At 39.2% G+C, this 140,353-nt stretch overlaps 4 protein-coding genes and 1 long non-coding RNA gene across 8 annotated transcripts; 3 read left to right on the top strand and 2 right to left on the bottom strand.

Moving 5' to 3' along the window:
- The first annotated feature begins 10,789 nt into the window (after nt 1-10,789).
- On the top strand, nt 10,790-18,912 carry irf10 (interferon regulatory factor 10). Of its 2 annotated transcripts, XM_066702526.1 has the most exons (9): nt 10,791-11,541; nt 11,734-11,907; nt 12,734-12,923; nt 13,036-13,115; nt 13,567-13,690; nt 14,314-14,424; nt 14,807-15,193; nt 16,187-16,302; nt 17,442-18,912. In XM_066702526.1, the coding sequence occupies exons 2-9, from the start codon at nt 11,734-11,736 to the stop codon at nt 17,571-17,573; spliced, it is 1,314 nt and encodes a 437-aa protein (XP_066558623.1). In that variant the 5' UTR covers nt 10,791-11,541; the 3' UTR covers nt 17,574-18,912. The 2 variants fall into 2 exon arrangements, with proteins under 2 accessions (XP_066558622.1, XP_066558623.1); XM_066702525.1 differs by having other exon boundaries at nt 10,790-11,907.
- A 103-nt stretch (nt 18,913-19,015) lies between these two features.
- LOC136748616 (ataxin-1) lies at nt 19,016-45,090 on the bottom strand. 2 transcript variants are annotated; one of them, XM_066702523.1, is made up of 3 exons: nt 44,790-45,090; nt 22,341-23,942; nt 19,016-20,808 (listed from the first exon to the last, which is right to left on the bottom strand). In XM_066702523.1, the coding sequence occupies exons 2-3, from the start codon at nt 23,787-23,789 to the stop codon at nt 20,335-20,337; spliced, it is 1,923 nt and encodes a 640-aa protein (XP_066558620.1). In that variant the 5' UTR covers nt 23,790-23,942; nt 44,790-45,090; the 3' UTR covers nt 19,016-20,334. The 2 variants fall into 2 exon arrangements, with proteins under 2 accessions (XP_066558620.1, XP_066558621.1); XM_066702524.1 differs by lacking the exon at nt 44,790-45,090 and adding an exon at nt 27,985-28,152.
- A 20,507-nt stretch (nt 45,091-65,597) lies between these two features.
- On the top strand, nt 65,598-89,056 carry LOC136748615 (dysbindin). 2 transcript variants are annotated; one of them, XM_066702522.1, is made up of 5 exons: nt 65,598-65,935; nt 73,734-73,798; nt 85,396-85,545; nt 85,871-86,014; nt 87,994-89,056. In XM_066702522.1, exons 3-5 carry the CDS (start codon nt 85,428-85,430, stop codon nt 88,254-88,256), a joined length of 525 nt encoding a protein of 174 aa, XP_066558619.1. In that variant the 5' UTR covers nt 65,598-65,935; nt 73,734-73,798; nt 85,396-85,427; the 3' UTR covers nt 88,257-89,056. The 2 variants fall into 2 exon arrangements, with proteins under 2 accessions (XP_066558619.1, XP_066558618.1); XM_066702521.1 differs by lacking the exon at nt 73,734-73,798 and having other exon boundaries at nt 65,600-65,935.
- A 7,337-nt stretch (nt 89,057-96,393) lies between these two features.
- cdh26.1 (cadherin 26, tandem duplicate 1) lies at nt 96,394-116,668 on the top strand. The gene is made up of 18 exons (XM_066702520.1): nt 96,394-96,618; nt 101,325-101,387; nt 102,711-102,803; nt 103,124-103,294; nt 103,613-103,757; nt 104,920-105,092; nt 105,278-105,406; nt 106,557-106,742; nt 108,774-109,036; nt 109,436-109,578; nt 109,786-110,019; nt 110,368-110,589; nt 111,451-111,575; nt 112,087-112,143; nt 112,728-112,781; nt 113,022-113,096; nt 114,159-114,221; nt 115,031-116,668. The coding sequence occupies exons 1-18, from the start codon at nt 96,583-96,585 to the stop codon at nt 115,247-115,249; spliced, it is 2,451 nt and encodes an 816-aa protein (XP_066558617.1). The 5' UTR covers nt 96,394-96,582; the 3' UTR covers nt 115,250-116,668.
- Nucleotides 116,669-129,035: 12,367 nt separating this feature from the next.
- Nucleotides 129,036-139,765, bottom strand: LOC136748613 (uncharacterized). The gene is made up of 2 exons (XR_010816600.1): nt 139,476-139,765; nt 129,036-131,442 (listed from the first exon to the last, which is right to left on the bottom strand). It is a non-coding gene; the product is annotated as an uncharacterized LOC136748613 (long non-coding RNA).
- Between the last annotated feature and the right edge of the window lie 588 nt (nt 139,766-140,353).

Here is a 140,353-nt window from a genome sequence, read left to right as displayed (position 1 = left end):
CTCCTAACTGAACATAAGGGGGATCAGTGCATCATTACTTCTTTGATTGTAACTTTTTGACTCCAAAACTCATTAGTGCGGCTCTGATAACACTAGAGCTGTACAAAGTGCCTTCAATTCACTTTCAGTGAGAGGAGGGGAGGTGGATTGACTCATAAAAAACATGGGGGTCAGACTTCCAGGGGACCTTCTGAGAAATGGCTTGGTGTGGTTTAATCCAAACAGGCCTTGTCTGTGTGTTCAACACTCCTGCTGTTTATTACATAAACACAACCGTGTCAACGTGGAACAAACAAGCGTGAGAAGAATAGCAACAACGCTCGGCACCAAGGGCTTGTCAATGAGTTTGAAGCTGTGGAGGGAGGACAGATATTAAATGCAGGGAGGAGATGCAGTTCTGGTGACCAGTGGTGCAGCCCTTTTCTCTTGGCCTCTCAAGTCCAGCAGAGTGATCCATCCGGGGGGATTTCACTGTGCCGGCATGTTCCATGTTCCTAGCTTACATCCTGTTTATTGCAGCCTGTTTCGGATTATCTGAGTGTGCCACCCGCAGACTAGCAAACACGGAACATGTGTTTCTCTGGAGGTCATCGTGCGCTCAGCCCTGCTGGGGGACAGGGCAGTCTTCCAGTTAGCTGGCGGCAGATCCTCACTCTTCATAAGAAGGAAAAAAAAGGAAAATGGCAGAAAAATACTCTTTCCAGGATCTTCGCTGCCGCTGGCTCCAGGGTGGACCTCTTTAGTTTAATGTAGGCTCAACTCAAAGGTGATGCAGACACATGTCAACACTTCAACCTCCCACCTCTCAAGCCATCCTTTTCCCCAGCCTAACCATGCTTCTCTCACCCCACTCTCATCTGCAAACTGCCTCCAGTGTATGAATCTCCAAAAAAGTGATAGTGCTGATTTTGAGTCCAGATGGTTTGTCCAGTCCGGCTCTAAAATGCTTCCACCATGAAACCAATTAAAACCTAAAGTGTTTTTCTTTGTCACTTCGAGTGCTTGCGTCCTGCAGCCCCCAACAGCCCCCAACAGCCCCCTCCACCCACCCTCCCACCCTTTCCCCTGTGTCAGGACTGCTGGAGAAGTTGCGGCTTCCTAACATCAAGCAGAAAGGATTTGTGTACTTCTGCTCCACAGATGAGTAACTGGGACTGTGATATGAAACCAATTCCATCAAGCGCTGATCCAGCACAGCTGAAAGTGCTTAGCTGTTAGTCTCTGAGTATTGATATTGCATTAATTGCACTGAATCCTAAAATTTCACACACTTCCATCATACAGTAGTCACACAAAAAACAAAACCTTTTTCTTCTGCGGTGCAACACAGGGCCTAATGTTTGCTATTAAATTTGACCGATTGTGGGGCTGATAGGTTTGAAGATAAACTAAGTGACCTGGCATTTTTACACATTAATGAGCATTCATAAGCACGATTGATCCAGAGTTATGTTTGACACATGGGGAGTGTGGAAACTTATCGCAATACCTAGCATAGTTTAAAAGTCGTGTAAGGCCTGGGCCTTTTCTGGAGGGCTGGCAGGGTGCAATCATTCAGCTATGCTTCTTTTTAAAGTGTTTCCAGGTTAGCAGGTTGGGGATCAGGGAAAGAATTTGGCAAAGACAGATCCGTCGGAGAAAACCAAAATGTGTATAAATATCAAGATGAAAAGTGCCAGGAATGGCTTTTTGCTCTTGGGTTTATGTTTTCAGCTTTTCCACCCTCACGTGGAAACTGGGAAACGTGGTAGAAAGACATTTTTATTTTTATTTTTTCTAGCCAGGCAGTCAAAGTTGCCCTCTTGTTTCTTAAACACTTGTTGTCTTCTACTCATCTCTCCAGGCGGATCTGATCTGTGGACTGAGGAGCTAATTGAAAAACATTGGCAGGAGACGCCTTTGTGAGCCGCCAATTAATTTCTCCCCGAGCAGGTCTCTGGGGCAGTTAGAAAGTTGATTTGTCAGTTCCACTTTTTCTTATAGAGCCAAGCTTCATATGTTTATTTCTTTGCCTGATAGTGTATTTTTTAATTCGCGGGAGGCACACTAAATTATTTGCAGTCTGTCTAAAACGCAACAGGAGGGATGTGTTGGTTTTCAGACTGCCCTCTGGTACTGTTGACACCTCCACAGCTAATGTTGTTCACTGCAAGTACAATCCTGTTGTCCAGAAGTCACATGTCAATTTCAGATTTCTTGTGGGCATCGAAAAGAGAGTGGATTTCTTAATGGATTGCTTTTATTCCTCATTTGTGTTGTCCACAACCGCACAGCTGAAGAAGCAATATGTGATTTACAAGTTTCACCACTGCCTGCACAACATCCAAAACAAATAGTCACCACCGCTATGGACGGAGAAACAGAACATTGCTTTGGCAAGAGAGGAAAATTCCTAGCATTTACAAATCATGTAATGTAATTGATTTAGGCCCCCTGCAAGACAGGATCACATTGTACTGCATGTATTGTTCCCATTCAAGCTGCAATTCCCTGATTACCAATCTGCCATGTAAAATATTCCTAGACTCGACAGCTTTACGCAATGTTATTAATGATGACGAAGCCTCAAGGATGCTCATCTAAGAGCTCCGTGACACAAGGCTGTGATTGGTGCACACGCAGGGATGCCTGAAGGTTAGCCACAGTGACAGGACGGAATAAGTAAATTAAAAAAAAGGTACTGAGAAGAAGCCTTGCAATATTTAAAGGAACACAAGAGTCATATAAGATGATCCATTCATCTGTGTGTTTGTGTGAGTGTGAAAGATTTTTATACTACTATACATAGATTGTTCTAACCCAGGGAAACATATTCTCCAACATTTTCTGTAACCAAACTGCCTGCCCTGTGATTACCCAGTTTCAAATTTGTGGTGCACTTTTTAGAGGTCTCTTCTCTTGCTTTAATTTCGCTTTGATTACTGCATTTAGCCTTCCAGCCGCCAATCCCGTGCCTGGTGCACAAACAGGCCTAAAAAAGCTTCACGGCTGTACGTTTCTGTTTTTTTGCACACTCCACTGCTCCCACGGATACACATAAACCAGCAGGCGGCAGGAACAGCAGAGTGCAACCCTGATATCAAGAGAGAAATGTGGATATGATAATTATAGTAATAATTTGTTTTCGCTCTGGACCTGGTGTTTTAAAGCAATTATTCTTCCTCCAGATGGGGCTGGCAGGGTTCCTAACTGGAGAGGGACTGGAGAGAACTTCAAAGCTGTGTCACTGGAGAGACGGAGCGCTCTCTGCAGCTGGAAAAGGGTTGGGCAGGCCTTGCAGGACAATCTAGGGCTCTCGAAAACAAAAGGCTGCTGCTCTCCCCCTTTCGCCTTTTGCTCATTTCTTCACTCCTTGTTTTCAGCACAATCCATCTCTAATCGTCCAATGGTGTGCACCAAGTCCATCACCAGAGAAACACATTTTTGTATCTGTTTAGTTTGTCCCTGTTACTGATCCGTACTTTCAGGAGTATCACCAACCCCCGCCCCCCAGCCTTAGATATGATATTTTTCAGTATTAATACTTTGTACAAAAAATGGTGCTGATACACTGAAAATGTAATGCTGCAATAAAACACTTAAAGGTTAAACCTTGTTTATTTCCCTCAAGTTACCACATATTTCTGGTGACGAGGATAAAGTTTATTTTTTCTAACTTCAAATAAAAAAAAAAACTGAAAGAAAACAGAGAAGGAAAATCAGCTAAAGGCAGGATCCAGACTGAAGACATGGCTACTTCCGGTACGATCGGTGAGTTTGTGGAGGAACATGAGGACTGGACTGAGTGGACTGAAAGGCTAGAACATTTCTTTCTGGCTGACGAAATTATGAATGAAAATAAAAGGCATGCGATCCTTCTCAGTGTATGGGGGGCAAAAACCTATAAACTAATTAGGAATCTGACCACACCAGTTAAGCCAGGAGAAATGCCGTTTACAGAATTGGTGGAGCTTGTTAAAAATCACCACAATCCTAAACCTTCAGAAATTGTACAAAGGTTCAATTTTCACTGCCGTTTTCATAAGCCAGAAGAGACTGTCTCAATGTTTGTTGCTGAATTGCGTCAGTATTGCGAACACTGCGAGTTTGGGAATGTTGTTGAATGAGGAGTCAAAACCGTATGTTACCACAATGTGTGTTGATCAAGTACAATTGTTAACCATTTGGAGTGACATCCGCACCAGCGATTTTTCAGAGGACGATTGACAACCTCTTACAAGGCATACCCCATGTTGCTGTCTAGCTGGACGATATCTTAATTACTGGAACCAGTGAAACACGAACATCTAAACAATCTAGAGCAAGTTTTAAAGAGACTGTCTCACGCTAGACTAAGATTAAAACTCAACAAATGCACCTTTCAAGCACAAAGTGTGACTTATTTGGGGCATCAAATTACTGCCCAAGGTCTCCGCCCCATGGAAGAGAAAGTGAGAGCTGTCAAAGAGGCTCCACCGCCAAGAAACATATCAGAACTAAAGTCATTTCTTGGTATGATCAATTACTATGGAAAGTTTTTGCCAGACTTGTCAACAGTGCTAGCACCACTGTACCAGCTGCTGCATAAGGATACTCCATGGCATTGGAGCACAGCTCAGGACAAAGCTTTCAATTAAGTCAAAGAACTGCTACAATCATCACCCTTACTTGTTCATTTTGACAAAAAGAAGGAGCTCATTCTATCCTGTGATGCCTCTCCGTATGGCATTGGAGCTATACTGTCTCATCTGATGGACGATGGATCAGAAAAACCTGTGGGTTTTGCATCCTGTACCTTGACTGTGGCAGAGAAAGGCTACTCACAGCTCAATAAGGAAGGTCTAGCAATTGTTTTTGGTGTAAAGAAATTTCACCAATATTTGTATGGTAGGCCATTTACTATTTGCTCAGATCATAAGCCCCTGATGAGCTTGTTTAGTGAGACAAAAACCATATCACCCATGTCTTCAGCACTGATACAATTCTGGGCTCTTACTTTATCAGCCTACCAGTATACAATTGTGTATAAGGCTGGCAAGGACAATGCTAATGTCGATGCCCTGAGCCGATTGCCCCTTCCAGACGAACCTGCCTGTACACCATTACCTGGGGATACCATATTCTTGATGGAACGGCTGGCAGGGTCACCAGTGAATGCAATTCAGATAAGCTGTGGACAGAGTGGGATCCAGTGATGTCCAGAGTAAAGAAATTCCTTCTACATGGTTGGCCAGACAACATAGAAGATGGTAATTTAAAGCCTTACATCATACATAAAGACGAGTTGAGCGTACAAGATGGGTGCGTATTGTGGGGGTTACGTGTGGTGGTGCCACCCCCAAGAGGTGCACACAAGTCATAGAAGAACTGCATGAAGCCCACCCTGGCATTTCATGCATTAAGAGCTTAGCTCGAAGTTTAATGTGGTGGTCAAACATGGATAAAATCTTAGAGGAAAAGGTCAAGTTATGTGCAGAGTGCCAAAGGTGCCACAAGGCAGCAGCACAGGCCCCATTACACCCTTGGGAATGGCCAGGTCGCGCTTGGTCAAGGCTGCACATAGACTTTGCTGGACATTTAATGGGTCACATGTTCCTAGTCATTGTGGATTCTTACTCAAAATGGATAGATGTACATTCTATGAATAGCATTAATGCTCAAACCACCATTGAGAAGTTGTCAGGTTTTTTCTACCCAGGGTCTACCGGATGTAGTGGTCACTGACCTGACAATGGCACAACTTTTACAGGGGAGATGTTTCATTAGTTTATGCACAAAAATGAAATTCGACATGTACAGACTGCACGTTACCATCCATCATCAAATGGTTTGGCTGAAAGAGCCATGCAGACACCGAAGGATGGATTAAAAAAGATGTCTAGCGGGACTGTCGAAACCAAATTGACACATTTTCTGTTTAAATACAGGATAACCCCACAAACTACTACTGGACTCTCACCTGCTGAATTACTGATGGGGAGGAAGTTGAGATCACATTTAGATTTGCTACAGCCAGACATCAGAGCTAGAGTGGAATGTAAGCAAGCTAAGCAGAACAATTTGCATGACCAGCATGCCAAGCCCAGAGACTTCAATGTGAGTGACTGTGTATTATGTCCGCAATTTTGGCAAGGGTCTTTGCTGGGTCCCTGGGATAATTCTGAATAAGAGTGGGCCAGTTTCTTTCATCGTGAAGCTGACAGATGGACATCTCATAAGAAGACATCAGGATCACATCTGTATTCGCTATGTTTCTGTCTCAACGAACATTGACACATCTGCATTGGCAAGAGCCGAGGACACTACTACCTCGTCAAACCAAGATGAGATATTTGAGGTACCAGATACAGATGTTCCAGGAGCACCACCAGGAATGGCGTTGGCCATGAGTACACCACCCACACCTCTGCCTCCTTCTGTGAGCCCAAGCCCAGTTCCTATGGATGTCACCATCCCAGTTTCCAAGGACAGTAGTGTTGGGGTGAGGCATTTAGAGCACCATTGCAAACCTCCAGTAAGGCTAGACTTGTAATTATGTCCTTGGGTTGGGACCAACAAAAGAGCACAGTTCATCTTTTAGTATTTATCAGGGATTAAGTTTAAAGGGGGAGGAGTGTTGTAACTGTTTAGTTTGTCCCTGTTACTGATCCGTACTTTCAGGAGTAACACCCACCTCCAGCCTTAGTTTTTTTTAAGTATAATACTTTTGTATAAAACATGGCGCTGATACATGCTGTGCATAAGTAAATAAGAGTTGTGTGCTCCAAAAAAACACTTAAAGGTTAAACCTTGTTTATTTCCCTCAAGTTACCACACACATTTAAAAAGTAAAAAGGCACACTTGTTTCTTAAGCATGCAAAGCTGGGAATTTACAGAATTTAGAAAATACAGCAGCAGCAAGAACAATATAGATAGCACTTGCCTACTACTACTACTACTACTACTACTACTACTACTACTACTACTACTACTACACAACAGCTACAACAGATCAATTTGCCATAACATCTAAAAATGTAAAAAAAAAAAACTGGTCAGGCTTCTTGTTTGCAACATCTTTTCTAACTTCTCATTTTTAAGATGCATGCAGCAGAGAAGTTACAACAAAAAAACAGACCAAAAAAAAAAAAAAGTACCCACAACAGGCCGATTCTTCACAAGTTCACTACAGAAAGCCTGGCCTATTCCACCACATCTGCTGATGAGACTCTCACAGCAACAATGCTTCTCATAGATTCTTCTAGACTTTTTATGAAACTTTCACTTTCACTGGCTTCTCAGTTTCACAGTGTGAAGGCTCAAACTGATTTGGTAATGAACAAAGACAGACAGCTATGTGTTTTTGTGTGTGTATGTGTCTGCGTACGTGATTGTGGAGTTTTAGTGGTCCGAGTCCTGTAGCCTCATTGGATAAAAGGTATCTGCCAAAAAACTGCAGCCCGTGGGCAAAAAATGAAGAAACGAAAAACATAAGTTTAATTTTTCTGTTGTTCAGGAGACAGTAGAGTCTGAATTGTAGGGAAATGCATGTGCTCTTTTACCCAGCCCCACTCCCGTTTAGCGACAAGACCAATAAGAGAGCTCGGGTGACGGGGAACCAGCCCTGTCATTACAATATCTTTCTGCTGGTAAAACCTGGGTATTCTTTGCCACATCATTTATAGAAACTGTGATGTGTTTTTTATGAATCAATTGTAGGCTTTACCATCTGAGGGGAAATACCTGTCAAATATCACTGCCTTCACAAACATCTGTATGTGCTTGTGTGTGTGTGTGTGTGTGTGTGTGTGTGTGTGTTGTGTATGTAGTCTGACAGGGTTTGGCCATATTTTAGTGCAGGAAGCTCTTCTTGGCCAAACCACTGTGGTTCTAGACTGGATAGAAGGGACTCACAGCATACATCCCCAGAGCATATTTCATCTTCCTTAACCAGGAGATGACAGGGAGAGGATAACTTCAAATCTGTGGCCTGGACCAGGAAAACCATTGCAGATGGCAGATCCCCAAAGCAAACACTTTCCTGCCTAGATTCAACAGGCATTTGACACATATATACGACAGTGTCTCACTGACTCATCTACTCTGTATGACCTAAAGATCTGAGACAACAGACAGACGCCCAAATCACACTGCTTCCAATATATGCGATAGAATACGACCAAACCCTGGGTATTTAATGGGTATTGCATGCCCTTTATTGGTAGATGGAAGTATACTGTGCCATTCTTCCTACAGCAAAAACAATTCAACAGTAGGGGAAGTTGATCCCTTTTGCGCTCTTCATGATTTCCTGTTCCACATCATCCTAGAGATCAATGCTCGATGCCAGCTTGGTGGCATGGTCTGTTATCAAGTCTTGTTGTCCTAAGTATCACATTGAGGTGTGTCCCATTACTTTTGGAAATTCAGTGTACAGGGGAAATACAGCATGATTCTTCCTTCAAAGTTATTACATTAACTGTTTTAACAACCACGATCACTGCTTTATCGACTAAAGACTGGTCAACACACGTGCTAAATTGGCATTCTCTTCATTTAGATGAATCATTTTCTGGTGAAAGGGGAACTTAAGAGAACCGACTCACATAATCCTCCGCCATTTTCTGTTATCATTAACATGATGTCAGTAAGGGGGAGGTGGGTTGGGGAAGAACTTGTTTCACTCTCAGTTCTCAGAAGGTCTGCTCTGCACCACATTTTCCTGTCTATTCTCAGGAAATCCCCCAGCATGTACCGCTGAAGCCACCTTGGCTTTACAACATCTCTACTCCAGAGAAGGATCACACCCCATGAAGAACTGATAGAAGAGACAGTTTGCAAGGTAACAAACAACTGATAGGGTCTGTCATATGAAGAATAAAACCAGACTGTCGAGATGTAACTCAGATTTGAAAACCTTTCTTTTCTTTCAGACAAATCATGTCAGGGGGCTATATATATGTGTGTGTATATATTCATTATTTAATTAGCTGATGAAAATGTTTGTCATGTACAGTATTGTGTTGTTGAGTAAAGGCAGTAAATCAGTGACCATACCTGTTTCATTGAATGTGAATCAATTATAACAAGCATTTACTGTCTACTGCTTGAGGGGAGTGAGTTCTAGTGATACCACTTTGGCAAGGAAGGACTATAGTTTGTATTATCTAATTATGCTGAGAATATTCTGCATGCTTTCTAAAGTTGCTTTTATCAGTCTGCACAGTTTCATCACATCTATTTTTAATGCATTTTGTGTTGAAGCTATGGCTGTTTAATCTTTTAGTTTTACTTTCACAGGAAATCTCCCACTGTGCACCTGACACCTTCAGCTTACATTTTCTGCTCATGCTGTGGCTACCACACCTACAATAAAGCTAGAATTCTTTCAGCATATGGAAGAAAATCAGAATATAAAGTCAAAATGTTCACACAGGAGTGCTAGGAAGAAGGAAATGTCAAACTTCTGCTTCAACTGCTTCTGTTTAGCCACTGTGGACATGCAGACGTGTGATTATGTTTATATCTGTGTCTGTAAATAGCTGGACAAGTGTGACAAAAGCTGCAACCCCTAGCACAAGACCTTTCAGCTTTCTCAATATTGCTCTTTCATCCACAGAATCTTGACAGAGAATTTTAATTGAATAGGATTTTTAACAACAGTGGGTGGGATTTGAGATTTAATACCTATTGTGGTGAGCTTAGGATAAATTGATTGATATTAAGTATTTAATGGAAGCTTTCTTGTATATTGGCTTGTTACATTCCCTTTAAAGGGAAACAAACATTGGTCACGCTTTTCAATAATGGGCACAGATTCTTAATAAATTGATGTATGAATACCACAGGAATAACACATGAATACTTGATGCCCTTCATCTGAGTTCTGCTGTTGATCACATGTATTAACAAGGTTAGGGATAGGGTTACCAAATCAAAACTTTTACCCACCCGCAAATTCGCAGTTTACAAAATTGTACCCTATTGCGTTTGGATTTATAAATACTATAAAGTGGCTTCTCACAATTTTTGTTAACAGGGTACAGATTTGTACTATGTGATGCGTGTGGAGGTCAAAGTTTTGATTTGGTTTAGCCCTAGGTTTGGGGTTAGGGCTTATATATTGTGATTACCTTCAGAAAAATGCATGAGACATTCATGTGTTACTCCTGGGGAGTTCATACTTGTATTAATTGAAAATTATTGCCCATTATTGTAAATTGTTACCAACACATTAGTATTTGAGGTATACTAAACACAGGAGTGGCTTATGGGATGTGGGATGTGAATATTTACAAAGCATGGGAGAAATACTAAAGGAAAGAGAAGCAATAATGAATTGGTTTGGTGCAGAGCTAGGTAAGCCACACCCACTTTCTACACTTCTTGAGAGACACCACAGTAAGTGCAATGGGTTACATAAGGGGAAAAACCTTTATTCAGCAAGGGGAGAAATAGCACTTCATCATTTCCTATGTGTGTCAGAATTGGCAAATCCACAGCCCCAGTCTCAGTTAACTGGCCTCATTAAGCATACAAGCACAGATCAATGCAGATTTCTGTCACAGACTCCAGGAAAGTTGCTATCACAGCACAACAGGGCTTGAAACGTGTGCTGAATCTATTAACAATACACTGTCTTCCCCAAAGGATTGCCACAGTAGATAGTTAACAAGCACAGGCTAAGCCAGAGAAGGTACCAAGTCCAGACAATAACAGAAAAGCTTCTGGACACATAGTGAGCAAAGGTGTCTTTCTGGGACAGTAAAGGATTTTTAGGAACTACAATAGTGATACATTTAATCATGTACTATCTCTCTCTGGGTGATGTGCTTGTAACACTGTTACTGAACTAACACAAAATTTCCCAGTATGCCTTTTCCAATTAAAACAGCTTGACCAAAATTCAGACGTCAGGGAGTGGGAGTTTTCCAGACACGTAGGAGGAAGGTTTTGTGTTTTGTTTTTCGTGGGGGGATGTTGCTATACTAATCAAGAATATTCCTGGTCAAAATAGATATAGCAGAGCTACAAGGCATCTAATAAAATCGCCTGTCTAGTTTACTTTTGACTAGACAAACCCATGACCTGCATGACTTGTCTGGAACCCAGAAAAAGGTTAATTTTATTTCAGACATTTTCAAAATGATTTATACTTTCTTCTTTCTAATATATGTGTGTGTGTGTGTGTGTGTGTGTGTGTAGGTGTGTGTGCGTGTGTATGTATACACACACACACAGTCATACTACTAATATACATTAGACCCACTGAATCCAGGAAATGCAACCGAAGCGCAAGAGCTAAATCATATTTTTTCTCTGTAATGATTATTAGAAGTTAGGTTTATGTTTGATGTTGTAGTACAGGCATGCTTGCAAATAGCTGTAACAGCACGTAACTAAATTACATGTCAAAGTTTCCGTGTTTTGTAAAAAAAACGTACGAAACCGAAAGTGTTTTATTTTACACTTTTACTTTCAGTTCTAACGCGCATTTTACAGGAAAACCTGCAGCTTTTTGCGGGGCGCTTTTTAACGCACCATTCAAACCGTGTTGAGCGTGATTTCAGTCCGGGTTTGATGTAAGTATCTGTGTTGCAACTGTGATTCAATGCTTTTGAGGATGAACGAGCATTATTAGAGTGCATATTTGATGGGGGTGTCCTTGTCCTTGTTGGAGGTTTGAAAGGACTGTGGCACACATACACAGAGCAGGGTATTATATTAATTACACGCGTGCACTTTTGACTTTTGCACCATTTCTCGTTTGGAAGATGGAAGAAAACTGCAGGAATATGAGGCTGAGAGAGTGGCTTATTGCCCAGATAGACAGCGGCATATACCAAGGACTGAGCTGGGAAAATCAGAGCAAAACCATGTTCAGGATCCCCTGGAAACACGCCGCCAAGCAGGACTACAATCAGAATGAAGACGCCGCACTTTTCAAGGTAAAGTGCATCACTTTGCGGGACACTTGCTTTCAGATGCACTGCCTGCGCATTGGGGGTTTGACCCGGCAAATCGGTACAACGAGGGGCAATTGAACGGGGTTATGGGTTTGCATACGATTACAAATAATGGATATGCGGTATTTGGATTAAAAAATGAATCAGCTGCACGGGGAATCACAGTTGTTAGGCTATATGTGTCTTAATTGAAACCATTTTGAACTAAGACCTGTTATTTTTGACTAGGTAGTTCATATTCATATTACAAACTATTTAATGTATCATTAGATAGTTGATTACTTAAGTAAAAGTACTTCAATTTATATACTGTATAGCCTATAGCCTACATTACGTTTATTCATATTCACATGTATATATGAAGAACTTGACTCTAATGGATTTGTTAATGTCAATCATTATTTCAGGAAACCATGGATTAGTATACATAAATTCAATATTGAAGAGCAGTAGAAATCAATCATTTGGAAAAAGTGAAAGTGAAACTGTAAGGTTGTGCCATAAATCTAACTCTACCCGGAGCAGTTGTAAAACAGAGACAGCATTTGGCGCTTCTGTGTGTTTTGTAAGGAAACTGAGTGTGTCCAATTTACTGGTCTTTATTGTAATAAAGAGGACACGTTTGTCTTACACACAGTTTCAAAATGACAACAGGTTTAAAGAAAAAAAAAAACAGCACCTACGAGGACAGCCAAAAACTATTTCCCTAACAACAGGGAAAAACAAGAACATAACAACCACTTGTTTTTAAAAGCGTTAACATCAGTGTTGCTTACAAAATATGTGCATCCCGCTGTGTGTGTCTCAGGCCTGGGCTGTGTACAAGGGGAAGTTTCGGGAAGGGAAGGACAGGGCTGACCCGTCCACCTGGAAGACACGGCTACGCTGCGCCCTGAACAAGAGCACAGACTTCCAGGAGGTGCCCGAGCGCAGCCAGCTGGACATCTCCGAGCCCTACAAGGTGTACGAGATCCTGCCAGAGGGAGGGAAGAGAACAGGTAGTGGAAAAGGAGAAACATGTTGGACTGTGTTTTAGCATGTACTGCATTATCGTAGAGGTGGATGTACTGTACCCTGAGTGTGGCCTCACACTGTTCGTCCGTTTCGCAGATTCTCCCAGCAGCCCCGTGGTTTTCATCAGCAGTCAGCCAGGGACCCCCCACGGAGCCCCCCCACCGCTGCACTCCCAGGTAAAGGCCACCGTCATTTATTCAGCCCGGGGTCCTAAGCTGATGCTTGTCCTGCTGCTGAAGTCAATATCGATGTCATTCATTGTAGGCCATTAGCTAGGGGAGCCCCCAGCGTCGGAGGTCACTGAGGTGAGGAGCCATGAGCTCTAGGGATCAAAGGACCAAAGGGAGCTGATAAAAAGAAATAGGATAATTGAAAGCTTGTGGAGGAACTACAGTGAGTTTTAAAGAGGCCTGATCTAGTGTCAGGGTCTACTGCCCCGCTGCTGGAGAGTTACAGGGGCTTCTGGTTTTCATTCCAACTGATCTCTCAGTAACTGGCTCCGATGTGTGAATCGACTGGGCTGGATGGTTCTGTACGCTCAGCAGCGTGTTTGAAAAGGAGGTTACAATCTGGGCCAATTCTCTGCACTAGCTAAGGCCGCTGAAGTGACTGCGATCCTTTTCACAGTTCAGCCCCGGTGTGGAGATAGAACAAGACTGGAAGGAGAAGATGGAAAATCCCAGCGTGCATTTCCAGACAGCTGCCCCCCCGGAATCCCATTCGCGGCTGCGGAGCGTCCCCACGGACTGCGGTAAGCGCCCGACACCATCTCCGTGGCTACCGTGTTCATCTCCCGCAGTCACGTGCCACGATAGGGAATCGTTTAAAGGAAGCACAGGATCAGGAGAAAGTGGATGACTTTGTGTAACAGGATGGAAAGTATAGCCGCAGTAACAGCAAGAGGTCATACAAGAAATGTTCCTAGCTTGCTCTGAAAGACTCCTCCTCTATTGTTATGTCTTTCAAACTTGCAACCCCCTACCAGGTTTGAAGGTAGCAGAGGTTACAAAACATGAATAGAGAACAGAAAATGACACGCCTCAGTTGGCTGCCCTTTTTCAAGTCCCTGTTGTGTTCCAGTTTAAGGGTCTTGCTTTATCATACACATTTCCTGGCACATAGATAAGAGTACTGCCCCTTCTGCTTCAACACTCTCCAGACATCTCTGCAAACGGCCTTTGATGTTTCTGTCTTTATGCATTTATCTCTGTCTCACCATTTCCTCCTCTCCTAGAATATGAGCAGACACCAGAGCAGCCAATACTCCGGGGAGGTTTTTAAGCGGGCGAATGGAGAATGTGCTTTGCTAGACTGAGGGGAGTATGTGCTATGCTAGACTGGCGGGGTAATCAGTGTGGTGGTGTTGTTGTGCAGGTGGACAGGTGAAGGGGAGGTTTTACTCATGGTCGATGTCAGGAGCACAGGAGTCTGAAACCCATGTGAACTTACAACCCTTGCCATTCCCAGCACAGCTCCAGATATCAGGTACAGGACCCTACGCAGGCCCGGCAGTCAGACCGACGGCATGTGGGCATTGATGTCTTACAGTCAGGAGGCGCAGAATCTGACCCCCTGGCACACACACACAAATAAAGACATTACCAACCAACAGGCCTTGAAATATTTCAGAAAGGTTCACCAAGAAGGACCAGCTTCTATGTTGTCTCTTTCTTCTCCTTGATTATCCTTGTAAATGTTCACATCTTCTGAAGATGATCTCTGCTGTAACTTATTGACACAATTCTAGTCAAATAAATATTGTGATCACGTAACCCTGATTTATTCATTTATGTTTTGAAATATTGGCGATGACAGAGGCGTGGGATCAATCTATCCATGGCTCATCCAAGTGTTATCCCTGTATTAGACTTCAGGCTGCGGGTGTGTCTGTTCTACCACGGCCGGATGGTGCGGGACTTCACCACAAGCACCCAGGAGGGCTGCTGGATCCTGCACGGCTCGGTGCCGATGGAGAATGAGCGCATCTACGGCCCCACAGCAGTGGAACAGGTCTGCTTCCCCCCGCCGGCCTGTGCCCAGGCCCCCTCCCGTGTCACTGAGGCCATGGCCCGCCTGCTGCCACACCTGGAGAGGGGCGTCCTGGTGTGGGTGGCCCCTGACGGGGTCTTCATCAAGCGCTTCTGCCAGGGCCGGGTGTACTGGGGGGGGCCTCTGGCCGAGCACCACGACCGGCCCAACAAACTGGAGCGGGAGAAGACCTGCAAGCTGCTGGACATGCAGCTCTTCGTGCAAGGTATGTACTGCACGTGTGTGCATGAGTGAACATGAAGAGCAGAGCAACAAGTACATCAAATGGCTAATTAATACATAATCAATAATCATTAATAATAATAATAATAAAGATTTTACTGCTGTTCTTTGTATACTTAGGGATACTTTGGTATTTTATATGTCTTGCTCACGCAGAGTAATGCGAATCCATGGAAACCTTTTTCAATTCTGTGCGTCCAGTTTGAATAAATTTGAGTTTCATTAGCTAAGCACAATTGCTGGAAGCAAATGGTCACAAATCGCTTACTCTCAAAAGCCATTTAATATATCTGTTAAATACTCAAAAGCTTGGCTGTTTGTCTTTTGTAGTCTTACAATAATATAAAAAGTTAATAAATAGTTCAATAAATGTGTTAATTTACTGGTAATCATAAGAAATGAGTTTCCATAAACTTCCTTATTTACGGACTACTTTTGGTTCTGTCTTCGCTCTGTGTTTCTATTCACACAGAGTTAGCGTATTCTTGTGCTGCCTCATCACGGTTTCTGAAATGCATAGTTTGGCTAGATAGTTAAAAAAAAATACGTTTAAACGTATTCATCCAAATACTTTTGATTTTGTATATACTTGTATAAAATACTTAATGTACAAATGTGCTCCACACAGCTTTTTGAGTATTTAAAAGACCTATTAGTTGGCTTTTGAGAGTCAGCATCTTGCAACCATTGACTTACAGCAATTGTGCTAAATTAACGAAACAATAAATTCACATTTCTTCAAACTGGACACACAGAATTAAAAAGGTTTCCATGCATTCATATGACTCTGGATGAGTAAGAAATCAGGCTAGAATGACAAAATAACGAAGTATCCCTTTATGTAGCCTTGGTATGAATTACCCCTAAACAAACTGTAAAGGAGGGCTTTGCAGTGAAAGCTTTAGATCCATGTAGGTGGGCTCACCCAGCAATCACTACCCCATTCTCCCCTCTCTCCATCCTGTTTGCTCTGCAGAGCTACAGCAGTACCTGCGGGGCGGCCCGGTTCCACAGTACCAGATGGACCTCTGCTTTGGAGAGGAGTTTCCTGACGCCACTCAGAACACGGCCAAGAAGCTCATCACAGCACACGTAAGTCACTCCTTTGGGAAGACTATGGAGGTGCCTGGTCCATTTACCATGATAGTACACTGCTAGCGAGACGTGGAGTTGCTGTCCGCCCTGAATCAACCACTCTGTGACAGTCAGGTCGGCATTATAGTTTCCCTGTGCAGTATGGTACGACATGAAAACCTATAAAATGGATTTCCCCTCTTGCATTGCCTGATGTTCCTCTGTCACTGATTCACTCTTTCCGCTTCCTTGTGTTTATTGGGGAAGCAGCAGCTCTTAACATTTAAGGACAAAATCTGGAATCCAGATATCTGTTTCCAAGGTGTTTCTCTTGCAGCGCTGCAATGTGTCTCCCCTGCTCTTTGCAGTGGTGCCACAGTGTAGCAGCCTGGCTACAAAGAGTGTGAGTTGTTCTCGGTGTCTCTGGCGCTCTTTCATCTCGCTGCCTGTGGCAGGTGGGAACATGACCTAAGGGACCGTCTTGGAATTAGGTTTTAATTGCAGATTTACAGTATCTTGGAAGATGAAAGTGAGATGTCAAAGAACATTCTTCCCAGGTATCAAAGCCATAATTATGTTGGAGGAAAGGGTGGTAATAAACTAGTGATTCCCTTTTGATTTTTTCTTTTCTTTTGTAGATAACCCTAAAACAATTAAAAACAAAGCACAGTCTCTTTAAAAGGATACAATACAGCATGCCTGGATCCAATTTTAAGCATAACGTTTGGTTTGACTGAAGTCTTTAAACCGTATATCACCCTTCAAACCTTTTTGGTCTCAGCAGATGAAAAGTTATTAACAAGGGAAACTCTTTTTGTTTGGCTCAGTCTTGTGTATTTTAGGTGTTCCTCTTTTCTTTGGTATTGCAGTTTTGAAAATACAGCATTTTGTCTACAGTGTTTTCCAAATTTCAGATTTTACACTGCAATAGTTAGAGAACTATGCATGAATATATGGCCTAATATATATTTGAATACAAATATTAATGAATAAAAACGCACCCTTTGCCTAATGCTATAGTGCTTATAATGGATCAGTATATTAGGCTTAATTACCCAGCTACACTTGCTGCTTTTTTCCAATAGGGGGCATAAACTCAAAAGCTTTTCAGTAATCAGTAACATCCCTCCATCGCTGTGCTCTCTGTTGTCTCGCAGATCGAGCCCTTGTTTGCCAGGAAGCTGGTTCTGAGCGTCCCCAGGCCGGGGGTGGAGGCAGGACCCCGACTGCAGACACTCAAAAACAAGAGCGATATCCCACAGAACAACCTCAACACTGTCCAGCAGTGAGCCGGTCCACTGAGGCCTCTCCCAGCCACCTCAACACTACAGTACCAAACTGAACACACCCTCCTTTCTACTCTCCACTCATTCACAACGCTGCGCCAGTCAGCAGCACAGTCATCGCTTATTGTAGACAGACTCAATTAACAAAACACACAAAAACTAAAACAGAAACATATGTTTTGTAGGCCAGATAAGGAATACATGAGCACAAATCAAGCAGTCAATCAGTTAATGCCTTATAATATGTGATTGTAAAATGTATTTAAAGATCTCCTTAAAATCTTTTAATGACATAAAGAGAACAGCTTTCGCGCTGCCTCTGTTGTTGTGTATATCTACAGACAACACACCTTGCAAAATACTATGCTGTTGATCGAGGAGTGTTCTTCTAATAGGACCGCTAGGAGGTAAAGCAAAACAAAGTTAGACATTGCATCTCTTCACAATGCGACATAGCTACACCAACTGCACTTAACCATGTAAATGCTGTGAATAAAGGAGATCAGATTTTCTGCCTATTTAAATAGTAATTTAATAGTAGTTCTGTTTGCTCAAAGATTGTATTTTTTTAAAGAGTGATGTAATATTGTATATATAGTAATTGTAATTCAAATAATTAATGTTTGAAACAATGTTATTTCATTTAAATCAAAATTTATATCATTTAAAAACAAAACATCACTGTTTATGTGAAATGCATCAGTCAGTGAAATGGGTGTTTTCGTTTATGCTGTTATCGTTGAAATAGGTATCGTTGAAATATGGACAGTTTTCATCCTTGAAACTGGGAAACCACTTGAAACAGAAAATGCCATATAATTCTCCTCTGTATTATTTTGACAGCAGGTTGTTTTGTTGCAGAGTTTTATTAGGAAAGTGTGCCCTCTTGTGGTGAGATGGTAACATCGCATGAACTTTGTATCCTTTCAAACTAAATTAATCACATAGTTTTAATAAGCTGCATATGTTCATAATTTGTATTTCTTATTCTCTCAGAAATGAACTGTCTGTGTTTTAAATTAAATGCATCCTTACTGTAACAGGCTTATAATCGAGGCTTAATAGGTTTATTTTTTTATATTTTTAAATTCTAATTTTGTATTTAGAGCCATTTTCATTAAACAACAAGAAGAAAACACTTAAATGATGTGTTTTGGCCTTTTCTACCTTATATTGGGAATGTACATTGATTACACACTTTTCTGACTTAAATTAAGATACCTATTTACAGTTAATATCAGATGTGAGGAGAACCTTTATCTGCAAAACTACGGTATTATTAAATTTGATCTTCAGTCCAGAGCAATTGAAATTATTTCCCATGGAGCTTTGCCCAACGATACAACCTCACAATCTTACACAAATTTGAACCCCAAACCCTCTAGTTACAAGTGCAGCCCTACGTAGTACCCTCCAGCGTCTAAGAAAGGTCAGGCTGTTCTGAATTCAGATGGTAATAATAAGCAATTTTATTAGTTTATTTCCGTCTTGTCGGAGGACTGAAGTCACAGTGCCCAGCGTTACAAAACTGAAACACTCCAGTCCGCCAAAGTGCCACTTCTTCAGTCAATCCGTTGATGCGATTTAAAAAAGAAGAAAAAAAGAACGGTGGAATACATTCATTTGGACTGTGAAGCAAAACAGCGCCAAAATAAAAACCAGGCCTCTATACTTATAAATCTATAAAGCTATTTTTTCTTTATTTCTAGCGGACATAGTTTTACAGATCGAAGATTTAAAAAATATACAATTTTTATAGCTATAACATTTGAGAGGAAAAACAAAAACAAAAGAATTTATCTCAGTCAAAGTACGAAATACCAAAGAGTGTTGGGCCAATAAGGGATACCCGTATCTGAATTCGAAATACTTTTCTTGTTTTCCCTGCATTCTAACATATACGTACAATTAAGCAAACAGGGGCCAGGATTCACAAAGCATTGCGTTCCAACATGTTATTAGCACCATTTATCTCACTGAATACATGCTGTATAAACACCAATGAATGTCAGAAGGCAAGAAAGGAATGACTTCTGCACGAAGCTGGCCGTAGAAAAATCTGTGTGGGCCGTGCCTGTCTGTTACATAACTTTCATTAGTGTTTTTTTTCCTTTTCAGAAAAAAATACTGTTAAAAACAAATTGGAGGATAATGCCAAGTGAGCTAGGATCATATCTGACCCACAGGAAGAGGCGGGACCAACACGCTGCTCGATCCAGCCTTTACATTTTCTCTAAGACAGCGAAATGGTTCGCGAAAGTGACGTTATTTAAGAAAATACTCTCCTCATCGCCTCAACTTATTCTTACTATTGAAAAAACAAACAAACAGACAAAAGAAACCACAAAGTTGAATTCAAAACGGAAAACTCTGCTGTAAACAATTTAAAGAGGCAAGGGACAATTATTTAGAGAAACCAAAAAAAAAATAGGAACACATACAGTACACATGTTGATTGTCGGGTTCAAAGTCTGGTGTTGGTGTGTACTGACGTCTTCAACCCTCCCCCGGCTGAGTCCACACATTCCCCGCGCGTCCGGTTCCCTTGCATTGCAGAAGACGAACAAATACAAAGAAGAGATTGTACAATTTTTGCTTTATAGTCGCCCGTTTTTTGTTGTTGTTGTTGTTTTTAAACTCCTGACAGAATAGTGCTGCTGTGACCTGAAATCCTGAGAACATCCGTTTTCTGTTTGTGTTTGTGTTTAAACGTCGAGCTTAGTGGCGCTCTTGGCTGGGCCGCTCCTGGGCAGCACTGGCGGGACTACTGCTTCCTGTGCTTCGAACTGTGAGGTAAATCTGGAGTCGCACTGGAGAGTCCACTGAGCTCGGGCGCTGACCACCGCCGCTTGCGTGTCTTGGGCGGCCGGTGGGTCCCCTGAGCCGGCTCCCTGCTCGGCCTGGCAGGTGGTGGAGGAGGAGGAGGCATATTGTCCGCCCTGTGCGTTCTCTCCGTGGACCCCATACTGCCCTGCGTGCGGGGGTCCCTGTAGCGGCTCGATGGCACTGCGAAGTCCCCCCCGCCGGCCTGGCTCGGATGGTGCATCGACGGAGTGGGTGAGGCCGTGGGGGGTGCTGGCGCGGGGGTGGGTGTGGGTGTGAGCGCCAGGCAGACGTCGCCAGCAGCCAGCTGATGGCAGGGGAGTCCGTAGAGCTGGGCAGTTCTCTGAGGGGAGCACGAAGACCAGCCTCGATTGCAGACGAAGAAGGGGTATTCAACTAAGACTTTGAGGAGCTCCTGGAAGACATACAGAAAGAGGTGTGTTAAGTAGGAGCTGCTGTCTCTGCTGAACACATGGATCAAACTCAATAAATAAAGGATGTCTGCATTGATCTGCGATAACAATAGCATGTGATAAGATGACCGAAAGGCTGTTATAAAATCAGGCCAAATGACTTGAGAAAAGACGTATTCAGAAAACTGAATCAGGATCTTCTAGAACAGTGGTTCTCAATCCTGGCCAGGAGGAGACCCTATCCTGCTGGTTTTTGTTCCAACCGAGCTCTCAATTACTTAATTGAACCCTTAATTGAACTAATAATTTCCTAATTTCTTAATTATTTTTAACAGTAGGAGTTTTAAGTTAAGTATAACATTGTATAAGGAAATTATTATCTTATTAAGGAACCAACTTTATATCAGTTTCACAAATTAAAGAGTCAAATGAAATGAAATTAATTAAGGGTTACACATACATCAAATGTATACTTTTTTTGTTTTATTATTATTCTACAATTTCTAGATCCCTATAGATTACATGGTGTAAATCAGGTGTAATTCACATGCAGGTTTTATTATTTTGTGTGGATGTTTTCTCATTTGCATACTTCATATATTTATGAAACACAATTCTATTCACGTATTAGTAAACTGCACCCGTAGTAATATGGGGCTCTAGGGCTCCTTATGTAAACCATAACCATTTTTAAACATTTAAACAAATAATTAATAACCTTAACAATAATATTGTTAATTTGTTTGTTAGGTATTTAGTGATGTGAGTATGTCTGCAACTTTGGGGGAAACTAATTTTTATAAATTATATAATTTACGACTGGATGTCTTATGGTTTAATACTGAATAAAGTGAACACTTACACCTCCCTGCATCCGGCACTCCTTCTGTAACTAAAGACACATTGTGAACCTATCAGGAAACTAAATTGTGTGACTCAGAATCTAAATATTTCCTCTCTGATTTAGTTTCAAAATGTACAACATCCTGCCCTTTAATTTATTTTGATATAAAAAAGCTTTTAGTTTAAAAAAGTCGAAAATATCAAAGCTGATATTAATATAGTCTGTCTCATATTATAACACAATAAACTAAATTAAATGTGATTTTTTTTCTTGATGCCTTCCATAAAATAAAATGAGATAAAGCTTCAGCCCCCTCCCAAAGTTCTTTTAACTTTTGCATCTATTTTGAAAATGTTAAATCTCTGAGGGGACGTCTGATTAAACACCTTGCTTACTTTTAAACGTAAAACAATTATATAAAAAATAGATATTCTATAGAATAAATAACACGTGCCAATTTTAATGATGACACAAAAAGAAAACCATACCATGACTGTATGCTTTTTTATAAAAAAGGGTACGGTTAAATAAATCTGTAACAATCTCTTTGGGAAGTTTAAACTTTATTTTTTAGTAATCTAAAAATAGGTGTTTATTCTTTAACGGCTTCAATTGAGTGACTTATCTGTCTAATTAATGCCTTTTCTCAGACAGAAGCAAGTGATCCCAGAGCACACTTGTGGAACCCACCTGAGTGTTCTGGTCCCCCAGCAGCACCTGCAGGTGGGCGAACCCCTGGCTCTGGCTGGGGGAAATGTGCTGAACGGTGCAGTAGCCCAGATGAAACTCAGGGCTGGTTACGGCGCAGCGCAGGAAGTCCTCTGTCTGCAGCTCCTCCACCTTCCTCAGCTCACCCGTGCTCAGCTCGATGAGAGACCCCTTTGTGAAGTGAGGTAGGACCACGGGGGGGGCCAGACCGGGAGAGTAGCTGGGAGACGGGCTGGAGGCGGCTGGGGTGGTGGCAGCGGCTCGTGCTCGAGACCCTACTGGCGAGGAACTCGAATAGTCAATAGGCGCTCCGGGAGAGGGGGCAGAACCGTGGCTGTTAGATTTCCCTCCTCTCGGCCCCTCCGAGTCCCTGTCTACTGCCAGCGGGGAATGTCCTGAGATTCCTAATTTGTGGGCTGCTTCCGTCTGAAGTCCTAAGTCCGGGAAAGCCGTTACCTGTCCTTGGTGACTATAAATGGGATAAGCGAGGGGCATCTGTGCCAGGGCAGAATATGCAGGTGGAATGTTGTAATAGATCTGTGCCATAGTACTCATAGGACACTGCTTGGCACTCTTGACTTCTGTGCTGATCCTTGGGTGTGTCTTGAGCGTCAGCTGAGGTTCCTTTTCCTGAAGGGAGGAATGTGTGCTGGGGGCCTCCTGAAAACAGCCATCCTTAGTGGATGACACTCCCAGGGATCTCTGCTCACCCAGGTATCTCCTCTTTCCATTGGTACAAGCCCCATGAAGACTCTCTGGCTCCATCTTGCTGTAGTAGTCAGGCTCTGGACCCCCTTGCAACCTCCTGTGTGAGGGCCTGCTGTCTGCCCCGTCATACCCATTCTCCTTCCTCCTGTCCGGCAAGTGCTCTCTGGGATATAGTGGTGGTTGGTATAAATGTAGATCATGAGACAGGTAGGGGGGGGAGCTGAAGCGTTGCTTGACATTGAAGAAAGGCCAAAAGTCCCTCGACTCTGCAGGAAGAGCACTCGGATATGAACTGTGACCCCTGTCCTGGTGCGGATTCCCTGCTCCTCCTTTGTGCTTCCATCGTGAATAATGACCGCTGGTGTCAGCAGAGTCCCCCATCCTGAAAGACTGGTCCCTCCAAGAGGACGAACCTGGACTGAGCTTGTCTCCCATCTGGTTGGAAATGAACAGGTTTGGCTGTGTGGTGGGAAAGGAGAAGGGCAAAGGAAAAGGCGGTGGATCAGGTGGCACAAACTTCGGCGGCGGTGGCAGAGGATCCTTGCCATAGCGTGGATGTGACAGAGTTCCCTTGCTCTCTGCTGGCTTGCCCAGAGCTCGGCTCATGTGGGGTGGAGGCGGCTTGAATTCATCCATGGGGCGCTGTTCGGCGGGCTTCAAGGCCTGGAACTCTCGCTTCTTTGGAGGAAGGCATTCTTTGCCACGATCTGGAGCCGAATTCATTTGGGCTTCCAGGCAGAAACCTGCTCTCCCCCTACTCACACCGATTAGGTCACATGGGCCTCTTCAGAGAAGGAAGGGTTCGAAGTAGGGAACGTTCTTTGGCACAGCATCACTGATGAGTCAAAGGTCACTCCACACTGACTGGCCACTCACCTGCAAGGGGGAAAAAAAAAAAAGGAAACTTTTCAAACATAAAGACCTAAAATAGCTTTCTATCTGATCAACAGGTTAGGATCACTTTGCAGGTTGTAAAAGAGCTCAAACAAAGTTAGAAACAGCTGGTCTTAGTTCTTAATTTGTTTTCCCTTCATAATAAACTAAAAATGAAATCCAGGAGCTATAGAAAGTAAAGACCTGTGTTTTGCTCAGTAGGGATGCAGTTAACCCATCAACCGTGGGTCGATTCAGGCAGCGAGATCCATTCCTGTTTGTCTTTTAGAAGATGGAGAACCGAACGAAGATCAACCTCTAGCATGCTCGCCCTTCTTCGCTAGAACTGCAGCTTTGCGAGCAAGAAACTAAAAAGTGCCTGGCAGTATCCTTCTCCACCCACGGCACTTTAAAGAGACCGCATTACATTCTCGCCTGGGTAAGCATACCTGGAATACAAGCTCCCCCATTCTCTTTTCACGAGAACTGCAAAGATTTGACAGAAAATAAAAGCAGCAGCCTTCTTCTAACACAGAACCAGTGCCCCCAATTTATCTCCTGTACTAAATTAAGGGGCTCTGATGTGAGTGTGATGCTGAGGAACATCTGGCGTCTTCCCTTTCCTTTATAATGTCTCGTACAGTCAGACCGAACTCTTGCAACTGTCTTGTGAAGTAATAGTTACTATGGAAACAAAAGTACATATATACAGCAGGGGAGGTTAGGTGGGGATATACTGGAAGGCAGACGATAGCAGATATTCTTAACAAAAGGGAAAACATTCGCTGACAGAAATCAATTTACCTGTAGGAGTATGATAAATATGCACGGAGGGCCAATACTTCTTGCAATTCATTGTCCGTAAATGTGCTTTAAAACTTGTCAGATTACTTCAACTGATTTTGTGTTGTTGTTGTTGCTGGAAATTATTCTCTTTCACTGATACTAGTGCATGTATTCCCCAGGTGCTTTTTACAGGCCCAGTAATAATGAATAATTACAATGAATTGGGTTCTATACAAGGAAAAGGTATATATAAGCTTCCCATCCTGATGTTACTGAAGAGCGCAGCATGGTAGCCCTTAGTTAGTTCGTAGTTGGACATCATAGATCATGAGGGTCACATGTTAGACTGGAGCATCTCAGATTCACTCCAAGCAGGTATTTGTTTAATTTTCTTTTCTCCCACTTATGCCACAAATTAAGTATACTTTCTGGACTTTAGACGCCTCATCTACTGCAGAAACCACTGCCTTTTATTTTTCTTCAATTCTGTCTAGACTGATTGGACGATGTATATAATAGCTGGTACCAAACACAAAATCCTATAAAGTAATCGTAATTCACGTGAATAGGAAAAATTACAATGTAGTATTTCCTTTAGTAACTATGTGCGCATTATATACTTACGCAAGAAAGAAAATTTAGAAAATCCCAGTGAAAAGTACCTGCTTATGGAACAGGTTTTTCACACTACAAGTGAAACATGATTTGCACAGAGATTTTCTAATTTTTCTAACGGTAAAAAATGTTTTAACTGTTTAATGGAAATCTGCTGAAGGGGGTTTTCCTTTCCAAAGATAATTCTGCTCATCAAGGTTCTTTACAACTAAATTGAGATCATTTAAATTTTTTGTTACTGTTTGTTACATTTCATGGCAACAATATTCATAACAGGAGGATATTTCTGAAACCAAGGACTAAGTGCTGCAGGTAGTATATAGTATATGTTAATACTGCCATCGTCATCAAAAACAACAACAATAATAATAATAATTAATTAATGAGCTACCTTGTTTAGTTATTCAGTAATCTGACTTAACAATCTCCTTCTCCACATACACATCCTGTAATTCAAGGCAGGGCTGGCCTTCAAAAATAGAAAGCATGCACTTTACCATGGGTTTGAAATAGTAAAATAGAAGAGGTTTATGTGTACAAAAAGAGGTACAATAACAAATTAAAACCAAGGAAATGGTTAGTCAATAAGATGTCTTGTTTCTATAAAGGCAGACGTTCCATTCTATTTGCAAATTAAGGAATGTGAAACCAAATCTTAACATCTCCTCAGAAGAATGTCTCCCAATGAAGAGCTGAGTCCATAGAGGTATACAACCAAGCAGTTACTGAGAAATGTGGATGCTTTGCAAAATTATCTCCACTCAACACAAAAACAGACATGTACTAATGCACATCCAGAAATGCACACAAGGAACCATTTGTGTTTACTACATCCAGAATTGGAATACATCGTAGAAACACAAAACTGTTAGCATAGCCATTCATCGAAAACACGGTCTCCTTGTTTATAATTTATATTGTTCTATCTATATATTCAGCATTTTCTGTAGCCTGTACAAGCAGGGCAGGGTGTCTCATTCACACGGCAGTCACTGCTGGGAAGAACTAACAGTGAAACATGTTCAAACATGAAAGCTTAATGTGTCCCTGGACGTAAGAGATGAATGCTGTTGCTTTTCATTAATCTTTCGAGTTAAAAAGCATATAACCTAATTCTTATGTCACAACCACATATATTGAATAAATAAATAGCTTTTAGTGTCTGTATGAATATTTGCCTTAGGCTGAGTATACTATTGGCTATGATAGCTGTACTGCATAGCATTAGCGAAGAGGCAAAACAAAATGCTTGTGTGTGGAGTATGAATAAATTAATTTGTACTGCTTTTCCTTCAGTTGTAGAAATACTGTAGATTAAAACAGTACAATAATAATTCTGATGCTGTGTAACCCTCTTAATTACCGCTTTACTGTAAATATATGCCAGTTCACTCAAAATGAGTTTTTGTCCCACTGATTAAAAGTTTCTTTAATGCAGATAAGTAACTAGTTTCACACCTGCTAAGACATTATCCATGACTGCCTCACTTCACACAATCCAGGAAACAGTGCTAATTGGCACCTCTGAAAACAGCCAATTAACCATGTGAAATATTCAGAGGAGCAAACAACAAAGCAGGTGAAAGTGCTAGCATGAACCTGCTGGGTTTTGCCAACAGTAATTAGGGTACAAATTCATCCAGGAATATTAAAAGAAAGAAAAAACGGTGGGAAAAAAATTACAATCTGTCTGACACTGTGTCATTGAACAAATGTACATAAAGTGCAGTAGTAGACTAGAGAACTATCCTAAAGATTCTTAACAGCAGACCCCTACATATTGCTGTAAACAATGACAGGTAAACTGGAAAACAAAAATGAAGAAAATAAGATCTTTCCTTTGCAGTATTGTGCATATGAATAAACCAAACAAAAACATCTTTTAATCAATCTTTGTGAGGCTGACAGCCAACGCTGAGTGAAAAAAATATCCCTGTATCTTTTTCAAACTCTACAGCTTGTGGACGTCCTGATTGTTCAATTTACTATTCACAGTTTTTGCGCCACATTATATATGCCCCTCCCGCCAGGTGTAGCTTACACATTCACATCAAAAACGTACCCTGTTAACCCTTGAGCAACAGAGAAATGGACGATCATTTTCTTTGCATTGCATTAGAAGTAAAGCACACATTAGAAGTCTAAGCCAGCACCCTCCCTAACCCAAGCAGCACCCGTCTGTAGAAGACAAACATAAAAGGATGCAGTGTTTCGACGTTTCAAATGAACATTACCAAGTTCAAAGTCTTGTAACATGCTCAGCTTTTATGTAAACTCTGCAGCAACTGACCTTTGCTCAAACGCATGGTAATTCCCTTCAATGTCTTCCAAGAATCTTACATCCATAAGAAGGTTTTGTTTTTCTTAGGATTTTTTTTTGTGCTTCCTCAATTCCAGGTAGAATCGCACCCTAAAAAAGTGAATCTCAATGACAAGCACCTAGTGGCAAACCCCTTGCCAGTGCAGGCAAACACATTGGCAAAAAGAAGAAAAAAAGTCTTCCAACAATAAGATAAACAGTAATAAAAAAGGAGCCGTAGCTTTTGGGAGTGAAAGTTTGCGTGTCGGTGCTCTACCTACAGATCTCACCCGGGAGAGAGCTCACACACGGGTCCTAGGAAGTGAGTAATAACAAGTCATTTACCATGCCATCAGGACCACGTCAGTTCTGCATTGCCACAATACCAATCCTGCTGCTGCTATCGCCCACTCCCCATTACTCACTTAGAAAGGGCAGAATGGCCATGGGGAGGCATAGATATTTAAAAAAAAACATTTAAAAAAAGAGAGCAGGCTTCAACATGTCACGGAGACAATGAAGAGATGAACCCTTCTGAACGCACAGTGCTGGTGAAACCAAACTCAGCCCACACCATCCCCCGGCCTTTGGCTGCTGACTCAAAACTATACCTCACAGCGCACTGGAGTCGCGGCATCTCGTTTTGGGGGAGCTTGTTTTGAGACAGCTTATCTCGATGGCCTTTTTTAATAAGTTATATTAATAAACGATGCACTTTAAAAAAAAAAAAGGTGAAGAAACAACATGAAATAGAAACAAACAGGGGGAAGGTGGTGGTGGTGATGGTGGTGGTGGGGGGGGAGTAGTAAAAAGCAAGCTCTAGCCTTTCAGCTGTAGCATATAGACAAGAGAACGGCTTATAAAGAGCGAGGAAAAAAATCATTCTATTAGACAGCTTGTATTCATGTCTTGGTACGTGAGCCCACCATCTTCCCGCCCACCACACACTTTTCAGTTGCTCTCTGCTTTGTATTCATTTAGAATACCACACAGATTGGTTTTCTCTTTCATGCACATACTTCTGTACATCAGCCAATTCACCCTTCTTTAGATTATTCAACGCCCCGTTCCAAGGGAATGCATGGGAACACGAGGGTGTGCTGAATCCACATAGGGTTTTGTTCAACCAAGAAAAAGCCCCATGTTTTTTCTGACTCCTGTTCAGACTGAAGAACAAGACACACGTATGTAGTAAACACATTGGCAAAATGTTGTGGTGCAGTCTTACACAACAATGTTATAATTATGATTTCATTCTCATGATTTACAGCACATAGTATACGTGTTTTACATTACATTACAATTAATTGCCAGACTTTTTACCGTAAACAGAATGTGCAATGGAAGTCCTCACTTTACATTGTGGAGAATTTGGCGTCTTGAAAACCTGCACATTTGTGACAATGCTGCTGTGATGGTGCAAGGCTTTGTGCCCCTTCACTCTGGGTGGTTTGTTTGCAGGTTAGTCACATGTGTCAGTGTGGCTTGAGATCAACGGCTCAGTGAACCAGGCTGAGACAGACGTATTTAATTTTCCCATCACTGACACCATCACCTGCAGAACACCCATAATACCACACCCATACGAAAGAGCTGTGTAAATGGCCTCCTGAAGCCCTTTCAATACAGTTCAGATCCTGCGATGTAGTGATAAGCTAAAGCACAAAGCGCTTCTATCATCGTTCTTCTGGAGACTGAGAATTAATTTCATGCGTTAATAAAATCAGAGGTTGCCCTGGAATCTGGGATTATATCTGGTCAGATACGGTTATTATAATTTTTTCTGTTAAGGTATAATAACAGATGCTTATTGTTTTATTTGGTTTATTTATTGGTTTATTTGCTGTTGTTGTTGTTGTTGTTGTGTTTTTTAGTTTTTGTTTAATTGTGTAAAGTCTTACAAGACGCAAGAATGCACCAGAATCAGAAGGCCAACTCTAAAGCATGTTGTTCCACTCACATCATAAAAGGTTTGTTAGATAATTTACTTGGACTCAAACACTTGCCTGCAATGGTGATTAAAAAGTATATAACACTACCCTGACTCTAAACCACCCTGGGTAAGTGTTTATAGCACAGCACACAGCCACAAATGCTTAAGTCAAGACACCTTGAAGACACACCGCAATTGAAAAATAACCGTTAAACCAAAATTTTAATAATTAGTGATTGTCCTTCAATCCTAATGTCTTCTGACTTCTGTATTCAATACGGGCAGTAGAATTTTGGAAGAAAAACTCAATTTGAACTTCACAATATTCAAATGAAGGCGGTATTTAGATAATCTTTAATCTGACAACATGCAATACTCAACCTCCAGATACATGTACGTATCCATTAAAATAATCATACAAAACAAACAAAAAAGTCTCATGGACACAAACTCCTGTGAGTCACCAGCACTGCACCCCGGAGACCTAAACCAACTGTAACAGGAGGCAAGATTAACTGCAACAGCAAAATAGTGAGAGCAGTCACTGCAAAATAGATGATATATATAGATGTCAGTATATTATATGTTAAAACACAAATTAAACACTATTTCTGAGTCTCTTATGTAACACCCTTCAGCATCTGGAATCACCAACTTCACATGAAAGCTGAAACAGTAGTCATTAATTTATTTTAATACCATGTATTGATACCAGAAACCAGAACAATGTGTATACATTTTTTAATAAAAAATAACTGGACTGTTTAAAAACATGCAGCTATTTGTTGTTCCATATCGGTTATCTGTGCTCTCCAAGCTAACAAGCGCAAACATGAAACTGCTTAAATGTACACTTGAAACTGCTTAAGTGTACAAGTATTGTTTTTTTCACAAGCACACAAATACGCAGCCTGGTGCACCAAATATGTTGACTGCAGCTCAATTCATTAATATGAAAGGAAATGAGTAGGTGTAAACCTCATAGGTTCGTCCTCAGTGGGCAAGTACCATCGTTCAGTGATCTGTAACGTACGAGACATAACCTTTACATTCTGTATGTTCACCGTTGCCATTTCGCTGAATAATACATCAAGTATGTAAGACAGAGTAGGCCTCACTGTTGCCTCAGTCATTACTGCAGTGTTTGTGTGAGATTGCATGTCTCCTTTAGCAGAGTTTCCAAAGCAGCGAGTGCAGAACGTCCCCGTGTTTTATTTTTCCTGATTCCTGGGTCCAGGTCATTCTACAGGGACTGAGGTCCGGACTCAAATATTTTCAACACAGGTCACCAAGAAATCTACAAACGACAAACAGACTAAGGCCGGGATTAAATTAAAACTTTGACCCACCCGCTAATTGAAAACTACAGAACTGTACTAATTTTAAGTAAGAAGCCACTTTCTTCTAATCATAAATGTAACCGCTATGATGTACAGGTTTGTAGTTCGCTATTAGCGGATGGGTCAAAGTTTTGATTTAATCCAGCCCTAAATAACAATTTAAATATAATATATATATATATATATATATATATATATATATATATATATATATATATATATATATATATATATATATATATACAATATTCTATCAAAAGCACAAAAATAATGCCAATTCACTGCTGGATGAAGGCCTCCCCAAGATCTTTCTATAGCATATCTTTACACATATGATTATGCTTATATTTAGGTCTAGACTAAACACATAAACATTGATCTGTCCACAAACTTGCAAATTACAAACCTATATCCCATTAAATCCACTTTCTAGCATAAATATATCAGGAAACAAGTTTCTAATCTGTGTATCATTGGTTGGTCAAATTTGGTCTAAACCATTAATTTCAAAGTGTCCTTTTCATTGCCTTTTAATCCTGAAATCGCTGCTGTATGTAAAGAGTAAACCGTGTCTCTCAGCAACACATCCACTGCTGAACAAAGTGTATGAGAAGACAAACCCCAAGGAAGATAAAATATATACATATATAACACAGGAAATTATTTCAAATGAAGAGTAAAGAAGAGATTGTTTCCTAGGTAAACTTAAACATTTCAGATACTGTCTACACTACTGAAAATGTCCTATTGTTTTATTACTATTGAAATATAACCAGAATGTACAGGGAATCAGTTCCATGTGTAGACTTTTAAACTATATTTATATATTTTTTATTCATTAAATGCTGTATTTAGAAGTGTGCATTATCAATTCATTGGCATACATTCAAAATGAATGGTTTGGTTATGTAATGGAGATTAAACATTAAAAAAAGAAACATCAGGAAAATACCCAATTCAAGTTATGCATAATTTGACATGTATTATTATAATAATTTTTTTGGCTTTTCACCTACAAAAGAAATACAGAAATAAAACTATACTCAATTAGTTTATTAACTATATACAATTATGTAAAGGGTCTACAGAGAAGATTAAGATTTATTCTTCCATGTATTTGTTTATTTGTAATGTTAATATAAATGGAAAATTACTAAAGACACATTTTAATAAATATATACAGACAATATGTTTGTTTGTCATATTATTCTGTCTTTGTATGTAGTATGACATTTAGAATCAGAGATTGCATTACATAATGTATTAGCATTTACATTTCAGTTGTGTTTAAATCTGCCTACTTGTGCCAACATGTGACTAACTTTCCCTACATGTAACTTAATTTGTTTGACCATTTTTGTATGATCTCCTCTGGTTTATTAAATTTTTAAATAAAATCAGGGTAAATTATTATTATTGACAAAAATATAAATTAGCTGATTTAGAAAACTGAAAAGAAAACAATAATCTGCTAGGATACTTCTATAATTTAGCAATACATATTTTGACCAAAGAAGTATAAATACTGCAAGAAGTTTATATTTTACTTTAATCAGTTTTATCTTTCTCTAACATTTTATTTTGATTTAATCATTGTTCACTGGAAGCTTGCATGACCATGATTTTTACTTTGTCAGTTTTTTCGTTGATATTTACTAATTTCCAGATATTTGGACAATTAATTATTTATGGCCAATAAATTGATGCAGATATAGTTAAAATACAAGGTGAAGATCCTTTACTTTTAAATATTCATTTAAATAATATATATCAAATCTTACCAGACAAATGTAAATATAAATAACATAATTGTCAGTTATGTAAACTGTGATTAATGACAGCCTTCAAACTGTTAATTATATGTTCCACACCTCAAATAAAGGTATGGCTAATTAGTTACTTTTTAATTTAATTTTGTTTTTCATTATTTTATCGTCAAAAAACATTTTTCACATAAGAGAACAAAAAATGGAGACTAGGATCTCCAAATAATAGTGTTTGTTAATAGTTATTGTTAATTTGTTTCCAGCTGATTCTAGTTAAACATTAACAGAAGGCAAAATACACTGATCAACTCTTAAAAGCAATGAATAACAAACTGAAATAAAACAAACTAAATAAAACACCAAACAAATTATTTTACATTTAAATCACTCAGTTTATATAACATGTATTATTTTCTGTGGGTATGTACAGGCAATTAGCTTCATTGAAAAACAAAGCCTTAAACAATATGTCTTGAAAAACATTTTGATTGAGTTGAAACATCATCTCTTCATATTGCAAACGAATGATCTGTGTAATACTGGAATTGGTAACCCTTCAGGCACATAAGTATTGCATTTACCAACTTTGAGAAGTCTGAAGCTGGAAAATAAGGATAATAAAATATAAAATGTGAGCACAATTTGAAATCTCTTTCACACCAGGTAAACCACATTACAGTTATAATTGTAAATCTGACAGAAATAAAGACAGAATTAATGAAATTCCTATTTTTGTATGCAAATGTATTAAGCACCTCAAAACAAAAGGCAGCACCAGATATTTACACAGAAGACATAAGAACTGTTACTTTCTACTGCATCTGTGTAATTGCATTTATATTTTAACACATTATTTTGTATAGTTAATATGGTTAAAGTAATGTCAGTTGATTTTTAGAAGGTAAATCAAATTCTCTGTATAAAGTCCTATAAAACATTTTAGTATACATATCTAAATAAACTATGAATAAATGTATAAAAGTTAAACTAGATGGAACAAGAAATCAGGATTTGTTTTGACTAAATCAAAACATAAAACATATTTCAACTCTTGCTTTTTACCTTTCAGTACTAAAGTATTATTAACTATATATTTTATATGTCATAGATCTCAACAAATAATGTATGTATATATTTTTATGAGTGACTATTGCAGACAACTTCAGATTAACTTCACACAAGCTGACAAAAGTAAATAAATTAATAAATATTGTCCATAAAAAGTAAAATCCCTTTTCTGCATGTACCAGCAGAATAAACAAATATGGTTCTTTACTTACAGCCTAGTTTTCTGCTTTAATTTACTAATTATCATGTAACTTAAATTTAAATGTAACTCCAAACCTAGATTTTATAAAAATCTGAAATGGCAACACAATTAGGTACAAAAGGAATTGAACACTAATCCTGCCCTTGTGGACTAAGATATATGACTGTGCAAAACCAATTTTAGACCAGACAGGATTTCCGCAATCTAGAGATGCGAGAGATCGGCACATCGTAAACGCAGAATCTGTCCTTTTGCATAAGATAGCAGTCGCTCACAGACAGTTTTTGACCAGGGACAGCACTGTAGGTCCAGGGGTTCAGAATGGGAACCTATCATCAGAAGATCAGCGAAAATAAATAAAGGAGGTGAACAATTTTAGGTGAAGGTTTCATCATTTTCACAATCCTACAATGATGCCTCACAATTTGCGAATTTGCAAATCACATCTGTGTTCCTGGAAAATAAAGAGTTTACTGAAGAGTTTTCTGCTCCAGGCAGAGAAGCTATACAGTGTGAGCCAAAAAAAATAAATTGTTTCTCGAGGATCAGAAAGGAAATGTATAGGCTCTCTGTATAGGATAATTCTGGATTACACATACAACCTATACCGCCATATGATTCATTCTGAGTGTTCAGACAACCCTGGGACAATCACACAACTGAGCCTTTTTGTCTCATATCTTTTGTTCCCAAAATGTACACCTCTCCTGTCAAGCTGCATCAATGCCTTAAACACCTTCGAGCGTCCTCTCATCCCCCTGTGGCCTACAGTCACAGAGGCCATCCTGTTGCTATAAGAAGCACTTGGCAATTGGCTCTGAAATGATCAATCCATTAGTCAAGAAGGCAGGAGGCCAAGTCAGCTTTGCACCAGTGCCCCCAAGTCGATGACCTGCTGGGGCCCAGCTTACACATGATCCTGTGTCAAGATTAGCCGATCATCTAAAAAAAAAAACCTCCTGTAAAAATTAAATTAGCCAGGCAAGCAGGGGGCCTCAGTCAGGTGCCAAGTGAAGGTGTTCAGAGTCTGTGGCGAGACACGTTTACAGAGAAATGAGCGATGGAAACCGCGGGCTCAGAGAGCTGGAACAAAGACAAGTGCCTCTCAGTGTCGCAAGGGCATGTTGCCAGGTGCCGTGAAGAAGGAGCTGCTGAAGCCTCTGGGCGGGATGAACCAGAGATTTTACACCTGGAGGGGTGATCACCTGAGACAGCAAGGAAAATACATCCTGAGGAACGCAGTGCGACCAGTTTCAGTCAACACAGCGGGAACGGTGCAGAGGATCCTCCAAGACTTCGAAGAATTTACAGTCTCAATTTATGACTGTATTAAAGTCGCTAAACAAGACACCTTATTGTTTTAATGACTGTGATTGCATTCAAAGGCAGGGTGACATCAAGACCTGGGGATACCGTAAACAAACACAGGTATCTGAGCTATTATGACTCACTACACCGACTCACGTCTTCATTTCAAGAACTGGATCGGAGCAACTTCCCCCAAAACTTTTTTTACATGAAGAAAAATACTTTCTTAATGTAATCTGATTAGCCCTTGCCTTTACAAGTCTGTATTAAAACTACATACTTAGTTACGGCTTAGACTCAATTAAATACACTTTTTTGATTTCTCTGTGCTCTGTGGTGAATTCCCTCCCCTTTCCTAAATTTCCCAATGGTTTAACGTCAGGCACGGGAAGGACAGCCCCAGTCCTCACGAAAATGAATATAGCAATGATTGAGGATTGATTCCTTTAAACCCACCAGCTGCATTGCCAAAGCACTATTTAAAAACAACACCAGTGTGTATTAAGGTATTGCATTCATAATCCCCTAAACTCCTTAAGGTTGGTAGAGGCTAAAGCAGGCTTAGTACAGTTACCAGAGATTGTCGCAAAATCTCACATGCTGTGTAATGCAAAAGAAAAGCCTAAAGTTAGCCCTAAAGGTATAAATAGGGAAGCAATTCCTACTTAAGATGGATTTAAAACAGTCAGTTAAAAATATTACCACACTAATTACACATAGGTCAAGCTCTCTGTACCACAACCACTTCCTTAAGCACACTCGTACAGCAGTCATCGTAAACTGAGTTTCTCTTGCCTTTAAATATTACAGCACTATTATTTTTCACTTTGACCATTACAGGAATACCTGTTTGCCTGGTTGGGATTAGTTAGAAGAAGACTTTAATTATGTTCTATCATTTGAATCAGAAGAATTTTGTTCTAGATTTTATTTCCTTGTCTCCCTTTAACTCCACCTTGTTTCTCACATTTTGTAATCTGCAGTCTTTTCACATGCAACCGGGTGTCTTTCACTGCACTGTATTAATTTTAAGGTTTACATCAGCATGTAAGAACAATATTAACACGTATATACTTTTGCCATAGAGTAATCAAAATATATGTGTTACTCTCTTGTAATGAATTAGGTGTCTATGAAGAACAGTCAGAGCTGAATGTATGAGAAAACAAACTAACAACTCTTAGTTCCTTGAATTATTTTACTGGCACAATCAGAGGATGTTAATACAATGTGGCCATTCCAGATTCATCTACTTCTGAAATATGATCTACTGAATACATATTCAGGGGGAAGTTGTAGATTGCAATTTAAACATGTTGATATAATGAGACCTCTGAGGGGTTTATTTTGAGTGCAATGTCCAATAACACATAATTAATTCAGTTTAATAAAAAGGCTCAAATGGAAAGTACACCTTACTTACATGCTACCCCCTTCCTCATTCTGCTATTACTACTACTACTAATTATTGTAGTAATAATAATAGTAATACAAATAACACAATCTGATGTATTGTTGTTTTGATGTATTCATGTAAATGCATTAATTCAGTCTCTTTTTCTCAATGTGACAGGAAGTGGAGCAGTTTCTCTGTTCTGTTTTTCAATGGTGTGTATTAATATCTACAGTCACAGCCACAGTTTTATTTACAGTCATGGGATCATTTTTGAGTAATTCTGAAATACATTGTTTTAATGTGTTTCTATATATAAAATAAATACATACAAGAAATATACCAACACATTTTCTTGTGTGTTGATTTGTTTTTACATACATTGTGGTGTATTGATCTAGAATACCTCCTACTACTTTACCCTTCAAAAATATCATGGTACCACAGATATCCTATCTATCATTTACTGCGCACACAGGAATTCATCTTGTGATAACAGCAAAAAAACATAAAATCAAAAAGTAAGATTAAAGTATCTTAAGCCATTAATAAATTGACTGGTTTATTTTTTTGTTTATTTATTCAGTTCCTCTTAGCATGAGGGTATTGGTCATAATGGGCTCAATGGTATGACTTTCTCATTGCAGACAAGTCATTGACAAGTCCAGTGAGCTTACAATGCCGGACAACTACAGTGGCACAAAACCCAAACAGCAGCTTTTCTTAGAAGCATGGCTTTCTAGAAGAGATCCAAAAAGGAAAAAAGAAAACATTCACTACTGAGGTGCTCAAAACACTACTCTACCACTGTATTCATACATATATTCCTTTGGCACAGGATTTACTGCTTTGCTTCCAATATCAAGTTTAATATAATACATGTGTCTGTCGCATTACTGAGAGCATTATAGATACACTGGGACTAATAACAACGCGAATGGGTAGACAGTGTAACTCATTGTTGTCTCAGAATGATCTTCTCGACTTATCACTGCACTTCGGGAGAATGCAAGAATGAAGTGGCTTAAAAACCCGGCTGCAGTACATGCAGTGACAGAGGCATTACTGTTTATCACCACGGTGCCCAGATTAACACTCGCTTTTGCTTTGGTTAGATCAACAATTTTGTATATCTGTGAATCTCTCCGGCATCACTGCTGGTTATAGATACTCATGCCTGTAAACCATACCCACGTTACTCTTTCAGATCTCTTACTGTGACAAGTGTTTATGGTAATAGGATGAGCAACCAATGCCTTCTTAGAGCTCTCAGTATTTTAAACATTTGTTCTGACCTGAAATCGCTAGCCCTGACCACTACTATTATATTCCGTACCCAGAAGATGGAAAGTGGTTTTAAGGTGGTGTTGACTTAATGATCTGTTCTTAAAGGGAGCTTAAAGTGGTCCTATTATTTTTAACCATGTTTATGTTTTTAAAAATTGTTGGCAATAAAATAGTGCCACTGTCAATGACTGTTTTCACATGTTTGAGAGCTGCAAAATTGCATTTTTAATTTAACCCCTTTGTGCCATGACCTCAAATGGAGAAAAATAGCTAAAACAAAAGGCCCTGACAATGCAGAATGTGAAATCAACCTTGTGTTTTGGCATAATACATTTATTATTGTTGTTTTATGGTGACCTTGTAAAAGCATGACATTTACCCCTGTAATAATAGAGCACAAAAACAAAAATTAAATATGACGTGTATGTGTTATGTGACCAAAAGTACTTGGGCTTTTTTTTCAGCTATTTTTATACAGATACAGGAGTACATATTCCCGGGCTGGGTTTATAACCTGCAAACTTGTACAGTTCTTATATTAAATAAAATATATGTACATATTCTAGATTCCTAGTAAAGGAAAAATGAAGTTAACTTCACATTCAACATGTATTTAATAGTGAACATAAAAAACAAACCTCTGCTAGACAGGAAAACCTTGGTTAATCACAGGATGTGTACACATCAGAAGGCCTTTGGCACCAGCTTTGCTAGAAGATTGAACAATATAGCAAATTAGCAAAGTGGGTTGGAGGGTCAGCAGTTTGTAAATAACACCAAAGCCCAGATTAGATAAAGCTGCAAATCACAAAACCAAGGGCTGGGTGGCACCTGTGCTGGTCAGAAGCTTCTTCCTTCTCTGCACAGAACTAAGGTGGCAAATTAAGATCACTGAGCAGCACTGTTTTTGTGTAATTTCACCCCATTGTTAGCCAGCTTATCAAGGCCTGATTCTTGGTTTATCTTTTTTTACTGATAGGTCTATTTTAAACTTGTATGACAGAATTACCTGCAAGCCAGTAGGCCTGTTTGGAAACTGTACCTGTATCAAGCCCTAGCTGTGGACAATTTAATTGTTATGTATGAGGTGAAAGGGCTGGAAAAACAATCAGCAAAACTGTTGCATAAGGGCTGAGATGGCAGAAAAACAAAGACCTCCCAAATGATGTGACACAAGTTTAAAACCAACCACAAGACACTGGTGGCAGCTAGACCACAGAGTTGCATAGCTTTTATGTTTGTTTGATCAGTCTGTGAAATGCACAGGTCCAACCATGAAAGCATTGTTTTTTATCAAGTAAATATGTGCAGCTTACTATCTTATAATCATGTAAGCCCTTTTCACTTTTGGGATTTGCCAATGAAAATGTAATAAGGCTTTATCTCATCGGATGGCTGATTATCACGATTGTGAAATGATCTGCATTGCTGTAACTCATTTTTATTACTCCAGTCCTCCGTGAGGCATGTTCACAGTATGATCTCAAAATCTCATTCATTTTCTTGAAAACCCAAATATTATTCAAATTAGTGTTTTTTTTCCCCCAAAAAATATTTCTTCAGAAAGTCAGACTGTGTAGATGTACATGTGTAGATCTACACCGCCTGTCCACATGATTTCTGGCCGCAGAGGGATTTGTAGCCACCATTTTTTAACTCGCTCCATTTCATATTCATGTTTTAAGGTATTATGGCTACATTTCTTTTGTTTGCTTTTCCACCATTTCCTGCTCTTACCTATTCATGGGCTCTTATTAGTAAACATCCCCGGGAAACCAAATCTTATCAATTAAAAGTGAAAGAGCAACGTGTTCTGTCCCCATTCGGCTACCGGACAGGATGCTGGTGTTATATTTCATTGCACGTTTACACTTGGGATATTTGGTTTCTATGACTACTTTCAGGCTCCATGGCATTGTTTGGTTGATTTACAGCACAGTATGTCAAACACCAGCACAAATAAAAGAATCCCCTATTCACCAAATTACGACCACTTCTATTACTAGACTGCGGAGAATGTACAGTATTACTATCCCAAGAGAAATTTCCAGTATACCAAAAATACTTCTGAATCACAACACGACTACACTATAGTTATGAGAAAGTTACATTATGGTTTGTTTCCATACTATCTATTTTTGTAGAACACAAGCTATTTCAGATTTCAGTTTCTCTTTGAGGAGGTGATTTAATTACTTCATAGTGTCAAATATTGGCCTCATGCAGTCAATTACATGAAATGTTAGTTACATAACAGGTATGAATTAACAAATCTGCTTTGTGGATATAAAACAAAATGAAATTGGCCACTGGAACCGCTTGATACAGGCACTGATTTCAGCCATAAAACTGCAGAGATCCTGAACAATAGCTGCCGACCGCACCTTCAGCTGGATAAAGGAGGAATTCTGTTCAGCTCAAAATTCCTGAGGAATGGAAAATGCAACTAGTTTTCAAATGCCAAGTTCAGACAACATTAATAAAACAGAAAAAACAGGAAAGGTAACAATAAGCGAACTTCAACCATCCGCCAGAGCAAGAGAGCATTAAGGAGGCCTTGTGTCCTCACCAGCACAGCACAGGGGACAAGGCAAGGGTTGCCAACTGTGACGAGTCATTTTCCTCTTTTCTGAGAACTAAGGCAGGGTGGGTTGCATTGGAGGCCACATGGAGCTTGTGAGATCACAGTGCCTCTGGATAGCTTCAGGATCCCTAAAGACACTTCACTGCAGGTAATTATTAAAATGCCAGCAATGCCAATCACTGAAACATGATGGTGGCAGCATGTTATGGGAGTGTTTCTCATCAGCAGGGACTGGGGCACATGTCAGGATAGAAGGGAAAATGAATGGAGTAAAGTACAGAAAAGTCCTTGAAGAAAATGTGCTGCCCTCTGCAAGAAAACTGAACCTGGGATGGAAGTACAGTATTCAGAATGACGACCCAAAGCACACAGCCAAAACTACCCTGGAGTGTCTAAGGAATAAAAAGGTAAATGTCCTTGAGTGGCCCACTCAGAGCCCCGACCTAAACCCAATGGAACATTTGTGGCATGACTTGAAGATTGCTGTCCATCAGTGCTTCCAAAGGAACTTGACAAGAGCTTGAACAATTCTGTTAAGAAGAATGGTAAAATCTTGCCAAATCTAGGTGTGTAAAGTTGGTAAGGATGGTAGAGACCTATCCCAACAGACTCATAGCTGTAATTGCTGCCAAGGAGCTGCCACCATGTTTTAACTTAAGGGGGTGGAGATGTATCCAATTATCATATTTCAGATTTGTATTTTTAATACATAATACATAATACATTTGTTTTACGATTCCTCTTAACAGTGTGGACTATGACGTGGACATATGTGGAAAAAAAGGCACTGACACAAAATGTGAAAAAAGTGGGTATAGAATTCCTATACTCACTGTACCGTTTATAATTTGATCAGATTTTCTGGTGGCCTAAGTATATTGACTATCATGAATTTGCACCGAATCTGGGAGAGACCCAGTGTTCCTGATTCCTAACCTCAATCTCATAGAGCAACTCTGGAATGAACTGGATTGGCAAATCACGAAAAGAAGGCAGAGAACAATCTCTCAATATTCCTCTTTCAAAAGAATTGCAACAGTCAAGAAGGCCATGGCTTAGCGTATACATTTTGATTTTGATATCTTCGGTACCAACAATTTTGGTAATACGCTGTGTTTACATGTGTAGTTCTTAAGCTGCTATAATTACTTTCAGAAAATAGGGAGTCAATATATTATTTTATTTTTTCAAATTCACCCGTGTCCTGTAAACATATCTGGGCTCCATTGATTGAAATGTAAATTATTCAAAATATATTCATAGTTCATTCAATATTAATAGAAAATAGTCAATTTTTTTTTTTTAACAAGACACAGTATACTGGTTAACCAGTAAATTGGATAAACTGTTCAATAACATTGAATGGTACCACTTCCATTTGCTTCTGCGGTGCTCACAGTGCAAGGTGCTGCAGATGTGATTTTCAAATGATTTGCCTGTTGTGTGTATTTTTTTGTTCCTAAAATCTAGGTGACAATTTATGCAGGTAAACTGAAATCGTCGAATGCACCGCGCAATAGTCCAGTGGAACCAGATCTCCAGCCCTTCCCGTGCCGCACTGCACATTACTATTCCGCAGCGGAGGCGGATTTGAAATGCAAGCTAAATAAACTCAGCCCTTTGCACGAACTTTGCGTCATGGGGATCGTTCTGTTCTGCTTCTAAAAGCAGTGCGCCGAGTTAAAAGCAAAGCAAAGTGCACTAAAGCACAATGGCAGCAGAGAGCTGGCGAAGGCGAGGATGACTGAGAACAGGGTTATCCGCTCAAAAGAACCACGCTGGTGATAGTGAAGGCATTATGCAATCTTGAGCATTGCATGAGGTGCCACGGATAAACGAATAACTGTGTGTTAAAATTAGGTCTTTTTCCATCTGTACGGTCTCAAAATGTCTAGGCCACACGACTGCTTAGTTGATTAAGCAATAATCAGAGAAACATGGGACCGGTGCGTTACATCGCTCTGGAACAATTAAGCTCTTCAAAAGGAAACCCATCTGTCTGCACTCTGAAGTGATTTAACAGTCCCTATTGAACTCATGCATCTAGCAGCAGGATTTACGTGAACAAGTAACACCCACTGACTCATTTACACACAGCACATTATGCATGATTGTGTGTCAGTAAAAATAGATCTCTTAAAGTCACAGCTTCCCCAGTCAAAGGAGGCAGCAGACTGAAGCCCAGTCTACCAAATAACTTAAAAGCAGACAGGAACCAGCATTTTAGCATGCCAGATTTGGGATTGAAGAAGGAGATATGGCTGGTGCCTCAGTGTCAAAAATCCAGTCTTCAAATCCTGTGGAGTTTTATGGTAGATGAAAGCAAACCACTTCTTTCATTTTGCATAAGGCCTTATCCTGGCCTATTTTCTGTACTTCAGCAGAGGCTCAACTTTGACAAGGGTTGCAGTTTGAGGGGCTCAATCTTCCTTGAAATAAAGGAAACAAAATATATATTTATCTGAGATCCCTCTCCTTATTTATCCTTCTTTTACATTTCAGGGCCAATAAATATATCTTGAAAAAAAAACGACTTCAAAGGTGGTTAAGGTTTGGGGTTATTTTGTATGTATATATATATATATATATATATATATATTATGGAAACACAATGCAAAGTTCTTGGACAAATGGAAACATGAGTAGCAAACATGTAGCAGCTAGCAGGTACAATGGATTGAGTGTACTCTAGAAGAAGAAATTAAAATATTTGCTAGTATTGGGACCAAAAAACATGACCTGTAATAAGGCATAGTACACTTTATAGCTCATAATAATAGTAAGTGCAACAACAAGGACATTATAATGACAGAGTACTTTTCCTATTTGTAATGGTTAAAGTGACTCATGTAGCCAAGATTCCCTGCTATCACAGGAATTAAGTAGCGTTTTGCTCACACCTAGTTATCGTGTGTAGATGACTTCACTGCAAGATTTAGGTTTGAATGAAAACACCAAAGCAAGGAAACTAACCCGTACAAGTAAAACGGAAACCACTGACTAAATGACTAGATCAGCCTTCTGTTTTCAAAGCCGGAAAAAAGATTGTTATTGATCAATGTAATTGAATTATGAAGTCATTTTTAAGGACTATACTGACTTCAGGACAATATTGGATATTTATTGAAATAATAATAATATAACAACAACAACAACAACAATAATAATAATATTAGAGTATTTCAAGTCACATGTTCTTAACATTAAATTAAAATAATAAAACAAGCTAAAACAACTGCCTTTAATATCTTATGTAAACTGATTTTAAATGTCCCTGTCATTTCAATAGGCAAGAAAAACAGACACATTCTGTGTGGTGAAAATCACTGCGATGATTACACTACAAATACCAACAACAAAACTTGTTCTTTAAAGTGAAAATTCAAACAATGGTACTGCTTCTTTCTTCACAGTTATGACAACGTCCTTTTATTATTAAAGATACATATTTACATGCATGCATAGACACATAAATTGTATTTTTCCACTACAATCTAAAGCTTTAAAGGCTGTTATAAATCAGTCGAAACCCATCATGTTATATTCTGGACCCTAAATCCCATTAACAATAAAGTCATTAAAATCGAATACTGGAAGAAGAAAAATCAAGGGAGAAAAGACAGCACACCTCCTGTCACAAGGGAGGAGAGAAGGGAGAAGGGAGGTGGGGGGATCAGAGGTACTAAGCTATACATTAAAAAAAAAACATGACAACACAATAAGATCATTTTGCAGAGATAAATAGATTTGCCTAGAGAGTGAGCTTTCGCTATTTTTAGAACATTTAGCTATTAGGGCTCAACAGAGCTAAATACAGTGTCAGAAAGCATTTAGTATGCTCAAGCTATCGAAATTAAAAGTAACCATTGGGCTGCCCTGGCCGTTCTAGCTGACCAATCACTTTCAGGAGCTTCTGTTACAACCTGTTGTACGCCAAGGAGCCACTACTGAGCCAAACTGGGAGGCAGCCGGTCTGCCCTGGTGTGTTTGGGGCACTGCTCTGCCACTGGCATGCACCAGTCCGCTCAGAGCCGGCACTTGCTTCAACCTGTACCTGCGAATCACTGTATACACCCTGCGCCGGCACAGGTCATGCAAATGTATCTTGGAGACAGGAATCGTTTCCACATCAGCAAACTAATCTGAAGTAGGACTTTCACTTTGGATGAAAAGAGCACGCAGACAAGACAGCCACCCACCTACACTGTCAGAGGGAAAGGAAAAAGAAAGAGAAAATAAAAAGGAGTTGGCTTAGGACTGGCCACTTACCTTTTCTGTTGCAGCCTGTCTTCTTGTGGTAAGAGGAGAGAAGCGTCTTCATTTGAATGGGAAACGGCAGAGCAAATAGGCACATCCAGCTTTGATACAGTTAGCCTCTCTCTCTCTCTCTCTCTCTCTCTCTCTCTCCCTCTCTCTTGCTTGCCCTCTGTGACTGAGCTCTCTCTCTCTCTCCTCTCTTCTCTCCTCTCTCTCTCTCGCTCTCTCTCTCTCTCTGGGTGTATAATTAGACCAGGCTCTGTCGTGATACTCCTCAAGCTCATTGTGGGAGGATGCCTGACTGCCTGCCTGCCTGCCCGTATTGGCAATCTGCCCAGAAACGGCTCTCAGTAACCTCGCCGGAGCCAGGAATGCGCCCGGGTGTGTGTGCTGGTGATTGGCCAGCCCGCCCTGCCTTCAGCCCTTCTCTGTCTCGCTGGAATGCCGTGAAGGTGTGCAGGAATCTGAGCGGCTTCAAAAAACCCACAGGGAACTCCTATTGTCAAAAGAAACACTCTGACGTTATCGCCATTGTTATTATTATTACTCGTACCATTGCTGTCTACTATGTTACTGTTGTCCTATTCTTTGTAGAAGTGTTGAGTTGGAATCATTACTATTTATTAGCTGTATGACCTCACGAGGAAGTCCCAAAAGTTACGCAGAGTGAAAGCAACATCACGTACAGGAGTAAATACAGTGTTAAGTTAGACAAAATAAAGTAGGAGGTCATGGCAACTACAACAGATGCAAAAGCACTGCACTTAGAAGCTGGAAAAGGGAAAATGTGGCAGAATAATAAAACAAAAGACTGATCATGCCTATGGTGGACAGAGTGCCATGACAGGGCAAATTGGTCTACATTTGTCTAACATTTGAAAGTGCCTTCCTGTCCAGGCAAGTAATACACAGATGCTTTTTTTAACTGCTCATTTTACTCCATCCGTGACTGCAGTCAGCAGATTTTTCTGAAGGTGGTGTGCTTTTTGACCAAACTTAAGATGAGTATGTTTCCTGTGCTAATGATGCAGCTCTAACACACTACCACAGAGTCTAGTGCACACTGGGGGTAGACAGTGTCTCAAGGGCAGTGAGAGCCGACGTTGCGGAGCTATGAAGTCACTGGGGTCAGCGATGACAGCAGCCCAGTTCCTCCCACATTAATCTGGAGCCTCTCACAGTCTCGTTTCTCTATTTACTGGAAATCTCACTTCTGTGTTTTTCGGTCTCGTTGTAAACAGCTGTCAAACAATGGCTGCACAATCCATCCTTGTTATCTAAATGAAAGAGATTGCAACAGCGGTTAAGGTTACAATGAGGGAATTCACCAACGTCCAATACTGTTTATGATGTCCGCCCATTTATAACACAGCTACATGGATTGAGTGACTTTTATGGGACTTTGAAATTGGTTGTCTTGTATACCAGGAATATATTCTAAGTACAAAGAATGGGAATGACTTCTATGCAATTACTACTCACTGCTTTTTGACATGACACATAAAAAATATTAGTAGATACCCATGCATTTCTTGTTTGGTTATTCATCAATTTAAGGTGCTTTTGAAATATACACCACACTTCCTGGTGTGATTTTAGGAAAGGGATCTTTGCAGTCAGATATATCCGTTCAGCTATTAAGCTTCAGCTATTTTTATTTAATCGGTGGCACTTCTTAAAAATCTGTGATGCATGAGGAGGGAGGGGGGTGACTTAAAGAAGCACAAGTCAAACAGCCTGTGTGTTTCATATGAGGCTCTGTTGATAACCTGAGAATGCGGTGACGAGACCCTGGTGAAGACACTGTGCACAGGGGGGAGACTGATGCAGAAAACGAAACCATGCTAAGGATGGTAATACTGAGAGGAAATTCAAATGAAGTGAGGTATATCTACACGAAAAGGCTGAAATGGGTTAATTTCCTGTATTACAGCTCAAAAACCAATCAGGTCATAGTAACACAAATATTTCTGGTTCTTGTACACTATAGGAATGTGCAATTCTGCATTTGCAAGGCCAATGCATGTCCTTTGCGTAAGAGTGTGTGAAAATATGTTTTAACCAGACTGTGGTGTCTGACCTTATGCACAATGTTTTGATAGGTTTTAGGGGCATTTGCTTGTTAAAAGATTGATACATCTGCAGTGCAAAGTGTCCATATGGATTTAATATCTGACATATGCATACAGAGCCTACGACAGTTATTTCAAAAAGCTGTATTTCTTGACAGATGCCCTTTTCTTTTTAATTGCATTTTTCATGTAGTGTTAATTAATTTACTAGTATTAATAAGGTATAGAGTAGTATAAGCTAAGGTATATGAGAGGAGTATGTGCAACATACAAAAATATTATTACAAGTAAATAGTAGGCCAAAACTTGAGCCACAAATGAAAGTGGAAAGTGTCATACTGCACTTGAGATTTGATAGATCTTATCATGTGATTACACAACACACTCTTTCTTTGTAAAACATGTCGTTATTTTCTTGCTGTCCAAGTTCAGCCTCTATCAATGTTATGAAGGAAATCAGTTAAATGTGCTGACTCAGTGATGTGCCGTGGACTCAGGGGCAGACTGGGACCGAAAAACAGCCCAGGACTTTTGGGGTGATGGCTTGTGAAGTCGGGCCCCAATAAAGTGCAGTTGGGGGTGTGGTTCTGGGTGCCTACAGAGTGTGGTCCGGGTGTGGGGGATGGGGGGTGTTGGCGATCTGTGGTCCGGGTGTCTACACAGGGCCCACATGGGAATCGACCAGCTGACCGAACTAAAAAATGGACTGGCCCTTCTGGCATTTGCCAGAATTGCTCGATGGCCAGTCAGCCTATGCGTGGACTTCTGCTGTGTTCAACTTGTGAAGTATTAAAGTATTCTCAATGCTATTTTTGTGTTGAGGTTTCTTGTCTATGTAACCTACTGACAATGAAAGCAGATCTTGTTTGAAAAAAAAAAATGAGTGCCCAGATTTCAAGTTCCTGTTCCAATCTACTGCACTTACCTCTTTCACTAAGAATACAGAGGGTGAACAACAAGTAAACTGCCAGTAAATGTCAGAGACTGTTTAAAGGATTGTCCCTAGAGAATATATATTAAAATCACATTTCCTGTTCTCAATAGGAGATCAAACGTGTAGTGCAGATCACTACCTGGAATTGAACCTCAGTTAAACAGTATTTATCTTGACATCTTACAAGGGATATAGGTCCACATGTAACCTGCAGGAGACACAAAACTAAAACAAAAGTTGAATAGAAGATAATAGTGTTTGCAAATATGTTAGTGAGTGCTGATTCACCACTGTCAGACAGCTTTCTAGGACAAGCAGCCAGAGCATGTTTGTGCTGTGTAAGTGGTAAAACTTTGGCCACAGACTACATTAAAAGCAACTGTTTTTGCAAATAAGAACTCTCTCTCTCTCACACACACACACACAACAAATGACTTGATAAGAGCATTGTCAGAACATAGTGTGTGTATATATATATATATATATATATATATATATATATATATATATATACACACACACACACACACATACATCTACATCATTTACACACCTACACTGTCTCTTGCTAGACTGTACTTTTGAACTTTAAAAATTACATTGAGAAAATGGGGAGACATTTTTGCACTGCAGCAAAACACTTTGAAACCAACCTGCATCTGAACTTCACTTTTGTTAAAGCCCAGTTCCTGGAAGTACCACGACTTACCTCTTATCTTCCCTCTCATCTACATCAAATAACTGACTGCTCACACAGTCGAGCACCCTTCTGTTTTCCCGGCATGAACTGTCACTTCACCTGAGGGAGATCAAACCAGCGCGAACAGCTGCAATGCTGTCAGTCCGCAAGTGCTGGCCTGTCTCATCTTGACACTGATGTAATGAGGAACTGCAAGGCCACTTGCATGGGCATTTAATAATCTTTGGCATATTTCATCCCCCAAATTCACTCAAAAAGACATCGTACTAGTTGATCAAAGTGTCATATCACCATATAACAGTGGAGTCTACAATGCTTGGGATCAAATAGAATAAAAAACAGGCAAAAGCTACACAGAACAGAAAGCAACACTGTAAGGTAACTGTGAGGTCCCTTCTGGGAAACGATCCACGCAGTGTACACGAAGTGTACATACAAATATAGGCATTGTTTATTTTTTTCAATATTTTGTAGTAAATACAACATACGAGTACACTACAAACTGAAAACAGGAATCATGCAGCCAACTTTACACCAGTAACAGTCATGCAATATACATTCTCTGCTTTACTCACTTCTCTATTTGATTCCGTCTGTAAATTGTGTTAAGCAGAAAAAAGGATCTATTATTTGCATAGCTTCCAAGCTGTTCTCACTCCCAGTGTTTCTATTAATACAAATCTGAATCCTCCATGAGCACAATCCCAAACATTTAGCACGGTACTTAAAAAAATAAGTAAATATACACAGAACCAGCAAGGGAGGAGGATTTCTAAGTAGTTTATCTCTGGTTTGGGCTGATTTAATCCTATTGACCTTCACCTTTCCTTATCGATGCCAAGGTGCTTTTCACATGACTACAAACTAGATGGTTTCCTGATCTTGCACATCCAGTCAAGGTTTGCATTCATTTTAATTTGCAAAGCAGGAGGTGTGATGAGGTGATGCTTTACTATAGCCCACACAGTTTGGAGTCTTCAGCACTTACTTGCTTTCAGATAATAAGGCCATGGCTATTGAATTTACAATTTCTTTGGAAGCCAACTATCCATCATAGAAGTAAGACTACACCCCGTGCCAGTCTCTACTATGTTATTCCTGAGAGCTCATGTTCACCAAAAATGCAGTTACAATTAATAGTGATTTCAATAACATACAATGCAAGGCTATTTGAAACATATCATGTAAAATATTGCACAATGCATTGGTTAAATCGTGAACGCAAACAGGACTCATAAGACAGCCTTCATTATTTTTTATCAAAAGTAATGTTATATCTCCTACAACTTGGCTTCTTGCTAAGATGTGTGAGTGTATATGAGTGTATGTTTTACAGAAAAATGTGTTACCAGGCTACTAGCAGGCATCCCAGTGCTTATGTAAAAAAAAAAAAAAAAACATATATAACACTGCGTCAGTCACACCTACTTTGTAAATCCTCCAAGTCTAGATTTAAGGAAAAAAAAGGTGTTTTCTGTTGCTGCAGCTGCTTTTTGATTGGCTTTTCAGCTGTTGTACGTGTGTTGCTTCATCTGAAGGGATTTTGAGCTTACTTTTTACCATAATTATGACAAGTATAGCATTAACCCCTAGGTTACAGCCCTGGGTCTTTGAGAATGTCATGATTTTTTAATTATTTTTTAAAATTATTATTATTATTATTATTATTATTATTATTATTATTATTATTATTATTATTATTATTATTATTATTACAACAGACACACGTTCATTTATCTCTCCTCTGTTTCTTCTGCAGTCTAATGACTAATGTTTCTGTATGATACTTTGTATTTTGTATTGCTTTTGAACAGGTGTTCTACCGATGAAGTGGAAGAGGCCGGCATTGACGGGTTAAAGAAGCTGAAGTGGAAAAGCAGACAGACGAAGGACAGCGTTTTATGTTCAAGTTTAACATCAGGGTTTGGAGGGGGACTTTCTTGGCAAAAATCCATAAAAGTGCTACAGAGTCCCCTGAAACATGCTCAGTTCAGGTTGCCAAATTTGAATAGCAAAAGATTGGCTAAAGTGGACAAACATATACTGGCTAGGTGTTTATTTTTTCATTTTATTTTCTACGCATTGCAAAACAAGAGACGAAGGCCGATCCCAGTTGCTGATAAATCCAGCAGACGTGCTTTAGCAGCCGAGTTGGGTGCTGTCTGTAGGTTATATAAAATGTTTCACTTTCACAGAAGAAAAAGGCAGAATTTGCATGTGCGCTACAAAAAGATCTGCATTCCCTTAAATAAATGCGCTATGTTTCATCCCCCTCACCCTCCCATGCATGCAAATGGCTTAACCCTGTGGCTCTCAGCCCTGGTCTTGGGGACCCACCGTCCCGTTTGTTTTTGTTCCAACTAAGCTCTAGACTTTAACTGTAGTAATAATTTGGATAATTAGATTTAGTTTTAATTATTTTAAACAATGAAAGAAATACAGCATGTATTTTTGAAGGCTAAACCACATAAAAAGTAAAATTAAGGAAATTAGCTGTTTAATTTAGCAGGTTTCAATTTAGCTATCAAGAGTGCAGTTAAAAAAACAGCAGGATAGTGGGGTCCCAAGACCAGGGTTGGGAACCACAGATTTAACCTGTTGGTTTGTCTCTCAGCCTGTACAGTATGAAAGTATAATATATAATGTATACACAGACTATGATATTAATACTACTGTATTACTACTACTCGTGATTAGCTATCTGTTTGAGATTTAGACAGACCAAAATCATGTGAGAAGCAAACCCTTCTAATCCTACACAAACTCTGTGTAAATATTATTCTAGTATAATTTGTGTGGGATGAAAGAAAAAAAACAACCTACAACAGAATGAAAACCTTCACTTTTTCCATTACCTTCCTGAGTACAATCCACCCATATCTGTTCAGTTCCCTGGTTAAGAAATCAGTTTGTTAATAACCAGTGAATCAGCAAGACGTCCATTAGACAGATCTCTATGCTGCTTAATCATTTTCCGACAACAAAGTGGGGTGAAAGTGAGCTGCCTGGGGCTAAACCTTTTATACTTTCACCTACATGTAGCGGGGAACAGGTTTAACAACTACAAAATTACGATGACATCTCATCTGCAACTTTGTTTCATGAAAACAGAACAAAACAAAAAAGATATGACTGTATTCTAACTAGCATTAAGATCACTGAAACCCCACAATCTAATATATAATCAGCAATCTAACATAAATGTGTAATTCATTTTGCATGGGAGTCTTGCTAAGATAAGAGCTCCTGTGACAAAACTTTGTACTTCATCACAACACTTCTGCAGCGATGCATAATCTTTGCAAAGAGTCATGTGTATCAGAGCCCTAGTTAAAAGATTGTCAGCTAAACAAATTGTTCTGTTTATTCCCCTGTGAAAGTAGTACCTGGTCTTCACAACACCACATATTTATTATCAGTGTGACATTTGTGAGGAGCAAATTAAGCCATCTGGAAGCAGCCTACACATATGTGATAAAGTAGACTTTGGGTTTGGTTTTGAGTCAGATCATTCTAGACTGCCTACACACATTCGCTAAAGCATCGCTGCAGTATTACAAATATTTAAGAGCTGCACAGACTGGCGAGGCTGCTTCCAGAAACTGCTAATATCTGACATTTAGGGAGATTGTGCAGTGAGATAAGATGAAAACTGATAATCACCACAATGCTTTCTAAACTCCCCCACCTGTGGTCTGAAATTGATAAGTACAATAACAAAAGTGTGACTCTGTACTGTTCAGTTCATTATTATTTTGCCCACTTGTATATAGTGGAAACATAAACTGCATAGAGGTTTGGTTTCACATGAAGACACTGCAAAAGCCTGATCAAAAAGGTCACTTGTAAACGCACACACCGAGCAGGCTGAATTGTGCAAACGTATCTAAACGACACCAAAAACTGCTTATTTTCTAAAAAATGATCTGATTATGTAATGCACCAGGTATATTTTCATAATAATATGGTTTACATTTATCTGCAAAAGCACCATCAAATATAGAAACAAACAGATTTCAAAATAATGCAATTCCAATCATATCCCAATAACATTTCAGATGTCACTTTCTGACCAGACAAATAGCAAGACTAAAAACAATTAACTCCTTGCATGCCATATGCTCTTTCAATGTGTCAGTCGCTTGATGATGTCGCTGAGTCTCCACAAGTATTCATGCGTGTGTATTTAATGTCACCAAGCATGTTTGTTCATGCAATGTATCTGTGCTTTCGGTTATGTCTATGTGCCTATTTTAAAACTACCAGTCCACACTGTTATAGGATAGACATCACTTATCATCTATAAAGGCACAAGGGGCATTCTGCAGAAAAAGGGACAGTCCCACAAAAGAAGGGACTATTCAATTTGTCTGGGTTGGGAAGGTGATAATCACAACACTGAACACAGGCTTTGTGTTCAGCAGGTGCACAGGGAGCAACAGGAGGCATGGTGGAGCTCAGCTGGTGACAATAACTAGCATATACCAATTAATTGACCAAATATCACACACCAAATACATTAAATGATCCAAATATACAGTTATACAGCAGGCCGTATGGCAGATTATACAAAGTGTGATATTTCACCTTGTATTGTTTTTTGAATTGCTTTCTAAATGACTAAGCCTTGTGAAATCCCCGTTCCATGTACCTTAAAGAGATTTCCTAGTCGCACATGTTATTCTTTTATGATTCATTCAGACTTGGGTTTCACTTTGAAGCAAGAGTTCAAAGCTGGTATAAAGGGTGTTTTTCTTTTCATCACACTTGAAAATATGAAATGGAGCTCCAAACTTATCTGCTTATAGGACTTCGTATGGCATTTAAGAATCTCCCAAACAGAAAGCAAGACAGAGTCATTTTTTACTGTGTACAATCAAAAACATAATAATATTCCACTACCACTACATTTACTCCACTTCTCAGGAAGAAAACAATTGTTTTAAATGGATATGATGTCTGTCATGGAAATGATGTGCTAAATAAATTACATTTATTTTGATTATTTACAGTTACATTTTAACCACAGGGTTGGATACTTTACATATGCAAAGATAGTAAACTTATTCAGCTTTATCGTTCTTCCGGCCACCATTATATAAGTGTTATTTTTAAATTGGCCCATCTTCCCAGTTTGGAGTGCCAAATTAAATACACGGGTCTGGGCAAAATGATGCCTGTCTTGTTAACTCTGGTGCCCACGGCCTATCACCTTCTACCCGGCTTCACAACTATGAACCTTGAGGTTACACTCCAGCAGACTTTGCAAGACAGAGATTGTGCTCTTGTCAAAATGTATCAAGCATTTATCTTTACTACATTATTTACTATATTATTTTTGTATTGTTTAAATATTATTAATATACCGCTCTGACATTGTCTCTGGCAAATTTTCAAAAAATATCTCAGACTAATGCAGTCTACTAACAGGTTACAATCTATTTGTTAAATGTTAATTAGGGATGTTTAGATTCACATAATCCACCACATCAAACATTAACAGCATTAAAGTATTGACTATCTTTCTTAACACCGAACACTGTACACAAATATCGATCACTCTAGTGCACTGGGATATTTACCTTCAGAACTGAAACAAAGTAAGTTAAAAAAAAAAAAAAAGCCCAGACATTTCAAAATGGCTATCAGAATGTATTTGGGCCTTCAGGGTGTATGGTCGCTGACTCTCTCCCGGGCCTTTTTGTATGTCTTCATCAGCAGCTTCTCTTTAAAAACCAATATTTGTCTCTATTTAAGCAGTTTCGGAATTACAAATCACAAATGCAAATTTTCATTATCAAGATCAAACATTAAAATACTCTCGCCATTGAAGATTACCACAAACTTTTCCTCTTGCCAGTTTGCATTTTTATGCAGGGCACTAAAAATGGTACAAAAGTAACCACTGGGCACTGTGTCTATCATTGTGTACAACCACTTCTGTCAGGCATAAATGTTAACAATGTGTTTCTAGAAGGGGATACAATCAATTTGCAGGGAATCTTTTCAATTCTATTATAACTACATTCATGACTCTGTTACAATAACTCACACATGGTTATCTGAGCATTACAACCCTATCTCTTGTCTTCAACTTGATTTTGTAGGCTTGCAATGTATTTCATTTTTCCAGTCCTTCAGACGTTTACGGATTAATAGGTGTGAAAAGCACAAGCTTGATTCAGATCCCCTGTTTATCTTGCACTGGGCAGGAATTGGCAAGGATGTGAAATCGCACCCAAAGTATTTTGTATAAAAAAAATGCAGACCAGAAATGGAAAGGCACTGGGGTACATGTTAGTGATCTTGCTGCCCACGTGGCAGCTGTGCACCCAGTCTGATACGAATATACGCTGTGTCGGCAAGGATTGTTCCAAGAAATTTCTACGCGCTGCTTTAATTCATACCTGCCCTGATCCAGTATAATCAAGTGCAAGGGGAACTGTGACTCTGGTCCTTTGCAATTACTAAAATCAGCACTTGCTCTTGTGCAGCCGGGCATCCTGATTTTATATATATATACCACACATTCGTTCTTCCTCATGTGTGTGGGGGGGCAGATCTTGTAAAGCTTCAAATTGTTCATCCATAATTGAATACTCTCAAGGACTTAATTTGCTTGTTTTTGAATTATGGATGAAGCACTCCATTTAAACATGAATCTTTTGCTGTTGATTTTATAGCTGACTATTCGTGTAACCATCTTCTTAAGACCTCGGCTGTTCTCGGGAGGTATCAGCCGCTTAATTCATTCAGCACAGGGTCTGCTGCATTGCTGTACAACTGGAAGGAATTAGCTAACAAGCATTTTCCAATGTTTTAAGTCTTCGACGAACAAGTCATGTGGAAGAACGGGGCTTGTGGCACCCCCTGCTCGAGATCCGTCCTCTATTTCAAAGGGGATTTATCACCCTTCGCTTGCAGTTCAGAGACCTTGCTTCTGCTGCTCTTACTACTTTCTTTCTTGTTGTTAAATGTCTGCTTTGCTTTGGTCTTCATATAGGAACACGGTTTCAATGGAAAAGCATTTGCCCTTGAAAACACAGACACTTTCTGAAGTGACACAGACAATTATCATATTAAATGGTCAACTGCCTACTGCGCTTCAACTTTGTAACACTCTATTTATATTAATGTAACAGCAGTTTCAATTCCATAAGTTAATACAATCTGCAAACCAAGCAGAATGACAGTGATTGTTCAATGACGTTTTTACAAAATAATGTTGCACAATTTAGGAAAGTTAAAAGAAGCCCTTTGATTGAAAAAGCAGATTTCTTGTTTGCATCTTGAATGAGGAGCCTTTTTTATTGGATGGGGTGAATGTTTTTCTCTTCTCTCCACTAGATTACATTGCTGAAAAAGCATATATGATCTAAGCTTGCCTTTAACAAATACCACTTGAATAGGAAAGAACATGAACTGGTTTGAGTAACGTCTTGTTATAAAAAACTGAGAAGTCTTTTTATAACTGTGCTTTTTTTTGTTTATATACTAAAATTACACCTTGGTTTTCTGGGATTGAGGGGGATATTGTATAACCCTGCAGCCTTGACTCTTTAACTGTCTTGGAGTTCGCCCTAAGGGCATCTGCTAAGAGATAAATTGTAAAAAGAATTAATGATAAGATTTGAGAAGCAGGTCTAACACCTAGAATACAACTGCCAGTTGAGCCACACTGCTGTGTATCATCCATTTGTTTCGTGGGTTGACTGTGAGGCTTTTAACTGTGCTTGAATAATTATCACTGCCTTTCTCCAAGGCAAGAGCCCACAAACACTGAAACATTTACCATCGATTTCAACTGAAATTCACAGTAGCCGTCTCGCAACCTCCGACTCACTTCAGACCTAAAAAACAGTCAACTGTCTATCGCCACACCACTCCCTACTGTCTCACTATCTCACTCTCCTAGAGTAATATTTTTCTGTTCTTCAAACAAATGTTTATATGATATCCATCAATCTCTCTTTCTCTTTCTCTCTCTCTGTTTATATATAAAGTATTTAATAGTATTTTGCAGACTCCCCATAATGGTATGGCTTAGACTGTGGCATGCAACCTTTATTTAATTAAACTCAAACAGCAGTAGCTCCTGGTTTATAAATAGGTCTGTAAATGTCAAACGAAAATATTAAATTCACAAGGGAAATCTATAATTGAATCATTGAGGTTTCATTTAGAGAGCAGGCTTATTGATGGGCAGGCTTTTCGAAACAATCAGCCATCCCTTGGCCACAGCCACATAACGAATAGTTTCACCTCCACACTCTCTGTTTCTCTACAATAACATGCCACCCACATGCATGGAGCTTTTCAATGCTCTGCACCTCTGTGTTGTTGGAATGAAAACACACACACACACACAACAGCAAATAACCAAAGATACTCATGGTCAGAGACGAAGCTGATAAAGGCAACATGTGGTTGTTTTCACATGTGCTTTGCAAATGAATCATTGAGTGCCCCTATGAATAATAACTGTAGGCCTGTCATAGCCTGGTCACTTTGTGAGGCAGATCCCCATATTGAAGAAAGCAAGTAAAGCTCACACATGTCACTCAAGAGGGAGTTCAAATGTGCCTCCCATGAACTGAAGAGTCAAGTCTCTTGTGTTTTGAATGCAGACAGACAGTGAGAAGGCACACAATTCACACCAAAAGACTATCACAAAATGTATCCGTAAAGTATCTTTACTCATCTGTCTGAAGTAAATGACTCTATCGAGATAATCGAAATCAAACCCAAATACTTTATATGAAATGTTGGGTTTATAGATGCAATTACAAGTATTATGAATGGTTTCTGCATGAGGTAGCAAATTTTGTGCTGTCTTATTTTGGCCCTCAGAGGAGCTATTCAGAGAAATAAACACTAAAGACAGCTCTGTCACAATCAAGTTATTTACTATCACCTTTTACCACTTTACTATTTAACCAGCAGAGCAGTTCTTTTTCGTGATTCAAAGGCAAATCAGAGTAATGAAATGAGTGACTGATTGAAGTCTTCCACAGTGAATATTAGGTCATCCCTGCAGTAAAACCGATACTTGCACGTACCCTGCAAAATTGCTGCTCCAGTTCACTTCTGAGTCATATACTCTTCTTAGAGCAGACAGAATACATCTTGTACTTAAATAATGTGAATCCCCTTCACAATTTAATTTCCACATTGAAGTACAAAAGCCTTTGAACACGATGGCCATTTGACCCGAATTGTTGTCAGGGGAATGTTAATACTATAAGATTTCTCCAGACCTTTGGCCTTCACTTTCACGAACTGCTGGAGCCTTAATGAACCAAGTAAAGTACTAACAATTATGTAATCTAGAGAGGGCCAGCTATGTATCTCTGCATGTTTATAGAAATAATATCATCATGTTTAGGTAGCAGTAGGAGTGCTTGTGTTTGCAAAAAAATTTCCTATTGGGTGAGGCAAAGAAATCTCCTGACTATTCATTCGGGCGATTGTCAAAATGCTCCATCACGATGCAGGTTAGCTAACACACGTTTGGCTTCTATACTATGGTGTGATAGGTGTGAATTTGGTTATTGAATGTCTCAGGACATTTTACCACAAACCACTTGTGGGTCTTCTTAACAGTAGGCAGATAACATTATTCATTTAGACTGACAGTGATATGGGGGCAGCTCATCTGGGTGAAAAGTAATCCCCCCACCAGCGCATCTGGATTTGTTTCTGGTCTCATGATTGAAATCAGTCGTCTCACTTTCACCTACTACAGAGATTGGATATCTTACAAATCAAACTGCTTGGAGCCTTGCTTGCTGGTTCCGTTCACAACTGCAGTCCTGCCAAAAACTACAATGAAAACCAGGCACCAAATGTAAGACAACAATACAAACAGCAGTGCCTCCTTGCCACCCTGTGTATCCCACTGTTCAATCCAACTGTACTTAAATGAAACCTTAATCAAACTAATCCCCTTGTTTAATCAGATCTCCTCAATTGTTTTCAGCTCTTAAAACGGTTGGGTGATTACAAGATAAGATGTTACTTCTAAATTGAAATCTGCAACTTGGAAGGAACTGAAAACAATTAAATCAGTCCAGTTATTTAGATTAGTAGTTTATCCAAGGGTACCATGAAGTACTGAAATGAACACGAGTCTCCAAATCTAGACTTACACACACAATACAGAAATTGGTGGTTTCTACATTACGTAGGTTAAGGTATCCTAAATGGTGTGTGAGATAGCAAAGTTATATTATTTTCTGAAGTACCAAGTCATTATAAAATATATAAATAAATAAACTCCTGGATTTGTTCTTTACTCTGTGGCCTCATCAGCACCTCCTATGGACCACTTTCATATTAGATTATTTATTGTTCAGTTCTTTCATTCAATGTTCTGTACTTCAGATAAGACCTTAAAAAAGAGAAAAAAAGTATTGACTTTCCATATGTTTTATCCAAGTGCATATAGAATTGTATCTTGTTTTTCTAATGACTAGCCAAAACAAAAAAGAGAATACAGAAAACTGTCAAAGTAATTAATTGATTAATTACATCGCTAATAATAATAACAATAATAATAATAATAATAATAATAATGATTATTATTATTATTATTATTTATTAGTAGATGCCCTTATCCAGGGTGACTTTCAACACATAAGAGCAATACAAAGTGCAATAATACATTTACAATTTACACAAGTGTATAGGAAAATATACAGTAAACAAAATATCCTACATCCTACATCCTAGATTAGAAAAGCTAATAAGTGCAGACAAGGTATGAAGTCATAGTTAATAGCTAATAGAAAACAGGGGTTAAGTAATTATTCATTACTAATTAAAGCCATAGTTCCACACCCTCATCTCAGTGCCACAATGTAACTGTTTTGACAAGCAGAGCAATGTTATAACAACTTCATGTAGCTAAACCAAGTTGACCACTAGTTGCCATTAATCAAAATACAGCAGTGGAGATACACACACAGTGTACTGAGATTGTATCATATAAGGCTATCAATCACTAATGATGAAATTAAGCATTATTATATAAAATAGCAATTTATCACTGTTAGTCGGTCAATCTAGCCATGATTATGCATGTATGTATATTTAGTACTGTGAGAGCGAAATACATGGGAGAATCTCTAAGGCTACGCAATGTGTTGATTGTAGCCTGGAAACTATGACTCTGGTGTGAGATTACCAATTGCTACATTTAAATACCAAAAAAAAGAAGAAAAAAAGCCAGATCAATTGCACAACCACAAGAGTTGGCGACAGAGCAGTACCGTCATAAACAAGCTGACTGAAAGATTTGTGTGTGTGTGTGTGTGTTTTTTTTTACACTTCACAAATGACTCACTAGCCACATCAGAGACCACTCTGCCGAAAATAAGAGAACTCTGCAGTTTCATACAGGAAGCTGGTACTGATAGGAACTTCTAAGTGACAAATGTGATACATGAATTGTATGCACAGGCACTCATGGTTAACATTTACACACACACTTACACACACACACACACACACACACACACACACACGCACACGCACACGCACACGTTCACACACGAGGTAGAGCAAGAAGGGAAAAACTGAGACCAAGTCAGACAAAATTCGTCTAAAAGAATGATAATGCAATGAAACCTAAACAAATACAAATACAATCATTCTGATAGAAATACCACAACAAAAGTTAAATTACCTGACCTCAACACTGCCCCTATTTGAGTGGACGTCAGACAGTACATACTAAACTCATTTTAGTTAGAGTTAGAGATGTTTTAGAAAAAATAAAATAATAAGCTTCATTCATATGCAGAAAAAAAAACCCATCAGATTGACTTTATTGTTTAGTTACTACATATGATGTGTCATCACAATGCATTACACTGTGACCCATACCCAACTCCCTCAGCAATTGATTAATTCTGCATTTACAAGCTGATCCAGATGAATAAACAAGTATGCCCTCCCTGGAAGGAAACTAGTCCACCACTAGATGTCAGAAATGTTCCACGTTCAGAAACAAACAAATAGTAATATGGTCTACAAATATCGATCCAGTGGGCCAAATCTAGTCCAAGTCATCCTGATTATTCCCTTTGCTGAATGAATCATCTCTTAAGAAAGGTATCTGTATTTGTTGTTAGAAACAAAATACAGTTATCTATTCAACAACGATAATTAAATAATCGAGTACCAAAGCGATTCAATTCAGTAACAGTGCTTTACCTAGCCATCCCTGCTATGCTGATTAGAGTGTCACACCAGCTCTGTTTCATAATATTATGAAGTAACCTGGCTTGCAGGAAAAGTGACCGATTAAATAATGCTGTGGTGTCTTAAAGGCTGTCGCAGTGAAGCCTCGTCTCCTGACAGCTGAGCGAAGAGCCCAACAGGGGCTGGTGGCCAATGAATGTCTTAAAGGGGATGCTCAGTTTCGACAGGCGGTTGATATGGCGACGGGCACTGCGTGATGCTGACAGCCTGTCTCTTCACTTGATCAGGCCCTCCAGATGAAACAGATCGGCCACAGACGCAGCACTGCTTCTGACATTGACTTGCGCTGACTTGTCTTCTGACTGTCTGTCAGAAATGTGCCAGGAGAGCAAATATGGGGGCATTGGGTTTCATTACTAGAAATGAGCAGTGCAGTGAGAAACAGACAGCAGGGTATTCACTGCATTTGACGAGAGGCGCAGCTTCTGTTGTGTTCCATCCCAAAATGGCAAGTTTTACTTTCGAAACAGGAGCCCACATTTTGCAAGTGGCAGTAGAGTAAGTAGTGTAATGACTCATTTTGTTATTGCTTATTTGATGGATCCACTTTGGTGCACCTTTAGGGGTTTAAAAATAAATACTAAAAAAACTCTATTCTGGGGCAGGAATTTGATGAATTAACAAAATAGGACTATGAATAGTATTTATTTACAAAATGAACTCTAGTCTACTCTAAACTACTAGTAAGAGTAGAGTTTATTGTTTGCTATTTTTCATTCAAAGCTGAGCATCAGAACTGGATAAGTCAAACAAATGTTACTTTATTCTAATAAGGTCATAGATTGTTTTCTTGTTGCTGTTGATACATTATTTTTCAAGACAAACTGTTCAGTTTGTTCAGACAGCGTGCAGATTAGATCAGATTCCCCATCACTGGGAAGTAGCATTTCAAACTGCAAGACTCTGGTGATCACGATATTAGTCTTCAACAGATGAAAACACGTCTGTCTGTGTAGGCGGAGTTGACTGTCTTACAGCAAGTAAGGGGAGTTTCTCTTAGATGACAAATGTCTGTAACAGTGACCTATGCAATCATTTAATTGCTGTAACTTTACAACACAGCCTATCCTTTACAATTAAATTTGGACAAACTCATACAGTCCATATTGATGCAATTGCAGCCTGTGAACAGTAGAGGTCACTTGTGGTCTTTCATGAGTAAGGATATCAGAACTGTCTCAATACGGGAGCAAATTTGAGCACTGTTAATTTCAAAATATTTACTTCTGCCAAACATGAATAGAGTACCTAAACAGTATAATGGAAAAGGCTATTAAAGCTATTTACACAGGTTTGTATTGAAATGAGGGGGCGCAGTGGCAGTAGATGCCATCTTCTAATATTATCCGGAAAATCATCAGTGTTTTGGCTGCACAGATTGAAGTGTATACTGTGGCAGTGCAGTATCTAGTCATGAGGGCATCTTAAATGTTCCCTGCGGAGAGGGGAATGGCTCCTTACGTTCCTAATGACTGCGGCTGTCAGAGACGGGGCCCATTGAGGAATTTCCGAGGGAGAGTTCTCCAAACGATAAATATTTAAACACACTAGGAGTAAACAAGAATGTGGAATGAGACTGCAGAGCATCTCCAGATGAGGATGATCACATTCAGACTGTCCCTAATCACTAGAGCAGTGCAGGTCAGAATCAATATGTCACAATGAACACACATCAACATCAACTGATTAAATAGATATACAAAACAATTATTAGGCAGGATGTATTATTCCAAGTCTCCAAATAAAAATATATAATAAAAAAAAAAATATTGAACAATAATCATGATAATCTATAATCAACAGAAGATTACAATTTAGTGAAGGTGGAGCTAATTGGGTTCTTGGAAGAGGCCCATGTGGAGAAAACGCGTGTTGTTGCCACGGTTGCTGTAGATCTATGTATTAAACATGCAGTCACTACCCTTGCTATAGTGCTGGCAATGTCTGTGTTATGAGCTCACTGTATATGCAGTAATCCTCTTGGTGCTACAACCACGGCGCACTGAGCTGACACACTAGCTGCTGAGTAGGATTTCCCAGTAGTCTTTGTGTCACTTGACTGTGATACACTATTGTTTACAGTCTGTTGTCTCTCCGGCTTGAAGATGCTCCACTTTCACTATCGACAGCACAATGCTCCTACACCCATAGGCTTACACTGGGAATGTCCTCACACCATCTGTTTATAGATTACACCATTAAAGATTTAACATTTATATACAGTATTTAAAATATTTATACAGCTTTTAGCCTTAGCTGAGATGGGACTTAGTTAAATCGCTGTGAGGCTAAATCCTGCTATAGTGAAGTTAGTGGAATGGTAATTCTAGTGATAGCGCTCTTTCTCACAAACCTGACGTGCTGCTCTTGTGTGGTTAGGTATATTTTACAGATCTGACCTGGGACTGCACCCCATTCTTTCCCGCCCACTGTGTCAAAACACAAACATAAGAATAGCTTTTGTGGCTATATTCATCAACACCAAACCTGCAATAAATTGTTTATGCACTTCATAAAAAACAATGTCAGTTCACACTTGATGAATTTGAAGTGTTTAGTGACTGCCAACCACCGAACAAAACCAACACAAAGAGAACAGTCTTTTAAAGCAGTCTTCAGTCATCTCTATTCCCACGCCCTGCAGTTTAATAAACCATAATGTGTTCCATCACTAATTAATTTCCATCTGCCTTGGGGTTACAAAAGGCCGTCATGACGAGACAACCACAACTGCCTCCCTGTAGCCGCAGCGACACCAAGAGCAGAGGTGACGAGCGTGTCTCGACATGTGCCGCCCGCCACCCAGCCTCTGCAGTGACCTGCTTGAAGCTGATACTTGTGTCACCTTAGAAGTCGCCCCCGCACTCACATCACAGCAGGCGCGGGCAGGTGGCAGCCAGTCAGACCTCTGTGAAATGACTAAATGGTTAGAATAGCATCTCCCCCGAGACCAGTGTTTGTTTCCAGTCTTCCTCTGGTCTCACTGCACACCTTGTGTTTCGGCTGCTTCTGATGGCTGCTCCCGTCTGCATTTCATCTTTCAGCAGACCGGAATGCCATTAAATATTGATGGCTACAGTTCAGGGGTTTTGCTACGCTGACGGTGGAGGTGATATGGGACTGGTACCTAGCCTGGCACTGCTGGCTACTGGGCCCTCTGCAGATAAACTTGCATCACAACAAACCTAGCCTAGTCTTGAGTAACCGTAACTCATGTACAATACCATGTACAAAATTTCTAAAAGTTTATACAGAATATTACTGTAAAATTATACAAAAGTCAAGATTTTTCTTTCTCTAGGGCTGATAAAAGATGCACACACACATACAGACGGGTGACAAATTAAAGGAAAAACCAACATAAAGTGTCTCAGTGAGGTGTTGGGCACCACGAGCCACAAGAACAGCTTCAATGCTCTTGGCACAGATTCTACGAGTCTCTGGACTCTACTGGAGGGATGAACACCGTTCTTCCAAAAGATATTCCATCATTTGGTGTTTTGATGATGGTGGTGGAGAGCGCTGTTTAACACGTCGGTCCAAAATCTCTCATATGTGATCAATTGGGTTGAGATTTGGTGACTGTGAAGGCCATAGCATATGATTCACATCATTGTCATACTCATCACACCATTCAGTGAGCCCTCGTGCCCTGTGGATGGGGGCATTGTCATCCTGGAAGAGACCACTCCCATCAGGATAGAAATGTGTCACCATAGGATAAAGGTGATCACTCAGAATAACTCTGTAATGACTTGCAGTGACCCTTCCCTCTAAGGGGACAAGTGGACCCAAACCATGCCAGGAAAATGCCCCCCACCGCATAACAGAGCCTCCAGACACCCTCACTGTAGGGGGCAACAGTCAGGCCTGTACCGTTCTCTTGGTGTCGCCACACATGCACTCGCCCACTTGTCCTTCTGACTGAAGCTCCTGCCATTCATGCCCCAATAATGACCCCTCTTTCAAAGTCACTTAGATCACTTTCCTTTTGCCATCTTGATCCAAAATTGAGGTCAAATTGCCCTGCTCAGCATTTTTATACATGCCACAGAGCATGATAGGATGTTAATTGCTTAATTGTATCATGCAGTACACCTCTGGCATCTGCAATCGTTATGTTCCACAACTAATTTATCACTCGTGTGTATATATAAATTATATATTATTATTAATGGAATTATTTGTATTACTACTATTAATGTGGCATAAAAATGAAAAATAAATGTTCTTCTCATGCCTAGCTGTTATAACAGGGCCCACTGTTACCCTGTGACAGTGATGTCACTGCTCTTTGGTCTCTAGAGGGTACAAGATCTGCTTTTGGGGAGACTGGCACAGTGGGATTGTCGCTTATGTGGCCTGGCACTGTGGATACTCAGAGTTTTACAGCTGATGAGAAGCAAGTTTAAATGCAGGGAATTTAAAAAAAGTTCCACACCGACACACAACATAGCACACAAACAGCAACTTCACCGACATCTTCAAAGTGAAATCAAAGTGACGACCCAGCAGCTGGATATGAGCTACCCTTTGGATGTTCTTTAACATTCAGAGTTACGTGAGAACCCAAACAGGCGGAAACAAATGTGTGTGAGAGAGAAGACAAGCATTTGGAAAAGGTGAAGCCTGAAAAATGCTTTTATTTCCACTCAATATCATTGATATTCCCTCCATTAAAGCAACCCACAGAGATGTTCCCTGTCGGTTCGCATTTAACTCATAGAACTTGACCCTTGAATGGAACAAGAAACAAAAAGGAAAAAAGGTCTCTGCCCACTTGGTATCTTCCACCCATTATATAAAAGCTGCTTCCACCTCCTCCCCTGCTTCCCCTTGCATCTCCCTGTGTGAGTGTCCACTTGGTACAGGCCACTCTGCTATAATACAGTCCCTGTAGTCTAAGCTACTCAGTACTAAAGGTCCAACAGCGCAAGGGGCATTGAGCTCAGCTGATTGTGGGAATAGTGTGGTCGCACTCTGACTTCACCTAGGGTTCCTAAACCCGCTCACAGGGAGGATGAAGCAAACCACAGCCCACTCTCCCCGCTGCTGACAGACGAACCAGCGAGGACACTTCTCAAACTGCAGTGTGTGACCATCAGCACCTGAGCCGAGCTAAAGAGGCTTCGTCCTGCCAGGATCATGTCCTCATCAGGGTCCACAAGCCACAATAAGAGACTGCCCTGTGAGTAGATGTGTGTGTGTGCATTTTGTGTCGTTTGTCTCAGTTTTCAGGCTTGACAATGACTCAGCTCTGGTGTCTTATTGTCATCCTGTGTGAAACAGTTGGTACTTCTGTTCAAGTTAAGGGCGCAGCATCGGTCTGGGCTGCAGTGTCTGCTTATTAAAATACCATCTGCAAAAGTATGCCAGTAGGACTTGCATGTTTAAGTAGTCTGCTCATCCAGATTAGTTTTCAAAAGGGGGATTAATGAACAGCAGTTATTTTTTTCCCATTTCTTGTTAAATATCCAAAAAGAAGAAAGTGTGTCACAAACGGTCTCTGTGACCAAAAACACAAGTGAAAACTAGATAGCCTACTCATATATTGTGTGTAAAAATCCTACATGTGTATACAATTTGGTAGAACTATTGTTTGTAAGACAGTGATGTAGACAATGGGCCAGATTAAAGCAAAATTTTGACCTACCCACTAACAACAAACTACAAACCCACACATTATAGGGCTTACATTTATTATTAGAGGAAAGATGCATCTTACTAAAATTGATTAGGGAACCTCTCTTTCTCACCTCATGTCCCATGGTGTGGATGGTGGAGGGTGGTCCATTCCTGCCACTAGCCTCATACAGGTTTGAGTTTCTCACACCACACTGCCCACTGTGATTGAGGTAGCAGCTCATGATGGCTAGGCATCGACGTCGCGGGGCACTGTCAATGGAAAATCATACAGAACTGGTTGAACTAAGAGTCTCGCAGAGACAAATGAGCAAGTCATCCAAAGGTAGAGATGGACTCTGGGCTGGTTAATGAGATCAGATCAGATTTATCTTGTGTACCGCTGGCTCACATGTTGGCTACAGCATTAAGACCCTTCAAACACGGGCGGGGAGTGGGTGGAGGGGTGGGGGGGATTTAAATAAATTTTACTGATGTTTGAAAGTCTGTTTTTGACATTCCTGGATCCCCCACAGCCTCTTAAGTACCTAGCCGAAGTAATTGTTTGAATATATTAATTAATTAAAACAATGGGCCCAGGCAACCAACAACCAACTCACTTTGTTTAAACAGATCTATATAAAAAATGACTGACTGTGACCTATGAGGATTTGAACTTTACAGCAGACAAAATGGAAACTGAGGAGGCTGCAGCTCGGAGGTTTCTTAGCTGTTGAAGAAGAGATACAGAGCTTTATTGAAGTTGGCAGTAGATCAGATGACCAAAGTGTTTTTATAGGTGTGGTTATAATGGGAATGTGCATTATTCGTTGGAAAAAAAAAGGTTTTGAAATAAGCATTAATTTTTCTAGATAAATTGGAATTCATTAACGCATAATTTAAAAAAGTGTGTATTTCTTACCTTAATAAATCATAAAACAAAAACACCTCTCGTTCTCATACCCTGGCAGTATAATCTGTATCAGATGATTTTTAATAACTACTCAACCGGAATGCTATTCAGTCAGTTCAAGTTTCTATGGAGGTTCACTAAACTTGCAGCTGGTCTTTAGGTCTGCAGTTCAACTACAGGACAGTCGATTTTTATATCAGTTACAATGACTGTTCGTTCAGTTATTTCACTAATATCCGCTGCAAGTCTTAGCTGTGGAAATCTTCCCTGCAGACCTACACATACACTGGTTGCAGGCATTCAGAAACATTGATATGATCTAATTCTCTAGTTCAGCTTTTATTTCTCATGTTACATGTGTTATTTTAAATAAGAAACAGCACCCACAGAAACCAATCAATCCATCTGTGATTTTACAGGCTATGGTTTGAAATGTAAGTTTTCTAATGTATGCTTAGCAAATAGCCTTGCAGACAATGTTTTGAATGTACAGTGTGTAAGTAACTGTTAAGTACCACATCTGGATAAGACTCTTAGGGCTGGATTAATCAAATTAAAACATTGACCCACCTGCTAATAACAGTCAAACAACAAACCTGTACATCATTACAGCTACATTTATCAATAGAAGAAAGTAGCAATTTATAAATAATGAAGCAGCCACTGAGTACAGCGTTGCAGTTTTGTATTAGAGTTGGGTCAACGTTTTGATTTAATCCCAGTCAGGGATAATGTTCATGCCAGGATCACACGGTGTGAAAAAGTCCTAAACAAGCACTACATATCTCCTAATTGCAGAATTTAATTTAAACGTATAATACAAATCATCATCATCATAATCAAACTCTCGTTAAAATCAAAAGTTCTGTCATGTAGAACAAAAATAGTTAATTCTGAAACCTACACTGAAATCAACTTCGGGAAACAAGTCATGCATTGCATTGGATATTCACCGTCATCTCTTTATAGCAGGACAATACATTTCGCCTCCATGGCTAATGTCAGTGCGTGGTCAATCAGTCCAGATGTGGGAGGTCAGATGGTCCAGATGTTCACAGTGGTGTACGTCTTATGTAAGGACTGTCACAGGGCATCTACAGAAGGAAGAGATGCCACTGACAGGACCTAAAAAAAAGGGCTGCCCACGGCTGGAGTGACACAAGTTGTAAGAGTATATATATATAGATTTATTTTATTGCACTTTTTTTTTTGTAACACAATGAGTGTTTCATTTGTTAAAAATAAAGATGTAATTCTGGCAATGTTTGGAACAATTATCTGAATTTGAAAGAAGCAATAATAATAATAATAATAATAATAATAATAATAATAATAATAATAATAATAATATAAGTAATATTGTAGAAGAAACTTTATACTATTGACTTGCTGTTTTTGTTTGGTATGTGTTGGTAGCTGGTTTGTTTAAGCCACATCAGTTCTCTCCTGTGTGCAATAGGTTATTGCATTGCAGCCTTGCAATTTCAAGTATTAAAAATTAAAATAAGATGGACAGTGCCAGTTTTGCCTGTGGTCCTTGAAGTCTGCAATAAATAAATGCCTGCCAGATTTTCATTTAACGATTCTGTGCTGAACCCTACATGAATGAGTTATAAAGGAGCAATTAAAGGAAGTCCTTGCTGAAGTATGATCAAGAGATGACTACAAACACACATGCTTTTCTAATACTCATACGAATGGGTATAAAAACATCGGTCAGATTTCAGCCTAAGGAGCAGCTCTTTCTTGGCTTTCCTTGAGAAACAGCTTCTAAGATAATTGCAAAACAAAACCTGTCGACTGTGCTTTTCATGCTTCGATTTCCATAAGGTTAATGAGATCAATATCTGCACTTTGCTACCAGTTGTATTCTGGAGAGTATACTGTTTATATTTGGGATTTAAGTGGACCAGCTGTTGCCATTGTTAAAAAAAGCACATTGCTGCAGAAATGATCGGGGTTAAATATACAAGGGTTAAATAAATCCTGATCAAATCTTAAATCTTGGCCTGTATCACACATTGCTGGTTTTCTACCATGCTTTAACAGTTTAAAATCACAAATAATCCTACTAAAACCATAGTAGCTAGTTAATGGTTCAAGGCAAAGGTGGGAGCTGTTTATATTCCAGGGTCCGGCCTTGTGGAAAAAGCAGCCTTTGCACAAAACCCCTGGCTAGTTTGGGTTTATCGCTCCATTTCTAATCCACTCAGGCTAATCCTGTAGTTGACACGGACATGTCAATATCCCAGAGTCCCCTGCCCCCCACACCTTCCCAGACAGATTCTCCCCATCGGGACCCTTCCTGGCAATGTGGAGATTATCCCAAGAGCTCACTGTAATCAGGTTAGGGCTGACATTAGGGGAGATATTAGGGTTAGCGCCTAGAATAGGTTTAGGGAGTGGAGATCCGTGGCTTGTAATTACAGTGCTGGTCAGTCTGATAGAAGTGAGCATTGCACAGGAGTGAAAGCATGCTGGCTGGTATGTCATGCTTCATAATGGACATCAATGGATTGCACTTTATACATAATGACCGCCAGTGGTATCCAGTTACCGGATGTATTTTGAAGTGTGTTGCATTCACCCGTCTTCTTCCCCCACACACGTCCAACACACCTGCTCATAGACACACAGACATGGGCTGAAATCTAGACATGCAGTAGCACAGTAAAGTTAAATCCATATATTCAAACAGTAATGTTAAATACTAGTAGATCTATTTTTTTATTGTATTATTTATTTATGTCCATTGGCAATTGTGTTTATTTAAACTATATATATATATATATATATATATATATATATATAGAGAGAGAGAGAGAGAGAGAGAATGTGTGTGTGTGTGTTGCCATAAAGCATGCTATCTTCCTCCTTTATAGTTTTCACACTTTCAAGCTTGTAACGCAACAATTAAAAGTATTGTGACAGGCTTAAGTAAATATTAACAAGATGCTGGGAATTTAATAACCACTAAATCACTGTAAATAACTTTACTACACAGTAGGATTCAGATTATACAAAGGGCTTCCTCTACAACCCCCAAGCTATAGCCTAAACATTGCTGAAAATAATGCTGTAATGTAGGTATGCTTCATGAATACGCCTTAATTCACACATGGCTCAGGAATTTAAAAACCAGACATTTACCCCTAATTTAAACACAGATTTAGCATGAACAATTATACTGCAAGTGCCTGATAAACAATACAACCATACCAACTGTTATTTTAGCAAATTAAATGTTAAAGATACATATATGCTTAAAAACAAAAACAAAATGTACATACTGGCTGTGTAGATATGGCGGGAAAGCCCTACATACATTACAAGATCTAAAATAAATGTACTTTAATAAACAGCTTCTTGCAGAAATTCAGTCTTAAAAAGAGCTGCAGGGAAGACTTGTCTCTTGGCATTTTGGGGTTGGAAAGTGCAGATCTTATTCTTTGCGATTGTCTCAAGAGCTCGTCTTGGGCAAAGTGGGAACAAAGAAATCCTTCATTATGTGATGGTAGCTGTGTGTAATATCACTATAAGTGATGCTTTAAGCTTATTTTTCCCCAATGTATTTTTAGTGCCTGTGCAGCACGGGGATGGAAAAGGTTTTAAAGGATCTCATGTAATACCTTTAAATACATTTTGATTTTGAGCCAGGCAGCAAAATATATGATGGCTGTGCCATGGAGCCAGATAGATAACTACACACTCTTTCTCTCACCCCCAAGCCTTCTCTCTCTTTTTTCACCAGGATCCCTGTAGCATAATTTATTCTTTATTACCCCCCCACACACACAAGTGTTATGGCACTGTAGTTCAGTCACAATACAGCTGAAGGACATCGGTACTCTGGGAACTGGCAAGGTTATAATTTTCATGGCAGTGGGAGTGAAATGCAAGGATTTCTGCATGGACTGTTTGTCTGTATAGGAAAGTGCACGTCCAAATGATTGTTACCATCTAGAGTAGTCACCTTAACAAAATGAAAATAGAACTGCCCACAATCCCTGAGTTAAGTGGCTTGTATTGCATTAAGCTAGACTTCTGAATTTGACACATTTGCATCCACAAAGAAAGAAAGGAATTAAGACTTTTGACATCCAGGGAAAACAGTGAGATAGTCCACAAAGGGAGCAACAACTGATATTTTAATCACAGAACAAAATATAGCAAAAGGTGAAAATACTGATGGAGACCCATGTGACCACCATGCAAATGTTTCTTCTTGCCTAAGACTTAAATGAAGATGAAGATGTAGCTGGGGGATGAAAGCCATAGCCATCCTTACTGCGAGCGGTTAACGAGGTAATTAAACTGTAGCATAGTCTCTCACTGAATGAGGGGAGGCTAATGGAGTGAGCCCTGTCCACAAATGGTCATTGTTGAGAAGCATACCACTGGTTCCTAATGATGTCATTATAAAAAGGAAAGCTGTTGCAGTGCCCAGCACAAATAGCTCAGTAATTACCCAGACCATTAATAATTCACCATTTTTGAATTTCTGGAGCAGTTCCCAAATGGACTGAAAGAAGAGGAACGCCATAAATAATATGTGGGGGGGTGGGGAACAGAGAGAAAATATTATATGGTAAATTGCTAAGCAAGACACTTATTATGCTCTAGAGGAAACAGAGGTCTGGACTTTGATTGAGCTGTCATACTGATGCAGAACAAAACAGAAACATAGTGTAATAAAATCAGCAGTTGACAAAAGACATCACTATTAATTGGTATCTTCAGTGTAGGAAGTATCTTCTTTGAATTATGTATGTATATGCATGTAAAATCTGCGCTACATCGTTAGCATGGCTAAAATATATTTCAAACGTTTGCTGATCTGCTGCAGCTTTACCAGGCTAGTGTAAGTAGACCGAGACTGCACAAGTGACTGAGTTGTGGACAGACAGGTGAAAAAGTGAGCGGAGATAAAAGTTTATTTTGGCTTTTGTAATAAATTAATGCTTCCTGAGAAGAATAATCCACTCAACACAATTTAGAAGCAGTGTGAACTCAAAGCAAAGGGTCTGGATTGAATTATAAGAAGCACATCAACAGAGAAAGAAATGTCCCATCATATCATTTTCCACACCCTCTATGTTTTGGCATCTGTCAGATATACAGTTAGGTCCATAAATATTTGGACAGTGACACAATTGTCATCATTTTGGCTCTGTACACCACCACAGTGGATTTTAAAGGAAAAAATCACAAGATGTGCTTTAAGTGTAGACTTTAATTTGAGGGTAGTTACATCCAAATTGGGTGAACGATGTAGGAATTACACCATTTTTATATGTGGTTCCCCCCAATTTTAGGGGCTCAAAAGTAATTGGACAAACTAACATAATCATTAATTAAAATGTGAGTTTCAATACTTGGTTGCAAATCCTTTGCAGTCAATGATTGCCTGAAGTCTGGAACCCATAGACATCATCAGATGCTGGGTTTCTTCCCTGGTGATGCCAGGCTTGTACTGCAGCTCTCTTTAGTTCCTGATTATTCTTGTGGTGGCATACAGAGCCAAAATGATGGCAATTGTGTCACTGTCCAAATAATTATGGACCTAACTATGTTTGTAGATATGTATATATATAAATGGTACCAATTATAGTATAAGACCAATTAAATATGTTTTTAATTGTAGAAATGCACACCAAAAATGACCAGTTTGTAATAGAAGTTTGGGTTTTCCTGTGTATTCATGGCAACAGACAAAAAAAGTTAAAAATCTATCTTATCAAACATCCACCGACTGAGAGTGGAGACACTACAGTATTTAATTCCACATAAACCAAAGAGCATGACATCATGTCTCAGCCAAGAACTGCACAGAAACAGCTGCAGAGTTGCACTTCGTCTGCATTCTCGGTGACTTCTCATTATGCTTTAAAAGGGGCAATGAGAACATGAAATTAAGTCACCAAGAATGTCAGCTAAATCACATTGTCATTGATCAGAGACAGATTGCGGGCATCTTCCATCAATTGGATAGTTGTGCTGCTAAAACCCAACGGAGATTGTGGGAATGCTTTGGATGGCTTACTTGAATGCAATAGACTTGTTGACTAGTCCTGTAAATAAAAGGCTGATACTAAAGCTGTTATTGATGATTAGAGAGCATATATGGATGAGGTAACCCATGTATTTCAAAAGTTAATCAAATATCAGAGATTAGTAACTTATTGTGGGGGGCTAAGGTTTATTACTAAGAAGAAGTAGAAGAGGAAATAGAAGAAGAACAACAACAGCAGCAATAATATTAATAATTTTCCCAAAAAAGGAGAAACATAAACTAGACCTTGTTATAGTTAATCTGACTCTAAGTATCAGAGGAATGTCTGCTATTTGCTAAATTTAGTTTTCTCTCTCTCTCTCTCTCTCTCTCTCTCTCTCTCTCTCTCTCTCTCTCTCTCTCTCTCTCTCTCTCTCTCTCTCTCTCTCTCTCTTTAAGGCAAACACCAGATAAGCCAAAAATGTTTGTTAAGTGATACATTCATCAGCTGATTAGTGAGGAAAGTAAGTGAAAAAACATTGTTTTTCAGTTTATTTTACCTAAGGAAAAACTATTTTGTTTTAGTTATAACAATCCTGTAATCTCCATTTGTACTGCATTTACTCAGAACATAACCATGTAAAAAAAAAGGATGTTCGTTTTTAAGTATTTAAAGTCAACAACTGTTTCCTTAGCTTTCCCATCCTCCCATCCTCTCTAAAGGTTTGACATTTCTGCAGCACAATTACACTGTTATTCACCAGAGAATGAAGGCTGGGCTAAAAATAAATGCTAGACTTTATTTTCCTAGTCATTCAGGAACTCATCCCATAGTTCCACCTCGATCAGACTGACTTCATAACCACTGAAGCGAGGTCTAACGAAGGTCAGGATAGAACGGTGGAGACAATCTAAGAGTTTCACAAACTTAACAACTCCTTTGCTTGGTAGACGAAGCCTCTTGTTATGTAAATGGTGAAGCGAGCACACAGTCAGAGATTTCACAGTTTCTGCCCATTTATGCAGTGTGCAAAGTTACACAGAATGCACTTTAAAAGCAGACTTGACCTTCAGCTTCGGTGGAGCCGAGCAGGAATGAATCACAAGCAGTCATGTGCTTTTACCATCATCGACTCCCCAGATACTGGCAGGAGCTCTCACAGCCCTCCCAGTCCCAGGGATAACACAAATTCACATTGCTGCTTTGTTTGAAAAACTTTGTAAGATAGTATCAGACCTTCATGTAACCTAGATCTGCTTCATCATGTAACTACTATTTTATTCCACTTATATAATACATGCCTCTTTCCCTCGGCTCATAACCTGTCACATGTATTTAAGCGTGTTTAACAATACAACGCTGTCAAAACTATTTTGCGAAATTCGGATTCCAACAGCCATCACTGATCATGATTATGTTTTTTGTTAAGCTAATTTTAGAGTTTTATTCCATCAACAATCATGAGATTTAAGTTCTTTGGTTACAGGTTGAAATCTCTAGGGTGTTTTTGTTTATCTTGCAGTTGACTAGATTTCTGCTCTTCAATCATTTTGGGGTTATTTTCCTGGAAAGTGAAGATACGTTCAGGCAGAACGTGTATAATAACATCCTCGCTTTTCATGGGTGGCTCCTAAAATGAGTCAGCCCCAGTCTGTAGATTGAAAAAGAGAAAAAAACCAAAGTGTGACTTCACCAGTCAAAGAGCCTCTGTGCTGAGGGGGGAAAAACACAGAGCTGTCTCCATTGTGCACCGTGTGGATGGCATAAAGAGCTTCTCAGCCAGCTTCCTGTCCACAGAGTGCAGCAAACCAAGCCTCGCACCCCATGACCCCTGGTTTTGTCCCCCTTTGAAAAGGGTTTCACTTTCTCAGTCATGTAGAGAATTCTGTTTGTCTTTGTAAGAAGAGGCCTCTCGTATGTGCCTGCCAACCCCATCCTCTTCCTTCTGGACCTGTGCCCTAATACCACCTCTCTCTCAGTTGTCACAAAAAAATTTAAATGTACAGCTTTGTCATGCCTGATTTAGTCAAGGTTAAACTTGTTAATTACTGCCGCTTTACTCTTTCTTTCTTACTTCCTTCCTCCCTTTCTTTCTTCACATAACTCCCATGCCAGTTATGCCACGAGTTTTGGCTCTGTACGCCACCACAATTTTTTTTTTTTAAGTGCAGGCTGGATGCCAACCGTTGATCTGATTGGTAATGGTAGCGTTTAATGGTACTTTGCTTCATTTGCCTTGCCTTCCTTCTTCCATCTCCAAATGTCGTTAGTTTGACGATTACTGTGCACATGCAGATCAATCAATCGCACAGAGAGATGGGAAGAGCTAAGGGCAGATATCTGACAGGGAGGGTTAAGGACCTCATTACGTTTCCCATTTGGCTGTCTGGATGCAGTGGTAGGAAGGCTGAGAAAGTGATTGTGTAGCACAGTGTAATGAAGCTCCCGGCACTGTGGTCTCCACATTCATTGCCATCCTCTGTCCAGGGGTCAGAGAGGTCAGATCCACAAGGTCCAGGTCTGAGAGAAGATAGACGACAATGTTCTGAAAATCAATTTCACCATATACTGTCCTGGATCGATCCATATAATGGGACAGACAACATTCGAGAATTCCCTTCCCCTATTTCATGTATTTCCTGATGGAGTCTAGAAAAAATGAATAAAAAGAATAACTGCACACTCAGGTATTTAGGCATTTTTTAAAGTGTGTCTTCATCATCCAGTGAAATAGGTAAATATTTCATTTTTCTTATGAATTATGAATTAAAAATTGGATCAGAAACTTTATTCTGTAGGTGAATCTAGGTTATAACCATTAACGATTGCTCTACCCATTTAAGAGCTTGTAACTGCGTTATTTGAATTACAAAATTAGGAAATATAATGTTGTTTTTAGTTGTAGTTTTCTTTTTCTTTTTCTTCTAATGCATTCAAAGCAATTGGAGCCAATCCTGAGTTTATCTGCCACTTTAAGGGTTGTGTAACTCCATCTCTCCGACTGACTGGTAACTGTGTTTAGTTACATAAGGCAGTGAAAGAGACGTTGCCTGCTCGGCACTGTTGACGCTGCCAGCGCTGACGATTCACTCCATCCCTCCTAATGAACTCTGAGAGCAGCAACTATACCTAAGGGATAAAATAAAAAAATAAAATAAAAGCAATCGTGTTCCATTTAATTTAGCTTTTTATTATTATTACCCTCAGGGGCTTCTGTGCAAAATTCCAACCATCCAAATTTTAGAAAAAAAAAAGTAATAAAATTAAACGTAAAGAAGTATGTCCCGAAATGGGTGGTGATTTTGACAGGTAACATTTAATCGCTTGCCTTAATTGTGTACGATTTATACCTTTGCAGTAACGCACTTATACACCGATCAGCCATAACATTATGACCACTGACAGGTGAAGTGAATAATCTTGTTATCATGGCACCTGTCAGTGGGTGGGATATATTAGGCAGCAAATGAACATTTTGTCCTCAAAGTTGATGTGTTAGAAGCAGGAAAAATGTAATCTGAGAATAATCTTGTTTTTCTCATTTCTTTGAGATGGGAATTGTCCCTTTATCTCCAAAAGTTACATAAACGTGAAATGAAAATAAAAAATATATATAAACAAAATACTAAAACCAATCTTTATTTCCTAATAATATTGACCACAGACACAACCTTAAAGTTAACAAGACCTCTGAAAGAGTCAATTTTCCTTTTAGAGGCAGCCACTCTTGACATGAAGCATTTTACAGAAACGTTACAGGGGGGGATGCAGGCTTACTTTGTACAGTATCTTGAGGCAGTCTCTGCCAGAACGCTTATCTGAAATTACTTTGAAGCTCAGCAGTGCTACACATCACAGAAAGGCTTTGTAAAATATGTCCTTGCCATGCAGAGCTCCGTGATAGCAGACGGTGATCCGGGGAGAGCCCTATTCCTGATGAAACGTGAGAGGATTTCTCTTGATCCCCTGATGTTCCTCATAGGCCTAATCTAAAGTCCTCAGTGAAGGCTAAAGAGGCACATGTTAATGCCCGAAGCTGTAAAATGCGTTCATTATATTCTAAGAGCACAAATGCATTTACACTCTCGGGTTCTTCCTTTGTGTAGAGGAAACCTGCTCCTGATTTGAAGTAGCTCCTCGTGGTCAGCAGTGGCAGTTTTTGAAGTCATTAACTTGAGTCAATCTCTCTACTAGACAACACTATAATTGGGTGCAATATGAAAATATTTTTAATAACAAAAACTTAATTTCACAGTGTATTTCATGTGGATGTTTTTGAACCACAGCCAACTTAGTGCACCTCAGTGCAGTGCAGGATCTGAATTTACATAAGCTGTACTACCATCAACTGGGGCTTCCCAGGCAGTCAGTGTCTGCACGGAGGCCTGATGTGATTGGAAGGTGCTAAGTTCCCAGCCTCGCATGTTTGTCCCTGCAGAGGCTTTTTGAGTGGGATTTAAGCTGGTTTGACAAGGCTTGCTCGAGCTGCTTAAAATAGACACGTTGAAGAAGTACTGAAACACCTCCTTGTAAGGTATGACTCCTAGGGACCTGGACATTAACCATGTAGTCGCCAAGTTAAATAAAATAAAATAAAATAAATCTCTGTAACACTTGTGTGTGTATTTAATTTTTCTTTGTCTCTCTTTTCTAGTTGATACCATGGGTAAAAACTATATTTCCATACTGTCCAGCAGTGCAACAGCATTTATTAAATAACATCCAGTTAGTTCAAATTTAGAGTCACTGTCACTTGGTCAATATCACTTAGTCGGGCAGCGTAAATCTTCTGAATTTCTTTCTTATCTCTCGGGTCCTGTGCGATCTATATTGATTGTACCTTGTATTCGGTCATAGATGTAGACCAACTAATAATTTCACGTTCTTCATTTACTACTGCGTCTACAGAGCTGAATGGAGATGGTTGTGTTACCTCAACGTGATCACAATACACTACACAGTCAGATCATCTTAACTTTATTTCTAATTTAGAGGGGTTTTAAAAGCCTGAAAAAAAAAGTCTTAGCTGAAGCTCTCCCTGGAGATTACTAATCTTATTTAAATCTGGAGCTGCCCTATCCTGACCATCTCAATATGCTTGTCCAAACAGGAGAAGCAAACACATGATAATAACTAAAATAGATCTTTAATTGAAGTGTATTCTTATTATTTTAAATACTATTGAAAATATACACCGATCAGCCATAACATTATGACCATCTGCCTAATATTGTGCAGGTCCACCTTTTGCTGCCAAAACAGCCCTGACCCGTCGAGGCATGGACTCCACTAGACCTCTGAAGGTGTGCTGTGGTATCTGGCACCAAGACGTTAGCAGCAGATCCTTTAAGTCCTGTAAGTTGCGAGGTGGGGCCTCCATGGATCGGACTTGTTTGTCCAGCACATCCCACAGATGCTCGATTGGATTGAGATCTGGGGAATTTGGAGGCCAAGTCAACACCTTGAACTCGTGATTCATCAGACCAGGCCACCTTCTTCCATTGCTCTGTGGTCCAGTTCTGATGCTCACGTGCCCATTGTAGGCGCTTTCGGCAGTGGACAGGGGTCAGCATGGGCACCCTGACTGGTCTGCGGCTACGCAGCCCCATACGCAACAAACTGCGATGCACTGTGTGTTCTGACACCTTTCTATCAGAACCAGCATTAACTTTTTCAGCAATTTGAGCTACAGTAGCTCGTCTGTTGGATCGGACCACACGGGTCAGCCTTCGTTCCCCACGTGCATCAATGAGCCTTGGCCGCCCATGACCCTGTCGCCGGTTCACCGCTTTTCCTTCCTTGGACCACTTTTGATAGGTACTGACCACTGCAGACCGGGAGCTGCAGACTCTGACCCAGTCGTCTAGCTATCACAATTTGGCCCTTGTCAAAGTCGCTCAGATCCTCACGCTTGCCCATTTTTCCTGCTTCTAACACATGAACTTTGAGGACAAAATGTTCACTTGCTGCCTAATATATCCCACCCACTGACAGGTGCCATGATAATGAGATTGTCAGTGTTATTCACTTCACCTGTCAGTGGTCATAATGTTATGGCTGATCGGTGTATTTGTATTAATACTGTAAAACAAATTGAAAATATGCCAATGTTTTTGGAAAGACCAACTGGTTATTCTGGATGTATATATTTTACAACAGCACTGGTAAATTGTGCACTGATTTATACCTTTGCAGCAGCACACTTATACACTCACCTAAAGGATTATTAGGAACACCTGTTCAATTTCTTATTAATGCAATTATCTAACCAACCAATCACATGGCAGTTGCTTCAATGCATTTAGCGGTGTGGTCCTGGTCAAGACAATCTCCTGAACTCCAAACTGAATGTCTGAATGGGAAAGAAAGGTGATGTAAGCAATTTTGAGCGTGGCATGGTTGTTGGTGCCAGACGGGCCGGTCTGAGTATTTCACAATCTGCTCAGTTACTGGGATTTTCACGCACAACCATTTCTAGGGTTTACAAAGAATGGTGTGAAAAGGGAAAAACATCCAGTATGCGGCAGTCCTGTGGGCGAAAATGCCTTGTTGATGCTAGAGGTCAGAGGAGAATGGGCCGACTGATTCAAGCTGATAGAAGAGCAACTTTGACTGAAATAACCACTCGTTACAACCGAGGTATGCAGCAAAGCATTTGTGAAGCCACAACACGTACAACCTTGAGGCAGATGGGCTACAACAGCAGAAGACCCCACCGGGTACCACTCATCTCCACTACAAATAGGAAAAAGAGGCTACAATTTGCACAAGCTCACCAAAATTTGACAGTTGAAGACTGGAAAAATGTTGCCTGGTCTGATGAGTCTCGATTTCTGTTGAGACATTCAGATGGTAGAGTCAGAATTTGGCGTAAACAGAATGAGAACATGGATCCATCATGCCTTGTTACCACTGTGCAGGCTGGTGGTGGTGGTGTAATGGTGTGGGGGATGTTTTCTTGGCACACTTTAGGCCCCTTAGTGCCAATTGGGCATCGTTTAAATGCCACGGCCTACCTGAGCATTGTTTCTGACCATGTCCATCCCTTTATGACCACCATGTACCCATCCTCTGATGGCTACTTCCAGCAGGATAATGCACCATGTCACAAAGGTCGAATCATTTCAAATTGACAATGACAATGAGTTCACTGTACTAAACTGGCCCCCACAGTCACCAGATCTCAACCCAATAGAGCCTCTTTGGGATGTGTTGGAACGGGAGCTTCGTGCCCTGGATGTGCATCCCACAAATCTCCATCAACTGCAAGATGCTATCCTATCAATATGGGCCAACATTTCTAAAGAATCCTTTCAGCACCTTGTTGAATCAATGCCACGTAGAATTAAGGCAGTTCTGAAGGCGAAAGGGGGTCAAACACAGTATTAGTATGGTGTTCCTAATAATCCTTTAGGTGAGTGTATATTATTAAATCAAAACCGGCAGTCTGGATTGTTGGTATCCATCTAACATTGTCAACTCTTTTAAATTACACTAATCATTTAATTTTGTTCCCAGAGATTGCTCAGCCTACTGCAAACATTGTTACACTACCGCCATGGCAGCTTCCTTACGCCGCAGCGAGACACTGGGACTATACTTCATTCACTTGAGGATCCATCCGCTCTTTCGGCAAACAGTTTATGCTACAACAATTACAAAACTATAAATGGGCATCAGGCAACTTGAGTTTCACTCCTAAGGAATTATGCTGAGAAGTATTTGTTCTAGAGGCTTTCAGCCAGAACTGTAGAGTCTTGCATGAAGATACATATTTCTCTGTGTGCACAGGCTTTCCACACATTGGCAGCTGACTCACACAGTGCCAGGCTGAATTGTTCTGATTGGTCAAGACCTCCCATGAAGACCAGCAAGAAGCTGACAATGGGAGGTGAACCTTCACTGTCTCCTTCATAGCTGGGTAAACTGACACTAATTTCTTTCGATGACTGAGATCAAGCTGCCTTCTCCCCCTTCTCCTTCAGCACAGCCAGACATAATTTAAAGAGCTTTCCTTTCCCTACCCGGGGCCTTTAGAGTTCATTAAAATAATGCGTGGGCTATAAAACAAGCCCAGTGAATCCATAACAACTACGCCCTCTCTCCTGCACATTGTGTACCAAATGTGCTTCATGGGAAAATGCCCTAATTTGGCCATTCATCACAAACATTCTACCGAAATGAAACAGCACAGAATATGGCAAAGAAGGGAGTGTTTTAGTGATTAATTGCAAGTTCCTCAGAGCCGAGTCCCTCTCACATTGTATACCGACAAGGAGTCCTTTCTCTGCTGTCGAATCCTGCTTGTCAGAGCAGCACACTGGGTTAAATCATTAGTCTAATTTGCCTCCTGAATGGAAAGGGTTTCTGTTGGACTAAACAGCAGGCACACTGAAAATAACAAGGCATTAAAAAAAAACAAAAAAACATTGTACAGATTGTAATTTTTAAGTTTTCAGCTGATTGTAGTGTCCTAAATTGATCTTGTTTGTGGTCACAGTATTGTAAAGTGTTGTGCAAAACCTTCATATTCACTCATTTCCTTCAGGCAAATTATTGGAATCAAATACAACACTTAGAAAGACACACACCTCCGCAGAGCTTCCTTGGGGTGGGAAGTGTAACTTTGATGTTTCTTTCTGAAGAAGATAATCAGCCTGGTCGTATAACACTGCAACCCTTAACTAAAAGAAACTGAAACTGAATTAGCTGGAGGGCATCTCGGGCAGGATTGGACACGATCTGTTAAGTGACCTGTCCTCTGAGGATTTGCTCTGTCTGTGTCTGACGGCTGTTTGGCATGTGAAGGGGTGGCTTAGGGTCATGTCTCTGATTTGGGGCAGAACAAATCCCATAACGGCAGCTCAGAGGGTTGCTTGGGTGCACGAGCTGCCACTGAGCATCCAGGAGTTCACAATCGATCAGTGGAGCAACGGTGTCGCAGCTCGGATAATTCACACGCTGGGCCAAAACTTAACAGAGGGAAATGGTTGACCTCAACAACATGTTGCACATTATTATATACTTTGCTTGGCATTTTGATGCTCATTTGTAAATGTTTTTTTAAAACAGCTGTTATATTTGAAGCCTGTGGGTTGAAATCTGTTAAAAATTATACAAGTGATGAGGGACCAAATTGGTTGTGATACCATTAAGTGAGGTGTGGCTCTGCATCCCAGGGCTAGTGTGGTTTGGCATATAGTGAATTCAATGCAACATTTCAAAAGAAAGCTGATCCCTGACAGTCTGCACTTCACAGTGTCTGTGCCAAGCCAGAAATACAAGCTTCCCACAGTCAATTACCAAACAATACAGTGGGGTTATAATATAGCTGATACTGTAGGATTTCTGATTACACCTGGGCTTCTGGAATGTTACAGAGCCCCTATATAAATGTGTGGCCCCAATTTAGTAGTAAGCATTTTTACATTTTTTACCATTAATTAAACCATGTCCAAGAATTTGAAGTCATAATAATCATTTGCAATTTAATAAATGTTGTGCACAAATTAAAAAGTACATGCACACAAAATAGTACACCATCCTGAAATGAATAAACCATGCCCGGATATAGATTTTTATTTAATTTGTTTTCTCCTATGTTATGTCTAGTAGACTTCTATAGGAATGTGGCTCCGTTTTACAAAAAGAGAAATAAACATAAATTCTCCTCACAGTGCTTTATTAGATCCTAAAATGCATCTTTGTGTTCTCATTTTACGATTTTAAATACAATAAAACATGTAAAATGTCAAACTAGTCTGACAGCAAATAAATTGAAGGGAAGATCCACTGAAATCAATTCTGTACAGTAAAAAGGCATGATTTGTTATTACAATAAAAGGAGGGTAACACCCATAGTTGTTGAAAGCCAAAAGTGATACAATCTGTCTGCCTGCTGTTCAAGTTTTTCTTAATTTCTTTGAGTGACCGCAGCAGATGCGGAGGGGAAAAAAAGAAGCCGTGACTTAATTAATTAACGAGTTGTTTAGGCTACAGTCTCAATATGTGGGGAATGTAGGAATGCAGTTCGCACAGAGGGCCTCTCCAAACACACTACAGTTACCAGCTCTCTCCCTCTCTTCATTAAGGGTCTATGTCTGTGTGAAACAGCTGTGACAGAGGGGGTAAAATCAGAACAACTGGCGAAGTTTGTTCCATCTCACAGCACTGTGTTGAGTCAGTGTTCAGTTCTCTCTGCCGGCACGGTGCTTAAGCCCAGTGCCGAATGCTATTGAAAATGTAATAGAGTTACACAATGGCTGCTGAGATAACAGGTGCCCATTAAGAGACATCACAGCCTCTCAGCTCACTGAGAGAGGCGCACGCTACGCGGGGTCTGTCTCGGCCTCTCTGCCCTATCAGCAGGAGCGGAGATGTTGATGAATGTGCTGATGCCACTGGATGTCATCTGTTTGCGATTGTCAAAAACAAGATCAATTTGACCATTGAACTGATAGGTTGACCTTAAAAAAGCAAAGGCAAGCAAAAAACTGCACAGGGAGGGACCCTTAAAACATCACGTTAGCCAAAGATGAATGAGCTTCCTTGTAGCTTCCAGTGTGCTCGTGGACCAGAAAAATAAATAAAATAAAATAAAAGTTTCTGTAAAGCTGAAGGTATCAATATGATAGAATGCCACTATACAGCTCACAATAATGCACAAGACGGGGCAAAGATTAAAAAAGAATATGTGGCAAACCCTTTAGTGCACAAGTTTTTTAAGTCTAGTTTATAACACAGAGACTGGGAAACTGGAGTCTAATCAGGGCTCTTCTGATGACTGTTTAAACCATCATCATCAACCTGCAAGAATGTGGGACAGCAAGGAGAGGGGTGGGAATATGCTGTTCTGTTCACCAGTCCCTTCATCCCTCCATCACACACACACACACACACACACACACACACACACACACACACACATACACATTCCCTGAAGCTCCTTGAGGGATTTCCACATTGATTTCCTGTCCAGGAGCTGGTGTGATTACACGCGGTCCCAGAACTGCGCTGACAGCACTAGTCAGAAAATCAAAGCGGCTCAGGTTTTGAGCCCTTTTGATCGACTTCTGCATTCTGCTCTTTACAGAAGACTCTTCTGCTTTTAATTCTTGGATCTGGGGCTGATTTTGAAGCTTATGGGAAGATGTTTGCAACAGACAGAATGGGCCTCGACAGTTAGCCACGGCACATTCGTCAAGTTTTCTTTTTTTATTTCTAAATCCTTTACTTCAATGCCCCCTGCAGGCCCCGAGCCATAATGCCATAATTTTCAGACTCGTCGATCTCATAGTTTTCATGTTCTGCTCTTTTTCATGGCTCTTGACCTGCTCAGTTATTTATTATTATTATTATTATTATTATTATTATTATTATTATTATTATTATTATTATTATTATTATCTGAATTGTTGGAGATCTTTTGTAAGGACAGCGAGCCGTTACTAGGCAGAAAAGTGCAGAAAGACATGTTCTAAACCCCAGAGGCGGTGAGGGCATTGCGAATGATTCATGTACCTACCTGTCAAGAAATATCCAATCTCTTGCCATTTGATCTTTCCAAAAGGGCAGAGGCCCACAGAAAAAGAAAAAGTATCAAACTCAAAAATAATATGCTTTGTTTGAGACCAGTAGTTTTTTAAATATTAGACAGGGGGGTCCCAGCAATTTAAAATAACCCTTCTATTGAGAGCAAACCTTTTATCTGAAATCCTATCTTCTCCAAGCTGGTTCAAGTAGAGGTAATTTTGTTTTTTGGGAGGGGCTGCCAACATTGAAGTGTGTAATATGAAATAACATGCTAGTACCCGGGCAATTGGACTGCCACGTCTGGTTAGCACTGAAGACTGGCTTTTGCTTCACTCCCTCTGACCAGACACTTATTGAAGACCAAGCAGGCAAGCACACTATAACTACAAGAAAGACTAGTATTAGAGATATTTCTGCAAACATAGTGTCAATGATTTTATAAAGGTCTAGGGAAATGAAGAGGCAATTAAAAGTACTCCACAGGGGGAAAAATTGTGAGCAAAACTTGACCAATCCATTGTCGGTGAAATATAAGAGTTTTTTTAAAGAGAGCTGTGTGTGTCTGACTGGCCTGTTGTCGTTCACCAGCGGAGACTGAGCATGCCCAGAGGGTGCTGGAGATGGACGCTGCTCAGCAGATGAAGCTGAGGGAGAGGCAGCGCTTCTTCGAGGAGGTCTTCCAGCATGACGTCGATGTCTTCCTCTCCACCGCACACCTGCAGATTGAACACAAGAGGCGTGAGTCAACAGTCCAGAACATTCCCCAAATATGCCAGATCCTTCACACCGAAGTCCAAATATCGGAACACACTGAAGTCCTTACTCTAGTTAATGGGAAAGTTGTGATAAAACATAATTAAGGTGTTTAATGCATCCAGCTTCTTCTCATTGTCCATTTGAAGTTACCCATGAATCTCCCAGAAACTGTAGGCCTCCAGGACTAGAGTTTCAGACCCCTGAGTAAGATTAATCCCAATTATACTGATGCAGTCTTTGACATTTAGCAGCAGAGAGATTGAGAATTGATTTGAAGCTTTTTCTTTCTCCCTCCCACCCCCAATAGCACCCATCGGCAGCATCTCGTCCATGGAGGTGAACGTGGATATGCTGGAGCAGATGGACCTGATGGACATCTCTGATCAGGAGGCCTTAGACGTCTTCCTGAACTCTGGAGCTGATGAGGGTGTCATTGCTTCGCCTTTGCCAGGTAGGAGAAATAACAGAATCCCTCCGTCCGTGCCAAAAAAACAACAACTTTCAGACAAACTACACTGCTCAAAAAAATTAAGGGAACACGTAATCATCACAGTATAACACCAAGTCAATTGAACTTCAGGGATATCAATCTGTCCAGTTAGGAAGCCTAAGCGATTGTGAATCAATGTCACCTGTTTTTGTGCAAATGAAAGTGACAACAGGTGCACTGGAGAGGCAACAGCAAGACAACCCCCAAAAAGGGAATGGTTTTGCAGGTGGTGGCCACAGACAATTGCTCTCTCCTTATCCTTCCTGACTGATTCTTCTCTAGTTTTGAGTTTTGCTAGTGTCCTTGTCACTACTGGTAGCATGAGGCGGTACCTGCAGCCCATTCAGGTTGCACAGGTAGTTCAGCTCCTCCAGGATGGCACATCCATACGTGCCGTTGCAAGAAGGTTTACTGTGTCTCCCAGTACAGTCTCAAGAGCATGGAGGAGATACCAAGAGACGGGCCATTACACGAGGAGAGATGGACAGGGCCGTAGAAGAGCATCAACCCAGCAGCAGGACTGGTATCTGCTCCTTTGTGCGAGGAGGAACCTCCAGCGGGCTACTGGTGTGCATGTTTCTGACCAAACTGTCAGAAACAGACTCCATGAGGGTGGCATGAGGGCCCGACGTCCTCTAATGGGACCTGTGCTCACAGCCCAGCACCGTGCAGCTCGATTGGCATTCGCCAGAGAACACCAGAATTGGCAGGTCCGCCACTGGCACCCTGTTCTCTTCACAGATGAGAGCAGGTTCACACTGAGCACATGTGACAGGTGAACATTATGCTGCCTGCAACATCATCCAGCATGACCGGTTTGGTGGTGGGTCAGTGATGGTCTGGGGAGGCATATCGTTGGAGGGTCGCACAGACCTCCACGTGCTAGCCAATGGTACCCCGACTGCTGTTAGGTACTGGGATGAAATCCTCAGACCCATTGTCAGACCTTATGCTGGTGTAGTGGGCCCTGGGTTCCTCCTGGTGCAGGACAATGCCCGGCCTCATGTGGCCAGAGTGTGTAGGCAGTTCCTGGATGACGAAGGTATTGATGCCATTGACTGGCCCTCACGTTCCCAAGACCTGAATCCAATTGAGAATGTATCGGTGCATCCACCGCTGCCAAGCAGTGCCACAGATTGTCCAGGAGCTCACTGATGCCCTGATCCAGGTCTGGGAGGAGATCCCCCAGGACACCAACTGCCGTCTCATCAGGAGCATGCCCAGACGTTGTCGGGAGTGCATACAGGCACGTAGGGGCCATACACATTACTGAGTCACATTATGAGTTGCCGTGATGAAATTCACGCAAGTTGGAACAGCCTGTGATTTCAATTGTTTACTTTGATTTTCAGTGTGACTTTGAATCCAGCCCTCAATCGGTTGGTGATTTTGGTTTCCATTGACTGTTGTTACGTCATTTTGTTCTCAACGAATTACACAATGTATATTTCGTATTTTGTATATTTGAATTCATCCCTGTCAACCAATTATGGCCAGTGCACCTCTCAGTAGGAAATCACACGTCTCCTACATACTGTTTGAAGTGATCTGGCAGTTTCTTAACTGAGCCCTCAACTGATTCAACAAAGTAACTGAGAGGCAAATTAGAAGTTTATCAGAAAACCACAGGGATTTTGCTTTTAAAAACTTGGCTTGTTATTGGTTTGATGTGCTTATATTCTGGTGTGGGGAGTTTATTCTGTTATTCACTGATGTGCACAAAGACTTTCGATGAGACTTGAAACACAGATACATGTGTGCATAAGGCCTGGGGAGGCTCCTGCTGATGGTATCGGAGGAGATTATCAGCATTATGTTCTTAAGCCTTTTCAAGGAGTTGCCTGCAGCACAGACGCTTCAGTGACTCGGCACAAAAACGAAGCTACGGTAAGGCTCCAAAACAGCTGATGCATTGTTGTCTTTGTTGTCTTGGTTGACAGATGATGATGATGAGGAGGAAGAGGACGAGGTCTACAAAGATGAGATCACGCTTCAGGTCCCCAAAGGCAGGGAGTTGAAGTCGCGCATATCCTCCACCTCCTCAGCCTCAACTGACCCCTACAGCCTGGACACCAGCGAGGAAGGGGCAGAGACCCCCGTCGTCCAATCAGATGACGAGGAGGTCCACGCTGACACCGAACTGCTGACGGCCACGCCCCCGAATAAAGATGAAGAGGAAGATCAGTCCACCCACACGTCATAGCGGGTCCCCTTCGCCCAATCACCTCTTTCCACCTGTGGTACAGTGGGGTCACGACGGACAGACTTTCTCCACAGGACAAAGATACAGTAACGCATCCCTCAGAAGGAGCAACAGTCGGTCACTTGCTATGACTGGCCTTATTTTTTCCTTTTAGAAGTCTGGCTACTCTACCGTCATGTTACTAAACTTTTTCATTCACATTTTTTCAAACTAAAATGCAAAGTTTAGCTTTTTTGCTTTTCAAGTATGTATTTGGAAACTGTGAGAAACAAAACACAAACATTCCTCTATGCAATTCTAAGCCATGGCCTGGTGCCATGAATTTAAAAAGACTAAGAACACATTTGCGATATTCATTTGGATCACTGATTGTGGACACTAATTATATATAGAAACAATGCTTTTGTATTTTGTTTGGAGCATGTAATACATAGAAAAGGTCCTCATACAAAACACAGACCAGAAACCTTTCACTGATTTCAAAAGCTTAATTTCTTTCTTGACAAATCATTCCTTAGTTCCCAGGCCATTCAACATTAAAGAGCAAACAGGCACCCCAGTCACCCAAGTTCAGATTATTGATAAAAGCACATATGAAAGCTAAGGTATATGAAGCAGCCTTTTTTCTTTTGGAGGCAGTCTTTGCATTTGAATGGACACTAATACCACATTTTGTGGCATACCGTGAGTCTGCGATATTTGTACAAATGCTGAAAAAGGATGACTCATTTCCACAATTGTTCTACATTTGAAGACAGCATGCTGAAGCACTGTGAATAATAAATGTAGATTGTTTCAAATTGGGTTCAGTGATGGTTATTTTTCTGATTTAAAGGACAGAAAAAATATTATTATTATAATAACCAAGTTGCAATGCGATGCTATAACAAATCCAAGTCATTACACTAAAACTATGCTAACATCTTTTGGAGTGTACAAAGTATGATTATGACCATTTGGCACAACATGAAAAGGAAGAAAAAAAACAGGCATGCAATAACAGTGGATAAAATAACTGCCTTGCATGCACTCGATTAGTTTGTTATTTATAGTTTTTATTATTTTTTGTATATACATCATTAAACAATGTGTATGTTTTGACTGGGAAAGAGACCTTTTCATGACAAAAGTCCATATCTTGGCAAACACAGACTTGGGAATAAAATGCAAGAAAACAAAAACAAACACTTTATGCTTGTATCTTCCTGTTTTCTGACAGGTTAAAAATGGTTATTTATACAACATATATATCATGGTTTAGGTGTGTCTATAATAGATCACTTGTACAATTGGGTTAATATATATATATATATATGTATTCTACACCTATATATGTATATATGTAGATAGAGGGAGAGCATGTCAAATAAATGTGACATTACATGACATTAAACTAATTTGCTTCAATACAAATACAAATGAGTCCTAAAATGGCCATTAATGACTCCACAAAAGGTAAAGACAGTCTCTAAGGGACAGTCAGTGTTATTCTGTATGACAGGTCTTATATCACACATTCATAGCTATGGTATGTAGAACTGCCTCAACACAATCTAATCTCAACAAACTCTTCTGTGTGATATACAGGTTATGCCAGAAATGAGCAGTAGATGGCAATATTATGTAACCACAGAAGCAAATAGACAGAAAGGAGCCATGCAAGTGATGGGTGGTTTATAACAGTTAAACACACTGCAGGGCAGATAAAAAAGTACAAGATCCTCAGTAGTGAATATTAAGTGCAATAGTATCTGAGGAATGTTAATTGAGGTTAATACCAGTCATTATTAATCTGTTGTTTAGAACTAGGCAGACTTGTTTTAATTGAGGGAGGGTGGGGTTAAAACGATAACGTAATTATAGATTTTAAATTTTTCGATACATGTAATTGTTGTCCCTGGAAAAATGTGTGACAATGCCTTTAATGGGTTTTCACACAATACATTCTTGACTATCAAAGGAAATTAATGACGGGCGCTGTGGAGGAGTGCTGTGTGGTACGTGAGGCACTGATGCAAGATTTTGGTGCAAAAACAGAACATCTATTGCAGAACAAAAACAAGAAAAATCACCCCACCAAACTCTTTTATAGCTGTGCTGTAGTGTCCCCTCCCCCAGTCTAACCACTGTATAATCCAATATAAAAATATTAACAATAACAATTCTTAATTTTAAAACAAATACCAAATATATTTTTACGTGGTAGTTTTTTTTTTCTCTCTCTCTCCATATGGGCAGACGCACAGTGAAGGAGGAAACGCAGTTAGATTTAAAATCTTGGGTTTCGTCTGTCACAGGCAGATGTGATTGGCAGGCAACTATCCCTTCACTTTACTTTCATTGTATGATTTTGTTTATTAATTATAAAATGGATACTTGAGCTGAACATGTAGTGCTGTCTGTAGTCAGCTAATTCATATGTCGTGACTATTTGAGTGCTGCTGAGATTTGCTGATGTAACTTCAAACTTAAAACTCCCACCATGAATAATCACATTGCTAAATTAATAATAATGTTGGTAATAAGGAACATGTAAAATAATATCCCTTTGATACATAATATTGTTCTTTGAAGCTGAGTGGTATTTGTCATTTGCCATCCAGACTGTCACACACATTCTTCAGGATCAAGTGACGTGTTTAACCATTTTCTAATTGTTTGCTTTTCTCACACTTACAGACACCTGCACTGAGGTTCACTGCTCAACTGCGATAAGTGGAACAAAAACTGACATTTCTGCATGTATGCAAGGCAACAAGTTTGTCTAATCAATAACCTCTGTAATTAGTGCCATGAGTCCATACCCCTGCAGTTGCGAATTCCCCAATAGGATCACATTCAAGGAGGGATTCCATCCATTCTCAAAGTCATACCCACTATTCAGTTCTGACTTATTTGTTTTTTAACCCACTACAACTTGTACACGTTTCATGCTGTAGGCAGTACCAGCACTCCTTAATTCAATACTTATATTCATATTAGGCAGTAAAAGACTTGAGCGCTGGCACCATTTCAAGCATTGCAAGCACATCTTAATCACTATTACTATTAATAGCGTGTGTACGCGTGTGTCTGGGTATTAATCATCATTGCATCTGTGGTTGTGAGTAATGTCAATTAAATCTATTGTCTGATTAAGCTGATTATATTTTACTGGATGACAATAATCCATCTCTGGCTTCTTTTCTGTAGAGCCGATGTAGCCAAAATGTTCAGAACTAATTTGCTATTTGTAAAGAAGTAACACAATAAGCAAAGTCCCATTTGAAAAGAAAGTTAATCTGACTCATCGATGTTAGTACTGGAACGTGGAGGAAAACACATTTGTCAGTCATGAATGTAATTGATTTTGACCAAACTTGCTTGGCTTGTATGACTCATAATTGGAACTCTGGCAGTTACAATTAAAATCCCCCCCCCACTCCCCCAATCTCATTATCATTGTGTGGAGAGACACTGGCTTCAATGTATTACAACTTTGACAAGCAGAGTTGTCACAGTCAGTTAAATCACTGAACTGTTCAACTATCATGGCATGAGTAAAAATGTCATGAAGTGGAGAAAGAACATGAAAATGCACCTGATGCCGAAAATGGATTTCCCGTCAGCTTCCCTAACACACAAACAGTTTTACAATAGCACACTTGTGTTGTCCAGCGCTATCCTCACATGTTACAGGTTAAACCACTAACAGGTCTATAGATAAGAAAAGAATCAAACCTTTTCCAAACAATTAGTTCAAATAAATCATATAGAGTTTTTGTGGCTTTTAACACCCCTCCTCTGAACCTTCCAAGTTGTCTTTTATGAAAGCTGTCTTCCTGCCAAGTAAAGTGTTCACAGAGACCAATAGGACTGCTTCTGAGTCACAATGTGTGTAAGACAACTTGTTTGTTCTATTTATAATGCAACTATTTACACACAAAGACTGTTGTATGTTTTGGATTTTTGTGTTGTCCAATGGCAGCTTACTGGAATTTGCTTTTGGGAGTTTTAACTTTACCAGGTGTCGTTTACCTGCTATTTAAGAGCCAATAAGGCGGTCATCAAAGATTGTTGTTTAGTTGAAGTGTATTTGGCTTGTTTGCCAACTTGCCTTCAAGGTCCGCAATACGTGCTGCTGGCTCATATGATTGCAGTGAATTAAAATGATAAGACAGAAATTAAGATGTTGGCAAAAAGGCAGAAGGAAAACAAAGATGATGATGAGTTGAGATTTGAACACTGAAAACTGCCGAGGAAGATGAGTTTCTTTCTCTCTTTAATGCTGCCTTCGATTGATTGACAATTCAGTCATTGTATAGGACAATATGGGTGTAACCAGATAAGGTGTATCCACTGCTAACTCAAATCAAAACAACTTTCTAGATCTGACAACAAAATATTTAAGGTTTGTGGAAGGAAGACGCCTATAACATCTTTTAGAGAGAGCTGCCCAAAAGTTGTCTGTTTCTCATCACACAAATATTCATTACACAGGGGTTGGTGAATGGATCCTTTATGTGGTAAATGCTATTATTCTGCTCAATGATTAATTAATTGATCAATGAAGCTGATCGATCCTACACAGATTTAAAGCTTCTCTCTCCAACATCCTCGTTCTTGCTCTGCAGATTTGATTTGGAATCACTCTGTGCATTATTATTATTATTATTATTATTATTATTATTATTATTATTATTATTATTATATATTTCTTAGCAGACACCCTTATCCAGAGCGACTAACAATTGTTACAATATATAATATTTTTTTTTTACATATGATAATGCTTGGGGTGTTTACCTCTCTTCTACAAAAGACCATTAATCCACTAAAGATCACAAATGAAATGTGAGATTGAAGACGTGCTCAACTGCATTCAGGAGCATGCCTGTGAAGAGACAACTAGGAAGGAAATCCTTAAAAATAAAATAATAAAACACTACATTCTTATGACTATAACATAAATAAAACCACTTACTAATGGCATATACTGGCAATGCACAGGTAGAATACTGCATAGATATTGAATACTGATCCTGCAGTTTGTGATGGTGATTGGTATGATTTTGGCGCAGTCACTTGATAGTCCTGCAGACGGCAGAAAATGGTGTTACTTGTAGGAAACAGAACTGTATACAGTATCCCTAAACCCTCTCAATTATAGTTACACATAGTCAATTTATCAGTAGTCTATATGTCTATTTTATCTCACTGTATTGAAACCTAAATGCTTTATAAAAGCAAATTTACTAAACGTGGTTGACCTCTTATCTTAATAAAACAACGTTAAATCTGTTTTGGTTTTTTAAGCGATTTTTAACCTCCAGATGACCTCCAAAATGAAGTTTGAATTTTCAAGAAAACTTTCAAATTAAAATGTTTTTGCAACTTTTCTCATAGTGATTTTGTTTTTAAATAAAATAATAAAAAAAGTAACTTCCACCATCCTACAGGTATAGTATACCCTGGATAAGGGCGTCTGCCAAGAAATAAAAATAATAATAATAATAAAATAACTCCACGCCAATGAGTCAGACTTGGAAACTGGCAGCAGGAATATTGCCTGGAAATCCAGCACGAAACTGTATCGATGGATGTAAATGAAATACTAAATATTAAAGGATGTTATGGCTCTGCAGTTCTTTCAGACATGCACACTATTCTGATCAGTTCAAACCAGCTTGGCAGAGTGAAGGACGGTGGAACATTTTTACTAACTGTTTTTGCAATTTCAAGTGTACCGACTCGAGCAATTATATTGCGAAAAGCCCTGTAAGAAATCATCCAAATTTCTCCACAATACCATACACTGCAATTTATAATTGCAGTTTCTATTCAACCAGCAATTTGCTGAATTCAGTGAAATTTTCTGACATCAATTTTTATGTTATTTCCAGGGACCTTCAGTGACCTATACGTACGTCATCTCTCCCCAGCTCTCCCATTGCAGTCCAAGCTGTGAATTTCATCTGATCTCGAGCTTTGAATCATAGTCGTTTCAAGATTTTGTGTCAGGAAATGGGATCACAGTTCTCCTGTACTACATTGAAGTTCGCTGGTTGTAGGGGTCATTTTTTCAAGAGATTGATAGACCTTCGCAAGGGAGTTGCTGCCTTCTTGAAAGAAAGGAAATGCGAATTTGCACGCACACTTTGAAGATCAAGAATTCAGTGTTTCCCTGGCCTGCTTGGCAGAAATCTTCTCACATCTGAATGATCTGAACGTGTCTCTTCAAGGTCATGCTGTTACAATTATTGATGCTGGTGACAAGCTGAAGGCATTTGTGGACAAGCTCCCATTGTGGAAACAAAGAATTAATTGGGACAATTATTCAAATTTTCCAAATCTTGATCAAATTCTTCTGAGTGAGGATGCTGGAGAGCAAGAATCAGTGCCAGAAGATATTCAAGCAAATATTGATCATCTCACTGCACTGGAAGCTTCATTTGCTGATTAATTTCCTGACAAATAGTTCAAAGATGAGTCCTGAATTAATAATCCATTTGTTGTGAATCTGGACAGCACTGATGATGCTAATCTGGCAAAGGATGACTTGATTGATTGACACTCACAATTTGCATACATTTTGGATTTCTTTGGCTTCTGCATATCCCAGACTTGTGGAACATGCTCTGGATGTACTCTAATTGTGTGAATCTGGCTTTTCAACCTTCTTGGTCATCAAGATGAGGTACAGAAATTGACATGTGTGTGGCTATTTCGAAAACAGATCCTCAATTTGCAAAGTTAGTCAGTGTTAAAGAGCAGCAGCCTTCACATGAATCCAGTTCACTATGATGTGTATCTTGAATGACATCATCAGAATTATTTCTGAAATAATTCTTAAGGCTGAAAATCATGATTTAGATTTAAATTGAAAAAACAAAATCCATTGCTATCAGGGGAGGTGAGCAGGCAAGAGTCTGCTCCAGGAGAGGTGATGATCAAAAAAGCTTAAGAACCCCTGATCTAAGTGAATCACTTCATACCATTAAAGGTGAGGAACAATACACGAGACATTTTTATTTCTTGCAACCTTTTTCACAGGCAATTGTTAGCCTATTATTATTATTATTATTATTATTATTATTATTATTATTATTTGAAAACATATATACTTGTTTCTTTTATAAAACAGAACAAATTTAAGACCTTTTCTTTTGTATTTGCATGCATTAATATATGGGTGTAATTTAAATACATAACAAAACATTTAAAATTGAAATGTAATAAACAAAAATACAGTTTAAGACAAAGGTATTATTATTATTATTATTATTATTATTATTATTATTATTATTATTAGTAGTAGTAGTAGTAGTAGTAGTAGTAGTATTAACTGACTGTATTCAGGACAAGTTAAAACAAAGAACTTTCATTTCATAAATCGAATATTTTCTCTCTCTTTTTTTTTCAGATCTTAAAAAATTCACCAGACTCAATGCAGGTGTTCAATTGACATCACTTGGTAAAACACCTTTCATTCAGCGCCTAGGATGCATATAATAGCTTTTGTCTAAAACCAACACTTGAACACAGTAATACACTGGCTGCAAAACTAGCTTGCAGTAACTTGCAGTAACTCCTTGCGTCAGGCTCTGAAAGGAAATGTATTTATGTCTGCGTCCATTAATGTATCAATTCTATATTATTTATCACCATTATATAAATATATATTTATACTGACATTATTGTTTTGAAACTCAGAAAATTGCTATTTAAATAAGGGCGAAGAACAGTGTGAATTGTCGAAATAAATACATCATAAACTATAGTATTGATCTATTTTCTTTTTAAATTTAGGACAACCAACACCATTAAGTAGCATCACATTTAATTAAACTAAGTATACTGGTTATTGGTGCATTATTGTAGCATTGGTGTATTCTTAAACAAACCAATACAATACATAGGAAGGAATTCAATATAGGCAGTTTTTTCTTTAATTAAAAAAAATGTGCCTATCAATGTGTTTTGCACAAAGATATAACACATTACTTACACATCACCGTGCGTAAAAAAAAAGCACTTTGCAGAAATTGTGTGGGATTGAACTGGGATATAGCCAATCGCACGCTTTTGCACGCTTGGGATACCCCCCTGTATTCATGCTTGGGAATATTGCGCCTATCTGTCCACGCAGCTGTAGCTTCTGCTTTGATCCCGTAGATCCAGCATAACCGGGCACGCCTGACTTGAACAGTCGAGTGATACTCTGCGTTACAGGGGACTTGTAGCGACCAGGTTTGTCGTTAGTAACACACAGCAGGCGCGTCAAACAGCAGGACGCGGTTCAAGTGACACAACTGCAGCGTTATCGCCCGATATCTGTGACTCGGCGATGGCAAAAATCGTCCCAGTTCTCCTTCTTTTTACTGTAAGTGCTCGACTCCGTGTGTTGTGTGAATGCAATCATTCATTACGAGTTCAAAAGTGAGGCGACTGCTGTAGGACAAGCTTGGCACAGAAAATACATTTGTAATGATTAAGGACGACTTTTGGGACGTTTGTTTGTAATTGTCTTGTTACTTTATTATTATTATTATTATTATTATTATTATTATTATTATTATTATTTATATATGTATGTATGTATGTATGTATTTTTTAGCAGGCGCCCTTATCCAAGGCGACTTACAAAACAAGAGCATTAAAATAGTTCAATAGTCTTCATCGATAATATACACACATATTAATATATTGGTTTAGGGATGTATGTTTGTGTATTACATAAGCTATTTCTACTTAGTCACTGGGCAGTAGAGTATAATGTACAGCTGTGTTAAAAATAAATAAGTAAATTCGATGCTTGTACAGTGTCCAATACTTTAAAGGAAAAGGGTCAGTACGGCAATGTCACATATCCCTAAGACCATTGGTAGAAGTGCCCTGTCTCTTATGAGAAATTACAAATAATTATAGCTCTATACCAGTTCTCCAGCTTTGCCTTTCCATCAAGGGGCTTAGGTGAAAATTCCACATAATACTTTAAACATACTGAGAAGGATTATACACCTACTCATATCTGGATTGCATGCTACTGTAATCACAAGTAAAAGACACAAATGTAATGCAGACACAAAGACAGGCATTTTTGAAATGTATTTGTTATCTAGTCCCCTTTTTGAACTTCGTATCGTATTGATATGTATTTTATAGACTTTAACCAAATACACTGGGCCATGTGAATGAGAATGAATGAGAATGAATGGGACATTAAAATAAGTAATCATAATCCAGGGTGGATAAAAATATTCATAAAACTGCCAGTGAATAACGAACATGTTATTTTTCCAGAATACACACACCTGTATAATTATAGTCCTTTGAGTGGTCACAACTCCAATATATTTGCTCTGAAACAATGTGCATGCTGTTGCTGTTGCAACACTGTGCCATGAATGTGGTATCATTGTTTTCACTCTGCCCACTCTGAAAATCAGGTTCTTTGTCTCTTGATGGTAAAGTATTTGCAATTTGATTGCGTTATGTAACAATGCTGCTCAAAAGCATTATTATGTGACTTACCACTGCCAAAATAGTGTGCAAATGTTTAAAAACAATGTAAATGTTGTGTGTAATTGATTGGGAACAGAAAAACACTACTCTTCAAAGTATTTCTAACTAATAGTGTGATTTATTGTAACAATTGTCAAAATATATCTTTCTCCTCCGCAATTTCTGCATCAACTTAAATGTTCGCACAGTAAACTACATCTGAATCCACAATGTCAATAATTCACATCTGCCTAACGCTGAAGAATAATAAGTTATTTCTCTCTTGATAATGATTTTTATTTTTCTAAATGTGTTTTTCATACTAATAGTACAATACAAATGGGTATTTTCTAATTATTATAATTGTTGTTCCATGTTGTTCCGTTGCTGTAATCGTGTTTTCCTGGGTCCTGTAATGAATTTGATTAATTGTTGTTTCCAATGCAGAATCATGTGACTGCTTGTTTAGATAACATCATGACTATGTCAACTGTATTTCCTTGTTCACCAATTTTAGTGTAGAGATTATTGTTTGTGCCTTAATGATAAAGAGTATAATAATTAGAAAAGGAGTTTGTCATTAAGATAAAACTGGAAGATAAAGTTAGACAGTATCAAAATTAAACAGAAACATAATTTATACCATTACTTATAATTATGGCTAATTAAGAGAGACCATTCATATGAATTAATCGTACAGCTAAAATTCATACCTTAAGCCTAGCAAATGTCTGTGTCTCTGTTGTATTTAATTGTGGATCTTATGGATGAAGAGAAACAGAAACCTTAATTGATTTAATTTTCAGGAAGTCCTAATTACTTAATTGACCCCTTAATTTAACTAATAATTTGCTTACATTTGACTTATTAAATTGTGTAACAGATAGAAAGGTGGTTTCTTAATAATATAGGTTCCTTATACAATTTTATACTTAAAAGCCTTACTGTTTAAAATAATTAAAAGGAAATTAATTGTTCAATTAAGTGTTCAATTAAGTAATTGAGAGCTCGGTTGGCACAAAAATCCCTGCCATAGCAAAAAGAATATCACAAAAACATCTCTATATCTGATTAAGTCACTGTACATTGATACTTATAAAATGTGGCACCTATCTGGTTTCAAAACAGAATTTCAAAATGAACTGAACTGGGAAATCTGGATAAGACATGGATTGTCAGTTGTATGTATGTTTTAGTTTTGTGTGACAGGCTGTAGGAGCCCACGCAATGAAATACGAAGGTGGTTGTTGTCAAATAGATGCTGTAGTAAAACACAAGATACACTGGAAATAGGGAGATGCATATACAGACATCTCTATGTGTATACATGATCATTTGTATCTGTTTAAGGGTATAGTAAAGTTGATGATGCCAGAATAGTTTCAGACTATATGAGGCAAGGCACACAGGCTTGGTAATTTTTGATAATAAGATCTTAAAGGATCCATGATATTATAGCTGAATTAATATATTTGGTGTGTCAGGCACTGTGCATGTGTGTGAAGTCATTTAAAGGAAAATAAAAAGTAACATTGCCTTGTCCTTCCTCTGATATCATTTCAAGACTTGAGATTCACATTGCTCAATTAGCCAATGTGATTAGAATAACAATGTAAGCGGTAAATACAAAGCAGACCTGCTAGAACACAAGGGAGTTCCCTCACCAGCATAGGGGCAAAACAAAGAAGTAGAACATCATCACAACTGGTTTGTATTTGTTTTCCAGTGAAGGTATTGAGGCATTGTACTGACAGATACAAAGGCATGAAAAACTAAAACTATAGGGAAGACGTATGTGTGGTGCTAGTGAAAAATACCCTCTGTCCACCCCACTAAAATTACTGTAAGGTAATTTTTTGTTTACCTACCTTTAAATAAATCAAGAGCTCATTCAAGACATAGAGTGAGAGGAAATGGCACTAGACAACACATATCTTTCATACTTTTCAAACAGTGGAACATGTTTCACCTGAAACTATTTCTAAGAGCAGGTATGCAAATCCAGAATGACTGCTGAAAGTTGGAGTCTGTAATTAAGCTCAGCATTACTGGGGGATGTCTGTCAGGACTGCCCTGTTCTGTTTTCTGTATACCCACCCTGCCCTGGGGCTTATTCATAAAAAGGGCTTCACCTAAACAATTTGCTAATCCTGCAACCTCAGAGACAACAGCAGTCATGCAGAACCCTCAGTAGTGCATTCCCACAATGCACAGCAATTTAGCCCCTCGGCTGGTCTGGGAAAATCATTGTTTTTCATACAATATTATGTTACTTATATACAGTTAATTGCACCAAAAACAAATCTACCGAGTTGGATTTTCAGAATCAATGTTCTAAATAAGGAGTAGTTCATTTTCATTTTCTAATATAGTATCCTTCTGGACTCCATTCATGTGTGTATGTGTAGCTTTGATATGTAAACACACATCAAACAATAAAAAAAAAACTGTAAAATGTATAGTTGCATTTAACAATGACTTAACATTTATTTTTACTCACCTCCCAATCCCCTGGGCTCATTATTTCACAAAATAGTTATATGCAAAAAAGTTTTAAAAATATGCCACTGGGTATTATTGGACTTACATGAGTTTCTTTCATGTTGTTAATGTATTATGTTTTCTGTTCTTATTACACCATATTGAAACTGTACTGAATACACCTCTACCTCAATATAACATGCTCCAAGTGAGCCAAAAACTCATACCACATTACAGGTGAAACCACGTTATATCGGACTCGCTTTGGCCTAGACCGTTTCCATTATTAATAGTCAGAAAACACTTTTATTAGAGCTAACGTCTATGCAGTAAATACATCTGTTCTGCAATGGTTACATTGTATCTATTTTCTTTAATTACAACACTTATTTTATAAGCTTACATAAACATATATTGTATTTATTTATGACACCGGTACCAAACACTGCTAAATGCAACCACGTGGGCTAGGTTTCATCAGACATCAATAATTTGGGTGTGTGTCATGCTTAGGAAAAGCTAAATTCACATATAATATCAGAGAACGCTTTAAATGACACATTCTTTCAAATTGGTGTTATATAAAATAGGAGCAGGGGCCACTTAGCTAACTATTTTATAAGTATATTGTTAAGTACTATAAACTGTTAACTATTAAATACTTTGAAAACATTGGAGATGCAAGTTTTTACTTTTTTAAGTTTTTAAGGTCCAAATGAAGCTAAAAAAGGTAAAGTAATTAACGGATTGAAACTGTCAACATTTTAACTTAATTTAAGACTGGCAGTCATGGTCAGAAGCAATGAAGATTGTAGGAAAAGTGTAGAAATTCTGTAAACGTTTACTCTATAACCTTTGTTGTTTTGACTGTTGAAACCATTTTGTCTTTGTCATTTTATCATATCTCGTTATATAGAGGTATATATAAAGATATCTACAGAGTTTTAACATTCTATAACTTTAATGTAACCCTGCCTCCTACCAAATAGCTATAGCCTAATGAATGAGGTATACATTAAGACATTTGTATTTACAAGAAATATGAATCCTGCTATATGGTATGTAAACAATAATAATTGTTTTTGTTTGTTTTCCTTTTGTAAGCTTGCATCAGTCTTTGCAGAGGGTGACTGGCCTTCGTCTGCTGAGTTGAACAGGGAAAAGAGGGTAAGAACTTCAAACAATTTTCTATATTTCCAGAATAAGACTAAGGCGTAGACCAAATCAAAACCTCAATCTAGCCCCAGTTTTCCAATCACAAGCTAGTACCCTATTGCTTTCTTATTTATAAATAGTAGAAAGTAGATTCAGAGATGCAGATAGGTCCAAGTTTTGAATTGCCCTTGGCCTAATTTTTATATCTATATATATATATATATATACTGTTTCCCATACTATAACCAATAGCTTTGTTTGGTTAGATTTTGAATTTACCTTTCAGTCTTAAACATGCACAAAAAATAGTTAAAGCAATGACTTTCAAAAGGGAACATAAATTATAGTTTGGTTGCAAATAGATTCTAAAACATCATGTGGGTTACTTTGAATTAACTTAATTTGTGTTAACAAAGAGTGAACTAACTAAATGTTCCCTGTAGTCATAAAGTATGAGTATGCTCTGAAGAAATTATGATTCTTACTCTGACACTAGTGAGAAAACCCTGAAGCCCTTGTACAGTTGGTGCTGCAAGGAATAATGAATCAGTTCTTAGAATAACTTCCCTTCAGGTGGTTAATGGGAAGGATACATAATTGTAATTATTATAAGTAAGGATGTCTACTAATAAAATAAAAATGTTAGCAATTATGGAAAGAGATCAGCATCAGAGTTTACAAACCTGGATTAAAGACCAAACACACATCATGTTTATAAACTGAAAAAACACTTTTATAACACTGTAACACTGTATAACACTTTTGAGTTAGTGGGGTGCCTAAAATGTATTCTTCATTTGGGAGTCTCCGTGTCTGTTGTCGTTAACACAGCAACTGAAATGTGTAATCACTTGTGCTCATACCTCTGCAGTGCAGCTTAAATTTTCCCTGAGAGCACAAGCTGACCAAATTTCACAACCTATTACTTGTTTTTCATTTGATATGTGCGTTTACTAGGGTCGCCAACTCTCCAGGAATGAAATATGAATCTCCAGAGCACTCCCAGGAGAATTCATCTCCAAAAAAATGTCTGTTGTACAGGGATTTATAGTGATGCTGTTACAAGCTTCTGTGCGGTTTTATAGGTGTTTGGAAATGAATCATTACTTTGCCTTTGTCCTTTCTGGCCACTTGATAAAACACAGAAGAAGTTAGCATGTTGGCACAGCCATAGCAATGACTTTTCCCATACACATCCTGTTATTTTAATGAATACTGTTTATTCTGTAGTTCGTGTGAGCAAAACATTTGAGGACAGCTCCTGGTTTCTGTCCCACTGTCTGATTTATCCCTAATGCTGCTTACTGTTTCTCCTCATTGTTTTTGCATTGAAAGGAGCTGCTGAGACGTAGCAAGAGACGGTGGGTGCTGACCACCATAGAACTGACCGAAGGAGACACAGGCAAATTTCCTAAGTGTGTTTCAAGAGTAAGCACAAGATTTGTTTGTTTCATCTCCCTTTTTTCAGTCTTTTTTTTTTACATTTTCAGGAACAGTGTGAGAATGCAGTCGAAAGGAAACACCAAGCCCAAGATCCACATGACAGGAAATCAAAGCAAATTATGCAATTAGACATTTTAAACAATTATAACAGAGGCCAGTGCGCACACACCAGCAAGAGATATGTAATTCAAAATAAAATAACATTAATTGTATTTATAATTGTCAAAACTTAGTTTTACTGAACCTCCATCTGATTTTATTGTTAAATGTCAGGGCCTGCTAACAACCCTTTTTCTTTTTAACAGCTTTTTAATGACAAGGAAAGCTACTGCATTGAGAAAAATCTTAAGTGTCGATACACTATCTCTGGTGAAGGGGTGAATGAGTTTCCAAGAGGCATATTTTTTGTGAATGAAACCGATGGCAGAGTGTATGTGACTAAATCTTTAGATCGAGAGGAGCGAGAGACGTATCACGTGAGTATTTCTGGAGGTCTAGTTGCATTGTCTTGCACTAACAACAAATGAATTGTGAGTTACTAGCAAATTTCTTATTTTTAAGACTGGACTGCGTCATATGCCTACTGTGATTATTTATATACCAGTTGTATATCTTATGTATGTTCCTAAAAGTGAATTGAATTAATAAAATCATGAAATGTATTTTAAATAAATCCAATTATTCTATTTGTAATCACTTTTAATCAACAGTGATTGAAAATGAACAGTTCAGAATGTATGTACAGATTCCGTTAAACTGTAATTGGAATGTTTTTTCATTGTGTTTTTTAACAGATCAATTTTAATATTTATGATATCACCAACAACCGGATGGATGACCAATTATCTTTTGATGTTGAGGTCAAGGATCTGAATGACAATGCACCTAAGTTCATATTACCTGTCCAAAATGTCTCAATGAAAGAGATTGAGGGCCAAGGTGAGAGAAATGGATTTGATTTGAAAGGAAACGTTTGATCTCAGTGACAAAACAACATTCCTCTCTTTCCTTCCCTTAATATAAATGCTCCAGTTTCTGGTCTCTCCCTGTGTTTTCCCTCCCCCTCTCCGTTCCTCTTCTATAACTGCATTTTTCTGGCTTTCCCTCAGGCGTCTGTCTGCCCAATCTCACTTTTTCTTCTCCATTAGCCCGCAGTAGTTCAGTGAGTTACAATGCTTTTCAGTGCCTGTTACAGACTAAGCTTCTGTATACCTTGCTGTAATTCTTTGTATCTGGGGCTGTCCAAGAAATTGCTTTTTGATGCAGTTGGTGCAAAATGCAGCGGCCAGACTGTTGACTAGCACAAATAAATGTTCCAGCATCACTCCGGTGCTGGCTCCTTTGCACTGGCTTCCTGTTGATTTTAGAGTTCAATATAAGGTTCTGCTAATGGTGTTTAAAGGCTTACATGGACTTGCTCCAGTTTATATTTCCAGACTGTTGCAGAGTCATCAAGTTGCTAGATCCTTAAGATCGTCACAGTCTCCTTTTAAATGTCCCTAAATCCAGATTATAAACCAAAGGAGATCGTGCTTTCTCTGTGGCAGTGCCTCGCCTTTGGAATAGCCTCCCACTACAAATTAGAGCATCTGACTCGATTGAAAGTTTTAAATCTATATTGAAGACGCATCTCTACTCCTTTGCATATGAGTGTTCTCAGATGCATGGAGTTTCCATTGTGTTGCATCAGATGAGTTCTGTGTTCTGTTTATTTGTGGTTATGTGTTTTGGGGTTCTGGGGATGTACAGCACTTTGGTCAACTTGTGTTGCTTTTAAATGTGCTATAAAAATAAATGTTGATTGATTGATTGATTCAGTACTGTGTAGAAAATGTATGTACTGATTTTGTTGTCCTTGTCATATTATGTATATGTAAAACATGTTTTCTTTGTTAATGATAAACCGTACTTGTAACACAGCTGAAGCTTGTGGATTCAAAACATGTTTGAGCCTGTTAAAGCACCAAAACTGAATAATGTTAGCCCAGTAGTGTTCAGCCTTAAAATTCACCTTTGTTTATATTTTATTTTTTCAAATTAACAAGAGCATTGTAAAGGGTACCAAGAGTGTCATGCATGTCTCTATCTCTTTCCTTCTAAGGTAAACTACCAATCACGGTGGACGCAAGAGATGAAGACAAAATATACACTGACAATTCCAGAATAAAATTAACGGTCCTTTCTCAGACGCCTGCCTTTCCATTAATTCAGTTAAAAGAAATAGAAGGCACAAATGTAGCCAGGCTGACCACCAACGGTTGCTTTGATTATAAGGTGAGTCCTGATATTTTAAGTAGATGTTTTTTGCAGGTTTAACTGGAGTTAGAACTGGTAGTTTGAGTGATTGGGGTTCCAGCAATGGGAGGTGATACAACATCAATGTTCAGCATTTGTAATGAATCCCTGTTGTCACCAGAGCCATGTTGTTTAACGTGTGTCCGTTGTCCCTTGCCTTGCAGAAAGACAAATACTACAAGGTTCTCATCATGGCAACAGACCATGGAACACCCCAGCTTTCCTCTACGGCTGTAATCCATATTAATATTCAGGATTCAAACAATAACGCTCCAGTATTTACCAAGGAACAAGTAAGATTGTTGATTTTTAATGTTTTATTTGTTTTACTTCATCACACTCTTTTTGCCATGTGGTGAGTTAATAATAATAATAATTACATCATACGTAATGTGTGATGAATGTGTAGATTTAAAGGCAAACAAAAACCTGTGCAATATAGATCAGGTTAGAAGTTTATGTATTCTTAGAAATATATATACATATATACATATATACGTATATATGTGCATTTCCCATGGATAATTTGTGCATCTTCCAGTAGATGTGGACAGAGACGCACATTTGAACAGCGGTAGGTCAGGTGCGCTTAGTACGGTTGCGATCCAGATCAGGTGCACTCAAGACCTCAATAATTACGCGATGTTCGTGTTTTATTTCAAGCATTAGCCTATGTAGTCTGATTTTGTCTTTATTCTACATGTATCAATGCTATAAATATATAATTCACATGCAAGTGCAGTTTGGTGATTTGCATTTGGTCAGATAGATCTGTAGCGTATATGGAAATTCAGCCTACAAGCGATAATGAGCATTTCAGTAGACATATCTAATGTGTGATACAGTTAGGGTAACTATTTTCATTTTAATGATTATTTTCTGCATAATGACCCTAATTTCAGAGCAGTGTGATTGCGTGCAGCTAATATGGATCACAACTGTATTTGTATTCATGATGTAGTTGTTGTTGAATTGTACTAACCAACTGTGGGACCTCCAAGAGACAGGTGTATTTAACCTAAATCATGTGACACACCTTAATTGCACAGAGATGGACTCCATTCAACTAATTATGTGACTTCTAAAAACTATGGTTTTAACCACAGCTCAATAGGTATTCAAGTATTTTCTGTTTTGTATTTGTAATTAATTTAGAACAATTTGCAGATTATATTTTTCACTTTGTCATTATAGACATTTTCTGTGTTGATCAGTGGCAAAAACTCCTGATTAAATCCATTCTGATTTAATGTTGTAACACAATGAAATGTGGAAAAGTCCAAGGGGGGTGAATACTACCCCCCTTGTATATATACACACACACACACACACACACACACACACACACACACACTTAAAACATATGTGCATTGTCATTCTCATAATTAATAATCAAATAATAAGGTGTAACAACTACGGCAAAATCCTGTTCATTTCTTCAAGTATCAGGCTGAAGTTGATGAGATTGTGTCCGATGTGGTCATCCTGAAGATGGCTGTGAACGATGCCGACACGCCGCACACCCCTGCGTGGAACGCTGTGTACAAAATCCTTCAAGGCAATGAGGAGGGCAATTACCAAATCGAGACGGACCCAAACACCAATGAGGGAATCCTGAAAGTCATCAAGGTGGGTCGACTTTTGTCATGACCTGTTCAGCTGGACTGTGTTTTTCAGCATTGTCTTTCAGATCTGTATATACTTTTTATCGTTAGTCATCACCAGTTAAGAGGTCTCTATCAATGTTTATTATTAGATTTAGGCTGGGATTAAATTAGTTTGACCCACCTGCTAATAGAAAACTAGAGAACTGTACTCAGTTGCAGCTTCATTTTTAGTTGGATGCCACTTTCTTCTAATCATAAATGTTACCGCTATGATGAACAGGTTTGTAGTTTTTTATTAGCGGGTGGGTCAAAGTTTTGATTTAATCCAGCCCCTAACCTCAATAGCTACTGAAAGTACTTTATCCTAGTGTTATAAAGAGTGGACTAAAACCCAAAAGAAAAGCCATTACTTCAGCCATCACATTAAACAGCAGACCCATTTCAAGTGACATATTTAATGTATAGACAGTGAGGGAAAAAAGTTTTTGATCCCCTGCTGATTTATAATAATTAATATAATTTTAATGGTAGGTGTATTTTAACAGTGAGAGACAGAATAACAACAAAAAAATCCAGAAAAACGCATTTCAAAAAAGTTATAAATTGATTTGCATGTTAATGAGGGAAATAAGTACTTGACCCCTTCGACTTAGTACTTGGTGGCAAAACCCTTGTTGGCAATCACAGAGGTCAGACGTTTCTTGTAGTTGGCCACCAGGTTTGCACACATCTCAGGAGGGATTTTGTCCCACTCCTCTTTGCAGATCCTCTCCAAGTCATTAAGGTTGCGAGGCTGACGTTTGGCAGCTCGAACCTTCAGCTCCCTTCACAGATTTTCTATGGGATTAAGGTCTGGAGACTGGCTAGGCCACTCCAGGACCTTAATGTGCTTCTTCTTGACCCACTCCTTTGTTGCCTTGGCTGTGTGTTTTGGGTCATTGTCATGCTGGAATACCCATCCACGACCCATTTTCAATGCCCTGGCTGAGGGAAGGAGGTTCTCACCCAAGATTTGACGGTACATGGCCCTGTCCATCATCCCTTTGATGCGGTGCAGTTGTCTTGTCCCCTTAGCAGAAAAACACCCCCAAAGCATAATGTTTCCACCTCCATGTTTGACGGTGGGGATGGTGTTCTTGGGGTCATTCCTCCTCCTCCAAACATGGTGAGTTGAGTTGATGCCAAAGAGCTCGATTTTGGTCTCATTTGACCACAACACTTTCACCCAGTTCTCCTCTGAATCATTCAGATGTTCATTGGCAAACTTCAGACGGGCCTGTACATGTGCTTTCTTGAGCAGGGGGACCTTGCGGGCGCTGCAGGATTTCAGTCCTTCACGGCGTAGTGTGTTACCAATTGTTTCCTTGGTGACTATGGTCCCAGCTGCCTTGAGATCATTAACAAGATCCTCCCGTGTAGTTCTGGGCTGATTCCTCACCGTTCTCATGATCATTGAAACTCCACGAGGTGAGATCTTGCATGGAGCCCCAGACCGAGGGAGACTGACAGTTATTTTGTGTTTCTTCCATTTGCCAATAATCGCACCAACTGTTGTCACCTTCTCACCAAGCTGCTTGGCGATGGTCTTGTAGCCCATCCTTGGACAGCTCTTTGGTCTTGGCCATGGTGGAGAGTTTGGAATCTGATTGATTGATTGCTTCTGTGGACAGGTGTCTTTTATACAGGTAACAAGCTGAGATTAGGAGCACTCCCTTTAAGAGAGTGCTCCTAATCTCAGCTCGTTACCTGTATAAAAGACACCTGGGAGCCAGAAATCTTGCTGATTGATAGGGGATCAAATACTTATTTCCCTCATTAACATGCAAATCAATTTGGATTTTTTTGTTGTTATTTTGTCTCTCACTGTTAAAATACACCTACCATTAAAATTATAGACTGATTATTTCTTTGTCAGTGGGGAAACGTACAAAATCAGCAGGGGATCAAATACTTTTTTCCCTCACTGTATGGTTACAGATGAAACAAATAACACAAAGGGAAGTATGTTTGTCAGTATTGTTGATGACCCATTTCTATTACTTTCTGCTTTCAGGGTAAAGATTACGAGAAGAATGCTCTGAATAATTTGTTGATAGCAGTGGAAAACGAAGAGCCTTTTGCGGTATGTGGAGGTACCTCAAAAAGTGAGGCTGGGAGAAGCACTGTGGCTGTGGCCGTGATGGTGAGGAATCTCAATGACCCCCCCTTTTTCAAATCCTCGGTCATGTCTGTACATCACATTGAGGAGAGCGAGACTAGGAAAATACTGGGAAAGGTTGAAGCCAACGATGATGAAACACCACCAAACATGATGAGGTGGGGAGAACCTTTTAAGTTAAATTAATATTGATATGCTTTCTTTCATTGACATTTTAATAACATGTATTACTACATTACATAAGACGTACATTGAGAGATTGTTTTGAAAAGTTTTGCTTTTGTATTTTCTTGAACATGTCGGACAAATGCAGTGAATGTAAATTTTAGTTGTTTAAAGTATACCTTAAAGGGCTTATGGATTCCCCCTCCTAATAAAGATGAAAAACATATGTGTCACCATTTCAACAAATGAAAAGTACATGAGCAGAATAGTACAAGAATACAGATAGTACTGAATGGAGGAGTTAGTAATGATTTAATGACATCAGATATAAGGACTATGGAAATCCAACTGTCTGATTGAACTGTCAACATTTCTTTCTTTTGAATGAGAAGGTATAAATTGGCTGAGGATCCGGCCAACTGGGTGTCTGTTAACGAACAGACTGGTGAAATTACAGCTGTCAAAAAGATGGACAGAGAATCACCCTATGTCAACAACAGTATCTACACTGTTGTTATACATGGAATTGATAATGGTAAGTTTGAGTTACTGACATGCATCCTTTTAGTTGATACATTATATGCCATATTACAATTATGTATTAATCAATAGGCATTTCTTTGGAGGTCTGCAAACAGAAAATATTTGGTCCCACACTGCCTGTAAGGAGCAATAATTGTGAAATACACATTTATTTTTGTTTGCTTTGCTTTGCTCAGTATTTCCTATCTGTTTGGTCTAGGAAAACCTCCTCTGACAGCCACAGGCACTGTGAATATCCACCTGGCAGACATCAATGACCACACACCCTACCTCTCTTCAAAAAACCTGCACCTGTGTACTGACTCTGATGACAATTCGGTGATTGTGGTGGCCAAGGACCAAGACATAGAGCCCTATGCAGGCCCATTCACCTTCGAACTGCTTGACAAGGGCAAAGGCGTGCAGGAGAACTGGAAACTGGGGCCCTCAAATGGTGAAGATGCATGCAGACACAAAACTGTACCTGAAGTTGTCCAATTTATGACATTACGGGGAACTGTCACAAATACGGTTTCCAATTAACTGGTTAAGGAAAAGTCTCTAAATATGCAGTAGAGTTGTTTTTTCCCTTTTATTAAATTGTGAATTATTTAAATGTAAATTATCTGGTTCAAGCCATCGCTTTAAACCTCATGGATTCAAATATCATTGATGAGATTCTGTCACAATATCAATCGCTTTCAATGATAATTTATAATGTAAATGTAGACTGCTAATGTAAATTGTGAAGCTTTTCCCCTGTATTTTCCCAAAAACCTGTGTTTTCTTTATCCCATTGCAGAGAATGGAGTTACTCTGGTACGTCTAAAACAATTGGCAAATGGCATCTACACCGTGCCATTGAGAATCGAGGACAAACAGGGTTTGGTGATAGAGGAGGATTTATATGTACAGCTATGTGATTGTGGGAAAGAGAAGGTGTGCAAAGCCCTGAAGCGTCAGACCTCTGGTTTAGGTGGAGCAGCCATTGGGCTGGTGATAGCTGGTGTGCTCCTCTTTATCCGTAAGTAACTCTACACTGAGTAAGGAAAAAGGGGTTCTCCCTGATCTTGTGGTTCTTTATCATATTTCCTCATATGTGTTGTTGGGAATAAATTACACATTTGTTTGTTGACAACATAATTGACGATAATATTTATGGCAAATCTCAACTGAATCGAAAGGGCTGTACAGTCTGTAATATTCAAATTTGTGTTTTCCACATGTCCCATCTCTTAAAAGGCAAAGATCAAAAACACCCCCACTGCCTGTGTGAGATCATAGGATTGCATTTCTGCCAGCTTTTAGATTGAACAACTCTGTGTTATTTTATAGTTGACTTGATCTCTGATGAGTGCTAAGCAAGCTCTGTAGGGCACTTCACTATAATAGAGATCTTGGTTGTGCAAGAATGTTGTGGACTACATCCTCTCATCTGTTGTGACATGTCTTCAGGAAACTAACTGTTCAGATTGAATAATGGGAATATGAGAATAGGACTTTGTGGCAACACGGAGAAAACGGGGGGTGTTGTGAAGACCTAATAACCTAATACAATGGCAGGTTACTTTCAAGAGAAAAGAACATTGCAAATAAAATATTTAAATAAGACAATCATAGGTTTAAGTAAAAATTGAAAAAGTAAATTAACAATATGAAGAAAATACTACATTTATGCATGCAAAATCATACAATTGTGCTTGATCTTTATTGAGGGTCCAGGGATGGGCCCATGAAATGTGTAGAAAACTACAACCGCACACAACTTAGCTGCCGATATTGAACGTGTTTGCTGAGTTGAGAAAAATAATACAGGGTTGAACATTAAATCATATTAACAGTAAAGGTGTTTTTTTGAAAATGAATCTTCTCTGCTGTATTGCAGTTCTTCTGGCTTTGTGCTTGATGTGCGAGTGCAAGGAGAAGTTTTATCCCATACAAATCGATCCCAGGGGGGAAGGGAATCAAACGCTCATCAAGTATAACGAAGAGGGAGGAACATTCTGTCAGGTGAAAAGCATAAATCATATCCATTTAAAAATAACAGGACTGGCATACTCTGGCATTGTGGATGATCTGGAAAAGAAAATGTTATTTTATATTTAACACTCTCTGTAACTTATTTATGGTCATAGTAGCTGGGATATTTAAAGAAATTATAACATACAGCACAGCAGATGGGAATACAAGACAATAAAATCAAAAAAATGCAGTCATAAAAATACATTTAGTTGAAAGTGTGTATACATTTAATCTGAATCAATGTTATCTGGTGATTCATTTAATTTAAACAAAAATAGGCTATATATTTTCAATTGAACTCTTAATCAGCCTAGAGATAATTGTAAAGATTCTAACCGACTGAACTCGGTTAAGATTGGAGGTGTTGAGACTTTTGACTGTCCCTCCACAATCAGTGTAGTGGAGGTTAAAGTTCTCCGATAATAAAGACATTAGTCATTTGTGCTTCTCTCGTCTTTCAGCTACTCCTGAAGTAACAATAACTTTTCAATCTCTTTAGGCTGGTCAGACTGCTCTTTTCACCCCTGTAATCGTACCGCAGCACTCAGCAAATCCAGTAAGGACACAAAGACACAACTCATCTACTTAATATGACAATTTATGTAAAGCGTTGATTACATGTTCAAATATATTTGTTTTGTGGTGTGTATTTGGCAATGAAGCAGCTTCAGGGAAAGTATAAGTTCCTTTATTAGCACGTAGAATTGCAGTATTGTCTCATCACGCCATTACTAACTCCCCGGCTTGCCGGAACTAACCAGCTTCGTGCTAACTCGGCTCCAGAGTACATAGTGTGCCTTCTAGCATCTTGGATGAGTATCATAACAATATCTATGCTTTCAAACCCGGACACAAGTAAACACAAGTGAATTGTATTTCAAAACCAAATTATATTATTGCTTGGACTTTTGGGGGAAAAAATATTTTTGCAAGGTGGACAGGCAAAATGTAATATATCAAGAGTGAAGCAATGTATTTGAGAACTTCAGAACAGTTTGGTGTATTCTTTGTAAATGCTTTTTGTGTGTGAATCATAGATGGGATTGTGTTATGTTATGAAAGTCATTTCAAACCTTGTTTTTTTTCTTTCTTTCTTTCTTTTCTTATGAATACTCTTTTGATGCATCTTTCTCCTATCAGGTCAGTTCTCTTCCTCCCTGGTCTGGGTTTCGGACTGATGAATATGATAGTTTGGTAAGTGAGAAGGTGGTACTAGCACTATTGGCAACAAAGCCCAGTTTCTTTTTAAAATCATCTCTTCTTGAAGTATAAATCATAAATCTGCTAGGGCTTCAATTTTGCATCAAAAAGGATATATGTTATAGATACCTGTATCTGTAATTAATTACTTGTAACAAGGACAGTTAGGAACAGACACAGAGTACAATACGATGATGGAGTTTTTTGTTATAGTAATGGACATCTGTTTTTCAGGGCACAATTGGACACACAATGTCTCCCTTACAATCTCATCAAAGCATGTGGAGCAGCCACACACATACAAAAGAAGTGAGTACTGCATTCCCCTACAAACAATGTGTTTGTCAGAAGAGAGAGGAAGGTTTTGAATTTTTGTTTGAAGATTCTAAACATAATTTGGTTATTATGTTAATCAATTGTGATCTCCGTATTGACTGTAGATATGGATGTTTAATAAATATTTTATGATTGTTAGTGTGGCGGTCCTTAAAGCAATTATGTCAAAATGTTTGAACTGTGTATATCATGTGATATACTGTATGTTAAAATATGATATTGGGTTCCAAAACTGTGACATCACTTCTTTATTTCACTCTGGTACAATCAAACCACATTACATTTTGTATGTACGAGCCTGTAGTATATATCAAGAGAGCACAGGGTGTCCCGCAGAAATGTGCATAGTCGAGGTGGTCTGATACTTGGGGGGGATGGGTGTATTATAAGCAGACAACAAATACATTTCTAAATGTAGAATATCATTGAAAATACAACTACTCACAACTACTAATGGCGAGTTTATTTTGTGTACGAGGCTGAGAATTAACAGCCATTTAATTCTTCAGTACGCCTTCTGTTGGTGGAACAAAACATTCGTAACATACCAGGACAAGAGTAATGAACGTTATCAGTATGTGTATGCAAATTTTTGATGATTCCGATTAATTCATTGGCCATTCTTCAACTATATATTCAGTCTTCTGTATGTTATTAACACTGTACATTTTCTCAAATAATCATAGTCAGGAATGTCACAGTTTACTGCCTTATTTTCATACTTCATTTCAAACATTTTCTATCATAGTTTATGAATAGAATTGAATAAAAACACAAAATGTTCTGAGGTATGTCTGATATTCATATGTTACCTAGAGAGACAAAATTATGTAGTCCTCACCTGCACCTGGGCTGTAATAACAGGGGTCAAAATTATCATATGCAAAGTACCCTCAGTATCATATTTTATAGCTATATTTAGTGATTAAAAAAATCTTTACATCCCATTGATATGTAGAGAAAGAAATGTATATTTCCATAAATTATATGTCTGTTTAATGTATTAATTAATGTATATATTATTGTTATTTTCAGGGGACTATGAAATACTACAGATCGAAGAGCATGAGAACAGCTATGGAGCGGGAGTTAACCATGGCAAGAAACCTCTTCCAATTTTAATTACAAATGTGTTATACTGGGAACATATTGTTTGAGCTAGCAGTCATATATTTTGAATCCATTATTATATGTCCAGATTGCTGGTATCTGGACAAAGAAAAATGACATGCTTACTTACAGTCCATATTTGAGAACAAGTAGTCAATCTCAAATCCTCTTGTACGGAATCGGTTAAATATGTGGTTTTAGGATAAATACTCCAAAAGGTCCTAAATGTTCAAACCCTTTACCAAGCTTTCAAAGTGTGTATCCATTTCAACTTTCCAAATAGTCTATAGCTATGGCTGATATTAAAAATCGCTAGTTGAATTTAAAGCAAGCATAAAGAGGTATGTTTATGTGTAAGGACATCTATTTCTGAATATAAAGAATGAGGTGCATTACACTGCAAAAAAATGCATGAAGCATCTTTAGTCATTCTAAGGTAAGTGATATAGCTAGTTGTGTAAATTGTAGGACTCCGTGTTCGGGTGTCTTAGAAGCATGTACTTTCACCCACATGTGTCCCGTCAATCTTTACAAACTGGCCATTAAATGTATATTAGTATGTAGTCGAGAGGTTTTACAGAGCGATGAGGTAAAGAGTTGATAATCAGACAAGGAATTGAATCTTGAAAAATTTAACTGCAGGAATTACTGTACTGGCACCTGCACTCAGTCAGACACACTGCATTGTTGCAGTTGTTTTCAGCAGCAAACAAGACCAAATTACTCTTATCTGGAGCTCCATTTCCAGTTCTGTGAATGTATTGGCTGAACCCTGTCTCTTTTTTCCGGGTCCCCAGAGGCTATGCAATTTGGCCGAGAAAGAGATTGACTACCAAGGATACGGGCCACGCATCTACACCTATGAGGGCCAAGGCAGTCAGCCCCACTCCCTCGATCAGCTCTCCATGTTCAACAGCAACCACAGTCTGCATTTCATGGCAGACTTAGACTCAAAGTTCAACACGCTGGGTGAGATATGCCAACAAACCATGCAGGAGAAAGGCTTGAAGTTGTAAAGAGCATTTCATGAACCAAGTTTTTGTCTGGAAAGTGACTCAAAGTGCCCACGAAGCTACTCAAATAAATGCTTCCTTTATATGATGGAAACCTAGTCAAGAAAAATAATGTACTTGACTAATACTGGTTAAAATATAGCCAGGTCTGATCGTTAACAATTACTGTCATTCTGGTTTGATGTTTGCAGCCTAAGGAGGTGCAGTGACACAGAAGACAAACAATACTGTAACTGTTAGGAATGTAGGGGTTTTTTAAGAGATTATTTCCCATACATTTTACTTATTATTAATAGGTGGAGTGACATTTTTACAATTGTTCCAAGCCCATTTTGCCTGAAGGCCTGATTCATTAAATACATTGTGTTTGTATTGATAATATGCAAATTTAAAGAACATGCTAGTTAATTTGCTGCACCTTAACTGAATACATTCCAGCGCACTGGATTTATGAAACTTTTTCAATTTCCCAGTAATATATAAAGGAATTGTATATTTGATCAAATACCCTACTTTTATAATATAATTCATAGGAGGTTATCAGTTTTTGATTAAACTAATAAGATTATTTAGGTATAGGATGTAGGGAGTTTTCTTGTTTCCTGCTCAGAATCTTTATCCAGAAATGAAAGGACGGCCTCCTTTTCTGAATGTCTGTATGATATGGGATTTGGTTCATTAGTTTGTTTAAAATACATGTCTTGGAAGAGTAGACATAATTATGAATACTTTCACATTTGATGGAAGTTGGTGGTGGCATTTCCTGATATACATATATATTTTTTTCTTTAATACATCTTAAAAACATTTCAGAATGTATAAGTGCAGTAACTCAAAATAGTTGTAGAGGGACCTAAAATGTTATAGTAACAACAACAGGGCATGCTGTATACATATTAGGGTTAAGTATTCATAAAGTGTTGGGTGTGTATTAAAAAAAAAAAAACATGTTGCTTTTATTGAGAAAAATAAAATTGTTTGATTTGTTTTCTTTTGATTTGTCTTTTAAATTACATTCTTTGACTTCGACTTTGTATTGTTTGTATTAATACTTTGTCCCACTGCTTAAGAGTGGTCAGCACGGTATTAAACCTGCCACGTGCTGCTATATTCCTGTATTTGTTGTGTTTCCTTCATTTCATTGAATTGCAGTTTCACAGATATCAGTTTACTTCTTGCTTTACAACAGCAGCCAGATACAGTAAGCTATTTTGTTTTGTAGTTGAACTGTAATGGGTACCTAGACATTTCTTTAAAATTATTTTTTAAAATGGGGTTGTTTAAAATGGGGATGTACCTAGAACAACATGGGGGAGAAACTGCTGTAAGAAATACTATTTTTTGTTATCTTGTTTTATGTTTATGTTGGTTTGTTGCAAAACCATATTTGTGTATTTTGAAAATAAAGCTCTGTGCACTATACAGGTCTTCAGCAGTGTACTTTTTTCCAGGTTATAATTTTTGGAGTGAGAGTTAAAAATTGCCTGGTTAGAGTTCACCCTAAAAGTAATTTCAACATCCTACCCTCATCATGACTGAAAAGGAAAGGAATATATCTTCTCATTGATCTGTCATAGTACTCAGTCCATGGAATAGAATGTACAAATACCCAGAGCTGTTCGTCATATTGACCTAAATGTATATTACATTTTATATTAGGGGCCTAAATATCAATCTAAATATATGGGAAATTAGAATCATGGACTAACTTACATTAAAAAAAAATATTTGACCTCCAAAACCTTCACAGGTTTGTCTAAGAAATAAATAAATCAAAATCCATTTGTGAGATTTGTGCGTTTATTTCACCCTTCAGATGTTAGTCCATAGGCTGTTTAGGTTTGTTTCCATAATCAGGGGTCCAAAAACTAACACTTGTAAAATATTCTATTCATAGTATTAATGGTGAATCTCAAAGTTCTCCGCATGATTTCTGACAGTTTTTTTAATTATTATTCCGACTACAATGTTGATCTATATTTACTGACTCATCACACTTGAATTGTACGGGTAGAACCTCTGTGCCCCTGCTCTAGCCAATCAGAGGGCTATATTTATCCTTTATGTAGAGGGGCGAGATCAGAGCAAAGATGGGCGTGACTCTCCTAAACAAACAGGAAAACATGAGAAACACTTTGATTACACATGTATCATACATAACAACATAGTGGTGAAGGAAGGAGTACAGCCTCTTACAGCAGTACAGACGAGTAAAGTAGTTTAAAGCGACCTAAAATTGATAGAATTCGATGGAGCTGACCGAAGTAAACAGGGAAGTGGAATATAAGCACAATGCTAATGAAGACCGCCTTGTCAAGCTTAATTCTACAGAAACTGGTGCCAATACAGGTGATTTCATTGAATCAAATAAGATTGGCTTTCATCCGACATGCTATAGACAATTCATAGACAAGAAAAAGAGTGTACCACAAGGGTCTGTAACCCTTGGATGTCATCGGGATCCCTTCTGCGACAATTCATCACCAATTGACATATTCTTCACCTATTTTATTTAGATAGAATATTTCTTAATGTCCAATTCCAAAACAGTATTTTTTTAAATCCTACAGTTACCCACAGCAGGTATAGTCGGTTTTCAACTCTTTAATTTCACCCCTTTTTATTGATAACTTGTCGGCTTGCTTACAAGGAGACTTTCCTCATTCTACGCAAAATATGACCATTTATTCAATGAAGGCTCAGAGTTTCCAGTCAGTGTGAAGGAAAACTTTTTACATGATCTAATATTCCAGTAATACATATTGGGAGGAATACTTATATATGAACCAGCATGTAAACGTGATGTGCAGTACAACAGGTGGATATTTGTTGTGGGCAGTCACTCAATGTAAATTTTGTTGTACTTTTACATTTTATGCACTATGATGGTCACCTACTGGTATATTAACATTTAACAGTTGTGTAACTTTGGGTATTGCCTGATCTTAAAATAAAAATGATGCAGGTAGGGAACAGAAAGTGTCAGAAAGAGATAGAAAAATGGGGAGGATTGGCACGTTGCAACATAAAACAGTTACTAGGGCTGTCAGTCGATTAAAATATTTGATCAGATAATCAATGGTTTGATTAATTTGGCTCTTATTAAAATTAGTGTAACAGTCTTTAAGTGGTTGTGCTACACAGTAATACTTTAATAAATACTAGGCATTTAAATTACAGTATAACAACGCTGAACAGGAATGGTAAAAGAATGAATAGACAGGTATATTAAAAAAAAAAACACTAAATGCTTATAATCCCCTAACTAAATTATCATCGCTATAGCAAATGGATGTTTTGCTCACACTGCCCTTGTAAGAAAAGCACTGCTTGTAAATGAAACCAAAAACCTTTCCTTTGTCTTCAATGTTTCCTTCCGAATCCAGTTTGAATCCAAAGCTAAACTGTAATTTTCCCTTTAGCGGCTTGTAACCCTCCAATTACGCGGATACTGTACTGTAGCTCTCGTGATGTTATAACTTGTGTAGGGCTGGTCCATTTGACTGATTTAATTTGAATTACTCTGTGTTCCTGAATACACTGTGTATACCTGTTAGTGACCTTTCCTAAATATATGTATTAAATATGCCTACTGCGTTTTAGCTGCATAAACGCAAATCAAGTTCAAGTCGCAATCTCTACCTCACCTGTTGACAGTCTTCATGTGCTTGAAAAACACACACATTGTATAACATTACAAGTGTCTTGTTTCGACTGTAGTCAGATTTTAATGTTTTGAAAAAAATGTTTTTAACCAATCATTTTAATGTTTTATGTTATTTCCAATCATATACCCTACTACATTTGTGCTAGTTTTATTTGATCGTTTGCCTTTCATTATTATACCACAGCGTTTAAAATATCGGTTAAAATAAGCGGTTTTGGCTCTTGTAGATAGTTTGAAACGTCGGCGGTTCTAGTGTTAACCATACACCAATCAGCCATAACATTATGACCACCTGCCTAATATTGTGTAGGTCTCCCTTTTGCCGCCAAAACAGCCCTGACCCGTCGAGGCATGGACTCCACTAGACCTCTGAAGGTGTGCTGTGGTATCTGGCACCAAGACATTAGCAGCAGATCCTTTAAGTCCTGTAAGTTGCGAGGTGGGGCCTCCATGGATCGGACTTGTTTGTCCAACACATCCCACAGATGCTCGATTGGATTGAGATCTGGGGAATTTGGAGGCCAAGTCAACACCTTGAACTCGTTGTTGTGTTCCTCAAACCATTCCTGAACCATTTTGGCATCACACTGCCTCCGCCAGCTTGCCTTCTTCCCATAGTGCATCCTGGTGCCATGTGTTCTCCAGGTAAGCGACACACACGCACCTGGCCATCCGTGTGATGTAAAAGAAAACGTGATTCATCAGACCAGGCCACCTTCTTCCATTGCTCTGTGGTCCAGTTCTGATGCTCACGTGCCCATTGTAGGCGCTTTCGGCAGTGGACAGGGGTCAGCATGGGCACCCTGACTGGTCTGCGGCTACGCAGCCCCATACGCAACAAACTGCGATGACCTGTGTGTTCTGACACCTTTCTATCAGAACCAGCATTAACCTTTTCAGCAATTTGAGCTACAGTAGCTCGTCTGTTGGATCGGACCACACGGGCCAGCCTTCGCTCCCCACATGCATCAGTGAGCCTTGGCCACCCATGACCCTGTCGCCGGTTCACCGCTTTTCCTTCCTTGGACCACTTTTGATAGGTACCGACCACTGCAGACCAGGAACACCCCACAAGAGCTGCAGTTCTGGAGATGCTCTGACCCAGTCGTCTAGCCATCACAATTTGGCCCTTGTCAAAGTCACTCAGATCCTCACGCTTGCCCATTTTTCCTGCTTGTAACACATCAACTTTGAGGACAAAATGTTCACTTGCTGCCTAATATATCCCACCCACTGACAGGTGCCATGATAACGAGATTATCAGTGTTATTCACTTCACCTGTCAGTGGTCATAATGTTATGGCTGATCGGTGTATATATAGGCTATGTAGTGCATTAAATGGTAGCCCATATTTCGGACTGTATCTCAAAAATAGAACACCTCAGAAAGTTATTTTTAAAATACCAATAATTAAACAAATGCATAATTAAAACATTAAAATCAGCCAATAATGAAATTCGTCAATAACTTTAAAAAGTAGTGCTCCCCCACTGTTAGATTAACCCTTACACTGTAGTAGAGGTTCTCTCTCTCTCTCTCTCTCTCTCTCTCTCTCTCTCTCTCTCTCTCTCTCTCTCAATGTCTCAATGTAATGATACGTCTATATATCTAAATGACTATGTATGAATCAATTTCACCTCTGTTACTGATATAGCTATCAATATTGGAATTGCGGCGTGTGTCTGCACATCTCTCGCTCTTTGGCTATAAACAGGTTGTGACGTCATATATCTCTGACAGATACGGCCCAATCGAAATGCGAGGCTGTTCTGCGGTTCCAACCCAAAAACCAGGCCGTTGTCCTCACGCACATAGACGACACAACTGGTTGTTGTCATGGAAACAATGCCTGATGCATCAATCAGTGCAGAATATTCGACTTGCATAATTACAGTATTATTGATATACTCTTGAAAGACACAATAGGGCATCGATGGTAGACTTTAGATGGAAAACAGGGATGTCCAGAGGGAAGTGGGGGATGGCAGGGGCCATTACTAGCCACTGCTGATTTGTCTGACACTTCATCCACAGCCCCACATTATAGTCTAATTTCTTCTACTAGACACTTAGATGCATATAGAATCTCGAGGATGGTGGTGGGACATGAAGACAGAGCAGGATCGGAGGCAAGACCCTTCTTAAGCTGGTTCCAAATATCCCATTTTATGGGAGCCACGACACAGGAGGGTGATAGGATGGGCTCAGGTGGTCGGGGGTGACGATCCTGGTCAAAGAGGCGAGAGAGTCAGCCTTTACATTCTTAGATCCTGGGCGATACGTGAGGGTGAACTGAAAACGTGAGGGTGAAGAGAAAAATAGCGCTCATCGTGCTTGGCAAGTGTTGAGCCGCTTGGCTGCTTGGATGTATTCCAGATTTCTGTGGTATGTCAGTAACAGAAAAGGATATTTAGCGCCCTCCAGCCAATGTCTCCATTCTTCAAAGGCGAGTTTTGCCAACAGTTCTCAGTTTCCTATGTTGTAATTACTTCTGCAGGAATTGAATGCACAGGGATGAAGCTTGGCTGGTTTTCCTCTGCATTGTGACATGACTGCCCATACACCCTTCTCTGAAGAGTCTATGACAAAAGGGAGATATGGATTGGGATGCATCAGAATGGGGGCTGTAGTGAATAGCCTCTTCAGTCTTGTGAAGGCTGCGGTTGCAGAGTCGTTCCAATGGAAACTGCGGGAGGCACCTCTCAACAGAGAGGTTAGGGGGAAGCAACAGAGTGAAAATTGCGAATGAATCACCGATAGAAGTTAGCAAAGCCCAGGAAACGCTATAGTTCCTGAAGGGTGTGTGGTTTGGGCCAGTCAGTAACAGCTCTCACCTTCCCTGGATCCATATGGACTCCACTGTCAAGGATATATCCCAGGAAGCCCACTCGTTGCTGGTGGAACTCATATTTTTCAGCCTTGTCATACAGCCCATTCTGCAATAGACAATGAAGAACCTGGCGTACCTGGGAGACGTGCTCAGAGAAGGAAGAGGAGTAAATGAGGATGTTGTGGATGTGTGCAATGACAAATCGATGCAGATATGGTCGTAACACCTCGTTGATGAATGCCGGAAAACATGAAACATGAAAAGGATGACCAGATTTTCATAGTGTCCTGAATGTGTGATGAAAGCTGTTTTCCACTCGTCACCTTCTTTTATCCTGATTAGATTATAGGCACTATGCAGGTCCAGTCTGGTGAAGAACCGAGGCCCCCCGAGTTGTTCTAATGCTGCAGGCACCAGAGGTAAAGGGTAGCGATATTTTACGGTTATAGAATTGAGACCCCTGTAATTGATACAAGGCCTGGGGGCCTCCATCTTTCTTGGTCACAAAAAAGAAACTGGCCGTGGCAGGTGATGATGGCCAGCTCCAAGGCCTCCTTGATGTAGTCCTCCATGGCCTGTGTTTCTGGGATGGAAAGAGGATAAATACAACCTCTTGGAGGAGATGTACCAGGAAGCAGGTCAATCGCACAGTCCCAAGAGCAATGAGGAGGCAGGCAGAATGCTCGAGACTTGCTGAAGACAGCTGCCAGGTCCTGGTACTCCAACAGAAACTAAGGTGGGGAGGAGAGGAGAGGACTCTCAATGTGGGTCGCCCTGCATGGAGAAGAGAGACAACGAGAAGAACAACTGCGACCCCAGGAGAGTATATTCCCCTTGGACCAGGATTATATCAACAACAGGACAGTCAATTACCAGAAAACACAGCTGTTCAGAGTGTAAACGACCGACAAGGAAGGTGATTGGGTCCTATGTAACAACGGGCCAGATCCAATGGGTTAGTTGTTGATGGCCCTGAGGCAGATAGGTGGTGTGAACAGAGAGAGGGGTAGTTTGAGCTGTGTTACAGTTTTTTGATCTATGAAATTGCCTGTGGATCCTGAATCGTTCAAGGCAGACAGGAAGACAGGTGTTGAGCCGCAGAGTATTTGGACTTGGACAGTACATTGTCTTGTTGTAACCATGGGACATGTATGAGTACTCACAGGTATCTCTGGTGCAGTCAGGGCTGCTCCAGGATGGACAGGACAGGTTTCACGACTATGTTCCGGTTGGCCACAATAGAGGCAGAGGTGTTGACACAACCGTCTCAGTCTCTCTTCTGTTGTCAGGCAAGTTCTTCCCACTTGCTGGTGCTCTATTTTGAGCTCCGCATGTGCCGTTGGACAGCCCCCTCTGGTCCTGATGAGGTTGTCCAACCTGACAGCAAGTTGTATCACCTGTTCCAGAGTGCGCTCCTCATCTCTGCAAGCGAGTTCCACCTGTAGGTCACAGCGCAAGCCACAGAAAAACACTGATCTTCCATTCGCTCCTAGGAGCCAGGGTACGGAAGGTTAGCGCGTAATCAGCAGATGAAGAGGTCCCCTGATGTAGAACAAGGAGTTGTTCGCTTGCATCCCTTCCCGCTGCTGGGTGATTGAACATCTCCTGAAAATGAGCCAAGAAGGAGGTCAAGGAATGAGTCACACCTCCATGTTTATCCCAGACAGCTGAAGCCCACTGGAGAGCTCTTCCGGTGAGCAGAGTCAGGATGAAGGCGATTTTGGCTTAATCTGAAGGGAAGGAAGAGGGCTGGTGAGCTAAAAAAAGACGACATTGAATGACAAAACCCTCATAGCGGTCTGGTGAACCATCATATTTTTCCAGTATGGCCAGCTGTACAGGGATGTACGGGGCGGCTGTTGTGACCGGGGCATCCGCTGCAGAGGGGGTGAAAACACCTGGAGGAGTGATGGCAGATTGGGAGCTTCTGGAAAACCAGATCCAATGTGGTGTTGATTTGCTGCAGCATTTGTTCATGCTCCCCCAGGAGGGCTCCTTGCGTGGATAGGGCAGTCATCACATCTGATAGAGCCACTGGATCCATGGATCTAAGGCTAACAATACAAATGGGATATCTGAGAGACGAGGTTCAAAGACAGTCCAGGGGTCAATAGGGCAAACAGGCTGAAACAGGCAATCCAAAGGGTTGGTCAAAAAGTGAATGCAGGAGGTCAGGAACACAGGAATGTAAATAGACATACTGAGAAATACTGCAAGGAAGAAAACTTAGCAGTGACCGAAGCACAAACAGGGGTTTAAGTGCAGGGCAGAGTGGAGTCAGTGGAGCTGGTGGGGAGAGGTAGAACCAATGAGTGCAGAGGGTTATTGGGACAAGTGCACATGGTATGTAGGAATGTTAATTGGATGATTGCATGGTTACTGATTGCAGAGGTGATGATGACCTCTGGTGGTGAACAGGTGAATTGTGGATGACAGGTGTGACGCATATAATTTTGCCATGCAAATTTGTTAAAGCCTATGACCTACGCACTTAAAAACTTGTAAAAAATTATTTTTGTATTAATATTATGAAATCAGTTTAGTATACAATTGATAACTCTTTGTATTATTTGTATTGTAAGTTGGACTTTTTTTTTGTACAGCAAGTACACCTATATTGCATTAGATCATAGAAGTCTAAATCTAAATTTTATTGAACTCATGATTAAGATAATTGATAGTTTGGATTTCTAAATGTAGTTACAATGATTAATACATTAGCAGGCAATTTAAAGCTTTAAACAAATATTCTGTAGAAGCCTGTAAAGTATGATGAAGTTTCAATTGTGCCTTTGAGATATTGCACAGAGTGTACTGTTACATTTCGATTTATATTGTACGTAAAAGATAAGTCTCTCATTTATGGGGTCATGAAAAGCGATGAAATATCAATTGTTGACCAAAAGTACGAAGTTTGATGTTGTATTAAAAATACTGTAAAGTTTAATGTGGATAACTTTTATTTCCAGCATATACATATATGAGATAAAAAAAAACATTGAGAGAAAGTAGTCCCCATGTTGGTGGAATGGAACCATATTTCTAGCCACATTCTGAATTGTAGCTTATGGCCTATGTCATTTCAGTTGTTGTTGCCACATTCAGTTTCATTTTAAATATCCTAAAAGCCATTTTCTTCGTTTTCTCATTGTATTTGAGATACTGCCAGATTTCTTTCTTCCAAGTACTGAATGAATGGTTACTCTCAATTTAGGAACTAACCAGTTGAATTGACCGTGCTCGGTAGCCTAGCTAATATTTAGGCATATTATTTATTTTTAATCAGTCTGCGTATAATATCTATGAAGATAATAATAACAGCAACATTATAGGTAACATAACTAGCTTTTATAGGAAACTCTCTTTTTGATCAAATCATGTAAGAGGGAATGATCGCACTCTTAAAACTTGTAGCACACATTTCCGCAGATCTGGTGGATCGCTGTGATCGCTGCAATCGCAATGGATCACTGTAATTCTGCAGATCTGTGCAGAACTGTCGACATCTGCGCTGCACGAATGCGACTTGGATTCTACTGATGCCACATACCTTCAGTTTTCATAGCTTTTCGAATTGTGAAATTGCGGATAAGGGACTGTAGACCTGTAGTAGTATAATTCATAATCATAATGATAATTTGTTTGAGTTCTTATTCCTCCTATTCCACACTAAAGTCTCTGAACCTAAGGTTGGAAATTTCATCACCAGATTCTGCACTTTGAAAAGACAGGTTCAAAGTTCAAATGAAGCTGTATCTTCCTTCCTTTCTTTTAGACAAGTGGTATGCATCTATTAACACTTGTTTTATTTTATTTAAGGCCTAAGCCCCACCGGGTGTCATAAAATTGGATACAGAGGGGGCTAATACCTCAGAGACATCTGTTTTCAAAACCTGTCAGCGCAGATATGTCAATAGGTTATCATTAAACTTTCAACAGACATTTTTATCTTGCTTGAGTTATTCTTTTAAAATTAACACTTGTACTCGTTTGTAAACTCCCCCCGCCACACATACATGTTCCTGAAAATAAATAAACAAATCTTACCAGGTGTTGAAACTCAAATCCTTATGGTTAATTGGATATATCTTGAAGTCCAGCAGGAAATGAACAAGAAATTAAATGTGTTACATTTTATTAATTCCCAATAAACTATGAGAATTTATGTTTGTTATGTTGAATGTATAACAGCAACACAATTTGAAGTCTTAAATTGCAATGTGTCACTGTCACTGGAAAAACCTGTGAGACAATGCCTCCAGGGAGTCTTTTTGGGTTATTTTGTCTAATATGTACACAATCATAATTCCTATTAATTTACCAGGGAGGAAGAATATGTATTTTTTCAAAGCTTAAATACAGTTCATAATGTTACACCTACGAGTTTACAACTGAATAGTTTTGTTTCTTTTCCAAAATTATGGGAAATCCCATCTTTAGTTGTATACTCTATTTATCTGTTCTATAAATATTCAAACAGCATAAACCTAGTCTCTTTTGTTTTTTAAGTTTTTATCAATTCAGATCCATTCAAGAAATGCATGTGTGAGTGTAATAACCACAAGGGGGCCTATGAACACCATTAAAATAATTAGTTTCTGGAAAATCAGTGATCAGTGATTTCGATGGGCTGGGTTGGTTTTTATTATTATACAAGTTTATCTGAAGCTTTTCTAATACGATTGAATATGATCACCAAAACAGTACCCTTTAAATCCATTCATTCCAAAGTAAGGACTGTTAAGGGGTAAATATGGAGGGTTTTTTGGTTCTTCAGCATTGGGGTGGAAATAAAGACATGCAAGCTCACCTGCCTCTCATTTGGTTCAATCAATCAAACAATCAATCTAATATAGATTACAAAGAGGTAAGGAAGACATCCACCTAAAGTCTCTTGCAGAGGGTTTTGGAGTTTAGGAACAAAATATCCCAAAGAATAAGTTTCAAAAGTTCCAACCAACCACTGTTGTATCAAGCACTGAATAAAGTAATAGTCTGTTCCCTACGCCTCCAATTCTGTATTTATTTATTTTAAAGAGAGAGGGATGAAGAAAAACAGGTGAGCAGGTAATAAAGTATCAAAGTAACAAAGGAAGAATCTGATTTAAGGCCGACTTAGATGTCAAACAGCTTTAAATCACTTAAAATCTTTATGATGTTCTGCTTTCCATACAGTATTACCAGTGTTGGTTCACTGTGAAGCTGTTCAGGAAATAATTGACAGGACAAGAGGAGCTGGGAAATAAGGGAAAGACCTACGGCCGAACTAGCAGAAGTTTTTAAATCATCATCTTCTCTGCTATTAGGTTGTGTAACAGGTTGTGATAGGTATGCTGAGTCTGTATTTGGTTTACTTTTGGAGGTGGGGGGGATGTGGCTATTTAGACAACTTACAGTTGCCTGCCTCCACAAGTCCTTGACAAAGCATGTGGTTTCGGTCATAAAGAGAGGACATAGGAATATGTTGTTCACATTAACTTTTAATCTGAGTACAGCAGTAATAATGGCATCATGAATTTAATAAAATAACAAAAGTCTGTAAATACATATTTATCAGCCTTGCTCTAGAACTGTACATCAAAAAATAATAAATAAATAAATAAATAAATAATAACACTATGTAGAAGATTTTAACTGAAACATCCTTTTTACACATGGATTGATTGATTCTTTATCTCCTATACAGCAGCATCTCCTTGCCTGCTCTTAGGAGCATTTGCCCCTGTTTACTTCTGTATCTTTTGAAACTTCTTCCATTTTACTACAACTTCTCCTGTGCCTATCCCTCCCTTTAGCACATACCTGGGACTTAACTGTATTATGTCTGCACTTGTTAGGATAAGCATACAACCTACGACAAAGAGCTATAAAAATATATATCTTGTGGAATTGAGTGATTAATATAGTCATAGTGCTATATCAACACTAGTGTTGACAGCAGTTAGACTGGAAAAAAGGAAAAAGTTAACAAAAAACCAAAACCTTTGTGCTATAGAACCTGTCTTAATATATCTCCTTAATTGTCCACTTCTTAGTCCATTTGGGAAAGGAACAGTTGATAATTTATTGCGCCCAAGACATCTACATTCCTGGACTGGTGTTCTTGTGTTTTCCTATCATATTTGTTTATTATCTAAGCATGTTGGGTGTTGGGGATTTGCAGACAGACTCTCATGTTATAGGCCTACCCCTTCCCAAGGTACGAACTGAGATCTCCAACAGCTAAAGTTCTTCTCAACACCATCCCAGAAAAGTAACCTGATGTCAGAATCATTTTATCAAGTATATCACCGTCAATCACAGGCTAGGCAACACGTACACATGTTTTAAAAGGATTACTGTACTGCAATTATTTTTTTAATAGCCTGATTGACAGATTATGACAGTTTAGTTTACTTTTAACAGCAACATACAACATTGTCAAATAATGCTCCTGCATTATGGAAAAGTTTACACCCTAGTTTTTCTAGTTTTAGCAATTGAATAAAATAAATATTTCATTTCCAAAGTTTACCTTGTCATCCTACACAATAGCAAGGTATATGTATCTGTGGAGGAATGCCCTGAGCTTGCCAAAGCATGAAGCCACCCAAAAGAAATCAAACAAACTTGTTTGCAATTTGCTCTGCTCATGAACATTTCTCAAGAACTTTCTACTGTGGCTTATGATCTGGTAAACAATTGTGTTACAATTGACTGGACATTTAAAGAGAAAGCTAAACAGTATAACAATATAAAATAATAAAGTTTTATTATAATTTATATATTTTATAATATTTATTTCGCTTTACTCATTTCACAATCAAACTGTAAAATCTCCTGTGTGGCTTATTCAGAAGATCTATAGTACTATGCTAAGAAATACATTTACATTTACAATTCTGAGACACGTAGGGTGTTACTGCCTTCTTCTCTTCACCTTTTCCATTTCTTCACTGAGGTAAGATATTGCAAAACAACACTTGTTTTTACGTGTACAGCATATGCATATTACTGCGCACATAGTAACTGACAAGTTTGTGGGTTTGAAGATGATACTGGTCAACCCGATGAGCATTGGCAGAGGAACTGTGTGAATGTTTATAGATGTGGTTTGGTTTGATTTGCATGTTCAATGTGCTCTGTGTTGCCATGGACAATGGAACCTGCTGAATTTCCAAACACATTAGGGAACGTGTGTTTTGCAATCAATGGCAATTTTCCAATTTGGCATAATCCATAATTTTGACTCTATAAGGCCAAAATACATACATACATAAATAATATATTAATTACAGAAACAAAGTAAAAATGTGTTTTTATATTTTAATTAAAATGTACACCTTTCAGACAATAAAACATTATATTGAATTATGGAGTCTTTTTTATGATGCTTGATGTCTAGGTAGGAATTATATATTGCTTGTATAACACAATCATGTGCATGTCTGCCGAAAAAGCCCTTCAAGACATTGTGCCCTTTAATGTGCATCACATTTGTGAAATAGTTTGCAGGAAAGTGTTGATGGATTGCTAAACCCATCAACTCAAGTTTCGCTTGTCGATAAAAGATGCAAGTGAAAACAACACACCTGTCAATCATATTAGTTGAAACCCTGGGTTTGTTGTTTAAGTTACATGTCAAAAAAGTTAAGTAACTCATTCACTTACTTAAAACTTTCAAACATAACCTTTTGTATGTGCCAAATCCTTTTAAAGAATTGGCACCTGTTTTCTCTGATCTTGAAACATGTAGGATTTCAATGTACTGTTCTACTGTTTTCTGATTACATTGTGTATACTCTCAACCTCTTCTATAATAATTCTATGTTTTATGTACAAAAATACAAAAATAAGAAATACAAATGGTATCCAACATTCATTTTTCTATTTAATTCTCAAAATCAGTTAGATAATGTGTTTTTTGGACTCAGATTCAAATTTCAAGTTTCAAAGTTTCAACATTCCTTCTTTATCGCCCAAAGAAACGGGTGTTATGGATTTGACAGAAATGGACAACCATTGCTGAGGTCACTTACATATTCTAAAAAATCTGTGGTTTGATGAGGACAACTTGGCAGCACCCCAACATCATATTAAGTACTACCTCAGATTTGTAATATTTTCGTGCAGCACTATGGATGTGACACAGCATTATGGATGTGACACCGTCTGAACTGTATTGAAGAAAAATATTGAAACCTTTATCAAAAAAACACTTTAAGCTCATTAATTACCTCAGAACTTGTCAGTGCTATCAGTGTCAGCAAGAGATATCTTAAAAAAAGGTGACCAATCAGATTACAAACATGGCTCCTTTCTTCCATCAATGATGAAGCAAGTTGCAGATCACAATAAAGTAGAAAGTACAAGATATCTGAGGCAAAAACAACTGCATAAAACATGTAGTGGCAGCATGAATATTGTTGATGTTTTTTTTAATTAAAAACAAACAAACAAAAAAGTTCTGAATTGTAAGGATGTAAAACTCTGGAGCTACTTTTCTGGAAGTCAATAGGGAAATTCAGAAAATCATTAAAAACAAACATTTTATGCATGTTCGATGGCCCCATCACACTATTTTTTATGCACATAAGATGTCCCCATCAAACTATTATTTAGGCTACAGTGGAGCACTGATGGTTCTTTCAGAAAAAATAGGGTGATGGGGCCATCAAACGTGTATAAAATGTTTTTAATGATATTTGTGACTTTTCTGAATTCCCCCATTGACTTCCAGCAAAGCAGCTCCAGAGTTAGCACCCACGTGATATCATGTCTCGATCTCTGAATTCTGGTACATAGAATGAGCTGGACATGATAAACTCAATCCACATAATGTTTCTACTTATAGAATAAATTGAGAAATTATGGATTTTAGGTGTTCCCCTTTAAGATCGCATGTATTTTCAAATGCCTTAAGCCCCCTATTAAAAAAGACTTGCAGGATTTTCTGGTGTGATATAATACATCAAGTATGGCATGAAAATGTGCTACTATTAGTGATTTTAATATGTTTTTTGTTTTTACATTGTAAGACATTATTTGCAATCACATCTCATCAAGCTTAGCATTACTTTAGGACATTATTGTCACATCCGTAACGGTCACATCCATAACGCCAGCCACATCCATAATGCTAATTGCAATCAATCAATCAATTTTTATTTGTATAGCACCCTTTGCAGGGTAGCCACAGAGCGCTTTACAAACTGGTAAACATACAACAAACGTACAGCAAAATAAAAAACATGAATACAATAAAATCAAATATAGACCTGTAAACATTTTAAATGATGTAGAATAAAGTGAGTGAACATTTAAGTAAATAAACCATTTAGGCACGGAGGACCGAAAAACAAAATAACTCCTATGGATGGCATGTAGGAGAAAATGAATCTCTGGGGGTCCACGGCTTAGGGCCTAGGCCTAATTGTTGCCTCCCCTCCAGGCAGTATAGTTATTACAGCAGCAAGGAGATCAGAAAATTCTTGATCGGTGCTGCTGGCTGTGCTCTTCACTCTGGAGGAGGCCTCTCGCTGGCCATCGGGGTGGAGGGTTTGGACCATCAACAGGCTTTGGGTTGCGATGGCTCGTCAAACCTTGGGTGTGGATGCCCCGTTGACCCTCCGTGGTGAGGTGCTTCTGGGATGGGTTGTGCCTCATCAGACTTCCATGGTGGGGGACGAGGTGCCTCGTGCCCTCAGAGGAGGCTGTTGCTGGGAGACAAGAGGGCAGTCGTGCTCAGATACTGGTCATGCAGTGCAGGACATTTCCAAAAACAGTTGTGCAATTGCATGTCCATGGCACACCGGCAGCACTATGGGCTAGAAAAACAGAGAATAAACAGATGAGTCTTCAGCCGTGATTTAAAGGCTAAGACAGAGGGGGCATCTCTTACATTGGCTGGAAGATCATTCCACAGCTTCGAGGCCCTATAACTGAATGCTCTACCACCTGCGCTTTTCTTGTGTATTTTAGGGAGTGCTAAGTAACCGGCTCCTGTGATCTCAATGGCCAACCTGGAGTGTATTCGATAAGGAGATCTTTTAGGTAGGGAGGTGCCAGTCCCTTTAGTGCTTTAAATGTTAATAAGAGCACTTTAAAGTCTATCCTGTAGTGCACGGGCAGCCAGTGAAGAGAAGCCAATACTGGAGTGATGTGTTCATGTTTTTTTGTTTTTGTTAGGATTCTTGCAGCAGCATTTTGGACTAACTGAAGTGCAGAAATAGCTCTGTTTGTGCTGCCTGACAGAATTGCATTACAGTAATCCAATCTAGATGTAACAAATGCGTGTATCAATTTCTCAGTGTCCTGTAACGAGAGGAATTGTCTTAGTCTAGCAATGTTTCTAAGCTGGAGGAAGGAAGATCTCGACACATTCTGAATGTGTGATTCAAAAGATAGCTTATGATCACAGATGACACCCAGGTTTCATGCCATCTCCTTAGGGGAGAAATTAAAGTTACCATTACTCAGTTTTGTTAGTGCATGATGAACAGTTCGATTTTTGTCTCCTAAAATTATGACTTTTGTTTTGTCAGAATTAAGCAAAATAATTTTTTTTGTCATCCATCTCAGACAGACAGCACATTAGTTTTTCTAGGTCCATGGTGTTGTTAGGATTTACTGACAGATATAATTGTGTGTTGTCTGCGTAACTGTGAAAGTTAATATTATGTCGTCGAATGATATCACCTAATGGGAGCATGTACAATGAAAAAGTATAGGTCCGAGGACTGAGCCCTGTGGGACTCCGTACTTAACCTCAGTTAAATTTGAGTGGATCTCGTTAATCTGTACATATTGGAGTCTGTTTGACAGATATGATTTAAACCATGACAGCACATTGCGAGATAGGCCAATACGGTTTTCTAAGCGGTGTAACAAGATTTTGTGGTCGATTGTGTCAAAAGCCGCACTTAAGTCTAATAAAACACTGGTGTGCCCTACATCGGAGGACTGAAACACATCATTCAATACTTTTAACAGGGCCGTTTCTGTACTATGGCCGGAACGGAAGCCTGATTGAAATTCTTCATAAAGATGATTATCGGTTAAAAAAGCTTGCAGTTGGTTTGCAACTACTTTCTCTAGAACCTTAGAAAGGAAGGGAAGGTTTGAGATAGGTCGATAGTGTTTAAGTTGGTTAGGGTCGGCACTGGGTTTCTTAAGAAGTGGTTTAATTACAGCTATTTTAAATGAATCAGGAACAGATCCTGAGGATAAAGAGACATTAATAATATTGTGTATTCTGTGAATAATTAATGGCAGAGATTGTTTTAGCAGTTTAGTGGGTATAGGGTCTAGTGTGCAGGTTGTTGTTTTCATTTTAGTAATTAAGGAGACCAATTCCTGGTGATTTACTACGTTAAATGAGTCCAAGGTAGGCAGGGGCTGTGAAGGACTGCATGTGTCGGCTATAGTATCTGTGTATGTTTCCTGTTCTATCTGTTTTCTAATGCCGTTAACTTTGCTATTGAAATGATCCACGAAGTCACTACAGGTGAAATTGGGGGGGATAACCTCTGAAGGCTTTACCTGCTGGTTAGTAAATGTCGCTATTGTATTAAAAAGAAAACACGGGTTATTCTTATGCGTCTCTATTGAATTGGAGTAGTAGGCAGACCTAGCAGAGGACAGGGCCTGCTTGTATCTTATTATACTGTCATTCCATGCCATGTGGAAGACCTCTAGTTTTGTTTCTCTCCATTTACGCTCACATCTACGGCATTCTGTTTTGAGTGAGCGAGTGTGTTCGTCAAACCATGGTGAGTGTTTTGTTGGTTTAATTTGTCGTGTCCTTAATGGGGCTACTGTATCTAAAGCAGTGCTTAGTGTATTGTTGAAATTATTTAATAATTAATCTGCAGATCCTGTTTTGGTAAAGCTAGTATTTGGCAACAGGGTAGTGAATTTATGAATAGCAGTGGGATTTAGGCAGCGAGTTTCAATATTCCTCTCCTGTGTGTCTGATTCTACTCCAGGCAGCTCAAATGTAATAAGGCAGTGGTCAGAAATCGTCTGGTTTTGGGGTGATATTATTAGGTTGTGAATCTGTACCCCACGGGTAATAACTAGATCTAGTGTGTGAATGTGACGATGTGTGGGTCCAGACACATGCTGAGTGAAACCTACAGACTCCAATAGGGACAAGAAACTAACAGTGAGGGGGTTGTCTTTAATGTCAATATGTATGTCAAAATAATGAGTTTATCATAATGTATGGCTAAGTCAGATAAGAGATTGCTAAATTCGGTCATAAAAAGGAATAGGGGCCTGGTGGCCTATAAATAGCTATAAGCTGAAGAGGTGGATTAAGCCTAAATTCTACCTGGTGAATTTCAAAAGATGTGAAGCTGTCTAATGGCTTAGTAGACAGGCGCAGGTCTGTGTGGTAGATGCTGGCCAGCCCCCCCCCACGGCCTGTTGCACGGGCCTTCTGGCAGTAAGAGTAGTCATTAGGGGAGGCTTCTACTAATGGAATAGTAGTGTGCAGATGTTCAAGACAGCCAGTTTATACATGGGAGAAGTAATGTGAGCAGGTAATTTCTGTCTTGTAGTTTTAACTTTTATTAGATTGTTGAAACGAGGGCCCCGAGAGGAAGGAATACATCCAAGCCTATGACAAATTACTGTTTTAATAGGATAACTAATCTCAGGACTATGTAGTTTATTGGATGCCCCCAGGCAGGGATCTAGGATCGGGGTCAGGCTGTGCTGGGAGTTACAGGCAGACTGCAGTGTGGGACTGCGAGCCTGCAGCCTGACCGGTGCTCTGAAGAGTCACGTTCTAGCTATATTATCAGATCACATTAGCACTCCTCTCCAGCTCGGATGGAGCCCATCTCTTCTGTATAAGCCAGGCCTTTCCCAAAAACGAAATTATTTGATGCACACCAGCTTGTCAACCAGCTATTTAGAGAGGACAGCCTACTGAAGGCCTCATCCCTCTGTGTAATGTTGGTAGCAGCCAGAGACAATTATATTCCGACATCGTTTTTTCGCTGTTTTGCATAGCGATGTAAAATCTCTTTTTAAAATCTCGGATTGTCTATGTCTAATATCGTTAGTGCAGCGTGAATAACCAGAGTAGAAACTTCGCCGCCTGGCAATTCGTCCAATTTAGCGTCGATGTCAGAGACTCTTTCACTTCTACTGCTGGTGACGCAATCTTTATATTTCTAACTATGGAGTCTCAATAATGAGCCCCTTCTCCGCAGACGCGCCGCCGAGGGTTCAACTCTGTCTGCGGCCCGGAGGGGAGACGGGCGCGCCGGAGCTCTGGCCCTTCATTTCACGCTTCCAGAGCCTCTCTTTACCGAGACCCAGCGGCCCTGCTGTGACTGCGCAGCCGCCGGTGTGGCCTCTCGCTGCTACAGAGGACGAGTCCGTGTTTCTACAGACCGAGTCCAGCCAATTCTCGGCCTCTTTTATTTTTCTAAGAGTATCTACGTGCTCCTGCAACACGCGTACTCGTTCCGCCAACTCCTTATTAACTATTATCATTTTGGTCGGCGGATCTAACCATGGTAAACATGCTGCACGACAAACAGTAAATGGCGTTAGAAAAAGACATATTAGCAGTGCTCTCCTTTTGCGTGCCGCTGTTGTTTTCGCTTCTCTTCTCGGAGGCAGATCCGCGGCGCAGGCGCTGTTGTTGTTGCTCTTGCTGCGCTTCAGAGGCGCAGAGACTCCCAGTCACATCCGCACGTCTGCTGTCTCACTCGATCGCTTGGGTATTTTTTGTTTATAAACGGTAAACATTTTATCTTATAACATACATTTACCAATGTAAGTTTTGCAGAGAAAGTTTGAAAAACAAATATTGGAGTATAAAACTTATAGAAAAACCTTACCAAGAAAATGTTATGGATGAGACATTTGCATTATTTATAAATGCCATTATTTTAAACTGCTATAACATTGTTTCCTTTTATCAGCAAAATGTAGTATTATTATATTTCTATTACATATTACATTGAGTTCAAATTTTGCATATTTACAAAACTATATATAAAACAGTTATCCCACAACTGAAACCTAAAAATGCATTAAATTAGACTTATGTAAATGTTGCTTTTTTGTTTTTCTACTGTTACTTCAAAAGGCTGTAATGTAAACAAAAAGCACAGAATACATAGTGTACTGAGTTTAAACAGGAAGACACAAAACACAAAGCCTTTAATCAGACCGCCCGCTGAAACCATAACTATTTAAAATTCAGAAATATGAAGTCATTCATTACATACTGTATATTACATTCTTCTCAGGAAACATAACAAAAACTACAACACAATTTTGAGACAAAGCCAATGTATTATACTACAAGGTTATCCGTGTTTCAAAGACCAACATGCTGTGACAAGACTGCAAAATTAAATACTCAAATGAAATGCAAATTTTCAAGTGACATGAAACTCAAACTTTGTCATGTATCATCACTTCTCAGAATAAACACGTCCAACTGCCCTGAATGCTTGCACAACATGCCTTTTCACTCAAAATACCCCTACATCTTTCATTTGCCATTGTAATTGCACTTTTTATTCATTAATTACATATATACATCATGTGACTGAAGCGATCAATTTGTACAGCAGGCAAACATAAAACACTTCTCTGACATTCAATAATTTTCATTAAATAAATTAAATAAATACATAAATAAATAAATAGATGAATAGGAAGCATGATTAGTGACTCCATTTTGTTAATTAAGGTCAAACCATTTATGCTTGTTAGCATCTTCTGCAAATTACAACCTTTTATTGAACTTGTGGGTGTAAGCATGATTACATACATTATTGCTTTGAATATTGCTTACTTCTGTTCAAGCTTGGGGTTGGCTTTTTGGTATTCATAAAGGGATACCTGTCCCTGTAATTAAATGTCAACAGCTGCTGCCGCTTAATCAACCCACCTTAATACAAAGACAAATTAAGATGATTAAAGGAATTGTGAGATTATTAATCAACACGTGTTTTAATTAATCAGGTTACATGGAAGTGTACAATGAAGTGTAACTTTAGAAGGCAGGTCACATAAAATGGGCTCTAGCAATAGATAACTAATAACCAAGTCTAACCAAAAACATTGTATTTTTGCAGTATTTCATGAGCAAAAAACATATGGGAGACCCAGTTTACATTAAGGCCGCGATAAACTATGAAATTTCTATGAAATCCAATTTCTTGTGATTTGACTGTGAAATGTAAATAAAATTTCGAGAAAATCGTTGGTTCCTGAAATCGGATTTCATGGAAATTACATAGCATATTGCAGCCTTTAGAATATGTGTGGGTGGTAACATTAGTTTTCTATTCATTCCTATGCAGTCATATTAAATCAAAATGGTATTAAATCAGTTCAAGCAAACGACGCAATAAAGATATAAGCCTACCCATTTGTATCTACATGTTCAGATGTTTAAAGCCACCACTTACATCAGTCAGGAAGAAGCCAATTCCTTGCCCTGATACTGGTACCACCTCAGAGGTTTGACAAACACTAGTACTTCCTTTCACATAGCCACTTCTCTCAATTGCACTACAGATACAAAAACTAAGTGTAATTTCTGGAGCTGGCACAGATAAAAACTAAAATAAAACTGGAACAAGCAACCCTTATGTACTGCCTCAGATGCCAGTAGAAATATTCACTTTGCTGGAGCAATTCTTCCAAATATTACACCTACAGCACAGTTTATTGTTTCTGTTTTAAAAGCTCAAAATTCGTTCAATATTTTATCACAAAAATAAAACAGTTGTTAGAAGGAACACATCTGAAGCTACTAAGCCCGTTATTGTGACAAAGGTGGTGAGCTTCCTTTCATGAGTTGATCATATCCTAAATCCCCACACTAGACCATCCTACAGTTATTGAGGATTGCAAGTAAGAACATGTTTACTTGTGGAATGTGCTCTTCAAACCTGTCCTCTTAGTTGTAATAATCAGCAAGGACACAAGGTCAGTGTGTATGTAACAATGCAGTAATACATATTTATTCATGTGTTTGTTTGTTTGTTTGTTTATTTTATAATAGCAGGTGGAATAACCCAAAATCAAGAGAACAAGGGAGCAGCTTAATAAGAAAGCGACTAAGACTAAGAGCAAGAGTGCTGAGCTGTCCAGGAGATTAGGCTGCGTTTTACAGGCACAGTCTGTTATCATGGCACCTGTCAGTGGGTGGGATATATTAGGCAGCAAGTGAACATTTTGTCCTCAAAGTTGCTGTGTTAGAAGCAGGAAAAATGGGCAAGCGTAAGGATCTGAGCGACTTTGACAAGGGCCAAATTGTGATGGCTAGACTACTGGGTCAGAGCATCTCCAAAACTGCAGCTCTTGTGGGGTGTTCGTGGTCTGCAGTGGTCAGTACCTATCAAAAGTGGTCTAAGGAAGGAAAAGCGGTGAACTGGCGACAGTGTCATGGGCGGCCAAGGCTCATATTGATGCACGTGGGGAGCGAAGGCTGGCCCGTGTGGTCTGATCCAACAGACGAGCTACTGTAGCTCAAATTGCTGAAAAAGTTAATGCTTGTTCTGATAGAAAGGTGTCAGAACACACAGTGCATCGCAGTTTGTTGCGTATGGGTCTGCGTAGCCGCAGACCAGTCAGGGTGCCCATGCTGACCCCTGTCCACTGCCGAAAGCGCCTACAATGGGCACGTGAGCATCAGAACTGGACCATGGAGGAATGGAGGAAGGTGGCCTGGTCTGTTGAATCATGAGTTGACTTGGCCTCCAAAGTTTTGATTTAATCCGGTCCCATGCCTTGACGGGTCAGGGCTGTTTTGGCAGCAAAAGGGGGACCTACACGATATTAGGCAGGTGGTCATAATGTTATGGCTGATCGGTGTACACAACTCTAATAACATTTTTAACTGGACTATGACCAAATCTGAAAATAAGGATCTGCATTGTAAGTGATAAACTGGTAACAATTTCAGACAATACACCCCCAAGCTGAGAAGCTGCAAATAGATTTAAAATGGTTAATTGGAACAGTGATGAGCCGATCAGACCAGTTTGACAACCTGCAAATAAACCTCTTGGGCAAGAGGAAAGACTACCAGTGAAGCTTGTAGAAAAGCAAAAGATTGCGTAATATGATGTGTGGATATTATTTAGATAATCAGTATCACATGAAAGCTTTTAAAGTTTCTGCCACACCCACATTTACCATCAGGCACTGTTGTAATCACACATACAAGGGAAATTCCATAAAACCAAAATTTTGCTTTCATTTCTGGTTGCAATATTTTTCTTATGATTGGAAATAAATTTTGATTTGAAAGGGATAAGATATTTCTTAGATAAAATCAATTTGAATGCTTTTCAGATCTGAAGGGCAGGATAAAATAACAAATGTTGGCACTGCGACTCGCTCGCAGAAGCATTAGCGCATGTCTGCGATTGGAAATCACGCTGCTAAACTATGGCGGTATTAAATCACCCGATTTGCACCGCAAAACGACCTTCTCGCAGCTCCTTTCTTGCACAACGCGAGAGAATAAAACAACATTCACACAGCCGCTACTACAACACTACACCACTGTACTCATCTGCGCTTTCATGTTTCTTTAGATGCTACTCTCTTCAAATTTTTTATGTAAACTCCATGATGTACAGTTGTGTAGTTTGCTATTAGGAGCTGGTTAAAGTTGTACTTAATCCCGCCCAACAATACAGTGGGAGTGGTTACATTTTCGCTGTATTAAATCAAGAAAATATCTGCAAGAAAACACCCTTACCATGCTCTCGCAGCTCCTCAAGTTTTACACACTGTGGAGTTGTGTAAAGCCTCTCGCAGTTGAGGCACAAAGGACAGAGCCTGTCCGGCACAGGTCTGCGCAGGCGCAGCTCCGGGTTTATTCACAGCCTCCGTGTGTTCAGTGGAAATAACTGCTCATTGCTACAGTCACTACAATACAGGTGTGCAGTGCAGGTAACAAATGACATGTTGCGCCCAACATCCACACAGACGAAATGTTGCCTATTGTTCGTGCACAGAGAGAAAATATGTCATTTTATATTTTGCTCAACAATGTGTCAGAGCCGGATTAAATCAAAACTTTGACCCACCCACTAAAGCGAACTACAAACCTGTTCATCATAGCAGTTACATTTCCGATTAGAAGAAAGTGGCTTCTTATTAAAAATGAAGCCGCAACTGAGTACAGTGCTGTAGTTTTCGATTAGCGGCTGGGTCAAAGTTTTGATTTAATCCGGCCCTCAGTGTTTCGATTATGTTTTTTACGTATTTTTTCACGACTTATTTAATTCACTCATTCGTTTATTCTGCTGTTGCTTAAAAATGGTTTCCTTCTTTTCATGGGAGTAGTGCCTACTATCGAGTAAATATTAATCCTCACTTGTACTCACTACAACGTTATTTATATTCAGCCTATATCATATATAAGGGGGGTGTTTCCATGCACGATATATTTGGCATTAGTTTAAAGTTAAACACGTAACAGAAAGGTGGGCTGTACCTTTCAATTTAAAATGAGAAAATGCACTCACCCGTGAGAAACAGCTTATTCCAGACGAGTATATCCAACAGAGGGGCAAAGGTAATGCCAACTAGTATCCATTTATATTAGGTTAGCATACATATTGTTGTTAAAAT

Source organism: Amia ocellicauda, chromosome 4 (assembly GCF_036373705.1).
Source record: "Amia ocellicauda isolate fAmiCal2 chromosome 4, fAmiCal2.hap1, whole genome shotgun sequence".
Classification (NCBI taxonomy): domain Eukaryota; kingdom Metazoa; phylum Chordata; class Actinopteri; order Amiiformes; family Amiidae; genus Amia; species Amia ocellicauda.
The sequence above is the reverse complement of the archived record's forward strand: the minus strand, read 5'-3'. Positions and strand labels throughout refer to the sequence as shown.

What these genes read in the sequence shown, in the direction of transcription:
- irf10 (XM_066702525.1), top strand. Translation starts at nt 11,734, where the DNA reads ATGGAAGAAAACTGCAGGAATATGAGGCTGAGAGAGTGGCTTATTGCC. An exon ending in AGCACAGCTCCAGATATCAG is followed by an intron (nt 14,425 to 14,806) that starts GTACAGGACCCT and finishes TCCCTGTATTAG; the next exon opens with ACTTCAGGCTGCGGGTGTGT. An exon ending in CATGCAGCTCTTCGTGCAAG is followed by an intron (nt 15,194 to 16,186) that starts GTATGTACTGCA and finishes TTTGCTCTGCAG; the next exon opens with AGCTACAGCAGTACCTGCGG.
- LOC136748616 (XM_066702523.1), bottom strand. Translation starts at nt 23,789, where the DNA reads ATGAATTCGGCTCCAGATCGTGGCAAAGAATGCCTTCCTCCAAAGAAG. An exon ending in TGGGGGACCAGAACACTCAG is followed by an intron (nt 20,809 to 22,340) that starts GTGGGTTCCACA and finishes TATGTCTTCCAG; the next exon opens with GAGCTCCTCAAAGTCTTAGT.
- LOC136748615 (XM_066702521.1), top strand. Translation starts at nt 65,893, where the DNA reads ATGTCCTCATCAGGGTCCACAAGCCACAATAAGAGACTGCCCT. An exon ending in CCACAATAAGAGACTGCCCT is followed by an intron (nt 65,936 to 85,395) that starts GTGAGTAGATGT and finishes GTCGTTCACCAG; the next exon opens with CGGAGACTGAGCATGCCCAG. An exon ending in CATTGCTTCGCCTTTGCCAG is followed by an intron (nt 86,015 to 87,993) that starts GTAGGAGAAATA and finishes CTTGGTTGACAG; the next exon opens with ATGATGATGATGAGGAGGAA.
- cdh26.1 (XM_066702520.1), top strand. Translation starts at nt 96,583, where the DNA reads ATGGCAAAAATCGTCCCAGTTCTCCTTCTTTTTACT. An exon ending in GAATCCTGAAAGTCATCAAG is followed by an intron (nt 106,743 to 108,773) that starts GTGGGTCGACTT and finishes TTCTGCTTTCAG; the next exon opens with GGTAAAGATTACGAGAAGAA. An exon ending in GCCACACACATACAAAAGAA is followed by an intron (nt 113,097 to 114,158) that starts GTGAGTACTGCA and finishes TGTTATTTTCAG; the next exon opens with GGGACTATGAAATACTACAG.